The 123901-nt window shown below is 42.8% G+C and overlaps 2 protein-coding genes across 6 annotated transcripts; both read left to right on the plus strand.

Annotated features, from left to right (window-relative positions):
• Nucleotides 1–2594: 2594 nt before the first annotated feature.
• Nucleotides 2595–58550, plus strand: SAMTOR (S-adenosylmethionine sensor upstream of mTORC1). 3 transcript variants are annotated; one of them, XM_075929564.1, is made up of 5 exons: nt 2601–2921; nt 16368–16509; nt 25937–26110; nt 50050–50164; nt 54885–58550. In XM_075929564.1, exons 1-5 carry the CDS (start codon nt 2729–2731, stop codon nt 55512–55514), a joined length of 1254 nt encoding a protein of 417 aa, XP_075785679.1. In that variant the 5' UTR covers nt 2601–2728; the 3' UTR covers nt 55515–58550. The 3 variants fall into 3 exon arrangements, with proteins under 3 accessions (XP_075785693.1, XP_075785679.1, XP_075785683.1); XM_075929568.1 differs by having other exon boundaries at nt 2604–2864; XM_075929578.1 differs by lacking the exon at nt 25937–26110 and having other exon boundaries at nt 2595–2921.
• Nucleotides 58551–65384: 6834 nt separating this feature from the next.
• TMEM168 (transmembrane protein 168) lies at nt 65385–99745 on the plus strand. Of its 3 annotated transcripts, none has more exons than XM_006122519.4 (5): nt 65385–65650; nt 77857–79120; nt 83548–83690; nt 86953–87227; nt 94920–99745. In XM_006122519.4, the coding sequence occupies exons 2-5, from the start codon at nt 77984–77986 to the stop codon at nt 95465–95467; spliced, it is 2103 nt and encodes a 700-aa protein (XP_006122581.1). In that variant the 5' UTR covers nt 65385–65650; nt 77857–77983; the 3' UTR covers nt 95468–99745. The 3 variants fall into 3 exon arrangements, with proteins under 3 accessions (XP_006122581.1, XP_075785717.1, XP_006122582.1); XM_006122520.4 differs by lacking the exon at nt 65385–65650 and adding an exon at nt 65776–66289; XM_075929602.1 differs by lacking the exon at nt 77857–79120 and having other exon boundaries at nt 65386–65650.
• Nucleotides 99746–123901: the final 24156 nt, after the last annotated feature.

The raw sequence follows: 123901 nt of genomic DNA on the forward strand, positions 1-123901 counted from the left end.
CCAACACTGACCCTCCATCAGCCCTGGCTGAATGGGATTTACATAGCCACACCTCGTATTCTCTCCTGAGCTGTACTTACATATCAACAGTTAACAGTTAATTACCTTGCAGAGCTAAACAAGTGGGCTACGTCTACACTGGCATGATTTTCCGAAAATGCTTTTAATGGAAAAGTTTTCCGTTAAAAGCATTTTCGGAAAAGCATGTCTAGATTGTCAGGATGCTTTTCCGCAAAAGCACTTTTTGCGGAAAAGTGTCCGTGGCCAATCTAGACGCGGTTTTCCGCAAAAAAGCCCCGATCGCCATTTTCACGATCGGGGCTTTTTTGCGGAAAACAGTACTGTGCTGTTTACACTGGCCCTCTTGCGCAAATAATTTGTGCAAGAGGGCTTTTGCCCAAACGGGAGCAGCACAGTATTTCCGCAAGAACACTGACGATCTTACATGAGATCGTCAGTGTTCTTGCGGAAATTCAAGCGGCCAGTGTAGACAGCTGGCAAGTTTTTCCGCAAAAGCAGATGATTTTGCGGAAAAACTTGCCAGTCTAGACACAGCCTTGTAGTGTGCACACCCACCCCTCCTTTTAGCTGGCTGATGGCAAGCAGCAGTTCAGCCCCTGCTTACATATATATACAAATTTTGCAAAGTACTTATATCAAAGTTTATATTAGTAATGGAATAGACTGCTGGCATGCAAAAGTCATTCTGATAGCTTCCAAAAGATTGGAATGTCCTCAGTCCATAAGTATGGGTCAAAATGCTCTTTTTAATTCTAGATCCACAGTCCAGAGAATTAAAGGAAGAAAAAGACAAAACAGAGGTCTTGCACAGATTTTTTATATTCTTTGCCATGTGCATGGAAATTTACCATACCACAAAGTCCACAGCCCCTGTTTATGGAAAGTAACTGGCCTACAATGGAATCCTGGCCAATAGGAGCTGCAAGAAGCCATGTCCCAGTCTGCACCATTTCCGTTATCCCCATTGGCCAGGAATAGTGATCTGCGGTGAATGGGAGTTTCAAGCACCTGTACCCACAGTGGCTCAGCTAAATAACGTGCCAGTGGCCCACTTGGGGCTAGCTCTGGTGAACCACATCCAGCCTGTGTACCGCTTATTGTTCACCGCTGGGTTCAGGGTTTTTTCCCAGAGATGACTGGTGTCCACTGAGGATTGTGTATGTGGAAAATGAGGTTCAACTCCTCCCAACAGCTTGAATCATGCTCTTCTCCAAAGCTCCCTGTAGTTTTCAGATGTTAGTAACGGGCAGAGGAAGCAGTAGAAGCAGGCACTCTCGCTGCCTCTCCCAGTTGTTTGCCACTGTCTTGCCCCACAGCCACAGCACACCAGTTCTAGCTGCTGCAACAGAGGGACAACACTCTTGGCCAAAGGGAGCTGCAGGAACTGGCGTGAGCCGGGACACTGCTTCCAACAGCTCCCATTGGCTGAAAATGGAGAGCTGAGGCCAAAAAGAGTTGCAATTGCCTGTACCTGCATGGGTGCATGAAAATATAGTGGTGGCAGCCTGTTGGGGCTAACCCTGGAAAACTGAATCAAGCCTGTGGGCCAGTATTTGCCTATCCCTGCCTATAATATGTGCTAACTACTTATGCTAAACCATCTGTTTTACCTTGCATTTAGCTGTGGCCTTGGAGTACCTATCCCAGACCTGAGGAAAAGCTCTGTTGCTCAGAAGCTTGTTTCCCTCACCAACAGAAGGTGGTCCAATAATACAAGCTGTTACCTCACCCACTTTGTCTCCCTATCCATAATAAACCATCTTGTTAGTTTTTAAAGTGCTACATAGTCCTGTTTTTTGTTTCAGCTACACCAGACTAACAAGGCCACATTTCTATCACTATCCATTATGCCACACTCTTGCAAAGAAACTCAGGAACCACCTTATCAGCACATACCCTAATGACTTAACCAACTAACCAAACAATAGAGGTGCTAATTGTCCTTAGCCTCTTGTAACTACTTGAACCATCTACTCACTGTCTCTTCCCTCCCCTTTTTCTCTCTCCCTCCCCTCCCCATCTTTATTTATTCTTGGATCTGGACTTCTAATATGCCAGTCATCTGAAAAAGTGTGTTGTGCTTATGACAGCTCATGATACCATCTACATGTTTTTGTTAGTTTTTAAGCTGCTACGAGACTATTCGTTGTTTTTTTAAGTTTCTCCTGTTACAGACTAACTCTACCCCTCTGAAGCTTTTGAGACTCCCTCCTGAGAAGGACAATTGTTAAGGCGGAAGAAGGGGGAGTCTTGAGTCACAGCACCTGGGAGAGAGGAGGAAAGATAAATCAAAGAGCTTCAGCCCCAGATGGGGGAGGGGGAGCTGTAACCTGAGCCCCTCCACACTGGGCTGAAGCCCTATGGTTTTGGGCACAGCAAGTCTAGCGCCAGTGCTGTGGCTACTCCTGGAGTCACAATCCACTTTGGGGGCCCAGCCCACAGTCTGGGAACCGCTACCCTAATGTCCTGGGAGGCACAACACCGCAAAGCAAGCTGGTTTTAGCCAGCTCCGCCTCCAGCCCTGCCTAAAAGCGTCCCCAGCGCTGTCAACAACTGAGGACTACACTTCCCAGCAGGCAATGGGGGGGGGGGCGCGTTCCCAGCTACACGCATGCCCAGTGCTTGCTTTGCCCTGCCATAGAGACCGAGCGCTCCCACCTGCCCCGGGCCGGCTGCGTGCGGAGGGGGGAGGAGCCGCGGTAGCGCTATGGAGCCCGAGCTGCGGCCTGGGGTTGTTGCCGCCGCCCCCGCTGCCCCGGAGCAAGAGAGGAAGCTGGAGCAGGAGAAGCTCTCCGGGGTGGTGAAGAGCGTCCACCGGCGGCTGCGCAGGAAGTACCGGGAAGGTAAATGCCGGAGCGCGGCTGGGCCGGGCCCGCCCCTTCGCCGGCCGCGGGTGGGCGGTGAGAGCCCCCCCCGCATGCACGGAGCCCGCAGGAAGGGCCTGGGGACTGGTGCCGCCTCCTACGCGGAGCCCCAGGCCCCCTGTTGATGCAGCCGTTGGGGCTGGGAAGGGGCGGGCCTAGGTGCTCTCCTCAAAGGGGCCCCAGGTCCCGGTTTTCTTTCTGTTTTCGTGTCCCTGCCCCCAATAAACAGGGGGGCGGGGAGCTGCAGCCTGTGTGTGCAGCTGGAGGCGCTGCACCGTCTGCAGCGCTGTTTGCACGTCTGGGGTTAGTGACGCTGAGGCTGCTGAAGGCTCTCCCTGCCACCCCAAGTGCTGCCACGGGGCTTCGTCCTGCAGGACCCGGCTCCGCTACCCCTTGTGCTGCTCACAGCTTGCATAGCCTCCCGGTGGCCTGTCCTGGCTTCCCTCCTTTGCCTCCCCGCCCCCCATGGGCACCACAAAGCTTCAGCTTCCTCCTCCTGCCCCCCCCCCCCCCTTAAAGGGTTCCTGGTGGGAGGCTTGGTGCTTCTGGAAGTGGGGGTGGAAGGGATGTCCCAGCTTGCCCTTTTCACCTGCCTGGTGAGTCTGTCTCTTTTCTATATGGTTTTCTGCAAAGCAATCCCATTACAGGCACATCCCGTTTTCCTGTCATAACCAAACCCAGACCTTGTTTTAATTATGTATGATAAGAGGAAATTATACTGAATTCGCTGGTCCTAGCTCTTACCATTTAGGAGGTGTTTTGAGCAGACACACAGATTCTTTAAAATATATAGTATATTATCTCAACTGACTAATGGTCTTTGACACATGATCCAGGAGATTTCTAGTTAGAATGTGTGACCTTCCATGAGAGTTTCAGATGTTGCACACTAGTGTGGGATTAGAATAGCAGAAGCATCTTGGAAATTAGACACAGCAGTTGTGAAGACTTAAAGTACATTTCAAAATTGAGATCAATAGATATTTGCAACAGAAATTACTCTTATCCTCTAGTCTGATCTGGAAAACATAGGCCATAATATTTCATCTAGTAATTCTTGCATTGTAATTTTTGGTTGAGTAACATCATGTCTTTTTGAAAAATATGAGTGGACTGGAAACTGTTTTTATAAAAATACTTGACTCTTGTATGGCATTTCTAATCCTAAATCTTTAAATGTTTTACATTTCAAACTAATTCCTGCCTCTTCATCCATGGCTGCCTGAAGGCCATCTTGCTGAAGCTTGCTGTATGGACTCCCCAGATTCTGAGAACACACATTTGTTGGGAATCCTAGCCCAAATTAGCATGGCTACCTTCTAGATAGATTTATCAGCTCTTTCATGGTGGAGACCAAGGAGCACTGGTTATTCCAGTCCTCTTGGGATGTCTATACTACATCTTGTGGTCTTTGTGTATCCACAGAGTAAAAATATCTGTGTAAATGTTGCTTTGACATTGACGCTCAGGTGCATGTTCACACTCTTGAGCCAACCCCTATTCCCATCAGCCTTGAAAGTCTGAACTATGGTGTATATAGCTATTAGCGTGAGCCCCACTTAAGTCTGTCATGTGGGGCTGGGAAGTTTATTCCCAGATGTAGTGTTTAGGCATATGCATTTGTAGCTATACAAGCTTGAAAGAGGATTTCTCTCATCTTCTGGGCCATGGAACAGTTATCAACACACCGCTTAACTGCTCAAATTGTGTTCTGTTGGCAGCAATTGGGCTTTTGGCTGCTCACACCTTTCTGAATTTGCAGACAGATTGAAATAACAGAAAGACAACACTTAGGACTTTTCTACAAAACTGTCACGGGGAAGTGAGTGTAAGATAGCTAAGGTGTGACTTTAAAGTACAATAGTTACAGTATTTGAAACTAGCCCCCTGTGTGGACACTCTTATTCAGCATTCAAAGTGCCTTTTTGTAGATTCAGCTATAGCTGTTCTACAGTAATTATTCTGGGCCTTTTCCCTTGTATAGAAAAGCCCCCAGCTAACATTTAGTTGTCATAAAATGATTTTTTTTATGACAACTTAAATTATACAGAAATCGGGTAAGCTTCCTCCTGCCCAGGAAAAGATTCTTGTTTGCCATTGGAAAATGAATATATAGGAAATATTTTACTAATACTAATTTTCTTCTTCAGAATGGTTCAATTACGTTGGGAAGTAAATAGTGTTATCTATAGTACTCGTTTGATTTTCTTTACTACGTCTTGCACATTAGTGAGAACTCTGTTTGGCAGACATTGAATTGCATTAATGGTGGGGAGGAAGGAGAAATAACAAAACTATTCAATAACTTATATTTCTGTAACATGGGGCTTTCTACCCCTTTTATTCTAACCAATTTATAATCTTCATGAGCTAGGTCCTGGAGTAAAATGTTTCCACTTGAGGCGCTGGAGCAGTGTGAACACAGGAGCCAGCTGTGAGCGCCTGCTGAAGAGCCCAGCCCAGAGCACCCAGCCAGCTGTGAGCACATACACAAAGCAGCCCGGACGGCTGTGAGTGCCTGCTGGAGAGCCAAGCTCAGTGCGCCCAGTTGGCCATGAGCGCATGCGCAGAGCAGCCCAGCTGGCCTTGAGCAGTTGCTGCGGTGCAAAGCCGCCCGGCTGGCTGTGACCTGCACTCAGCCATGTGCTCCGAGAGGCCAGTGGGCTGCACTTCATTCTTTTATAAAACTGTTCCGGTGGGCCGCAAAAAGTTTCGATTGGGCCGCATGCAGCCCTCCAAACGCCAGTTTGACATGCCTATTCTACAGTATAACTCCTTCCGACCGGAACTCACCTTTTCTGTTTTATGAGAAATAGTCGAATTCCATCCATATCCCATTGTCTTGGCACATCCAAACCCTTACCTTGCTTGAAGTTATGATGAGAGGAGGCTGCATACCAAATTTGGTGGTCCTAACTCTTACCATTTAGAAGTTCTGGAACACATGGGCTCACGGATGGACAGACAAACACACACGTCTAAAATGTACAGTAAAGATAATAAAAACTAGGACCCTGCCAAATTCACAGTTATGAAAAACGTGGAATCTGGTTGGTTTTTTGGGGGTTTACCCAGATGTTGTGCTTTTGCAGACTTCATGGAGGGAGACCAGCATTTCTCACATTGTGGGTCCTGACCCAACAGGAGTTGCAGGAGGTTACAAGGATATTTGAAAGGTCATTGTATTGCCACCATTATTTCAGCTTTGCCTTCAGAGCTGGGTGACTAGAGTGATAGCTGCTGTCCGGTAGCAGCACAGAAGTAAGGGTAGTGTGACAGGGCGAACAGGCCCTGCACTGAAGGGCTGGGAGTAGCTCAGGCCCAGTTGGCTGAAAGAGCCCCGCCCCTCCAGCCCTGCTGGGCATGCTCCCAGCAGAGCCAGCATATAAAGGCAGAGGGAGCTCTGCAGGAGGGGAGGCAGCTGGAAGGTAGAAAGGCCCAGGCCGCAACTCCGGTGTTCTGCAGCAGCAGAGGCCAGAGCGAGGGCCAGCATTGCACTCCAGGAGTGAAACCGGCAGCCAACAGCGTCGGAGGGACCGGACCACCTACACTGCCAGCCCTGACCCCGATAAGGACCGCCACAGAGGCGGACAGACTATAGGGGTGCCAGGGTGGTAGGAAGAAGCCCAGGGCAAGGGATTGCTATCACAGCTTGGTGTGTATCGGCTGGATTTCCCACCAAGCAGGCAAGAGCAAGAGTCCCTGCCTGCAGGGCCCTGGGCTGGGACCCAGTGGAGAGGTAGGGCCCAGGTCCCCCTACCATCCCTTTCCACACCCTGGGCAATCACCCCAGCCACGACAGGCTTTTCCCGGAGCTAGGCCTCAACTACCGTATATGCCCTGAGAGAGGGGCCTGGACTTTGTACTGGAACTGCTAGAACCGTATAGGCCCAGTTAGAGGACCCGGGACCCTAGGGGCCAGCCCCCCAACAGGTGGCAATGCCATACCATGTCATCCTTTCTTCAGCCCTGCTGCTCTCAGAGCTGGGTGGTCAGGGAGTGGCACCTGTTTCATCTTCGATAAACGCAGTGAGATGTAGGAGTGATGTGTATTTGACTTCCCTATTTGCTAACCCTTGTTCTTTAAAGCTAATTTCCATTTTATCTGAGCGATATTTACAGGCCACACCGAAGTTGCTGTTTTCATGGACTTTGCAAAAGTACTCTAATGAAGTCACAAGTGGTGCTGTACTATTTGCAATGAACTACCAGCTGGGCAAAACCTGGTCAGGCTGGACTGTGGATTTTGCTGAACTAGAGAACCCTGGCTGGCCAGGTTCTGGGCTGGTATTGGAGAGGACAGTCCCAGCCTGGCTGGCACAGAAGGTAGTGTAGTCTCTCCCTGGCTGAAGGCAGTGGTGCTGGCCAAGTTGGTGCCCCCAAAGTGGTGGGGAGCATGCCAGAGCCTTGACATCCCCTGATCCGGCAAACTCCATGGTTTGGGATTGCTCAGACTGACTGCTTAGAATGCACTGATTTTTGGAGTAGGCCCCGTTGAAATAACTCACTGGCATTTCTTGTTTTCTCAAACAGTATACAATAGGGTTCCCCTGCAAAAGCTGAAATAAAATAGACCCATGGCATCCCTGTTATCAGGGCTGGACAATTTAGGTAATCTACTTGCACATGATGAGTAGATTATAGCCCGGCACGGTGCCGCAGCGTGATCAGCATATGCGCAGCATGGTCTGTGCATGCACAGCGGGCTGAACCGTGTGGCTTGGTGAGCCCTGCCTATTATATCTGGGGACATAATGTTCCAAAATAAGGGTGATGTATTATATAATATAAGAAAATGAGTGGCAATTAGCAATTCTAGATTTCTCTTACTACAGCTTCCTGTACAGGTTGAAACTCTGTAGACCAGGGCTATCTGGTTTGGCAACATCTGTGGTCTGGAAGGACCGTGGATGTTGCTGGACTAGGGAGCCCTGGTAGAAGGCCAGAGGTAGAAGCCCTGCAGTGGCCAGGAGTCCAGGCTGCCTGCAGGGGGACCACTGGCTGGGAGCCCTGCCACAGGAGTCTGGCTGAGCTGCAGCAGAGCGCTTGGAGCACCAGTTGACTACGGTGGGGCTGTGGTCTGCAAGCCCTGGGTCAGCTGCAGTTTGCAAGCCTCCCAAACAAGCAGCAGCATGGGAAGCGGGAGGGGGCGGCTCCATGGATCCAGTGCTAGTGGGAAGCTTGCTTAAAAGCTGGCTCCTCATGGGCACCAGCTCCTGCCTTTTTCTCCGCCCCCCACCCACTACCTCTGAATGTGTGTAGTCAACAGGATTAACGGATGAGCCTAAGCTTATCGATTCATTGTGTGTTCGACTACACATCGACATCCCTACATGCTACTGTTTAGTCTGCTGAGAAACAGAAATTGAAAGCCTAAACCTTTCAAAAGCAAAGAAAATGTGTCAAGTGTAAGCAGTGCAAGAAGATGATGCAGGGCCTAATTGCAAGAATGAAACATCACAAGGAAAACTATTGATGGGGGGGGGCAGGAAGGAAATGATGTGGATGAAGCTATCGATATGGCTGAGCGATCAACTGGCTAATAATTTAAATAAAAAAACAACAAAGGTTAACTTATTTCAACTAATCTTTGTGGCTTGTTTAATTGGCTAACTAGATTTAGAATCTATACAAAAAGCTGCAGGAAGAGAAATCTAGAGTTGCCAGTTGCCATTGTGTTGGTTCCTTATTTTACATTGCTTAATACATGACACTTATTTTGGAATATTATGTCCACAGACCATAATGGTGATGCCATAAGTCTGTTCCCAGTTTTACTTCAGCATAACTCAAGTTTCCCAAGGAAACCCCACTTTTTATATTCATTTTCTCACAAAACAGAAGTGCTAGTGAGTTCAATGGGACTTACTCCTAAATTGACTGCTGTTAGAGTACACTTAATCTTATATTGTGTGGTCCTTTTTTTGGGGGGGTGGGAGGAGCGGGCTCAGCTTAGAATCAGATCTGCATCCTTGCTGGAAAAAATGTAAATGATTAACGAAATAATAGAATGAAAAGAATTGAGAGGAACCACTACAGGCAGTCCCCGGGTTACGTACAAGATAGGGACTGTAGGTTTGTTCTTAAGTTGAATCTGTATGTAAGTCGGAACTGGCGTCTAGATTCAGACACTGCTGAAACTGACCGCCAGTTCTGACTTACATACAGAATCAACTTAAGAACCCCTGGGGCTTCCTGTAGTCAGCGCTGGTCAGTTTCAGCAGAAGCTTACTTGGGGACGCCTGGGGCAGAGCAGTAATCTATCCCTGTGTGACAACAGAAGATGGGTTGCATATCTTTCAGAAACAATAGATACATTGGGAAATGCTTAAACATCATCAATATATTTAAAAGAAGGGACAGGGAAAGCTGTAATAAACTGAAGAAAAATTCAATTGCCACATGCGCAATTTTTTGTCAAGCAACACTGCAAACGTGGCATAGATGAGAAGAGATCAGGAGGGTCCAAACTTATTCTCCTTCAAGATGTTCCATGGAATTCTCTATCTGTAATGAACAATTTATGGAGAATTGGCCTAGTCTCATAAAAATTTGAAGAAAATCCTGATTAATCGACGGAAATATCTCCTCTAAAGTGGACAGTAGTTGTAGATGTTTCTAAGGACTCTGTACATTTATTGTTCTGAGGGCTTGTCTATTACAGTTAGTAAAACTTGAAAATAGAGTTTAAGGACATCTGTAGTCACAGATGACTACAAATGTGAAACACTTATGTACATTTGAGATTTAGCTTAATAAAATATAAGTGCTGTTGTGTTTTGTGATTGAGCTTTTACCGTTCCAAACCTATTGCATCTGCAGCCTGACACCGGTACTATTCCCTAACTTTATTTGTATTAATTTATCTAAGAAAATGACATGAAGTGACACGAAGTATACCCTCTTAGATGTGTGAATAGATTCACACATCTACTATTAGGTTGTGCCCCCCTGGGCGTTAGTGTGCAAGGGGAATGTGCGGAGCATTCTTCCACTTCTCATTTGGAGGACTGTGTCAGTGAGGGGAGTAGCTACGGGTAATTTTTTTGTGCCTCTCACTTGTGTGTGGCCCCCAACCCTGCTTTAAAAGCTAAATCTGTTTTCAGTTTTTGCTATTCTTGGAATGGGCAGAAATTTAAGTTCTCATATCCTTAAATTTGTTTTCTGCTGTGTTTTAAAAAACAAAAAAACCACAAGTCCAGTCCCTGGAGTAGCAAGAAGGCCCTTGGGTTATGCCAGTTCCGCTTTTACAGCCCCAAGAAATGGTGACTGCAGCAGCAAAGTCAGAGACCGGGTTGCCTTGTGACCTTTTGGGCAGCCAGTTAAAGTGAACCACAGACACAGTTCAGACTTCCTCTAATGCTGCTTAAGTTAATTCATATGAACTCATTCCGCATCTGTCTTAGACAAGTGTTTGTTTTTTCAAGTGGGGGTGGGGGAGTGAAAGGATCACCAGTGAGAGTAAGAGAGGGGCTCAGTTGGGTAAGAGTTTGAAGAGGCATTATTATTATGTTGGAGCAGGAGAAATGTCTAGGGTTAAAATCTTAATATGTAAAAAGCAACATAAGGTTAACAAGTAACAGAAAAAATAATGGTAGGAGTGTGGTCAGAAGAGAGTGGTAAGTGGTTTCTAAGCATGGGCGGCCTAATAAAGGTAGGAAGTAACATTGCAGGTTAGCTTTGTTACTCCATCCAATCTTTTATTTGTAATATTTTTTCTTCATGTTGCTCCCTCATTTTTTTTAATCTTGACTCATTTTGTCAGGATTCTACTTAGACCAGTGTTTCCCAACCGAGGTTCCGCGGACCATCATCAGGGGTTCTGGGAGAAATCATGGAATAAATAATGCTGGGCAGAGCCTGGAGCATCTGTCACGCCCTTCACCTCCCACCCTGGCACTCGGCTGACTTCTGCGCCGCTCAGCCAGACCACCGCATGGGAGCAAGCAGCCATTTGGGCTCCGCGAATGAGAGGCAGGAGGGGGAGGATATTTGGGGGGGAAAAAAAATAGATAATACAAAAAGACAGGAAAAATGTTCCAATTTTTTTTTCTTACAATGTAAGCTGACATATAAATAAATATAAAACAGCTCTTTACAAATAAATTTTCTTGAAATTTTTTTAGCAGTAATTGAATTGCGCTCCCTGCTGTCAACTTTTTCTGGCCAAGCAAATGTTTTCATAGGTAGGGGTTCCTCAGGATATGAAAAATTATTTTAGGGGTTCCTCCATGGGGGAAAAGGTTTGGAATCACTGATTTAGACTAAGCATTTCAGGGCTGGGTGTGTGGGTGTGAGAGAGAAAGTTTCTAACACTTGTAAATACTCTGTAAACAAATTAGAGCAACTAATCAAAGCACCAGCAACTTGTTAGATAAGCTTCATCCAAGACTTTTGTAGTTATCTTGTGTGGCCTACTAACTGGAGCCCGACTTAGCAAGCTTGCGTATTGTGAAGAAGCATTTGCAAGACCGCAGTTAAGCTTATGTTAGAATTCATTAGAAATAAATTTTGGTAGCTATCAAAGCTTAGACTTTTTTTGCTAAATTGGTTTTGCATAGCTACAATTATGCTTCCTTAACTCACCCACCAGGAACAGACAAGTAGCCGTGTTAGTCTGATCTTGGGCGGGTGGGGAAGAACAGTCATGTAGCACTTTAAAGACTAACAAGATAGTTTTTAGGTGATGAGTTTTTGTGGGGCAGACCCACTTCTTCAGATCATATTCAGATTATATAACCGAGGGATACAATGAAAAAAGTAAACAAATTACAAACTACTGAATCAGCTACATAGAACAGAAGGTGGAATTGTGTTAGTGTCTTACCAGACAGTGAAGAAATTTAGACTCTGGATACACTACCATAAAAGTCAGTGAAGGACTGGGGGCCAGGTCAGAAATGTTTTAAGTGACCCTGAGCTGCCCCAAAAGGGGTGGGGCCTCAGGCTGAAGGGGTGGGACCAGGACACTTCCATGTTTTCCCCACCCACAGACCCTTTTTGGTCTGAGAGTGGGGGAGCATGTGAAGTCTTTGGCCCTAACCATCTCCAGAGAGAACCGCCAGTTCTGAACAGTTGGCGGTTCCTCTAGGTGCCCGCACCCCTGGTGATGGGAGAGTACTTTGTGTGCTACCCCCACCCTCAGGTCAATTGGGGCCAGTGGGCAAGGGGAGCAGGCAAAGTCTGTCCCCGCTGTGCAAGGGAGCATCATACTTAGTCACCCACCAGCTAAGCAGCAGCTGGCGGTTGAGACTAATTGCTGAGCCCCTTGCAGGGCAGGAAGAGACTTTGTGTGCTCCACCTGCCCCTAGGCCAGTCAGGGCTTAGGGGCAAGGGGAGCATGTGAAGTCTCCTGTGCTGCAAGAAGCACACAGAGCTTCTAATCACTGTGCCCTTCTTGCAGGGTGGGGACAGAGTGGGAGGAGACTGTGTGCTTCCCTAGGGGCAGGAGAGCAGCAGGATCTCCGTGGGCCCGATCAACCCACTTAGCAGGCCAGATCTGCAAAAGTTATTCAGTTATGCCACTCAGAGGTGTGAATTAGCCACCCTCTTAAGTTGCCATAAGTCATATAGCTTAAGTGTCAAGGTGTAGTGTCATTGGAGAGCTTCTCCTGCTGACAAAGCTATGGCTGCTTATGGGGATGGAGTAATTAAGCTGATTGGAGGGGGAGAGGAGAGTTCTCATCAGTGCAGCTGTATTGCTGTAAGCTCTTTAGTGTAGCTGTAGACCTACATAGTTTCTGTCCCTCCTCTGTCTGTTCAGTCTTATCTGGGTGCTTCATAAAACACCTTTTCCAAGGAAACCAAGCATGGGGAATAGAGGTTGTACCGAACATCCTCCTTAAGAGTACTGTGTCAAATGACACCGGCATGCTCCCAGGCTGATGTCTGTAACTGCTGGTGTCTTATATTGCCAACTACACAATTTAACTCTTCTTCCCCCCCCCCCCCTCCCCTCCAGTTTTTGCTTTCGGGAAATAATGAGACTGAACGATGCCATATACATGCTTTCAAGTGTTCTGATCAGTCAGCCAGTTTACTAGTTGGGGCAGAGAAACTTTTTTGCTGTTTGCTGGTCATGAAGCAGGCAATCTGCTACAGGGTGTCCCTGTTATAAGTCACCCCGGTATATGCTGGTTTCGCAGTAGCGTCATTGATGCTTGAAGGAACTGATCTGTTTAAAGTCTTCCTATTTCCCACTCTTTCATCATGCCAAAAAAAAGACCTATTCGTACAAGTGGAAGTCAGCTGCGGGAAAAAATTTCCCTGCTTTACATCCTTTCACTATACGTTCAAAACAACATGGACTTATAGCGGGGATGCCCTGTACAGCTTTTTTTGTTTGGTTTCTCTGTTGGATTTGGACTAGATGTGGTCTGTCTGTCTGGCATTCATGCCATAAGGCCATCTCAGATGAAAGAATGTAAATTCCTTATTCTATTGTCTTCATTTTATACCTTCTGAAATTTTTTCACATAAGGGAAATTGACTTAATATTTCTGAACCACACTTTAGTCAGACTGTCTGGCAAGAGCTAAACGTCTTGCCTTAGATTTCTCAATTACACAAGTCACCAAACTTCTGTACACCCACACCTGCTGCAGTCAGAGGGAGAATGTGCTACAGCAATGCTTTGCCTGCTCATGACACAAACAAATTGCTGTTCATTATTCAGGTCATCATCAGCTCTTTTCTTTCTTATGGCCTTAGATTTGCAGTAGATAACTGAGCATGTTGACATGTAAACTGTCATAAATGGATATCCGTTAACTCTCTAATTGGGAATAGTTTGTTGCTCTATTTTTCAGTTGCCTATAGACTTAGGGAGGTATCACTGGATCAATTTATGCTTCGTTGTGAGGGTTGTGAGTTCAATCCTTGCAGAGGCCATTTAGGGATTTGGGGCAAAAATTTGTCAGGGATGGTACTTGGTCCTGTTGTGAAGGCAGGGGACTGGACTTGATGACCTTTCAAGGTCCCTTCCAGTTCTAGGAGATAGGCAATCTCCAATAATTTATTTAGTTCAGCTCTTGACTGACTGACTCAAATCTCCTGGACCTTTTAGGTAAGGCAGTTAACACAGATAGGAGATGGTGTTGTGCTTAGTGTCTGGCACACAAAAGGGAAATAATACATCACCTTCAACTTGGGTATTGCATGGTCTCCCTCTCCTTCCTCCATTCCCTCCTTTTATGCTATTATGAGGAAGGGGAAGTTGGTTTAATCTTGGAGAAATTCTTGCCAAAATTAAATTCTGTGCACAATATTTTAAAATTCTGCAATTTTTTTATTACATAACATCGTAGAAGCCAGCCAGTTACCTGAATATAAGAACATAAGAATGGCCATACTGGGTCAGATCAAAGGTCCATCCAGCCCAATATCCTGTCTGACGACAGTGGCCAATGCCAAGTGCCCAAGATGGAGTGAACCAAACAGGTAATGATCAAGCGATCTCTCTTGCCATCCATCTCCACCCTCTGACAAACAGAGGCTAGGGACACCATTCCTTACCCATCCTGGATAATAGCCATTAATGGATTTGACCTCCATGAATTTATCTAGCTCTCTTTTAAACCCTGTTATAGTCCTAGCCTTCACAACCTCCTCAGGCAAGGAGTTCCACAGATTGAATGTGCGCTCTGTGAAGAACAACTTCCTTTTATTTGTTTTAAACCTGCTGCCCATTAATTTCATTTGGTGGCCCCTAGTTCCATTTGATAGCATCTGTAAACAAGTATGTCTGTAACAATACGGGCACATACACAAATTCCTCCATAAATAGAGATAAGAAAAACCAATACAACAATACAGTTCTTGTTTCTTTGTCACTTCCTCCTCCTCTCCCTTCCTCCCTTACTGGATGGCCAGACACGCCTCCTTTCCCCAACCAGAAGCCAGTTCCAAACTCTAATTTCCACCTCCGACCCAGATACTCAGACCCTATCCTCCTAGAGCTCAGTGATCCAGAGGGAGAAACAATCTGCTGCTCAGGTCAGGTTTGCAATTTCCTGTACATGGCTGCCTCCTACCTAAGAACTGCAATTTCTGGGAACAGTCTAGTTCCCTCCCCACACTCTTGTACTCTGTGTGTAAGCTGGGCTCTTCCGGGTCCAGCAGCCCCTTGTGATAGTCAACATCTCTGTAGCCAATTTCTGTGGGGATAACAGAAGATTCTGTATACTCAACATTAATTTCAGCAGAATTCCCTCAGGAGTACTTGGTTGTGTTTTGCCTTGTTGTTCTTTCCTTCCTAGTTTTTAAGAGTCAGAAGCTCCATCTCTTGTATCTCCCAACTCTACTATCTCTACCAATATGAAGAAAGTTCTTGATTTTTTTTTTCCTTCTTTCCTTTCCTGCTCCTTGTTTGCCTTGCACTGAAATGTGCCTGTTAATTGCTGCTTCCACAGCAACACCGAAGTGAAAGATGGTATCTTTTGTCTACAGCTCTCATTGTATTAGTTTGTTTTTGCAAGCTGCTGATTCACTATCTCCTTTTTCTTTTTTGGGAGGAGGGATTGAAAAAAATAACTATTCTCTCCTTTTCTGCCTTGACACTACTCAAGTTTCTTAGTAATAGCAGGTGAGTATTGCTGCTCTTGCCCTATAGTATGCCTACCACAGAAGCAGAATAAGACACAGGAAGTATGATCGTTGTGTGTGTTATTCTGTAAACTCTTTGAAGCAATGACTGTACCTGAGTTACATTAAAGCTGCTAGGCACTACTGAATAATATGCAACTTGCTTCTGTTTTGGGGAGCTCTGTATGAAGCATCAGGAAGAGGGCAAGTTCTTCTTAGCTTTACCATTCTCTTAAATTGTGTTGTCCAATTTGGTTAACCTGAATTGTAAAAAACCTTGTTTGTGGGAAAGCTTTTTAATGCAAAAAGGACATGGGGACAAACTCATTCATAGAAATCAGCTTCATTTTATTACTTGACAACTTCTGTATCACCATCAATGAATTGACTAGCTAAGATTGAAATTTCAGTCTCGGCAAATATCTAATCTGCATTTGTGCAGATTAGATAATACACACATCATATGATGATCACTCAACTAGCCAGAGAAATGTATACTTTGAATTTAAAATATGGTTTGTGTGAGTCAATATTTGACATTGCAGACTAACAGGACTGCTTTCAAGAAAATGTTCCAGTTTAATCTTTTATTGAAAAGTTCCCTTGTAGTACTTTATTCCTTGTGAAAATCTAAAAGTAAAAAAAACTATCTAGAAGATGACCACCACAATGTGAACTGAGTAAAATGTATACACTATAAATGGTTTAAAAATCCTTAAAGCTGAACTTCATTTTTATTTTAGGCATTGATAACATGAAAGTGATAGAAAATGTTGGGGTTTTTAAAAACCTGATTGCATGTTTATAGCATGGTTTTGTTTTAAATGTAAGGCAACAATATTTAAATGGCAAACATTAAACATGATATTCTGCTCACACTCTCTTTTTACTTTTGTTTAGTGGGAGACTTTGATAAGATTTGGCGTGAACACTGTGAAGATGAGGAAACTCTTTGTGAATATGCTGTGGCAATGAAAAACCTTGCAGATAATCACTGGACAAAATCTTGTGAAGGAGAAGGTCGAATTGAATGGTGTTGCAGGTAAATCTTTGGTTTAGCAAGATACAGTTGTGTAAATTCTCAAACTGTCATTCTGAATCTTCAGTGTAGAGCATATTAGTAGTTTCTGCCTTCTGAACTTATCTCAATAGTCATGTTTGAAGGTGTGGTTATTTTTAAGAACAATGGGAAATATGATGCTGTTTTACTATTCTAAGACTTTTAGTCTATATTGTCCTGGATTTCAATCTTAAATCCAGACTAAAGCATTCCCAACTAGGCTTAGCAAAACTTTAAGTTGTTAAAATTGTTAGTAACTGAGCTACTTATAAAAAACACGCTTAGTATGGGGTTCTAAATCTAGACTCCTTAAATTGAGGTAGTACACTGTTGTGAAATAATTCATTGTGTTATTTGGAAAGAACTTATAAAAACTGGTTGCTTGCTGCTTTTTGTAGTTGTATTGATTTTTTTTTTTAATATAGATCTTTGCTATATAATTGTTGCATGTTCTTCTTATCTTCAAGTGGGTTTGAAAGCATACCGAGTTTTGCACCTGAATTTTATTTAAAGATGTAGAATGCAAAAATATATCCTTGTGTTACTTGTCATACCCAATATTCCATATATAAAGTTTACTTGTGGAAATGACTTTTTTTTGGTCAGACAGGATGGGTATAATGGATATAATGTCTCTTTCTGGACCAACCTACCTTTTAAGCTACACAGAATTCTTCCTTGGATCTGGGGTAGATATTTTTTTTTTTTCTCTTTTGTCCACAATCTCAGTTTTGAAACTACGTAACAGGTTGAACTGGCCTTAGAGCTGGGACCTAAACCCCAGATCGTGGCCAAATCAATTGACTGAAGGTTTGCCATAGGCATCACTTTGGGCCTGCTGTCATGTAAGAGGGGATGCCTTTCTTACAGTGAAAGGAAATAGAAAATGCCAGGATATTTTCCAACAGTAAGCTTCTTAAATGGAGAAGACCATAGGTGTGGGGCGAACTAGGCGATGGCATACAGATTCCTTCCTTTGTTTATGCCAAGTATCTGTGACCAAAGGATAGAGGCAAACTAAACTTTAAAAGCTAAGTGGAAGATTATTTGTGTAACCCTCATGACCAGAAAAAGGAACTGTTTTTTGCTTTGGAGGGGGCAAGCATATTTTAGGTAAGTTGTTTGATTTACTGAAACGAAGAAAAGGATCTTATTTTGAAATTTGAGAGTTTCCCTGGGCTTGAACAAAGACATTCATTGGATGTCCGATTATAAAGCCAGTCTCCCCTACTTCTAAAAACCACATTTTTACATCAAAAGTTAGGAATGGGACACTTTCAGCCCACTTAATTAGCCTCATTAGCACCAGTCCTACAATTGACAGGTACTCTTCTCTCTCCCCCCCCCCCCCCCCCTCCGCTCCCGTTATGAATATCTTGATTCTGTTTTCACTCTAGCTCATCATCTGAAGTGGGCTTTACCCACAAAAGCTCATACTATATATATTTTTGTTAGTCTCTAAGGGTGTGTCTATACAGCAAAGTTATTTCGGAATAATGGCTGTTATTCTGAAATAACTATGCGAGCTTCTACACAGCAATTTCATTATTTTGAAATAATTGCAAAATGACAGATGGCTTATTCTGACTTCTGTAAACATCATTCTATGTAGAATAAAGCCTATTCCAAAATACAGGCAGTCCCCGACTTACGCGGATCCGACTTATGTCGGATCTGCACTTATGAACGGGGCTTTCTCGCCCCGGAGCTCACAGGCAGCGATCCGCCACCTTGACCTCCGGGGCGAGAAAAGCTGCTCCCGGTGCCCCTGGTCTGCTGGAGACCATCTCCAGCAGACCAGGGGCACCGTGAGCGAAGCCCCAGCCGCGGCGCTTTCCCGCGCCTCTGAGGCTTTGCCAGAGCAAAGCCTCAGAGGCGCAGCACCCCGCTGCCACTGCGGCTTTGCTCCCCGTGTCCCTGGTCTGCTGGGGGGGGGGGGAGAGGCGCAGCTAGTGTGCCCCCCCCCAGCAGACCAGGCTTTTGTTGCCGTACCCTGGGGCAGAGCAGCTGGGGCGCTGCCGGTTGGTCCCGCAGTGCCGCTCTGGGCACTACTGGACCAACCCGGCAGCACCCAAGCTGCTCTGCCCCAGGCGTCCTGGAATCAGCGCTGATCAGTTTCAGCAGCAGCTGACTTGGGGACGCTTGGGGTTCTTAAGTTGAATCTGTATGTAAGTCAGAACTGGCGGTCAGTTTCAGCAGCGGCTGAATCTGGACGCCAGTTCCGACTTACATACAGATTCAACTTAAGAACAAACCTACAGTCCCTATCTTGTACGTAACCCGGGGACTGCCTGTAGTTATTTCGGAATCAGGGCTGTGTAGACGCTCTGCTTCTGCTATTTCAAAATAGCCCCTCACCAGGGCCATTCTAAGTTATTCCTACTGGGGCTATAAATCAAGATAGGCTTCCCTAATGTAGACGTGCTATCTCGGACTAATTTGGAGGCTTCCCGGCAGTGTAAATGTGCTATTTCGAAATAAGCTATTTTAGAACAACTAGTCTGGAATAGCTTATTCCGAAATAACTGCAGTGTAGACATGACCCAAGATACCACAGGATTATTCGCTGTTTTTAAAGTTATGGACCAACGCTGCCACTGCTCTGAAACTACTTTGAATGTAATACATGTGCATTCCTTGAAAATTCAGGGAGTAAACTGATACCTAGAAGGCCAGATGATAGGATAGATTGACCCTCTGACATGTGCTTGTTAACTTCTTAATAAACAGAGGTGAGAATTTTTTGCAATTCTTCACTTCATTTCTTGAGACCAGACATTCTCACTTTTCTTCTGCTTATCACTGATCTGCAGAGATGATGGGTCACGTGGTGCTGGACTTTCTTGTGTCCTGCTACTTAACTGATGAAAAATACGGTTTTAAAGATAATACATACTTTGTTTACATAGAAAAAGTAATCGTAGTCACTACAGTAATGCGATTATAAGAAGTTTCTCTTCAGAAGTAGAATACAGGTTAAAAATCCCTGGTCTAGTACCCTAGGACCTGACTGGTCCTGGATGAAGGACTTTTCCGGACCAGGGGAGGTCATTTCAGGCCCTGTGCTGCTGCCCCGCCCCTCCCATAATTCCCTCCTCAGCCCAACTGAGCCACATGCCAGCTCCCCTCCTTCCCCCCACAGCCCAGCTGAACCGCACACCTACTCCCAGGCCCCCACCCTTCTGTAGCGCCAGGACTCTCTGATCCTGGAACATCTGTGGTCATGCTGAACCATGAATGTTGCTGGACCAGAGAATCCTGGATTTTACAGATGCAAGCAAGCTGTAATCTGAATGTTAGAGAACCCTTTCAGTAAGCCTTATTTTTTTGAGGACAAGACTTTTGAAGATAGATCTTCTTAAGCATTTTTAATGAGGACAAAAAATTTACCCAGAAGCTAAAGAAAATGTGTACAGTGGCTGTATCTTTCTTTTCCTCTTGCCTCTATGCACCTTTTTTAGACTAAATACCAGGTAAAGCGACTGTCTGCAATTTATTTAGTTCTACTGTGTTATGTCAGCAAAATACTCTGTCTATTCTTTAGTATTAAGAATGAAAGTTAAGAAGATTATTTAACTTCTTTTCTTCTGCTAGTGGGGGTCACTCAAAAATAAAAATGTTTCTTGCTTAATTGAAATGTTTCTTTATGGTATGTGTAAAATTTAGTATATGGTGACTGAGCCTGAGCATTTATAGCCTTAAAATAAGGCGACTCTGCCTCACTCAGTATATTTGATAGTTTCAGGGAACAGCTTGGAAAACTTCATGTATAAGATTAATACAAGATTTGTTTGAATTCCAGAAACACTTCTGGACCCCATGATCATAAATTTGAACAGTAAATTAATCATACCCTGCCTGTGCTTTACCCTTTTTTCTTTAGAAAATTTAAGACTAGATTAGCAAACTACTTTTGTCTTCCCAGTTTCCTTCTCTACTGAAAACTTTAGCTTTGTGGTTTTCTGCATTTCTTTCTATTACAATTAAGAAAATAACTTCAAATTGAATGCCTTGTCTCCATTTAGAGGGTTGGCTAGTTTTAGCAAAATCCACCTCGTGTATAAATACCATCTACTGGCAAAATAGTGCTTTTGCTGATGCAGCTATTCTGGTTGTACAAACAAAATAAGTTATGGAAAAAGTACTCTTACTGGGATAACTGCTTCTGCATTAAGGTTTTGCTAACCTCACCATGTGGTATTTAACTAATGCAGCTATGCTAACAAATGTTTAAGTATAGATGCTTTGGTTTGCTCTAAAATTTACTTATATAAAGAAGTTTTCTGTAAAGGTGTGAGACTGGGTAAGATCAGATGAGAAACAATCAAATGAAATAGTCTTAACACAACAGGAAATGACAGATACATAGTGACAAATTTTTAAAGCGCTTACACAAATGCTAGCAGTCTAAAAATAAGACAGATGAGTGCCTCATATTAAAGGAGAATATTGATATAATAGGCATCACAGAAACTTGGTGGAATGAGGACAGTCAATGGGACAGTTGTACCAGGATACAAAATATGTCGGATGGACAGAACCAGGTCGTGCTGGTAGGGAGAGTGTCACTATATGTTAAAAAAAAAAAAAAAAAGTGGAATCAAATGAAGTACAAATCTTAAATGAACCAAAATGTTCGATAGAATCTCAATGGGTAGTGATTCCATGCACTAATAATAATAATTTAGCAGTAGGGGTATATTATTGACCATATGACCAGGATAGTAATAGTTACTAGTAACACTATCAAAATAAAAAAATCAGTAATAGTGGGGGATTTCAGCTTTCTCCATATTGACTAATACACATCACCTCAGGACGGAATGTGGAGATAAAATGTCTTGATACCTTAAGAGTCTGCTTCTTGGAGCAGCTGATTCTGGAACCCACAAGGGGGGAGACAGTCCTTGATTTAATCCTAAGAGGAGTGCAGAATCTGGCCCAAGAAGTAAATGTAACTGGACCACTTGGAAATAAGTGACCATAAAGTAATAAAATTTAACATCCCCGTGATGGGAAAAACCTCAGCAGCCCAACACTGTAGCCTTTCATTTCAGAAAGGGGAACTACACTGAAATGAGGAGATTAAACAGAAATTAAAAGGTACAGTGACAAAAGTAAAATCCCTGCAAGCTGCATGGAAACTTTCCAAAGATGCCGTAATAGAGGTCCAACTTAGATGTATTCCCCAAATTTAAGAACACAGTAAGAGAACCAAAAAGTGCTGCTGTGGCTTAACAAGCAAGTAAAAGAAGTAGGGAGAGATTAAAAAGTGGAAGTTAAATTCTAGTGAGGAAAAGAGAAGTATAAACTGTCAAATTAAATGTAAGTATAATAAGAAAAGCCAAAAAGGAGTTTGAAGAACAGCTAGCCAAAACCTCCAAGTATTAGCAAAATGTTTAAGTACATCAGAAGCGGGAAGCCTGCTAAACAATCAGTGGGGCCACTGGATGATCAAGATGCTAAAGGAGCAGTCAGAGACAATAAGGTCACTGCGGAGAAACTAAATGAATTCTTTACTTCAGTCTTCATGGTTAAGGATGTTGGGGAGATTCCAAAACCCAAGCCATTCTTTTAAGGTGACAAATCTGAAGAATTGTCTCAGATTGAGGTGCCTTTAGAGGAGGTTTTGGAACAGATTGATAAACTTAACAGTAACAAGTCACCGGGACCAGATGGCATTCACCCAAGAGTTCTGAAAACTCAAATGTGAAATTTGTAAAACCATTAACTGTGGTTTGTAACCTATCCTTTAAATAGGCTTCTGTACCTAATGACTGGACGACCGCTAATGAGATGCCAATATTTAAAAAGGGCTCTAGAGGTGATCCTGGTAATTATAAAGCAGCAAGTCTGACGTCCGTACAGACTATAATAGAGAATAAAATTGTCAGACCCATAGATGAACATAATTTGTTGGGGAAAAATCAGTATGGTTTCTGTAAAGGGAAATCATGCCTTACTAATCCGCTAGAGTTATTTGAGGGGGTCAACAAATATGTAGACATGGGGATCCAGTGGATATAGTATACTTGGATTTCCATAAAGCCTTTGACAAGGTCTCTCACCAAAGGCTTTAAAGTAAGTTGTCATGAGATAAGAGGGAAGGTCCTCTCAGGGATTGATAACTGGTTAAAAGATAGGAAACATAGGGTAGGAATAAATGGTAAGTTTCCAGAATGGAGAGAGGTAACTAGTGGTGTCTCCAGAATGGAGAGAGGTAACTAGGTAACTGGCACCAATCATATTCAATTTTATTTATAAAGGATCTAGAGAGAAAGGTAAACAGTGAGGTGGCAAAATTTGCGGATGGCCTTAACTATCTTGAGTAGTTAGTACCAAGGCAGACTGTGAAGAGTTTCAAAATTATCTCCCCAAACTAAGTGATAGGGCAACAAAATGGCAAATGAAATTCCAAGTAATGCACCTTGGAAAAAATAATCCCAGCTATACATACAAAAGGATGGGGACTAATTTTAGCTATGACTCCAAGGTTTCTCCCTTCTGTAAGTGTGGTTAGTTCTCTGAAATCATCCACTCAATGTACAGCAGCAATCAAAAAAGCAAACAATGTTAGAATTATTAAAGGGATATAGAATAAGACACCGAATATCTTATTGCCACTATGGTACACCCACATCTTGAATACAGCATATAGACGTGGTCACCTCATTTCAGAAAAGACCGATTTGCAGTGGGAAAGGTTGAGAAAAGGACAACAAAAATTATTAGGAGTTTGCAACAGGTCCCAAATGAAGAGAGATTAAAAAGACTGGGACTTTTCAGTTTACAGAAAAGATTAAGGGGGGATATGACAGAAGTCTACAAAATCATGACTTGTATGGAAATGTTATTTACTTGTTCTGATAACATAAGAACTAGGAGTCACCAAATGAAATTAATAGGTAGCAGGTTTGAAACAAAAGGAAGCTTTTTTTCACACAGCATACAGTCAACCTCTGTGGATCTCCTTGCCAGAGGTGGTTGTAAAGACCAGAACTTCAACAGGGTTCAAGTAAGAACTAGATAGTTTCATGGAGGTTAAGTCCATCAATGACTATTAGCCAGGATGGGTAGGAATGATGTCCTTAGCCTCTGTCTAGAAATGGATGACAGGAGAGGGATCATGTGGTGATTACCCTTTTTGTTCCCTCCGTCTGGTACATCTGGTTTTGGCCACTGTAGGCAGACAGGATACTGGGATAGACGGACCTTTGATCTGACCCAGTATGGCCGCTCTTATGTAAATATTCAAGAAGGGAGGGGAGAAGTGGTCCTTAAACTTGATATAGATGGAATTCCATATTTTGTTCGTTGTCCACTTTTATGCCAATGTGAAAATGTATTTCTCCCCCTTTTATAAGATTAGTGATCAGCAGAATTATGTAAATATTCTTCTATCCTAGCAAAATTGTAAATTGCTTCTCTAATGCATGAACAGAATCAGAACAGTCAATTTGTGGTAATTGACAGGATAGTCTCAATCTCTCTTCTATAAGAGACCTTTGAAACCTCAGTGTGGGAAACTGCATCCAAAAATGTTCTTCTAAAAAAAAAATCTAATCTCTGTGTTCAAAATGTATTTTAAACATTAAGACTAAGGACCTGAAATGTGTATATACCTATAATTTCTCTCTAAGAGTGAAGATTTTTTTCAACTTCCATTTACACATAATATAAACAAAACAAAGGCAGCTAAACAATGTTTTAGAATAAGATTGTTAATATAAATAAAGTTTAATATCAGCTATACTGAGACAATTCCAACCTCTCTAGTCTTAAACTGGAAGCCTACAATGACCCATGACAGAATCAACAATAACAAAATTATATAATAAGGGGGAAAGGGGAAGATCTGTAACTTAAAGGTGATCCATTCTGTGCTTTAGTGGATATTGCTAATAAATGCTTATTAACAATTGTGTTCTTGCCCTCTGTGGTTCTAGTGAGATTTGGAGTGGCTTTCAAGGTTGGTCTTGATGCTTTTAATTGTTTTTTCTGCTTTCTAGTTTACCTACACCAATCCTTATGACTAGGTTATATTCCTTGTTTCCAACAAGTGTCTTGCAAGTACTTGCTAAACCTTCACATTTCTGGAGACCACACAGCTACCATCTAAGTAGGGGAGAAGAATATACTTATAATTGAAGCCTTGATAATATCTTCACAAAGTCCACCTTCCCTTCCCTTGAAAGTTAGGTTTCATTTATGTATAGTTAATATGGAACTTATTCCGGGAGGGGGGCAATATGCCTCACTTGAACTTAGTTCAGCTTTTGACTACTGCTTCTGGTCAAAGCACCTAAAAGCAATGAAGCTACTCTTGATTTCATATGTCATCTGTACAGAAGATAAGTGGCCAAAAAAATCAGGATTATAATTGCCTTCTGAAAGCTATTGGAAACAATGCACTCTATAGATAGCATTGTGGGTTTTTCTCTTTTAATATGTATTGCCACTTTTACATGGGATTTTAGTTAAGGGTTTGTATCCTTCATAAATTACACTTTTAAAGAAGTTTTTGCTTCATTCTCAGTTTGTCATGCTGCTGCTAAGTTAAAATTAATATAGGTAGGCTCTAAAAAATTCATAGTCCATGTGGTCAATTTCAGAGTCCTAGGACTTTAAAATTAATAAATGTCATTATTTCAGCTGTTGAAGTCTGAAATTTCAGGGTTTAATTGAAGAGCTCCTGATCCAATAAGTGTGTGTGTGTGTGTGTGTGTGTGTGTGTGTGCGCGCGCACACAAGGTTGTTGTGCATTGCTTCTGGTGACAGCACTTCTGCACTACTGCTGGTGGCAGCAGTGCCTTCAGAGTTGAACAGCTGGAGAGCTTTCCTGGCCAACAGCCCATCTCTGAAGGCAGAGATGTTGCCAGCAGCAGCTCAGAAATAAAGGTGGGATGGTATGGTACTGCCATCTTTACTTCTGTGCTACTGCTGGCAGGATGCTGCTTTCAGAAACGGGTACGTGCCCAATAGCTGCCGCTCTCCATCCACCCAGCTTTGGAGGCAGTGCAGAAGAAAGGGTGGCAATACTACGATTCCCTCCTAAAATTATCGTATAAACCCCCTGCAATTCTCCTTTAGTTTAGAACCTCCCGATTTCAAAAAAAGCTGGTCTTCCCCTTGAATTCTATGTAGTACAGGATAAAAGCACACAAAGGACCAGATTTAACAGTGTGGTTCATTTCTCATTGCTGTGAATTTGGTAGGGATCTAAATATAAGTAAATCCCAATTATATTCATTTTTATAGAGATCTTCACCATCTCAAGATCTGGTATAATCAGAGTTTAATAACTTTATGGCAAGTTTTAGATAATGTGTAGATCTGGTATCTATAGTCAAAGTTTCCAAACCTCATCACAGGTCTGCTAAAATATTACTTTGGATATTTTCTTTTTTAGTGTATGCCGAGAATATTTTCAAAATGGTGGAAAGAAAAAAGCACTTGAAAAAGATGAGAAAAGAGCAGTTCTCGCATCTAGGACCACTTCAGCCTTAAATGTTCATCAGATTCCCAAAATTGAAGAACCGTTACCTGATTTCAGCTTGACAAATCATGAAACCATATCAGAGCAGTAAGTTGTAACTTTGCTAAAAATAAGAAGTTTTCAAAGGAAAAGTTTTCTCCAATCTTGTAACAATGCAATTTCACAGAAATCAGTGCCCTACTGTATTTCTAATGCAACTTTTTGTAGCTTTAAAAAAGTGTGTACATATTAATATTCTTTTAGGGAATGTTATCATTTTTGGTAGGCGCTATTTCAAAAATAGTGTGGAAGAAAACAAGCCTTCACTCTGCGTTGTGTTTAAGCAACAAGTAGCTAGAGGCAGTTTTATTACGAGCTGCAGCAAGGGAAAAACTGGTTCGGACGGGGGGAGGCCGCCCCCTTCCAAGGCAGATCTTCGAATACAAGCAATTATGAAGCAGTTTATATACTGTCTATTAAATATAATAACAATTAGTCTCCTTCCCATTACAAACACCAATGGCTAACAGTTATTTAGTTCCACCCAGATGCTCCTTATCTCAAGGTCCCTGCCAGAGTCAGCATTCTATCCTTATCTCTGTATAGAGGTGAGAGGCAAAAGCAGCGTCTAATTACAGATCTCGCGTTGTCAGGCCACAGACTTAGCCTGACTCTTGCTGTCTTGTTAACAAGACCAAGATGGCTGCACACAAATTCCCTTTTCCTGCCTCCACATAGTGGCCCGGAACCTATTCTGAGATTGACAATTAAGTCTTTTTTTCTCTCAATTTAAGGGGGGAAAAATCCTCTAACAACCATTGGTGGAACAAGCTTATCTTGTTAGTGTTCTTTAGTATAAACAGCTTGGATTTGGACAAAGGGAACTTTAAGAGGAAAGTGCTTCAGTGGGAAACTGCTGAATATTCAGAACTTTTGAAAATTAGTGTACTTTGTCTAAATAAACATTGGGTCCCTAAGATTATGCTCCTTTAAAAACAAATTAAAAATGACTATGGTCAAACTTTTTTGACATATGTACAGTAGACTTCCAATAATCTGGCACCTTTTAGGACCTAGGTGGTGCTGGATTATCGGATATTTCTGAGTACCAGGAGGTAATATAAGGGGGCATACTCCCAACCCAATACCCCCACCCCCACACCCCCATGCTGAGATCCTGGAGCTGCTGGTACAGCTATGCGTCTCCCTCCAGGCGCTGGGGCACGTGTGCTGAGAGGCCGGCTTTTCAATGAGGTGGCCAGGACGCCATGCACAACCCAATCCCCCTCCCCTTCCCCAGAGCCAAACACCTCCCCTCCCTGCTGTCACCCAATCCCCCTTCTCCCCCAACCCTATGTCCAAGTCCCGAAGGAGCTGCCTGTGCTCAGCGTCCGGCTGCTAGCATGTGCAGGCTGGGGACCATGAGCGGAACGGTGCAGGTCGTGAGTGCACATGCGGCTCACAGCGGCCTGGCCGTGAGAGTGGCTGACCTGAGCAGTTCTGGGTTCCAGTTGATGACGGACTATCAGGGGTGCTGGACAACTGGATGCTGGGCTATTCGAGTTTTACTGTACTTCCAAATTACTTCTTGAAGCTGAACTTCTTCTTTGAATGATGTCCCCGTAGGTGCTCCACTATAGATCTTGGGCCTGTTCTGGCACTGCAGATTGGAATTTTGAGCAGCACCAGTCAGCCGGACTGCGTGGCCACTGCCTCGTGGTATTCGTGCCATTTTGCACACGCGTGCGGTATGGCTCCCGCCAGTTCCTCTCAACTGCCCTCCACCATGGACGGACGGATGGATGGAGCGAGCTCCTCTCTTCAACTTGGCCTAATCAGAAAATCAAAGAGAGTGATTAGTTAATTGCTATAGTCCGTATTAGCCAGTTATAGTTGTTAGATTCAGTTCTTAGTCTGTGTTAAAAGCAAATAAAACCTTCTTTGTTATTACTGGCCTCTGAGGCTTCAAAAAAAAAAAAAAAAAAAAAACCCGAGGAGACTCAGTCTGAATCCAAGATACTGGGTTCTCCTGATTTCAAGAAATTACAACACGTGTCGTGAACCTATGCCGATTTCAGATGGCCATTTGTGTATTCGTTGCCTAGGTGAGGCTCATGCTGTGTAAATGCTCTCACTGTTTGAAATTAACAGCAACAGCCTGGTGTAACAGGGAGATGCACCTCTGAACGATTCCTTTTGATAGGGTGCTTCAGTTGTTGGACTCAGCATCCGCTGTTACTGCAGACCCTGCTACCACCCAAAAACAGAGACTCCTTTCCAAGATCAGTTTTACCCAAAAAGACTTGGGCCTCACTAGCATGCTCCCCCCTGCCAGCTCCACTGACCAGGGTGAACACTGGAGATAAGCCCGGGACGTCTGGCACCACCTCTTCGCATTCAAAGGTGGTTCTAGCCTTAAAGGTGAAAGACAATACCCTCAGTGCCAACACCACAGCCATCGATGGCACCGAGATGGCCGTCGGCACCGGCAGCCCAATCTGCCAAGACCCCCGTGCCAACGTTGGCACCAGCTATAGCAGCGCCACCAGCACCCGTGGCTCCAGAGACCAGACAACAATCTAGCCTGGCACCAAAGGGCTGATACGTCAGCACCGAGGAAAACCCCTTCAAAGACAAACGGGCATCGGAGCCCAAGCCGGAACTTCATTTCTCTGACTTTCTCCCCGGCACTTCCACTGGCACCGGGGTCACCGGTACCGCACATTCTTTGAGCTGAACGGCATGATTTTTCCACACTGAAGAGCTCTCTGCCTCTTTACTACAGCACCACAGAAAGATTCTCGCCACTATGCGAGGCACCTTTCTGTTTCCCCACCACCGTCATACAGAGGATCTGTAATACCTACTCATTCACCGATGTCACCACATACTGCGTATTGGGAAGAGCACGGGTGCATACTCCTAAAGACATTCCTCACCTGGGAGATCGCATTACCACTACGGTTATCACCACTGTACTCCTTACTATTCCAGCTATTACCATCGCCATTGGTTGTGTTCTAGGGGATGGTCCCTCTGTGGATGTACATCGCCCAGATACCTGTCAGTTTCTACATCGCCATGAGACCACCCTCCTCCGCCACCACCTCAGGCCTCATCACTCCAACTACACCACTCAGAACATGAAGAGGGGCATGTATCAGATGCAGAGGAACAGCAACCTAACACTTCCTCCACAGACGAATCGTCATCTTCCCCTGATGAAGCCATAGTTCTGGGCGATGTATCGCCTCCTGATGATCTCAAACAATTTCAAGATCTGTTCAAGAGAGTTGCGGTAAGCTGGGAGGTCCAGTTGGTGGAATTACAGGAAAAACAGTACCATCTCCTAAGAACCTCCAACCCCCTCACGGGTCTAAAATTGCCTTATCAATTGGTATTGCTATCTTAGCGACAACAGAGGAGATTTGGTAGATGCCTTCCTCTGCTCCACTGACGAACAAAAGGGCAGACAAAAAGTCCCATTGAGGGATGGAGTTTTTATTTATCCATCCCCAGCCCAGTTCTTTAGTTGTGGACGCTGTGCAACATAGATCCAAGGTGCGGCCATATAAGAACATTGCAGCTGACAAGGACAGCAAAAGGATGGATTTATTCAGAAGGAAAGTGTACTGTACTCTTCAGTGACACTTACTCTGCATGGCCAATTACGCAGCACTTCTATCGATCACAATTTTGACAACTATACAAAGCTGACAACCCTTATGGACCATATCCCTGACTCCAAGAGGCCGATCCTGAAATCTATTGTTCAGGAAGGCTATGCAGCCGCCAGTACAGATCTACAGATAGCATTAGATGGCGCGGATACAGCTGCTTGTTCAACAGCCACAGCAATTGTGATGAGGAGGGCTTCCTGGCTGCAGGAAGGTACCAAACCAGTTCAAGGGAAAAGGGTTCTACTCTCACTATTTCCTCATGCAGAAGAAGACAGGATGGTAAAGACCCATACTCGACCTCAAACTCAATTATCTCTGAAAACAGTGATTCAGAATTGTAACTCATGCATCCATAATACCAGCACTAGACCTTCAAGATGCCTACTTCCACATCACTATCCATCCTGCCCACAGATGAGTCCTTCACTTCACAGTAGGCATAGAACATTTTCAGTATCAAGTATTACCTTTTGGCCTTTCCTCCACTTCCAGGGTGTTTTCAAAAACCCTTGTGGTAGTGGCAGCACACATGCTTTGAAGGGGGATTATAATTTTCCCTTACTTTGACGACTGCCTTATAAAAGGCCTCTCCTCTTCAGCAAAACACAACACATGATAGCAGTAACCAGATACTTTCAATTCCCTCAGTCTAATTATCAACGACCAGAAATCTACACTCAAGCCCCCTCAGACCTTGGAGTTTATTGGTGCTCATCTAGACTCTGCCACGGCACGGGCCTACTTACCGATCCAAAGATTCCAAGCCATTCAAGACCTGGTTGCAGTACTAGTCACCAGCTCTACGGTCCCAATACTTACTTGTCTACAACTAATGGGCCATATGGTGGCCACAACCCACATACTCCACCATGCAAGGCTACGCTTCCTCTATCTTCAGCATTGGATAGCATCCGTGTATGCTCCAACAAAACATGTTCACATAATAGTGACCCCCTCCGGCTGATGTCTGTGAATCCCTAAAATGGTAGACAGATTCGCACAACCTCCTATCAGGCATCCCCTTTCACCGGCCTCAACCTTCAGTCCACATTACTATGGATGTCTCCCTCATCAGTTGGGGAGCCCACACGAATGGTATGTCTGTTCAAGGCTGATAGTCATCATGAGAGAACTCTCCACACCAATTATCTGGAGTGGTCTTCAATGCTTGCAGACACTTTTGAAATTTTATTTGGGACGCCATTGTAAGAATACTTACCAACAATATCACCACAATGTACTATATAAATCACCAAGGTGGTGCACAATCTCATTCCCTTTGTGCAGAAGCACTTTGCCTCTGGAATTGGTGGACTAGCTGGGTGGACCGTTTGCACCGGATCATAAGTGGGAACTCTAACAATATACTCCAGCGCATTTTCCATCGCTGGGGTTTTCCTTTTGTAGACCTTTTCACCACCTACAAAAATATGAAATGCTGATACTATTGCTCAAGGGCGGATATCGGTCCTGGATCCCTTGGAGATGCCTCTGTCCTCAACTGGGGGCCCCCCGTCTCTATGCATTTCCCCCATTGTACTTCAACCCAGAGTCCTCGAAAATATCAACACAGATGGTGCCAGGCTGATCCTCATAGCACCCATCTAGGCCCGCTAGCCTTGGTTCCCATTTCTCCAACGAATGTCTCTGCCTTATATGTCCTTCTCAATCTACGAGACCTGCTGACCCAGGACCGAGGATCCCTCCTACACCCTCAGCCCCAAACGCTACACCTAACTGCCTGGTTCCTAATTGGCTCTGTGCATCTGAAGACCTCTGCATGGCGCACGTCAAAGAAGTATTGATTCACAGCAGAAGGGATACCACCCAAGCTACTTACATCTCAAAAGGCTCGTCTAATTGTGTTAATCTGTATGCAGCACCTCTTCATCAGATACTCGACTACATGCTCTACCTAAAACAGAAAGGTCTAGCCATTGCATCCTTGAAGGTGCATCTCACGGCAATCACTACTTTCCAGCACTTTATAGACAGTACTTCAATGTTTGCCCACCCAATTTATTAAGAGGTTTCTTAAGGGGTTGACAAACCTTAACCCTTCTCATAGATCCCCTCCTCCACCTTGGAATCTAGACTTAGTGCTGGTCACACTTACTAGACCACTCTTCAAACCTTTGGATGCTACATCACTCCAAATGATAACGCTAAAGGTGGTCATCTTACTTGCTATAACATCTGCCCGCAGCTGGCGTCCATAGCAGGGGGCCCCTCTGTCCGGGGTTCCCCCTGCCTCCCTTCAGTGCGGGGTTGCTCCACTCTGTCGCACCTATACTTCTTGCATTTGTATATAGGCATCTAAGATACTGATTTGATCTTGCCTCCCAGTTCTGTCTTGTCCCTCCTTTTTTTTTTTGTGCTATTAGAGCCCATGCTCCCTCCCATTTCTGAACTTTCTCCCAGGTCTCTATGTTCTTCACTTACCTGTGGGCTTTGGTCACTTGCCCCCATCGAACCCAGTTTAAAGCCCTCCTCACTAGGTTAGCCAGTCTGCATCTGAATCCCCTTCCTCAAATGGTGAACCCCGTCCCTGCTTAGCAGTCCTTCTTGGAATAGTATCCTGTGGTCAAGGAAGCCAAAGCCCTCCTGGTGACACCATCTTCTCAGCCAGGCATTCACCTCCAGAATGTACCTATCTGTGCCTGGGCCCCTACCTTTGACAGGAAGGACTGAAGAGAATACCACCTGTACTCCAAACTCCTTCCTCCATACTCCCAGAGACCTGTAGTCACTCTTGATCCATTCAGTGTCGTACCTTGCAGTATCATTAGGGCCCACATGGATGTGTAGCATGGGGTAGTATTCAGAGGGATGGATAATCCTTGACAATGCCTCAGTAACATCTCAGATATGGGCCCCTGGCAGGCAGCATACCTCCTGAGATGACATGTCAGGGCCACAGATGGGCACTTCCATCCCCCTCAGAAGAGTAAGCCACACACCTCACCACAGGAGGTAATCCTTCATTCCCTCGACATGCGCAGGGCGCTCGCCTTCTATATTGAGAGGACCAGGGCTTTCCGTAAAACAGAATGTTTAATAGTTTCCCTTACTGATCCAAAGGTGAAGCGCTATCATCTCAACGAGTTGAGAAGCTTATAACCTCCTGCATTACCACTTGTGGTTTGTTCCGTACAGAACAACTCCTATACCAGCCAAAGGCTCATTCTGCAAGAGTGGTAGCTACATCCACAGCCTTCCTGTGAGGGATTCCCCTTTGGGACATTTGTCAGGCAGCCACATAGTCATCCCATGGCACTTTCATGAAGCACTGTGCAATTGTGCACTGACTAGCTGTGGACGCTTCACTAGCCTCAGCAGTACTTTCATCATCAATTAGGCCATGACTCTGGAACCCTCCTTCTGGGTATCTCTTGAGTACTGCTACAGTCACCTACAGTGGAGAACCCACAGGGATATCACTCGAAGAGGAAGTTACTCATTTTGGTGCAGTAACAATGGTTCTTTGAGACGTGTGTCCCCGTGGGTGCTACACTACCCATCCTCCTCCCCGCTCCGGAGTCTGAGTCCGCCGCAGTATTTGAAAGACAGAATAAAAGTGCTGGGAGCTGGACTGTGTGCGTATGCAACAGGGCGTGAACACCACGAGGCACCAGCCGTGCATGCATGGTCCAACTTACTACTGCTGTTCAAAACTCCGACCTGCAGCACCGGGCCAGCCCTAACACCTACAGTGGAGCATCCATGGGGACACACACGTCTCAAAGAACCATTGTTACTGCACCAAGGTGAGTAACTTCCTCTTTTTTTGAACTTCTTTGATTTATTTTTTAAAAAGTACCTAAATAAAAAATACAGTACTCATTGGAGGTATTTTCCCTCTCAAAGTTCTGATTTGTTTTCAACCTTAACTCATCTTAACAATCTATTTTTATTTTTTACTTTTGATCCTGGAATAATACCAACTTTTATGCCTATTATAGTTCTAAAACATCTGCCATCTTATAATGGGCAGCACGAAATGTGGATAATCAGATTGATGGGAGAGATTTATACTGTACAACAAGTATAGTAGAGACTACATTTATGCTCATTACATTTTAATATACTTTTTAAAAAAATGAGTGAACTTAATTTATGCGCTTAAGTTCATGGGTCAATTCTTATGACTACTTATCTTCCACAGTATTATGCTAGCAGTTTCAGGAGCATTTTTTAGATCTTGTTACTGTGCCATATCCCCTGTGAACAAGTTGTATGTATTATTCATTAGTGAAATGAAGGGCAGGTTAGCAGTGTTACTAATGAATCTTATGTCAACATCAGTTATTATCTTTGTGTCTCTAACTCTGTTAGAGTAACATGAATATGCCATAAGTGTCTCTGCATAAAATGGTTGGAAACAAAACAGAGAATTTTCCTCCAATTTTACTCTATCATAAAGTATAGTATTCATAATTGCAACCTGATTGCATCATAACCCTGATTTCTCTCCCCTTCATCCCTCTCTCCCAAAATCAAACTAGGAATTGTGTTCAAAATTTTAACCCCGTTGCAGTTATACTTGCTTACATCAATAGATCAATTAGTGAAGGGATTAATAAATTATTGTATATAAACTATAACTTCTTAATTTTAGAAAAGATGTTCACCTAACTTTATAAAAAGAGAAATCAAATCCAATGAATCCTGATTTCATTTCTATCAACTTCAATGAACAGGGCCAAAGATTAGGTAATTAGACATTTATTTATAAACTAGAAAATTTACCTGGCATAGCTTGGGTCCTTAACTCAATTTTTTTCCTTCATTTAAATAATTACTCTGAGGTGGGGCTCGAGATGTGGGGTTCAGTATGCAGGCTGCCCTCAGAAGAGAGGACTACCCTAGCCCTCTCTCACTGCAGCAGCTTGAGACCAGGTGAGAAGCACTTTTCCATGGCCACTGCAGTTATAGTAAGCAGTTAGGGGAGAGGTACCAGCTGGGGGACAGTCTCTCTCACACTCTCTCGTATAGCTGTGTGTTTCTCCACCCCTGCTCCCTTTCCCTACTTTCCATCCCATATTACCTATAGACCTATGTGGTTGTTATATAACAGAACACTCCCTTTCTGTCTTATAAGAAATAATCCCATTCCAGGCACTTCTAGTTTTCTTGGCACAACCAGTAATGTTCCTATATAAATTGGGGGGTGGAAGGGAGGTGTAAGTGACTCCTTTGGGGGTGGGAGGCTCAGAGCTGGAGCTGTCCCAGCTGGGGAGGAGGACCCCTAGCCAGCCCTCTTCACCCACCTGGTGATTCTCTTTTCTTTATGATTTTTATGAGAAGCAATCCCATTTTCCTGGCACAACCAAATCTTTATCTCACTATAAACTATGATAAGAGGAAGCTATATACTGAATTTGGTGGTCCTAGCACTTACCATTTAGGAAAAGTTCTTGAACAAACAAGCAGACACACAGATGCACGTTCTCAAATGGATAGTGATGTGTATCACTTACATTTTCTGTTTTTTTTTTTTTAATTTAATATCCTTTATGTATTCAATGGCAAAACACTGCAGTAACTGAGGGTATGTCTACACTAGCCGCCTAGTTCGAACTAGGGAGGCTAATGAGGGCGACCGAAATTGCAAATGAAGTGCGGGATTTAAATATCCCGCGCTTCATTAATATGTTCCTGGTGGGTCGCCATTTTGGAAATTGACTAGTCCAGAATAACTGCCCGCATCTACATGCGGCAGAGAAGGGCGATTCCGAAATAAACCCCTTACTTCGAATTACCAGTTAGACTGAAAAGTTCTAATGAAGTTTAACAGTATAAAGAAGCGGAAGGATTTTGTTGGTTTGTTTTTTTGGGTTACTTGGGAGAGAGCACTGTAACGTGGAAAGTCCTTGGTCATAAGTCCCCAAATCTGGATCAGTAATGCTCCCTGTATCGTATGTATCATACCAAGTAATAAAGCAATCCAACTACTCATCAGATTTTAGAGCACTTACAGTTGAGCTTCATAGCATATATAATGGTAGGAATGGAAAATCTCTAGGGGGTTTTGTTTTGTTTTTGTTTTTTTGTATTGGCATATGTGCACTGTATAAAAAGTGTACTCTTTTATAAAAACTGTTTAGACTTAGTGGATGCTATTCACTACCTTGGGTAAAAATCAGCAGATTGAGAATATTTTGACTGACGTAACGTCAATAATTTGATCTCAAGCGCTGTGCAAAAAGTGTGTGTATGTATGTATTAAAAATAAAATCAAATCTCCATATCGCTCCTGGAAACTTTTTTTTTAAATGACTATTTTGGGATATAGTGTATTTCTGCAATCCCTAATTTGGGGTAATGCACACTACCCTGCATTCTCTTGAGGTACTCCACATTTCAAAAGAATCCAGAGAACCATGTGTATTTTAGAGGACTTAAAGGGTTGACCATTAAACAGGATTCATAGACACTACCTTAACTATAGTGGTACTGACTGCCATATTATAATAAATAAAATGAAATGTGTATCATATTTTTGTGAACTGTCACAGGAACTTGAAAAGAGAGCCTAAAATGGTCTGCTCTTTAAATCATTCTGAATTTCACTTAGTTACATCATAGAATTGGGGAGTTCACACTGTCCTAAACAATGTACAAATTAAGGCCCTCCATCTTCTGGGAGCTCGGCATGGATCCAGAGGTCTTCCTTCTCAGAACTTATTGCCAGTTTGGGGTCCCTGGAACCTCCCACACATCTCATCTGTGATCAGTGCAAAGAACCTGGTTTGCTTCCTCTTCAGTTTAGAAGGAGAAATTGTCACACTTAGAATTATGTATTATACTTGTGCACTATATTAGAGAGAAAACTGATGTACATCCTTAGTTATTTACAGACAAGAACTTATTTTGAAAAATGTCACCGTGTAAGTTGAGTTATTAGCATTATGAGACATTACTACAGTGGTCTGTTATATAAATCCTGTCGAAAGTGGGGTAACATTATCAGGAACTAATAATGAGACTTATTGCTACCACATGTGTATTCATCTCTGAATCAGCAGCTCCTGTCTTGTCCAACTCAACAAATGACAGTTCTTGCCTTGTTACAGCTTTCTGGCTAGCTGCCCAGTTTTTAGGGGGATAGATGTCCACATTGAAAATAGCTATCAAAATGTACAGTAATTTGAGTTCTGTTACAAATACAAGGTTTTAATAGTCATGGAGATTTAATCAAATTCACCCTCATGTTGGCCTGTGGGTGGGGGAGAAGAGAGCTGAGCATATTTTCAAGAATGTACATCATATCTGCACATGCTGTGACTGATTTGAATCTCTTATCAGTAAAGTGTTATATTAGTGACTTTGCACTTTATCTAGTGACTGAAGTGCAACCATAATTTTTGTTGTTAAAGTCTTTATATACATTGAAGTGTTTTATTCTCCATGCTAGCTGTTTTTGTGTACTTGGCTATAAATTGGTAATATTCTGGCATATAAATGTGCATTATGTGAATAGGGAAAATGGATAACCAAGCCCAACTCAATGAGGCACTGATGGGCATAAGAGGAGGATTTTTTGGATGGATGAATCATTGGAATGCCTGTGATAAGGAAACTGTTTTGAATCTTCAAATCAAGTTTAAATAATTCCTCTTGCCCTTCGTATCTTAAGTGCTAGAAAAGCATGAATGTGTGAGCATGTAGAAATGCAGTGATTATGGCAAACAAGCAAGAGCATATATGAGTGTTAAATGTAGATTATAAACTGAAAGCTTTAGGGTAAATTGCTGCTATTGGAATGTGAAAGCATATTTGTTTGCACAGTAATCTTGATGCAGTGTCCAAATATCTCAATGGGAGTGGGGGAGAGAGGTAAGAAACGCTAAATAGTATTGTTGGCTTGAAATGCAAAAAACAAGAAGAGTAAAAGCTTTTTGACAAATATTCCAGGCCTCTTTAATATATAATAAAGAAACAAAGACAATCTTTTACCCCATTCTTTTCTTTATTTGTAAGTCCCCTATAACCAAATTCTTTGGTAGCAAATTACCTTTTTAATTTTTAGAAAGCATTTCCTTCTAATACAGAATATTTTCCACAGTAATTCCGTATGTGTTTGAAGATTAGTTTTATTGAAAGATGAAAACAAATTATGTTAATCTCTCAATCACCAAGTGGTTCAGCTGGAAGCTTACAAATTTAGCTGTTTGAACTAGCAAAGCCTCTTCAAAAACCCAGTCAGAATCTGGTTGGTGCACTGGAGTCTGCAGTGGAAGAGAACAGTTTCCTCATCCACACTTTCAAGGGGATTCACATCTCAAGGAGATCTTGCAGAAGACATTTGCCTTCTCTCAATTTGACTTGTATATCTGTAGGGAGGAGTGGGAAATGAAACGAAAGCCCTGACAGTTCCTCCTTAATGATGTTGCTGATATATCATATTAATGACCTTGAAACTAGAAATAGATTTTTTTATTTTCTTCAGCACATACCTGAAATGTTTCACAGGCCATATGGAAAAGGAGGGGGAAGAGAAATGATCATCAGAAGCAAAAATATTAAGATTGGATCTCTGACTTCTTGTGATAAGATGGAAGAGGATTATGAAGGATCACAATGACCAATAATCAGTTGACTTTCTGAAGGCTTATATTACAAGCAACACTTCATTTTTTTTTAAATGTTATGTCTGGCCCATATGAGAGTCTTAAGTAGTCCCATGCTAAGACAATTTACAGAGCCATTGTTCTCAGTCTCACAGAAGAGCCTGTAAGTTTTGACTTGACAATTCTATAGAACCCATGGAAAATGTGCTGTACAGGCAGTCCCCGGGTTACGTACAAGATAGGGACTATAGGTTTGTTCTTAAGTTGAATTTGTACGTAAGTCGGAACTGGCTCCAGATTGAGCCGCTGCTGCTGAAACTGACCAGGGGCTGACTACAGGAAGCCCGAGGCAGAGTTGCTCTGCCCCCAGCTTCCTGGAATCAGCCACTGATCAGTTTCAACAGCGGCTGAATCTGGAGCCTGGGACAGAACAGCTGGGGCGCTGCCAGGTAGGTCCCCCCAGGACCAACCCGGCAGCACCCCAGCTGCTCTACCCCAGGCGTCCACAACAAAAGCCTGGTCTGCTGGGGGGGGGGGGGGGGGGGCACACTAGCTGCGCCCCCCCCCCCCCCCAGCAGACCAGGGAGACCCGGAGCAAAGCCTTGGGGGCGCGGGACCCCGCCACCTCTGCGGCTTTGCTCCAGGTGTCCCTGGTCTGCTCGGGGTGTCCCTGGTCTGCTGGGAGGGGTCCCCAGCAGACCAGGGACACCCGGAGCAGCTTTTCTCGCCCCGGAGGACGTGGTGGCGGGACCACTGCGAGTCTGGGTGGTCCTGCCACCCGCGAGTTCCGGGACGAGAAAAGCCCCGTTCGTAAGTGCGGATCCGACATAAGTCGGATCCGCGTAACTCGGGGACTGCCTGTATTCAACAACATTATCACCTACACTTCTCCATATCCAGGAGTAGTTTGCCTCCTTTCTAAACAGGTATTGAATATTTACTGTACATCATTCTCCTTTTCTGCCTCGAAAGAATGTTATGTATTCAATCCTTAAATCTCGATAAGGCTTTGAAAAATGATGCACCAATATTAATAGCTAATTATCAGACTACTAGCTAAGGGGGTTCATATGTTCTGAATAAAAGAGGAACAAACAAGTTATGAAGTGATATCTCTGCCCCGAAGATGAAGCTTAAAATATGAAAATACAATTAGAATCATTTCACTTTTGATTCTGTCATAGAATGTTAAAGGTGAGTGAATTCATGAGCTATATAAAATGTCTGATGGGTTTGTAGCTTGGTTTGATTGGGAGGTGAGGGGGGGCAGAAATCTTTTGTAGACTCAGCACTTGGTTTTATACATTATAGTCTATATTTATAAGGAATTATTAAATAAGGCATTTAATTTGGATAAAATGGTTTCCCTATATGGTTTTTGTGTATTAAAATGTTTCTGATATATTGACGTTAAAAAAAATTAGTTATGGTTTGCAGGGCAGTTTCATTTTTAACAGCATAGATTGATTTAAATCTGTGCTCAGAGTCAGAATGGTAATAGTTACTTCAATTAGCAAGCTTGGAAACATTGATTTATTTTAATTGATTTGTGTTTGTACTTTATTCAAAACATATTTTGCATTTTAAACTAATATATTAAATAGAGGAAATAATTGGTGAACTGTTTCTGGTCATCTTGAGACAGATTTTCAAAGGTCTTTACCTAAAGATATGAACATAGGTGCTTTTTTTTTTTTTTTGGGAGAGGGGAAGAAGATTGAAGGAATCCTAAACTGTTTAGGTAGCAGTTTTAGGTACCTAAATATCTTTAAAAATCTGACCCACTGTCCCTCAGGTTTTTAGAATTAGTAGATGTCATCTTTTCCCATCTGGTTTTATTGGAAAAACAAGTAAGCTTTTCAGTTTTTTCAACTCCTGGACAATTTCTCAATTTTGAATGAATTAATCAGAATGAAGACACTGTCCTGTCTCTACTGGTTGCCTAAACTAAAATAAAAGAAAAAATGATGTTATGAAACATTTATAATGCTTGAATTGACCTCAGAAGTTAAGAATATTTTCCTTCTGATTCTGTATATAATTTTCAAAAAGCTGCATCCTTTAGCTCATTAAAATCTGAGAACTCATTGGTTGAAGTATACTTTTTATTTAAACAATTTTAGTAGATTATAGTAACTTGAGGCCTTCAAATAATTTAATTTGATTTAAGTAGTTTATTTTTAGAAAAGGTATTAAAATACAAAATCTGATTTTAATAGTCAATTAATATTTGTTTTTAAATCTGTTTGTTACATAGAACAAGTAAGTATCTTTATGCCCAAGGATTTTTGGTTTCTGTATGTCTAAATGTTGTTACTTTGTGAAAGAGCACTTATTTTTGTGGAAATTTCTTTTCAACTGAGAATTTGTTCTTTTCATTTTGGAGTGAATTTTTATCACCTAGCCAGTGAAGCCAATGGAAGGTTTCATAGGACCTTAATGGGTGCAACTCTGTGCAGTATTTAATTGTTTTAAAATGTTGTTCTTGGAATACTGCACTAATAATCATACTGGTATCTATTGCAACAAAAAGAAGAGAAAAATGTCTAGGGTCTCACAATAAACCCAAATTTCTATAGGATTAGTAACTGATGTGCTGTTGGGACATGACTAAATTGTTACAGAATTGAACGTTTCTTGTACTACAGATATTTGCAGGGGGAAAAGCTGCCAGATGTTATAGTGATTCTTACTGACATGCAGGATAGATAAATAGATAATACTTTAAATGACTGAGAATTCATCATGATTTTGATTTACGAGGATGTTAGTAATATTAAAACTGACTTGCTGTATCTCATTTCTAAGAATTTTAAGGCATGTATGTGTAGTCTAAAAATGAACGATAGTTCACATTTCATAATTTAGTTAAAATGCATCTAGTACAGTGTATCTGTGCTTTATATTTTTCTAATAGTTTTAGCAGTAAATATATGATCTAGTGCCCTACGGAGCGTATTTCAATACCATTTAAAAATACTGAACTGCCTTTGAAAGCATTTTAAATTCATTCTGGATCTGATGGTGTTGCAGTGTTTCTTTTTTGTGGTACTCCCAGATATTCCCAGTGCGCCATGGTACAGTGTGGGAAATAGTAGTGTATGTATATTATGTCCTTTTGAAACCATAACTTTATTACCAAATGAAATTTTTTCAAACATGGTAACATACTTCACACAGAATTAAGTACTACATCAGGAAAGCTTAGTTTTAAAATCATCCTACAGTTTTTGGTTCAGATGGTAGCTGAGCAATTTTCTTGACATATCTAAAATGTCAGTTTTCAGCTTCTGATTATGATAGAATGATTGAATGGAATTTTACCAAGCCTTTTTTTTTAACAAAATAGTTCACCTGTGGTTTCAAAATTGTTCATTCTTAGAGTAAATTTGACACATTCTATATTTTACAGGTGGGATAGCAATAGTAATACAGGCAGTCCCCGAGTTACGCGGATCCGACTTATGTCGGATCCGCAGTTACGAACGGGGTTCCTCTCCCTGGTCTCTGCAGACCGGGGGGGGGGGGGGGCCCAAGCAGAGCCAAGCCGCGGAGCGCGCGATCAGCTGACAGCCCAGACGCGTCTAGGCTGTCAGCTGGCCGGGTGCTCAGGGGCTTGGCTCTGCTTTGCCCCCCCCCCCCCCATCCCCCTGGTCTGCAGACCGGGGGGGGGGGGGGGGGGGGAGCAAAGCAGAGCAAAGCCGCGGAGCACGCGGGCAGCGGACAGCCACTGCGCGTCTGGGCTGTCCCGCTGCCCCCGTGCTCCGTGGCTTTGCTCCAGACACCTGTGGTACAGCAGCTGGGGCGCTGCCAGTTGGTCCCGTAGCGCCGCTCTGGGCGCTACTGGACCAACCGGGCAGCACCCCAGCTGCTCTGCCCCAGGCATCCCCAAGTCAGCCGCTGCTGAAACTGACCAGTGGCTGACTACAGGAAGCCCCTGCCCCGGGCTTCCTGGAATCAGCCGCTGATCAGTTTCAGCAGCAGCTGACTTGGGGATGCCTGGGGTTCTTAAGTTGAATCTGTATGTAAGTCAGAACTGGCGTCCAGATTCAGCCGCTGTTGAAACTGATCAGTTTCAGCAGCGGCTGAATCTGGACGCCGGTTCCGACTTACATACAGATTCAACTTAAGAACAAACCTACAGTCCCTATCTTGTACGTAACCCGGGGACTGCCTGTATAGCAAATATCTAGGATGAGAATAAAAGTTACTTCTCAGCTACAATTATAAATTTGCTACTATGATACAATAATTAGAAAAATAATTTCAGGTAGAGCTACTTCTTTATCTTCATGTTCCAGAAATTTACATTTTAAACTGACGTTAGTCCTATAATTATAATTTGTTCATCTTTACTGCATAAGACATAATTTCAATACTTCCCTAGGGAGGCGTGAGCTATGTCACAGTTTTTGTTTTTGTTTGTTTGCGTGTGTTCTGGCTGTCAGCCCCTAATGGCTGGGGCTCATGCTGAAGGGCCATGCATGCCCAGGAGGCAGGAATAAAGGGACTGCCAAAACCCTACTGTTCCAGGACTGATAGCTGGAGTCCTGCCACTCAGGCTTCCTTTTTCCGTACTCCCCCACCTGGAGGCAGAAGGGCTCCAGCTGTTAGCCCTGTATGGCAGCAGAAGCACAGAAGCAAGGGTGGCAGTGGGGCACTGAGTCTTGTAAAAAGTTTGTTGATGATTATTAGTTTTCACACTAATTTCCTTCTGTGCTGCTGTCGGAGTGATGTCTTCAGAGCTGGATGCCCTGTCAGCAATGACTGTCTCTGCTCTGCCTTTAGAGCTGGGTGGACTTATGGAGGTGGGGAGATGTAAATAACTGAGTTGTGGGGGATCAATCAAATAAGGTTGAGGACAGTTCGTTTGAGGAATGCTTGCCTTACAGTTAGTTTACTACTGTAAGACTACATTGTTTGGGTATCTGATCATTCTGTCTATATCTGCACATTTATTTCACCAACATGTAAACTGTTTGACAAACTGGGTCTCATTTTTTCAATGTTTCATCCTCATGTAATAAAACTCCCTCATAATCTATACATACAGTAGAAACACCTCTTGCTGAATTTAAAATCTTAACTTAGCATTTGCATTGGTTATAAACACAGTAATTGTTGACCATTAAGTTGGTTTCTTCTATGTGTAAGCGTATGATAGTAAATTTGGATATGCTGGTGCAAATTTTCTTTGTACAGCAAAAAGTGAATCAGTTTTTAATTTCTAGTATGCAATGGAAGTTCAGAAAGGGAAAAAATGCAGCTTGTGGGATGTAAATAGAAAATAAATTTGGTTGATACTTCAGCTAGCCATCCTTCAAAAAAGATTAATGGTAATGTTTAGTTCCGGCATACATTTTATAATTGCTTTTTTTGTCCAATTATCCTATGTAGTGTGATAAACTATAGTAATTAAAAGTTTCCGTGACTTACTTCAAGAAGCAATAATGTTCAAAGAGTTTGGCTAACAGTAATAATTTGATACACTACATCTTAAATGCAGTCTATTTGACTAGATACAACACTGTGAAAGTAGGCAGAAATTAGTTGGTACTGTTACAGAATCTGGAATTAAAATTGTGCAAGATTGCCTTTCAGGAGTGAATTTAATTTTAACATTTTCTCCTCTAATACCACATACTTGGAAATGTTTTTGGTATGTTATAACAGTATTGTATGTGTATGGAAGCCTTATAACTAAGAAAGCTTAATAGTTACAGTTAATTAGAATCTGTTGCACCTTGAGTGATTTACTCACCGTGAAAGAAAATGTAACAATCTGATTATATGTCTCGTGTGTTTCTGTCAGCTGTCATGCAAAAGTTGGTAGTGGTTATGTGGATTTAGTATCCTCTTTGACCAGTTGTTTACTGATTTCAACTACCTGACTTCATCCTTCTTTCTAGTTAACTGTGGCTAAAATGTGAACTACTGTCTCTCCAAGAGGCTTCATTAATTTTAGGTGTAAAAGTGAATAACCTCTTTCTTTTAACCCTCTTTCTCCCCATCCTTTTCCCCTAGCTAAGTTGTATTATTTCACTATAGGTGGAAATAAATTCATCCATTCTCTTCTCTCCCATTTGACAATAAATAAACTTCATGTAATTAGCATTGCAGCTGCACCTACTAGGAAGCTTAGGGTTCAAACACTCTTGCCTTATCTTTCAATTGAAAATAATTGTGACCATTATAGTTTTTGCCAGCTTTTGAGGCAACAGATGCTATTTGTTGATAGCAGTTAAGACCCTCCTACATAGTTCCTGATGCACTGCTGCTTGTTTACACCTAAATCTGTATTTTTTTCAAATATATATAATTTAAGTTCAGAAATCCTCTGTATGGTCATTTGAGGAAAGTCCAACATTGTTTTTTGCACTGCTAGTCCAGTGTTGCTGAATGCAATGTCTGTTCTTTTGGATGATAAAGACCATTTAAAGAAAGGGGAAATAGGCATGCTAGGCACTTCCCCCTTCAAACTTGTCCCCTTCTATTTTCTTTGCTTTTTGTATGTATAGTTACACAATTCTTTAATCTCGGTTATGGTGTTACTTTCAAAGACTTAAAGGAAAAGTATTGAGCCTAACTATATTTACTGGTTTTGCCTGTGTACTGTTCTGCTTTGTGGTAAATAGAAATGTTATTTTGTAGGATGAGGGAAGAAAATGCACCATGACAAATTGCAGGAACATAATTTTATCTTTATATTGAATAGCAGGCAGCTTCACCACATGCTTCTGTAATCTAAAATTATAGACAGTTATGTGCAACTGTATCAAACACAGTTTCCAGTATATTCTTTGGAAGTCCATTGTTGTTTCAATCCTGAAAAATAATCATCCTTTAGAGGAGAGACAGATAGTGGTACCTTGACTAAAAAAGCTGACCTTTTTTCTGTTATTCATACAGTTATTAAACATAGAGTGAACTAAGAATGTGAGCTAAATTGTGCCTCATTTTAGGTAAAATAAATGTTGAACAAAAATACAAGTGAGGACAAAAGTCCCCTGCCATTCTCCATTGATGCTTTAGAGTTATGCTCTATAGAATAAGTTTTTCTCAAAGGTCTTCTCAGCTCAAAATCAGAATATTAATGCACCATTCTCGGTGATGCATCTTTTTCTTCCTTCAATAAGGATATGGTTAACCTAAATGATTGTCTCCTGGCAGTGTAGTAAAGCATTCACATCCTGCTTCAGCTCTTTTAAATGGCAATCATATGGGAGGATGAATGGAGTATTCTGCCATTTGTGTAAAATACTTGATATATATTATCAGGTCCTGACTTTTCAAAGATGCGCAGTACTCACATAATCCATTGACGTCAGTTGTAATTCTAGACACAATCGGTATAGTTTAGAATGGGCAGAAAGCACAATTACAATAGGACTGTGGCTCAGCTATATTCTGTACCATCAGCTCATTGAAAAACACACACACCTTGGTACATACTCCCCAGGGATACAGACCCAGGTTCAGGAAGGGGTCTAAAATGATAGTATCATGAATAAAGATGATATAATCAAATCATGAGGTACAGGGTGATGGGTAGTATTTAAGTAGTATCAAAGTGTGGTAACCAGACAATGTCAGAGGGTGGCAACCTGACACATCAGCAGTGATATGTAAGTTGTTAGTACCTGTATATAAAGTGGTGTCTTGGGAGGGCGGGGCGGAGGGAGACAGTCTTTGGATGACCTAGGGGGAATGGAAATTTCCCATTGATTGAGTCATTCCATTGTTACAAATGACACATGCATTGTGGTTCAGTAAAGTCTACTGACAACTATTACAGTACTTTGATTAACAATAAATCTGGCTAGACACCTTTGATCCTTATCTGATTTGTGGTCTTTCGGGGCTCTCTTGGGGTCTGCTGCGGACACTAAGTGCACAAGTTGACACGGAACACATCATTAAGCACACAGACAAGCAGCCTTTTGGTTATCGTAAATGGAGCCAAACACCTGTAAGAACATCTTGACAGTAAATCCTACCCCCACCTGACTCACTGCACCAAGCTTATAGTTTATGGGCAGAGCGGATTGTGTAGTTTGATTTTTTTTTTTTTTTTTGACTATTAAGTTCACTTCATTTATGAAGATGCGGGAGGAATAAGTCAGGATCCAAGACTTGTTGTCCTGATAAAATATTCCTCCAAAGTTGTCCCAGAGGAAGTCTTGGGAACTGAATGTTTTAGAAGGGAAGGGCTCTGGTTCAAGAGGTACCAGCAAGTAATGTTGTATGAAATAGCTCTCCAGGTTTTTGCTTAAGAAAAAGTCTTGGATCCTCCACAGAAGGATTCCCCCTCATGGTGTTGGGTAGCTTTTCTGGCCTAGTTATTAGGAAATTCTTGTATCCATCAGGACAGGAACCCTTGGGATCCTTTTCTTGTCAATAAAGCAGTCAGTTCTTTAGTTCATGGCACTCCTTGTTGTTGTTTCTTTAAGTAGAACCAGGTAGGATCCAACAAATAAGACTCCAACAGTGTTTATTAGTCTACTCAGTCAGTCAGATTGGATCCAAAAGTTGGTTCTGATTATGACCTGTTATAAACAGCTGCTGGTGGACTACTTTGAATCTAAGCTTTTCATGTCTTTTCAAGATAATGTGGCCATCTCTAGTCAGGAAATTCAGATCCTTCATGCAGACTGTCGGTGGAACAGTCTTGTCTCTGTAGATCGTCTTAGAAATTTTTGGTTTTGGAAGGTCTTTCCACTACTTTGCAGTTCCTGCCAAAACTTCCACCATTGTTGCCAGGACCTTTTTCATCAGTTGAGAAGGCAAAAAGAGCAGTCGGTTTTGGTAAAACTTCTCTCATTTAAGATAAACAAATAATAACTTAAAACGTAAGGACTGTCTTCCTGACATTGACAAAGTTCCTTATGCAGTCAAACAGATATATTTGAAAGCCAATATTTAGACTTTCTGATAAATATCCTTTGGGTTCAAGAGGTTCCACAAAGCAATTTTGAAATAATAAAAGGTCTATGTGACAGGAATATTCTAATGAGCCTTTCTTGCCAACAGATGTATTTTATATGCCATTCAATTTGGGTGTCAATTCTAGGGTCACACCACCTTTTAAAAAAAAAAAAAAAAAAAGGAGCAGTGTAGGTACTGAAAGCTGTACAGCAGGAGGGAATAGCTTACATCACTCAACTGATCTTCATGCTAATGTAGTGACACCAAATGATATGCTGAAAGCTTTTTTTTTTTTTTCCAGCTACCCTTTGTCAGAAAATAATAGAGTTTTGGGCAGGGGTTTTCAACCTATTACCTTTGGAGGCTCCCTCCTGCCCCCAGCACACAATAAAAATTCCACAATCCACCATGCTGTTACAACAGTCTTCAGTAGATTAAAAACTAGGACTGTTGTTAAGGGGTAGCAAGCAGAACATTTGCTCAGATGTCCTTCCTGGGAGGAAGGTCTTGAGCTTCAGTTCTGAGCAGTGGGGCTTGGGATTCAGCTTTCTGTTGTGGGCCCCGGTGAGCCTAATGCTGGTCCTTTACTCTCAGATTTGTTTTGACAAACCCCCTGAAACCTGCTCACAGCCCCTCAGGGTGTTTCAGACCCTAACTACTGGTGTTGCAGGTTGTAGAATGAAAGGTGTATGAATGAGAAATTGCAATCAGTGTGTGGGCACTCGTATTTTCTTCCCAATCCATAAGAAAAATTTAGGACTAAGAAGCAGAAAGACATGCCCCATATACTCCTTCTACACCAGACTTTAGGGGTGCCCAGGCTAGTAGATTTTTGTGGGGCCCCCTTGGCTCTGGGGTCGGGCCAAAAATGAGTTCAGGTTGTGAGAGGAAGCTATTGAGAAGCATCTCAACACTCATCACAGATCTTGAGAGAGAAATCTAAATTTATCCATGTGAATAGAGTCAGGATAACAACTAACTTTATCTGCTCTCAGTCTCAGAGGTAGTTTTGCTGGCTTTGTTGAGGCACCTGTACAATATTCTCCTTGCTACGTTATGCTGGGAAACCCCACTCCTTTCAGACACTGCCTTTATCTCCCACGGTAGCTAGGAATTGATAACTCCCCCCCCCCCCCCCCCACTCCCAAAAAAGGTGTTGGTTATCCTCCAGAATGTATATGCCATCTACTTCTTCATCTGTCCTTCAGTGACCCTTCTCACAAGAGTCTTTCTATGTCAAGAGGTAAACCATCTCCTCAGCATGAGAGTTACAGAGCCTATGCCAGTACATCTGAGGCAAAGGCTTCTACTCTCATTATTTTCTCAAAGAGAAAGGGAGGTTGGAGACCCATATTGGACTTGAGTGCTCAACAGATATGTCAAAGAACAAAAATTTAGTGTCTTGTCATTTGTAATCTCACATTTTGTATGTGTAAAATTATTAGTGTCATCTGCATGGTTCTTTACAAAGAAAACAAAAATGCTATATGAGATCTAACATTTATGTACTAGAAGATTTACCTGGCATTGCTCAGGTTCTTAACTCAATTTTTGTTTGTTGGAAAATGAAGTGAAAATGTACGTGCTTCCATTTAAATGGTTGCTCAGGGCTGGATATGAGGGGTTCAGAATGCAGGCTGTCCTGAGTAGAGGACTACCCCAGTTCTATCTTATGGCAGCAGATTGGGGCTAGATAAGAAGCATCTCTCCATAACCATTTCAGCTCCAGCAGGCACAGCTCAGGGAGGGGTGTATGTCCCCTGTTTGAGGAAGATCCAGGTTAGGCATGGTGGGAACCATGAAAAGACCACTTGTCCTGCAGCAGCTTTGGGGCAGCTCTGGGCTAGGTTCCATGGATGGGGGCAAGGCACCTCCTTCTGGCCCAAGCATGGAGTGGGTGAGGGGAGGTGTCCCCTCCTGGGCTCCAGCACAGAACTGCTATGGCTGGAGGGGAAGGAGGTGGGGAGAGGAGAGGCGTGAGGTACCTCATCCCACGGCCCCAGAACAGAGCTGCTGCTGTAGTGCTGTGCTGGAGCTGAAGGAAGAGGTGACACTATACATGTCCACCCTGAACCTCCTTTCAGCATTCACTCAGTCATGCCAGTTTTGAGGACTGATCTTGATTTTGGTTATTCTGTGTTTCTTCTGTTTGTTCTTATGAGACGCAGTTCCATTCCAGGCATATCATGTTTTCCTGGCACAACCAAACCCTTGTGTCTTAAGTTATGATAAGAGGAAACTGTATACTGAATTCAGTGGTTCTCACTCTCACTCTTTAGGAGTTCTCAAATAGATAAACACACAGACAAACTCTCAAATACAGTAGGTTCAGATATTTTATTTATAGCTTCTTGTTTTGAAAGGTATTTTTAACCATATTATGAAACTAGTGCATCTGCTGTTAACCACAAGTTTATTCAAAACCTACACAGTATTCCTAAATCTTTTTTTAAGTTGTAACATTGGTATAATATCATTCTTCACCTTTTAATAATGGTAATTCTCATTCATACAGTGCTCTCAGTAGCTCTTATGCTTGAAAAAGTGACATCACCCAGAGTAAGCAACAGTCATAAAACTCAGCATTTATCAGAATCATTCTGTTGCCTTGTGCTCCCCACCTGGTGTGTCTGTTCAGCCATTGTCTCTCACCTTATGCCTGCACTGCACAGTCTTCAGATCAGAGATCATCTCCTTAGCTCAGTGGGCCTACTGTAAGCACCTTCAGGGTACAAACAAAAATAATTTTCTCTTCTATTACTTAATCAGCGCTTACTGTTCTACATAACCTTCTTGTGCTCTACTTGTGTAATTCAGAATATGCCTTCAATAAACAGCATTTGATAAAACTGAATTTCTACTTTCTTAGGTTGCTGTCCCCCTCAGGAAAGATTAGGTTACTTGATGTTGGCAGTTGCTTTAATCCATTTCTGAAGTTTGAAGAATTCTTGACTGTCGGCATAGACATCGTCCCGGCTGTTGAGGTATGTAATGTTGGCTGAATTTATTTTTAGTCTGAATTACGTATTCTACAGTAAAAGACTTAAGGGAATATGGGTCCGTTTTAAAAGCTGGTATTCTGAGGCTTTTGAGGGTATGGGGGAAGTGTAGGTAGCACTCCTCAGAACCCATGTCAATGAAGAAAATATTTTAAGATAAACTTAGATTGTTAAAACAGTCACAAAAAGACATCAATCAAGGATGGCCAAACAATGACTTATAAGCCACATGCAACTCTGTAGCTGTAAAAGTGTGGCTTGCAGAGCCCTGAACCTCTTTTCCACCTACCAGACTTGGGAGAGCAGCTGGAAAACTTGAGAACTCTGGGGTAGGGGATTCAGTAAGAGCAGGCCTTGAAGTCCCAAGTCCCTGCAGGTGCCTCTTGAAAGGCTGAAGCCCCAATAGGTGTGTCCTGGCTCTCAAGCGTGTGAAGATTGTCTTATTCAGCTTGGAGGTGCAATAAGTGAATTAATTTTTATTGTTAAACAAGGAGAGGGATACCTGTCAAATCCCATAAACATGCAGGATATATTTAAAGGCATTTTTTTTTCATTTTTTCGCTAGCTAAAAATAAGAGAAGACAAATGACTTTCAATTTAGAGCAACATAAATATACTATATCAGAGCTGTTGGCTGCATGAAACAAACAGCACAGAAATTAGGGCTAAATGTATACCCACACAAAATTGCACTAGCTTAATTAAATCTGTGCAACACAACATTCTTAGCTAAACCAGTGCAATCTCTGTTTTTGGAAAAATCCTAAAATGTTTTAAACTTCCTATAATTATTATGTACTGATTTTGTCCCCTCCTCTTGGCCTTACTTATGTTATTGATGATTAATCAGACTCTCCCTCATGAAGTAAGGAGTCTCTTCAACAAATGTGAGTCACAAGACAGTAGGAGGGAGATGAGAATATATAAAAGGAATAGATCTTGATTTTAAAACTTTAACCACACCCACCGTCTTTAAGAATCCTGAAGTGAATGAGCAATGTCCTATTTTAGAAATGTAATTGGAAGCTAATACATACTACACCTAAACTTTGTAAAGCCAAAGTAAAAATGTAAAAGCTTCCATTGTGAGCAGTGCTATTCAAATCAGTGCATGACCAAATTTGCTTTCAGTCAAAGGGAATGGTTATATTTTAACACAGTAATATATCAGCCTTTGTATTCTTCAATACTAGTTCACAGTGAGTGTGGAGTCAGGATTATATAGAATAGATGTGGGTTCAGTAATAGTAACAGCTTGAGTATAATGCTGTCCTTTTTTTGCTGCTTTGTATAAAGGCTTATTGTTTGCAGTTGTATAGCATTGTTTAGGCAGAGGATGCCCTATGTCAGGAGTGGGTAAGACAGCCTCCATGGGCTGGATCCAACCCACCAAGCTGGTAGATCCAGAACATGGCCGCCCTCCCACTCCCAGGCCAATCAAGACCTGGAGATGGGGGAGTGTGCAACCCTCTCCTAACCCTAACCCTCTCCTGCCAGGGGTGCACAGCACCAGAGGGAACTGAGAGCTGTTTTAAAATAGCTAGCAGTTCTCCCTAGTGGCTGGGCAAAGGCAGGGGTGCGAGGGTCTTCACACACTCCCCTAGGCCTTGATTGGCCTGGGGCTAAGGGGGAGTGCACAAATTCTCCTCCTGCTGCAGTGCCTAGATTTCATGTGATTCCTCCACCCTCAGGCTAATCAGGGTCTGTGGGCTGGGAGCACAAGAAGTCTCCTGGCCCCACCCCTTCCAGGGTGGCCAGGGGCCCCTTTTTAAAATTATTGCCCATCCCTGCTTTATGTGGTATTGCAAACCTTTTAGGAATTGATATTGGATCCCTAAAAGGATTTAAGCACTACTGAGTCCAACATTTAAGCACTACCCAATGAGAATGTGCATATCTGCCTCAGTCTAGGTGTCTAGGTGCCAATGCCCCAGTGGAATTTTTAAACTAAACATTCCCCACCTGTCTTGCTTGTATGTCTCCATCTGATAAGTGTGTTCTGAGCATTCCTAACACCACCACACAATGTGGCTTGTGCGGGAAAAGTGGGAGGTATGCATTACTAATAAGAACTTGTCCACAAAGAGATGTGGTGCTTGGAAAGCCATAGTTTAATTCTGTAGTGCACTAACCTGCTGCACACTATGTAAACCCTGTTGCTGTATGCTAAATGTTCCACGGTGTGGTTTTATCTGGTGCTGAGAAACTCTGATGTCTGTCTTAACAGTAGATCAGATCACACTAAAGAACTTAAATGTGTAGCAGTAGCATCCACATAGTGACTTAATGTGCAGCAAGCTACAAAATTGTGGACTAAGGCTATGTCTACACTACATCTTGAATCAGCATAATTTACATTGCTCAGGGATGTGAATAATCCACTCTGAGCAACATAAGTGCTGGTGAGAACAGGGCTATATCCGAGGAAGAAGCTGTCCTGCTGACATAGATACCATCTCTCGTGGAGGTGGGTTTTTTATGTTATTGGGAGAGCTCTCTCCAATCAGCATACAGTGTCTTCAACAGATGTGCTGCAGTAGCACAGCTGCATATATAGACAAGCTCTTACTCTGCGGCTTGGCATGCACTAAATCTCTGTATAGATGAGCCATGTAGAACACCTGGATCATCTACCCCCACCAAATGAGGAGAGTGAGCTTGAACCTGGGTCTCTCTCTGAGGTGAGGGGGTCCTAACCACTAGGCTATAGTCATTCCATCCTTTTGCCCTTATACAATACTCAAATCCCTTGGTGGATCTAGTCCTTAGTCCATGAACCCCTTACTGCTTTTTTCATTGTTAAAGATATATATGGTTATAATAGAAAAGTTGTTTCTGCAAGTCCTACATATATTTTTCTATACAATTTAACACTAGTATCAACTAATATGTAAGAATATATATACTTAGCAAAATTAACTATTTCATCTCAAAATAATCATACTTTTCCAATAAAATCATAGTTCATATAAGGCCCTTTGTAATTGCATAGAAGAATGTAAGATCAAGTTACAGCAATCAATTCTTGAGGATTCCCAGATAAATTACTTATAAACTTAAAGATGCTGCTAAGGTAACTTAATCCGTGTCAGCCAGGAGTTGGAGATTTTTAAGTACTTACCGGACCTTCATAATGTAACCCATAAAAGTGTAAAGTGGCTACTATGGAAACTAGTAATGGTGAAGCGCAAACTAGCACAGACAGAAAACAAAGAGCAGGAGTTAACGACCATGTTTATAAAATGCAAAATCTTAAATATGGATGCTGTATTCTGAGAATTGGGGCTTTTAGAATATAATAAATTGGTGTTATATTCATTACTTTCATATTGCTGAAACATTCATAGTAATAAGGGTTAAGGTTCTCCATCCCTAAGGACTTGGTGGTTTGTTTCTGTACAATACCAAATGAAAATTCCAGTTACTGTATATTCTCAGTTCATTTCACGCCACTGTCTTGCATTGTGAAAAATAGTTGGAGCACATCTTACAACTTTTATATACAGTCTCTGAGTAAGAAATAATTATATGTAGACAAACACAGAAAACCAGAAAAGGAAAAAATGTTAATGCAAACAGTGACAAGTAGCTTTAGAACAGTATGGGCTCTCTAATTCATACTTCAGTAACTTTCAATAGCTTTTGTCATTGAAAAAGTAAGCAGTGAGTAGCGAAGTTTCTAAGAATGAGTTACAGTACAAAGTATGCTGCAGAATCTTTATTATACTGTAAAATAGCATCCATTTGTCAAATGTTCATTACATAAATGTTTTTCTACTTTTTTGCATTTCATCTTCATTACCAGTTTGCAGTTGAGTATTTCACAGTAGATTGTCCAGTCAGCCATGCAAATTTAGTGAGCCTCTACAGCATTAAAATGTTTTGTCCTAAAACTGTCATCTTTTTATGAAAAAAGTCAGATAATTAATCACCAATAGATATATTCTGTGTCCTAAATTGACAAAACACATGGAACATGTTAATTATTTTTGCAGTATCCAGTGTTTCGAGGGAGTAAGAGTTTGATTCTCTGTGTATTGAATTACAATAGTATTTTACTCTTCAGTAATTTGGATTTAAGTTATTCTGTGAATTTCCTGGATCCTTAAAGCAATTAAATTTAAAAAAAAAAAATTTAAATGGATGCTTGGGTATGAAAATGAAAACTACAAATCCAAAGAGGAGTCGTGGCATTGTTTTTAGGATTGCATTGCTTATTTTATACTGCCCCATATTTTGCATAATTTTTTGCATTGGCAATGTATAGTTAATTGAGAAGGAGAGGATTTTGCAACCAAGTATGAGGCATGAGTGCATTTGAGCATTTAGAGATGCAAGCAGAGAATATGGGGCCAGCACTGTAACTGAGTGTTTCTATCAAAATGATCATCAGTGAAATAGTTTTTGTGACACTTTAACAACTTTAGGATTCAGAGGCGACACCAATTGAGATTAAAATGGGTAGTTCACATTTCTGAGCTGTTGGGTGTCAATGCATTGATTCACATTTGAAGGCTTTATGTGCAACAGTAATAGCTCGCATTCTTTCCATTAACTTTAGATTCTACAGCACAATTTAGTATCAAGAGAGATAAAAAAAGTATGGAATATCTAGGGGCTTCTTCATAATCATCCCATGTATTCATTCACATAATATTTGTTACTGAGAGCAATCTTAATCTATTTTAATATTTTCTCTCACCAGAGTGTATACAAATGTGACTTTTTAAACCTTCAAATTCATCAACCTCTTCAGCTTGCACAAGATGCTATAGATGCCTTTCTTAAACAGCTGAAAAATCCTATTGATTCTCTACCCGGAGAACTCTTCCATGTTGTAGTTTTCTCACTTCTCCTTTCTTACTTTCCATCACCTTATCAACGATGGATATGCTGCAAGAAGGCCCATGAACTTCTGGTGCTGAATGGCTTGTTGCTTATAATCACTCCTGATTCCTCCCACCAGAATCGCCATGCTATGATGATGAAAAGCTGGAAGATTGCCATAGAATCCCTGGGCTTTAAACGTTTCAAGTATTCAAAGTTTTCTCACATGCACCTGATGGCATTTAGGAAAATCTCCCTGAAAACTAAAAGTGACTTGGTTAGCAGGAACTATCCAGGGATGTTGTATATTCCACAGGATTTCAACAGTGTAGAAGATGAGGAATATTCTAACACTTCCTGCTATGTTCGATCAGATATTGAAGATGAACAGCTAGCTTATACCTTCATGGAGCTTCCTGATGCCCCTTATGACTCAGACTCTGGTGAAAGCCAAGCTAGCTCAGTCCCTTTTTATGAGCTAGAAGATCCTATATTACTTCTAAGTTAATGTAACAGTTGAAATTCCCTTTAAGTCCAAACTTCTTTATTGCTTAACCAATTTTGCTATACTAACATGGGCTTGTTACATAAAAATGGTTTGCAAAGAAAAATGCAAAGGTTTACAGAGTGCTATTTTTTTCTACTTTTGAATTTTAAAATTTATTCTTGTACAAAAAGTGAAGAATACATGTTTTTTGCAAAAAACGACTCATGTCCTAGTATAAATTGCTGTTACTTTCTTTAGGATTTTCAGAAAGGTACCGGGTTTTTTTCTTCAGTGCTGTGAAATATGTGAATTCTACTTAATTTACTAAATGTCTTGTTTCAATATTTTTAGCTCTTAATATGGTTGAGCTTATGACACTGGAGTTGGTGGATTTCTGAGAAGTAAATTTCACTTGGATAGTAAATACGCAAATAAGTTTGGAGTAAGCTGTATGGTGGTTATAACTTGTCCATATTTTTCACTGAAAAAACTTTCTGTACTAGAGAAAGTTGTTTCATTCTGGGTAAGTTTGGGCTGAAGAAACCTTAATACTTGCACATTGGTTTTACTTTAAGATTTGTTGCTCTTTCTATTTCAGTTAATTGAGGTAATGCCAAAATATTGAAGCATATTCTCTCATCTCTGTACACATGTAAAACCTCACTGGTATAATACAGGTTGAACTTCCCTTGTCCAGCACCCTTGGGACCTGAGTGATCCCGAATAAGGGAATTTGCTGGACCCGGGGAGGTCAGGCATCTGGGCTCTTGTCCTGGCAGCTGCCCTCGGAGGTCCTGGAGACCTGACCTCCTCCAGCTCACTTGCCTGGGTCTGCTGCCCGCAGCCCACTCATGGGGCTCTGCTCCCTGACCCCAGCCCCACATGAGGTGGAAACTGCTCCCAGGGCTCTCTACCCCATATCACTGCCCCTGCAGGCTCCCACCGACCAAACCAGCTCTGTTACCAGCTGTTCTCAACCTCTGCGGCTGGGGTTCTCTGGTCTAGCAACATCTATGGTCCTGTTGGACCACAGATGTTACCAGACCCCAGAGAATCCCGGGCAAGAGAGGTTGAACCTGTAGGAGTAGGTGTATGTTGATGAGAGACTAGCTCTGGCATGGGATATAGTACAATAGGTTTAAATACCTTTTTGTTTTTTTAATTCAAAGCTGGAAAGTGTTTGCAATTTCATTATTAAAGTAGCATTAACATATCAGTATTGCCCACATTGGATAGTTTTCTGTATTCTTCTAAAGTTCTATTTTGCATACAAGTTTTAGAGCAAAATTCTTATGGGTAGGAAAAATACTAAGATTAAGTATTCTTTTATAGCTATAGATCTTAATTGCAGCATTTCCACACTCTAGCAGGCCAATTTTGTAAATACTAGGACTCAATTCTACACATTTTAAAGGATGTGCATATACTTATGAGTGGTCAGTGGGGTTACTCACTTAAGTGAAGTTAAGAGAATACTTAAGTATTTGCAAGATTTGGGCCCCATTCCAAATAAGGCATTTGACTGGACACTTCCTGTGACTTTCTATAAAATTTTGCAGTTTGGCACTGAGACAAAATCCATTCTGTACACATTCAGAACTATTTCATTTAAATATATATAGTAAACTTCTGCAAACAAATGTCTATACTGGTGTAGAAACAATGGTCATTTTTTAAATACTTTTGCTTGCTATTTAAAAATAATTGCCAAACCTGGGTATCTGAAGTTAGGTAGCTGCATGTGCATTTGAAACTAACTACCGAACTAGAAGTAGCTTGAATTAAGTTCCAAAATGTGGGCTTTAAGACCCTAACTTTAGAATAGATGTAAACATTTTTTTAACTAGTGTTATAAAGGTAGCTTCACAAACAATAAAATTGATCTTTAGGCCCTATGAAACTAATATATTCATCCTTCAGAAATTACCAATTGCCATTTCTAGTGTGAATTTTAGGTGGTTATTAGGTTTAGTTTTGTTTTTAAAACAATTCCATTGAAGTTTTGCACTGAAGTTTAACAAATTCAGATGTCTTGATTTGCTTTTATTTTTTATTCTATACTTTCTTGGCAGTTGGCCCCACTTACACCATAATTTTCACAAACTGAATTTAATTGCTTTATTCTTCAACATAAGCTTTTTGTAAATCTTGCACATCAGATTAGATTATAGAGAATTTTTTAAAACTTGATTGCTATAGTTAACTGAGTGACGATTTATTTACAAACAAAACAAGAATTATATTTAAAAATGTAAACACTTTTAAGACTAGACAGAAGCATTGAATTAAAACTTATGATAAATTAAGAGAATAGTAAAAATTTAACAAAGCCGCTGATACATCTACTGTGTATTTTAATTAAGTTAAATACAGCTTGATGTGGTTATGTTAAAGCTAAATATTGGTGCTATAAATTCTCAATTGTTTACAGAAATTATTGATACTGATTCTGCTTATGCTCCATAGTGTGCATGAGCTATTTTAATTGGTACTCCTTTTAAGAAAAAAATACAGAATTTATTACCACCTAGCATAAATATGTGTACTGATCTAATGTAAGCTAACACTCCATTTACCAGTTATTCAGATGGATACTGCTTGGAATTCAGACCAAGAGATAAATAATTCAGACCAGAAATAATTTTAAAAATTGAGTGTTTGAGTTCAGCCTATCTGACAACTTGGTGACATTCTAGTTGTGAATCAAGGACTCTAGATTATTATAGAAGCTGTGGTTCTTTTTGCTGCCCAAACTAAATACCCTAAATGCTTTCCAGAAATGGAGGGCATGGTTTGGCATGAGGAAAAGGAGTTTTCTGCTATTCTGGCCTGTCAAAACAGGAGAGAGATGTCATGCTTTTAGAAATACAGTTTTGGAGGTTCAAGAAGAATGTCTCTAGGTTTTGAAACTCCTCAAAATTGAGATGTGAAAAAAGATCCCCATACTCCAGATGTCAGGGAGAGGGAAGCAGGCAGACCACAAAATATTTGTTGGCATTTATGTTGTGTTTATTTCACTACTTTTGTGAACAAAGCACATGTATTAAAAAAAATAAAACCCTTTTGTCAGTGTCTTATTTTAGGGACTGTTGTCTTTTCTTGGAAGCTGTTCATTTGTTATTTGTATACATTACCACATAAAATTATAATTAGGGATGTTAGATACTGGTTAATTGAATAGTCGAGTAACGAATAGGTATTCATCAGTTACTCAACTATTCTATAGCCCGGGGGGGAGGGGAAGCAGCGTGGGGTGCTAGGTGGGAGCTGGTCCACCAAGGGAGCCAGTTTAAAAAACAGTTCTCTGCACACACCAGCTGCCTGCCTCCCTACACTGCTCCCTGGGAGTGGGGCCGGAGCACAAGGACAGAGGCTGCTGCAGGGGTGGGGAACGGGGCGGGGCAGGGCAGGCTGCCATGAAACAGTCTCTGTCCACTGGGGCTTGAGCTCCAAAAGTCAGCAGGGAGCTGGAACCTCCCACTGACAAGAGCTGCTGCTGCAGATCAGCCTCTGTCTGTGGTGGCCAAAGCTCACCATGGATAAAGGCTGCTTTGCAGGATACCTTTCCCTGGGCCTACCTCTCCCCACCCATGCTGCTGCAGAAAGGCAGATGTGCAGGGATCAGGGAGGCGGCACTGCCGAGCCAGTGCTGGGAGGAAACGGTCTTTAAGCCAGCTATCCCCAGCACTGATTTTTCCCTCACCCCCATGCTGCCTCTGATACAGAGGTAGCAAGAGGGGGAATGCAAGTAGTCAGATTAACTGATACATTTAGGCTTATCAGTTAATCGTATAGTTAATTACTTGTTTACATGCCTAGTTATAATTACTGTATAAAACATTTTGGAGAGGAGTGTTGAGTGACAACAATTTATGAAGCAAGAAATAGTAACTAAAAAGCAAAATTTGGTATTTTTTATAATGTTTGTTTACTGAAATATTTTTTTATAATCTTAAATATTATATAACACTTCAAATTAACAAATATAACTCACTTCCTTTGCTTTCCTGTCTATTCTATATACCTCCCTTTCCAATCTCCTCCTCACTCATTCTGCTTTTCTCCACCAGTCTGCCTCTTACAGGGTACAGCCTTGCAGCACTTACAATAGGTGTTTCCTCTCGGGGTACGTCTAGACTACTGCGTTTTGTCGACGGACGTTTTGTCAACAGATACTGTCAACAAAACTTCCGTCGACAAAGAGCATCCAGACACATTGAGTTCTGTCGACAAAGCAAACTGCTTTGTCGACAGAACTCCGTAGTCTGGACGCAATGTTACAGGCAATAACACCTTCTGTCGACAGAGTTCTGTCGACAGAAGGTGTTATGCCTCGTAAAATGAGGTTTACCAGCGTCGACAAAACTGCTGAGTTCTGTCGACGTTATGTCAACAGAACTCAGCAGTAGTGTAGACGCTGGTATAGTTTTGTCGACAAAAGTCCACTTTTGTCGACAAAACTAGGTAGTCTAGACACACCCTCAGTCCTCATCAATCACAGAGGCATTGAGATATTAGCTCCACTAGAAAACAGTTCAGAAGGGAGAAAAAGGCAGTCAAGAAAGCAGCATGTAGGCCCAGAAGGTTGAAAATACAAGATTCCAAGGCCATTTCAGCAGAAATGTAAGAAGTCGTTTCAATTTTAATACAATAGACTCTACTTAAGAGGTGTTTTTTTTCCTGTGGAGTTCTGGCAATTCTCAAGCTAAGAGGTGCATAAAAAGGTTTTGAGTGTCTATTACCTTTCTCATACCCACTTGGAAAGGGAATATACTATAAACATTGAATGCTTTGGTTGTTGGTTTTTTGTTTTTTGTGTTTTGTTTTGTTTTGTTTTGTTTTTTTGGGGCAGGGGGAGAGGTGTTTGTTTAAAAGGCAGAATCATGAAAGCTGTTCAGCTATGTATTATGCTTGGAGTAAAGCAGTAGGAAGTACAAACCAACATTAGTTCCGTTGCAAATTCATACCAAAGCAAAGGCTATTCCCATCCTTCTATAACCCATAACTAGATTTTTTTTTTCTTTGTTAAATAGCAGCAAATGTTGTTTGGCTGCTCTTAGGCTTTGTCTGCTTTGCCAGCAGAGCCTATGCAAATGAAGCGTGGATTAGCATTTTGCTGTGCTTCATTTGCCTAATTTATTCAAGCCATTTTTATGCAAAAACAAGCAGTATGGATGGGGTTTTTTGCGCAAAACAGAGGTCTTGTGCAAAAAAAACCCCAGTCCACACTGCTTGTTTTTGCACAAAAATGGCTTGAATAAATTAGGCAAATAAAGCACAGCAAAATGCTAATCTGCACTTCATTTGCTTAGGCTCTGCTGGCAAAGCCAGCAGTGTAGACATTGCTTTAGTGTTGCTTCCTGCAAGAAACCTTGGGGGTTTTTTTTCTTCTCCCTACCTGAAAGAGGGACTTAAAGACTTAAACCCTTTAAATCTCCAGATGCACCTATTGAACAGACCAGATGTCTTATGTGATTGAATCATCAGACTGGTGCTTTATTATAAGGGCCTAGTATCCATATTAAGTTTTGGAGCTCAAATCACTCCAAAGTATGTATCTAAGTAGTCAGGTCAATTTTCTCACTTTGATATTTATTGTATTTGTGGATGATACTCTGCTAATGTAACACAAAGAATGTCTTGCAACCTTTCCCTCTTGTATCTTCAAAAGCTGGTCATTTCTAAAGAGATTTGTCACTTGCACAATAACCAGTTTCTGTGTTCTCCAAGTCAGAGGATTAATAGATGCTTCAAGGGGTTTTTTTTTTTTTTTTTAAAGAGTTGAGCCAAGTCCATAGGGTTATGGATTTTGTTTTTTCAGGAGACCTCTGTAGGAACTGATTTACTCCCATTAACTGTTCTGCCAGTTTTAACTAGTGGTGGGAATGGTTACCCAATAATCTAGTCTCTCTGTTATACACACTGGTAAGAGTCAGCTCTTTCAGAACAAACTGAAACAGCAGCTTTATGTTCATAGGCCCTCGTTAATGCCTACATTATTCAGGTTTTAAGTCTAGCCACTGCATAAATCCCCTATTAGATTTCACAGGAGCAACTAGCATTCCTCAAACTGGGAGTCCCAACACAAAAGTGGATGGGGAGAGGGTTGCAAGATTATTGTATGGGGGATCATAGAACTGCCCCCTTTTCTGCATCTGTTGTTGGCAATAGTGCTGTCTTCAGAGCTGGATGACTGGAGAGCAAAGGCTGCTGTAAAGGCATCACCCTGCCAGCAGCAGTACAAAAGGGTGCTATCATATAAGCCACATGGAGTTTTAAAAACAAAACAATATTCCTTCACTCAAAAGTTGGTATACTATTTTTCTAACTAGAGCTATCCAGTCCAAATAAGCTGCACAACAAACAACTTGTTATATTTTAATAGACTTCAGATTTTTATGTGCAGGAATGCATTTAGCTTTCCTTAGAAGGTAAAACTGCTTGAATGTCTGTGCGTCAGAACAGGGCATTTCTAATTTGCATCATGTAGTTTTTTCTTGAGTAAGAAAGCAGATTTATTTCTGTAATGCTCACAGATACCAGATTGATTAAGAGAAACTGCTCTCTATGAAGTAGTAGACAATGAAACTGTGGTGTGAAGTACCATACTGATATTAGGAGATGGTACAAATTTTCATTAATGATTACAGATACCTTACAGAGAGGCCCAATTTTCTAATAACCATCTCTACTAAAATAATTGATTCCCATGTGGACTACTCACCTCTGTTAAATCTAAGACAATTGACCTCAGTGTAATCGCGGTTAGTGCTAACCTACTTTCCTTGAATTCTATATTTGTAGCTAGACCAACTTCTGTGGGTGAGACCAGGGCCGTCCCTAGGATTTATGGTACCCTACGCGGGATTATTAAACTGGTGCTCATATGCCTCTTCCCTTCCCAGAGACCCCGGCAGCCAATCCCCTCCCTCAGACTGTGTTGCAGGCAGCGTATTTGGCCCTCTCTAGGACCCGGCCCTGCTGATGCATGTGTAACCCTTCCTGGGTAGGCCTGGCAGCAACCAGGGCCAGGTTCAATATCTAGGGCTATGTCTACACGGGCGGGTCATTGCGCAAGAATGGCTGTTCTTCCAGAAAGTGTCCACAGTGCCTACCTGCTCTTGTGCAAGAAGATGTACAGGACAGCGTAGTAAGAGGGCTTCTTGCGCAAGAGCTACACTCTTTTTTTAACAGGTGTAAGCCCTCTTGTGCAGGAGCTCTTGAGCAAGAGGGCAATGTGGATGCTTGGCAGGGATTTCTTGCACAAGAAAGCCCTATGGCTAAAATGGCCATCAGAGCTTTCTTGCGCAAGAAGCTGCCACTGTAGACATAGCCTAGGGGTCCATCTCTCATAGAACTGGCTCGAGCCCCCTCCTAGCTGGGGCAATTCACACACCCCTGGGTGCCTCTGAGTGGCAATGCTTCCCCCCTCATAGACACAGAGTCTGAGTGAAGAAAAGAAGCTTTTAATGAAAGAGAGATGTGTCATGGCATTATTTTGGGAAAATACCACAACAGAGTTCACTTACCCAAACTTTCTCCATACTCCACTGCAGATGCCCCCCACTTATAGCTCTGTCTAGTCAGTGCAGACCCTGACACATCATCCAGATGAGTCCCCTCCTTGGCTGTGTCTACACTGGTGCGATCTTGCGCCAAAGCGGCCGCTTTTCTGCCCAAACTTGCTGCCTGTCTACACTGGCCGCGAGTTCTTACAAAAGAACACTGACGTTCTAATGTATGAACTCAGCGCTTCTTGCGCAAGAACTATGATGCTCCTGCTCAGGAATAAGCCCTCTTGAGCAACTGTTGTTGTGCAAGAGGCCAGTGTAGACAGGCAACATGAATTACTTGTGCAAGAAAGCCTTATGGCTAAAATGGCCCTCAGATGCTCTCTGGCACAAGAAAGCTCTACACAGGCAAGGATGCTCTTGCACAAAAGCACATCTTTTGCACAAAGGCACATGCCAGAGTAGACACTCTCTTCTGGAAGAGTTTTTGTACAAGAACTCTTCCACAAAAGAGTTCTTGCGCAAAATCATGCCAGTGTAGACCGAGCTGAAGAGTTCTTGTGCAAAAACTCTTCCACAAGAGAGCATCTCCACTGCCATGTGCTTTTGCGCAAGAGAATCTATGGCAGTGTAGACACCCTTGCGCAAGAAAGTGCTGATGGCCATTTTAACCAAAGGGGCTTCTTGCGCAAGAAATTCATGTTGTCTGTCTACACTAGCCTCTTTTTGAAGAGCTCTGGTGCAAAAGGGCTTATTCCTCATGGGGAGAGGAATAACTCTTCCGGAAGAAGCCCTGTGTTCCAATGCTGTACTGTAAATTTACTTCTAGAAGAACACTAGTCCAGTGTAGGTAGCCGGCAAGTTTTTGCAGAAGAACAGCTCTGTTCTTGCACAGGAAGCTGTCAGTCTAGCCCTGTAGCCAGCTGCTCTACGGGCTGCAGTGTGTTTGGCTCCCGGTCAAACCAGTGATTTCAGCTAAAGAGTTGAAATCACTAAGAACTATCACCTGGGCTGGCAAAAGATTGCAGCTTCTACTGGATTAGCAAAAAGACTCCTTATGGCAGGTTGAGCCAGTCTTTCTGCTCCCACCTGGCAGGCATGAAGCAGGCTGACTCAGCCCTCAAGCCCTTTTCACCCTAACTCAGTTCACTCAACTCTGGCAGGGGGGAGGCTTGTTCCTCTGAGACCTCTTACAATGATGGTATCTCTCCTGCAAGCTCTGGTATCATATTTTACAGTTCCTACACTTATGGGTAGCATGATTTGTGACCCTCACAACAGCCCCAAATTAGTTACAATACACCACCACATTTCATTCCAACACTCATCCTCCATCAGCCCTGGCTGAATTGGATTTACGTAACCACACCTTGGATTCCTTCCCACTCCTGGTATGAGCTGTATTTACATATCAACAGTTAATTATCTTGCAGAGCTAAACAATTGAGCTATGTCTACACTCACAGCTTCTTGCACAAGTATGGCCATTCTTGCGCAAGAATCTGCAGTATGTCCACACTGCCCGCCCACTCTTGTGCAAGGAAATTTACAGTATGGCGTGATACGAGAGGGCTCCTTGCACAAGAGTTACACCTGGTTTAAAAAAAAGTGTAAGCTCCTGCGCAAGAGGGGAGTGTGGATGCTCGGTAGGGATTTTTTGCGCAAGAAAGCCCTATGGCTAAAGTTGCCATCGGAGCTTTCTTGCACAAGAGAGTGTCTACACTACCATGGGAGCTCTTGTGCAAAAGCACAGCTTGCACCTGGCAGTGTGGACGTTTTCTTGCGCAAGACTTCTTGCACAAGAAGCTGCCACTGTAGACATAGCTTTGGAGTGAACATACCCACCCCCCACGGCAGCTCTCCTTTTAGCTGGCTGGTGGCAAGCAGTAGTTTAGCCCCTGCTTACCCATGCTTCACTGCTGCGGGGGCAGAGTGGTGCCCCAGAAATACTGGTGCCATAGGCAACTGCCTATTTTGCCTATGCCCAGGGACAGCCCTGGGTGATACACTAGCTGCCGGTAGTGCGGTGTTATGCTCCTTTCTAGTAAATGCCATTTTATCTGCTGAAGGCAGGGCAGCTTTTGCCTCTGCCTTAGAACAAAGGGGGACTGAGCCCTGTGCGTAAAGAGACTGACACAACCTTCCTAACAGAAAAATAGGCGACTTAAAAAGTGAAGCGTCAACATCTAGTGGGGGCTGCAGGAGCAGTTTGCCCTTTAGCTGGGTCTCTTCTCCCCCACTTGCCGGCCGCGCATCAGGCCGGGAGGTGGCCCCACGGGTGTGGGGGGGGTTACTGCTCGCCCCGTCAGCCCGCGCTCGGGGGCGGCGCTAGGAGAGGCCGGGCTGTCTCGCTCTCTGGCGCTAACGCGCGCCCCTCCCCCGGCACGGCTGCCCTAAGTCGGGGGGGGGCAGCGAGGATGTGGCAGCTCAGCGGGGCCAGCCCGAGGTAGCAGAGGAACGAGCGCCCCAGGCCCCGCCCCTCTCCCCGCGGTTTGGGGCAGGACCCGCCCCCTGGTCTCGTGCTCTGGGAATCCCCTCGCCCCCGCCGCGCTGTTTGCACCCTCGCGCTCCCCGTAGCCAGGGAGGCGCCAACATGGCGGCGGCGCTGCAGGAGCGATGAAGAACTTTCCAGGGAGTCGGCGCAGGGTGAGTCCGGGCAAGAGGAAGCGAAGCGACCCGGCGGGGCTCTAGTGACCGGGCTCGGGGGGTGCGGAGCGGGCGAGAGGGAGGTTGGGGCGCGTGGGGCCCGGGCAGCGAGGGGGGCTGGGCAGAGCGGGCTGGGTGACAGGACCGTGGACGCCGTGCTGAGGAGGAGGAGGAGGAGGAGGAGGCGGCGGGGGGGGGGTTTCGCACACGGAGCTCAGCCTGGGAGAGCAACGGCCGGAAACTTCAGGGAAGTTTGTTCCCAGGCAGCGAGGCCTGCGCCTGTCGCGTGTTTTCCTTTCGCTTTCGCGTTGCCTCCGTCTCCGGGTTCAGGCCGCGCGGGCGCGTTCTCAGCGCTAACGCCCCTTCGGAAGAACCATCCCTCTGGCGCCCGGGGAACCGGCTCTTAGGCAAACTACTTAACCCTGCCCGGGCCCTGGACCGGAAGCTGGGGCAAGCCCATTTCTGAGGATCCTGTCTCCCTCTCTGAATGCTCATTCCCACGCAGTATCTCCTGTTGGCTATCCAGGGGTATCGGGAAGGGTTTGCTTGAAACATGTTGCTCCTGAGTCTACTGTATTGTTCAGAGATACTTGTTGTCTGGCGAAAGTCTAGTCCACACGCAATACACCGGTTTCAAAGGTATGCGTGTCAACCTGTGCAAAATCGGGTGCATATTTTTAGTTTAATTTTTATTTAAACCAGGATTATGTTGGTTTAACTTTCATTAGTAAACCAATAGAAGCGTATTCGCATAGGGATAATTTCCAGATTAACTGAAGATTTGTCTAGTGTAGGTGTTATAGGTATATTGTTAGCCGTGTTTAATTTGTATTGAAAGGGATGCTAGGCTTAAGCAGTTCTTTGGGATTCCTACATTAGTTATGAATGTAAGATTGCTGGAGCCATGAACTGTCAAGACTAGAGGTGCAGAGGCTCAATCCTGGTCAGGGATGTACAACTCCGTTTCATTGGTTAACTGATTAAAGGCAAACAAGAGGAGGGAAATGCCCACCACCATCTGCTGCAGGCAGGGGCTGCTCTAACTTGTCCAGAGCAGCCTCTGCCTGTGGGGCGCCCAGGCCCACCAGAGGCAGAGACTGCCAGAAGCTGCTCCAGCCCCACCCGTTAAACTTTCACATCCTTAGTCCTGGTAAACCCTGGCACAAATTAAGCATTGATCCTTTGTAGGAATGTTCACAAATGTGGGGTTTTTTTTGTAAATATGTAATCGCTGATTTTTTCAGTTGTTACATATTTATACATGGAGGGCAGGTGTGAGCACTCACACCCGTCTGCCTTCTCTCCCTCTCTGTGGCCTCTGATACAGAGGCAGCAGAGGGGTGTGTGGGAAGGCAGCTCCATGGGACCCAGTATGCGCACAGAGCTGGCTTTCAAGTCGGCTTCCCACGTGTACCAATTCCCCCCTACTCCTACCCCTACCCCCTTGGCACTGCTGCCTCTATGAAAGGCAAAATGCAGGACAATGTAGCACTTTAAAGACTAACAAGATGGTTTATTAGATGATGAGCTTTCGTGGGCCAGACCCACTTCCTCAGATCAAATTGCTTGATTTGAGGATTTGATCTGAGGAAGTGGGTCTGGCCCACGAAAGCTCATCATCTAATAAACCATCTTGTTAGTCTTTAAAGTGCTACATTGTCCTGCATTTTGCTTCAACTACCCCAGACTAACACGGCTACATTTATATCACTATTCTATGAAAGGCAGCAGCCTGGGGAGCAGGTGGCTCCACAGGAACTGGTGCTCATGGGAACTGACTTCCCCCAAAGAACCAACTCCCCACCCCACCCACCCACTGCTTCTGTAGGAGGGAGTGGCAGGGGGATAGGAAGCTCTACAGAGCCAGCATATTCCGGCAGGTGCCTTAAAAACCAGCTCCCCATGGGCAGCAGCTCTTTCCTACCCCCCCCCCCACCCTTGCTGAACCCAGGTTTACTGGTTAATCATGTAAATGACTACATGCTAAGATCCCTAGTTGTTATATGTATCGTAACTAGCACATTTTAGAAGTCTAGGGCAAACAATGCATATTTGATTTAACGTGCTATACTAGTGGTATCTCCAAAGGGGACCAATACTATTTAACTTATTTATAAATGATCTGGAGAAAGCGGTAAACAATGAGGTAGCAAAATTTGCAGATGATGCTAAACTGCTTAAGATGGTTAAGACCAAAGCAGTCTGTGAAGGGCTTCAAAAAAGATCTCATCAAAATAAGTGATCGGGCAACAAAATGGCAAATTAAATTTAATGTTGATAAATGTAAAGTAATTCACATTGGAAAAAATAATCCCAATTATACATACAATGTGATGGGGACTAATTTAGCTACAACTACTCAGAGAGAGATCTTGGAGTCATTGTGGACAGTTCTCTGAAAACATCCTCTTAGTGTGCAGCGGCAGTCAAGAAAGCAAATTGAATGTTAGGAATCATTAAAAAAGGGATAGAGAATAAGACAGAAAATATCTTTATGCCTCTATATAAAACCATGGTATGCTCATATCTTGAATACTGTGTGCAGATGTGGTCACCTCATCTCAAGAAAGATATATTGGCATTGGAAATAGTTCAGAAAAGGGCAACAAAAATAAGGGGTTTGGAATGGGTCCCTATGAAGAGAAATGAAAAAGACTTAGACTTTTCAGCTTAGAAAAAAGCAGACTAAGGTGGCGGGGGGGGGGGGGAAGAGAGAGGTCTATAAAATCATGACTGGTCTGGAAAAAGTGAATAAGGAAAAATTATTTACTTATTCCCACAATATAAGAACTAGGGGTCACCAAATGAAATTAATAGGCAGGTTTGAAACAAAAGTCAGTTTTTCTTCACTCAGCGTACAGTCAACCTGTGGAACTCCTTGCCAGAGGATGTTGTGAAGACTAGAACTTTAACAGGGTTCAAAAAAGAGTTAGATAAATTCACGGAGGTTAGGTCCATCAATGACTATTAGCCAGGATGGGTAGGAATGGTGTCTCTAGCCTCTGTTTGTCTGGAAATAGATGATAGGAGAGGGATTATGTGCTGATTACCCGTTGTTGCCTCTCTCTGGTGCATCTGGTTTTGGTCACTGTCGGCAGATGGGATATTGGGCTAGATGGTCCTTTGGTTTGACCCAGTATAGCTGTTCATATGTTCTTATGTACTAGTAGTGTAAAATCTAGTAGGAAGACTAGGTTATACTTTATAACAAGACTCCTTAAAATCCTTGCCTATAAAAGCCATAATTTTGTTTTGAAACCAATTTTAGTTAAATCTCTTTAACTTCATAAAGGTCTAAATCAGAGATCCCCAAACTGTGGGGTGCAAAGGAACATTCAGAGGGTGTGATGGGCCCCAGGCCAGCTCACATGGGAGATGAGGAGAGAACGCTACCCAGGTGCACTCCACCCCCAACTCTGCTCTGACATCACCCCCAACTGCCCACTGATTGTGGCTCCTCCCTTAATGCTAGCCTTAGCCCAGCTCTGTTCCTCACCTCCAGCTGTAGTCCAACCTCAGCCCTCTTAAGCCTGTTATTTCCACTCCTCAGAGCTGCTGCTCCCACTGCTGACCCCATCCCTGTGAAAGGGAGACGGACAACAGCAGCTATGATAACGGGGGGCACTATCCTGAGAAGTTTGGGGATCACCTATCCTTTAACTATAAACCATGGTTTTCTTTTTTCTATAAATTATGTTCAGCTAGCTTACACCCCAAATTTAGATTTTACTTAAAAATATAAAGAGATGCAGAAGCTGATGACTGTAATTAGTTTTTTAATGAAAACATTGCTAATGCAAACATTGTGGATTTTTTTATTTAGTTATAACTGCCCTTGTTTTTGAGTTAGCCATTGACATAGTGCACTAGTAATGAGAAATGGAAACCTTGAGAGCAATATGTAAGTAATACGTTATATTGATTAGTCTATTTTCACAGTCTCATCAGAGTGAAACAGTGTAAACAATGATGAGTAGATGATTTTTTGAAAGTCTCTTCCAGTTTTAATAACATGAAGTACTGAAACAGATAAGGAATATTAAAATACATAGTTTCTTCATTTTGGCCATCTCCTTTTAATAATGATGATGTCGCTTTTTTCCTCCCAGGGAAAAGATGGAAACCTCTGCTACTTTTAACCTAAATACATGGGAGTAGTAACATTTGATAGAAACATCCATTTGTACTGGGAATCAGTATGACGACTGGGCAGTACACTTAATTATCTGATTGGAGGGGAAGCAATAGTGAGGGAAATAAATCTATCTAATGCCCTGATTTAGAAGCATACTTAATTTTTACATACACAAAAAGTTTGGTGGAATTCTGTGGGAATCAGGAGTATACTGTAATAAAAAACACATTCCTCCGTGTATTCAGATAATCAGATATTTGAGAGTCTGGATATTTGAGAGAGTAGGAACCATTTGGCAGCAGAGGGCCTCCCCCACAACCAGTAGCTCATGTTTCTTGCAGTTCTGGCGTTGGTCTCTGCTCTATTCCTTCCACCTGCATGGATAAGCTTTGTAGCAGAGTTAGGAGGGCTCTGCTGCTATGGCCATTAGGTAGTTCCAACTTCCTGTGCTGTGACAGGGCCAGTGACTCCTAACCAAGATTCTGCTCTGCCCTACCAAGACCAGAGCCTTCCCTGTACACTTTGCTTGCAGGAAGTGGGTGTCCCCAGAACTGTAGCTATGCAGGGTGCTCTCTGCAGCTCTGTTCTTATGGTCCGGTTCACTCACTCTCATGAAAGCAAGGATCCGGAAGGCTCCCTGCGTTGCCACAGGAGCCATTCAGCATTAGGGTGGCTTCCCATAAGTCCAGGGCTCATTTTCCTTCTCTTTGCAGTCCTGGCTGGGATGTCTCTGTTTGTTATCCAGAGCCCTTCCTTCTCCTCCAAAATGAGATGGAGTTCTGCCGTGGGTTTGTTTCTCATGCTGGGGGAAAAGGAAGGGATTTGGATAATGCGAAGGTTTGGATAATATGTTTTCAGATAAATGGGAGTATACTGTACTTGCCTCCACAAATGTTTGCAAGATCAGACCGTTAATTGAATACTAGAGTTGCCAGGTGTCTGGTATTTTCGCCTCCTGTCCAGTAAAAAAAATTCAGAAAATACTGGACACCTAAAATGTCTGGTACTTTGTGATTTTTTTCCCCCCCCCCCGGCCAGGAGGCAAAAATCCTGGGCTGTCCGGCTCAATACGGAGGCAGCTTGGCAACCCTAGTGCTTACTGAGTTCCACAGGCGAGCTATCTGGCCTGATGCAGGGAGGCAAGGTGGCGAGTGGCCACCGGCAGCCTGTTGGGGGCCAAAAAGCCTCACCACACGGTTTTTAAAGGGGCCATGGTTTTTTTGCTCAAGAAACTTTTTCCTAGCGTGGGAGTATGTGTGTTTTTTTGTTTTTTTTGTTTTTTGTTTTTTTGGTTGGTTGGTTTTTTTCGTTTTGGTATCCTTTCTGAAACCATCTGGCAACATACTGAATACATGGAGATTTTCCTCAAGCCCGAGCACCCCTGTGTATCTCAAAAGCTTGTCTCTTTCACCAGCAGACATTAGTCTAGTAAAAGATATTATAGAGACTGGTGTGTGTGGTAAGTAATATCTGGGACTGACATGACCAACACTGTGATAACTGTGCCTTGTGAGACACCAAGCAATACTTGGACAATAAAGGCATAGAAATGTAGGACTGAAAGGAACTGTGAGAAGTCATCTGGTAATTCCTCCATGTTATGGTGGGGGCTGTATTATTAAATGAAGCATTGTAGGATTTATATTAAACTGATTTGAAGACACATTAACATACACGCACCCATGTCATTTTCATTATTGCGAATGCTGCTTGATATTGCCAATGATATGCAATATTAAAACTAAATAATATTTTAAAATTTTATCTTTTAAGGCATAATTAATTGCTGCCCCAAAATAGCCAGAGTGCACTTGCTAGTTAAACTGGGTCCATAGTAGGGATGTTAAGAGCCAGGTAATTGGGTAATCATGTAGTCGATACAATGTTGTAGTCAATAAGGGAAGGTGCTCAGAAGTAGCTACCCCCTGCTGTAGCTGTACAGTTGAAAGGCTGCCAGGTGCACAAACAGCCTGGCTCCTACTACATTTAAACTGCAGACCGGCAGCGGGGGTAGCTTCTAGATCTGGTGCAAGCCAGGACTAAGATGGGCTTGCTCGGTCCCAGCTCACACTGGCCCTGTCTGGGGGGGGAATCCCAGCAGGGAAGTGGGAACCCCCATGGACAAGGGGCTGCTGTGGAGCAGCCTCTGTTCGTTGTGGTCGGAGCTGACTGTGGCAGGGGCTGCTGCCGGAGCAGTCTTTCCTGGCCTCCCATCACTGTTGCCTCTGATAGAGGAAGCAGCGGAGGGGAAACAGGGAGGCAAGCGGCATCGTAAAGACAGTGCTACAGGGAACCTGCTTTACTGCAGTACTGGTTCCTGTTTACCTGAAGTACTGGCACCTATTCCTCCCTCCCCCTCCTCCCCTTGCAGGCTTTGACTTGGAAGCAGCCAGGCTGGGAGGGCAAGGGAATGCGAGTAGTCAACTCAACTAGTCTTCTACATTAGGGATGTAAAATTTCTATTAGTTGATAAGGGCGCCTCTGCCTTTGAAGTATAGCAACAGCCCTAGAGCTGTTGCTATGCTTCAGAGGTGAAAGCGCTGTAGGAAGCACAGGGCCAGCGAAGGACTCAAGCAGTGTTTCAAAGTGGAGCCCCTACTACTAACTCATTATACACTCATGAATTGTTGCTAATTTGTTATTGGTGAATGGTGCTGATTGGTTAAATTACTGCTGATGTCTCCTTAGTCCCAAATAAGAGTTAACTTATCTGTTGAGCTGACCCTGCTTATAACTTATAAAATCACTAGAAAGACTTACTTATTGCTCAGGTCCGAGTGGGGGACAGGTATGTGTGTGTGCAGGAGTTAGGGCAGAGGCTTGGGAATATGAGGGACTATGGGTAGGAGGCTGAGGGTGTGGAGGGTGCAAGAGTCTGGACTGGGGAGGGGCTCAAGGCAGGAGCTGGGGGGTGCAGGAGTCAGAGCTGGGGTTGGGGGGGCTCAGAGCAGGGGGTAGGGGTGGCTTGAGGCTGCTCTCTGGGGATGGTGGGAGGCATACAGCCTTCCCACTGGCTGCTCACTGGGGCTGGGGTGGGGTACATAGTCCGCCTGTTAACTGCTCCTGTGTGATCATTCTGAAGTATAACAGTTGGTACCACACCCCTCCTTTTCCATTGCAAAACAATCATTCCACGAACATCTCATTGTCCCACCATAACCATTCTGACCTTGCTAAGAATAAATACACATAAATGCAGGAAAAGTCAGAGAGTTTTAAAATACAACAAATGGTCTGGTAGCACTTTATAGACTAACAAAACATGTAGATGGTATCATGAACTTTTGTGGGCAAGGTCCACTTCTTTAGATGACCATCTGTGCCCACCAAAGCTCATGATACCATCTACATGTTTTGTTAAGTCTATAAAGTGCTATCAGACCATTATTTGTTTTTTTTTTTCTGTAACTGACTAACTCGGCTACCCACTGAACATTTAAAATACAAAGAAATACATTTGCCTCAAAATATTATTAAATTAATAGGTATTGAAACAAATAGCTGCATTTGAACAATTATAGTAAATATAACATCTATTTTAATATATAATATTATCTAAGCCAGGGTGGGCAATAATTTTTTGCCACTCCAGAAGGGTCGGAGCCTCAAGCAGAAGAGGTGGGGCCAGAATGCTTCCCTGCCCACAGAACATGATTGGTCTGGGAGTGGGGGAGCCCCCCCCTGCCCCCGGGCTCCACCTAGGCACCCATGCCCCTGGCGGTGGGAGTAGACTTCCCATGCTTCCCCACCTCCAGCCCAATCAGGGCATGGGGGTGGGGAGCATGCGAAGCCTCCTTCTGCCCTGCCAGGAGCATGTGGTGCTTCTAAGTGCCACGTGCTCCTTGCAGGGCGGGGGCTGAGCAGAGGAAACTTCTCACACTCTCCTGCCCCCAGGCCAGTCAGGGCTTGGGGCCTGTGGAGCATGCAAAGTTTCCTCCTGCTCTGCCAGGAACGCATGGTGCTTCAAAGTGCCTCATGCTCCTGGCAGGGTGGAGGAAACTTCTCCTGGGGGCAGGGGAGCAGCAAGGCCTCCATGGGCCAGATCAACCTTCTTGCAGAGGCCCTTTTGTGCACCCTTAATTTAAGCTAAGTAGGATTCAAATTTTAAAATATTACACCAGTCCTCTTGCTTCAAGCCACAAATAAGTCTTCACTAAGGCCATGTCTACACTAGGAAACTATTTTTAAATAACTAAATTCAGCTTAAAAACTTCCAATTAAAGAAAAACAAAATAGCATTTTCCCACTACGAAGAAACCTTGAAATTAATCTGAGGCAAGCTCTGTTGATGTGGACGTGCTACCTTGACTTTGAGCCTCAAGAAGCATTGGGGAGTAATTAGTTAGAATTACTCTGGGGAGCAGTTACTTCAAAATAGTGGCACCGGAGCATCCATACTAACACTATTTTGAAATTAGCATTATTCCCTGAGAAAAGCAGAAGTACAGCTGAAGCAGCCCCTTATTTTGAAATATCGGGCTTGGTAGTGTGGAGACTCTGCTTATAAATTCGACCACAGGGAGGTTATTTCGAAATAAAGCACTAGTATAGACCCGAACTTAGGCTGAGGAAGAAATTTTCACTATAGAATAATACTGGTCTCTGTCATGGTCAGTTTTGTATGGCAGTTTTTGAGTTAGTATATTGCAAAAATATTTACAAGTTTTTCACATAAATATTGTATTCCTCTTCCCCCCTAGGATCTGACAAATTACAGCCTCTCTCCGAGTTACGAACCAAACACTTGGCTGTAACTCGATCTGTTCGTAACTCGGACCCCATTGAGTTACATGCGACCGCGCTGTTCGTAAGCGTGTAACTCGGGGACCGCTCCGTGGGAGTTTTGGTCATAAGTGCGAACGGTCGTAACTCGACCGCTCGCAACTCGGGGAGCGGCTGTAAACTGAACATCTGAGTTACATCTGGTCAATAAGGCAATGATTTACAAAGTGGTGAAATAGTTATCAGATTGTAAATGTAGTAGTCTTTATTCTGGTGAAATTTTTCATTTCTTGGTGGCAGATAAGTAGAAATTTGATTTCACAATCTGTCTGAAAGACATTTGATAGTTATTTGTCTTTTTCTTCCAGAGAACTTTCAGATTAAAAGGATAGTTTTGTCAGTAAAGCCCTGGGATCATGTTTGGGCTCATGAAGTCTCAGGGTTTTCCTGGCTGACACACTGAGCAAGTCTGTTAATTTCACTATGCTTTCATTCTCCATTAGTATTCCCTCTAAGGTGTGCACCTGCATGGGCACACACCAAAACTTTGCATCCTGCCCTTCTCCTCAGCAGAGTCATGCCGTGGCTGCTCAGCTACTCTGGGGCGTGGCCAGTGGTGGGTGGTTTTCCTGCCCCAGGAGCAGCAGGGCAGCCACCATGGGACCCTGGCCCTAGCATCAACCCTTCCCCAGGGCTGGAGCTGTGTGGGCCACATGTTGAGCGGCAGCTGCTCTGGTGACCGGGGCCTGAGCCACATGTCTGGTGGCAGGAACCAGAGCTGTGTGTCGAATGCTCCGGCGGCCCCAGCTGAAGCCATAACTGCAGCCATGCATCAGGCAGGCACCTACTGGCCAGCTGCAAGTCCAGGCAAGGTCCTCCACCAGCTGCAGTGGGGCAGGCAACACTCCCGGGGCTGGGAAGGTGCCAGTGAGCAGTGCCCAGCTTATGAGCAAGACGGGATATGGGGCAGGCTGCGAGAAGTGGGCACTGTGCCAGAGACTTGCAGGGAACTTCCCTCCCTGCCCCTGAGGGAGCAGCCAGCAGTGGTACGGGGTGAGTGGGGAGCCTCATATGGCCCTGCAAAGCCAGCAGGGGATGTGCCTGTAGGCGTAGGGAGATGGCCATGCAATGGGATTCCAATTTAAAAAAAACCAAAATCGCATGTTCCCACTACAAGGAAGCATTGAAATTAGTCTGAGTAGGCAGGCAGGGTGCGTGGTTGCCTTACCCTGCAACTGTCTCTGTTTCACTGTGTGAGGCCCTGCTGCAGTCATGGCAGGCAATGGGAAATGGGGGGGGCCCCACAGGCAAGTGGGTGTCAAACCCCTTGAAGTAGCATCAGTCAAGGGATCCCTGCACAGGCTCCGCCCCAAACACCCCTCCAGATGTGTGGGGTGAAGAAGATGGAGGCATAGGCAGGGCAATAGCTAAGAAAGTTACGTTGTAGTAGGGCCTGCTGCTGCTGCCTGCTTCTGCTTGATCTGTATCTCTTTCAAGGGGAGGCTTCTTCCCAGCTTCCAGGTACACAGGGAGGAATGGGGGAGCCCAGGTCTGCTGCAGAGAGCAGGAAAAGATCTGAGAGGGGTGCTGGCTGCAGACCTTAAATGGAAAGCGATGGACTGATCCCCGAAGGACACAACTGCATATAGAAAGTTTGTGTGGAGCGGGGACACAGTATAGGTTGCTGCTGCTGCTCCAGTATTTTAATCAGGACGGCTTGGGAGCTGCTTTGAAAGGAGGAAAAATATAGTCAAGGTCTATCCTAAGGGAAATGGGTGGGAGTTTAGCTGATGTTGCTGCAGCAGTCCCACGGGGCTGATAGAGGTAATCATTCCAAGGGCTGTGGGCTACAACTTTTTCCCAAAGTGTGTCTAATGGGAAGGGAAAAGTCTAGCAGACTTTTGAAACTCACTGAGAATGAAAAATTTCCTGCTTTGTTTTGGGCTTTTTTTCTAGCTTGAATAAGATTTTTTTTCAGAAACGTTGATGCCAAGATTAAATCACATCTGCAGCAGAAATATAAAATCGCAGGGGTTGTCAGTAAGCAGATTGCAGGACAAATATACAATACGTTGGCACTTAGGGTCAGCCATAATAATAATGATGCGTGGGGGAAAGGGCTGTTTTAGTATTCTTTCTTCCATAATATACATGTACACACACAAAATATATGATATTTGTTAGTAACTGGTGGGTGCAACGGTGGCACACATCCAAACATGACCTCAGTATTGGTGCACAAGACAAAACTCACTCTGTTCATAGATGGAAAATCTTAGAGGGATCACTGTTCTCAATCTGTGAAATGGAGATAATCTCACAGTGTGTTGTGGGGATCAACTTACTAATGTGTCTGAAGCTTTCAGATACTTCAGTAGCCAAATAGACCTATTAAGTACCTATATACATAAATACCACAAAGGATACTAAAAAGTAAGGATGTTAAATATCGAGTAATTTACTAGTTGAATAGTCGATAGGCACATCTGCATTCTTCCTTTGCAATGTACAAGAACCCCCGCTAGGGCTCTTGTACATTGCAAAGCAGGAATGCAGGACACCACGTGCAGCCTGGAGCCAGCAGGAAGTCCCGCTGACTCTGGGCTGCACGCTGGTATACCAGCTTTGAAATGTACAAGAGTGACCAGCGGGGGCTATTGCGCATTTCAAAGCGGAAGCACTCTCATGGAGCCTGGGTCAGAGCCCTCCACTTCACTGCCACTTTGAAATGCCACGTGGAGCAGCTGACCCCAGGCTCCATGTGGCACTGCTTTCAAACGCCGAGGTGGAGGGAATCGACTAGTCGATTCGACTATCCCATAAGCATTTGCTTATCGGATAATTGACTAGTCCGTAACATCCTTATTAACAAGGGTTAATAAAAAAGTAGGAATTTCATTTTACTTGAAATAATGTGGAGTGATCATAATAGAAACAATAGATCTGAGTTAAGGATTTAGCATGTTTCATAATTTTCTCTTTTTAGTATTTTACTGAAATAAGAAGATTAGGAAGTTGTCCATTGACAGATACTAGAGTTTTACAGAAATGTCAAAGGAATATTTTGGAATGTGTAGATTCATGAAAAGACTTTATCAGTTATGATTTGATTAGCTAAGTTATAGAGGAGTTTTTATGAGATGAGATTTATGAGCATTTCAATTCATAGTGGTTTCAGTGATCCACCAGTTATAGAACGTATACTTAAAAATTACACGTATATTATTGATATTGTATATTTTGAATTTAGATTGTAAACTCTTTGGGACAGGGAGAGTATCTAATATGTTAGTAAATAAGTTTAAAGTATGTAATTTAGCACTGATATATTCATTCATTCTTCTTTCAGGACTTCTATAATCCAGGACTATTACTGATGAAATGACATTGCAGGAGGCTATTGCTGCACTGCATTTTTCGGATGAAACCCAGTTACTTTTTGTGGAGTGGGTAAAACCCCATAATTGCTTATTTACATGTGTAGATCACTGCGTTACTGTGTTAGTCACTGTCTCTATGCAGCAATGACAAGATTGGAAGAAGCAAATAGAGAAGTGAACATGCATTCATCAGTCCGATATCTTGGCTATTTAGCCAGGATCAACTTATTGGTTGCTATATGTCTGGGCCTTTATGTCAGGTGGGAGAAGACTGCAGATGCACTAATACTGGTAATCTTTATCCTGGGACTTTTTGTTCTTGGAATTGCCAGCATACTTTATTATTATTTTTCAATGGAAGCAGCGAGTTTGTCTCTCTCCAATCTTTGGTTTGGATTCTTGCTTGGCCTCCTCTGTTTTCTTGATAATTCGTCTTTTAAAAGCGATGTGAAAGAAGAAGCAACCAAATACTTGCTCCTTACTTCCATAGTTATAAGGATATTGTATGCTTTGGTGGAGAGGATTTGCGGCTGTGTCCATCATCGACCGACTCTGCTGACAACAGTTGAATTTCTGGAGCTGGTTGGATTTGCCATTGCAAGCACAACTATGTTGGTTGAAAAATCCATAAGTATCATCTTGTTAGTTGTGGCTTTGGCCATGCTGATTATTGACTTGCGGATGAAGTCTTTCTTGGCAATTCCAAATTTGGCAATTTTTGGAGCTCTAGCATCTTTATTGTTTTTTCCGTCCCTCAACATTCCCACAAACCCATTTGCCTTGTCCTGTTTCTTTAGTTGCCTGATTTCAGACCCTCTTCTTGATGTCTACTTCAGTGGACTTTCAGTTACTGAACGATGGAAGCCCTATTTGTACCGCGGTAGAATTTGCAGAAGGCTTTCGGTTATCTCTGTTGGAGTAATTGAACTTATCTTTTTTGTTCTAGCAGCATTTAAATTAGGCGACTTGGGTCTCTGGTACTTTATTATACCTGGTTTTTCCATTTTTGGAATTTTCTGGATGATCTGCCACATTATTTTTCTTATAACTCTTTGGGGATTTCATACAAAATTAAATGACTGCCATAAAGTCTATTATACCCACAGGGCAGAGAATAATAGCCTTGATCGTGTCATGGCTTCTAAAGGAATGCGTCATTTTTGTTTAATTTCAGAGCAACTAGTATTTTTCAGTCTCCTTGCAACTGCAGTTTTGGGTTCAGTAACTTGGCAGGTAATAAATTATATTTATCTCTTTCCGTCCTGATATTATAAATAACTCTTTTATGTCATTTATGATATGTAATATTAGGGCCCTATTAAACTCACAGCCGTGAAAATCACATTCTGGACTGTGAGATCAAACCTCCTGTTTGAAATGTGGCTAGTGGAGGGTAGGAATTTTGTGAAGTGCTGAAACCACTTTTATCCTATCTTTCTTAAAATCTTAGGGTGCATTACATGGTAAATATGATGCTACTTTAAAGTATCTTGATTTTTCATTTGAGAATTATGAACAGTTTCTGTGATTCAAGTTAATCTGAGATGGCTATCTTAGCTATATTTATTCTTGAAAATAAGTAAAACAGTTCTGCAGTTGCACATTTTCAGGTATCTGTAATGCAGAAGAAGCATGCTTTACACTTGTATCCTGAATATTTAGTGCATGTGAAAGTTCATGAGAACCAAACAGGCCTATTTCTCTTAAGATCTTGGCATTTATTTTCATGTAAGTTAGTAGAAATTGGAAAGTCTTTATTTCGGTAGGGACCAATTAATTAGATGTAAATCACTTCTATCTGGCAGAGGAAATGTGAACTTGTTTATTCAGCTGGGGAAGGAATAACTTCAATATGAAAGGGGAATCAAATAGATCTTCCCATTTAGAAAATCCAGGTCATTCTAGTGATGAATTGAAGCAAGGAGAAATTTACAATCATTTATATTTTATTAAGTAACCAGTAAATTAGTCTAAAATTACAATACATGTATCATCTACTAAAAATATCTGTCTCTTGATGGATTAGCATGAGCTGTCCCCAAAAGGCCCATGTGCTTCTGTTCACTAATTTATGTAACAGCAAAGTATGATCAAACATCACTTATAGTTTCCAGTGATTTTTGTTACTTTGGGGGGTTTGAGTAATTTCATATGATGAATGAAATTGCATTTAATGTTGTTGGCCAGTTAGAATAACTTATAACCATTTTTTTGAGCTACTGCATGATGAACAGGGTGCAGCTTTCAGGTAGGGCATGTTGCAATAGTTTACTTTGCTTCTGAAAGGAATCCTGAGGTAACTAAAGGAAAAAAAAGACATTCTTGATGACTTTTTATTTGAGTATCCAGGAACAATAAGTTTGTTGAAGATCTACTTGCCTATAAAATCTTTAGGGTCTGTTCCTGCACAAACTTACACTTGAGAAACTTTAGTCCCACTTCACACAGTTCCTGTGACTTCAATAGAATTTATTCACATGAGTAACTTTACGCATGTAAGTGTGCACGTAATTGGATCCTTAGATTCATGGCCAGACTAGAACATGCAGGTGATTGATTCAGATAATCTCACTTATAGTAATCCACAAAATGATGACTAAATTCTAGACAACCTTATGTGTCTGGGAGTCCTGGGAAGATCTTTTATCAGAAACTCTTGAATATGTAGGTCAAACATTGCCATTTGTTCTATCCCAAAGGCAAAAGATTGCTCTTCAGAATATTTCTGAGTTTGAGATAAATTCATTCTTTCTAGGAATAATATTTAATACTATCAGGATTCAGAAATAAATTCCCTCAGAGAAAGAGAGATCTTTGCATCATTCTGCAAGCTAATCGCTACTCACTTCGTAGTCCAAATAAAAAAATGTTTCTCCCAAAAGATTTGAGTATACACTGCTATAGTTAATTTAGTTCTAGAAATATGAAACTTGTTTTTACGAGATGTACTACAAGGCTCTGAATAGTACATTACAAGGTAGTCAAATAAAGCTAAGTTTTCATTTCTGAAATAATGAAACAAAATACACTGTGCTACATTATTCTTAAGCATTTATTAATTTATTCATTTAAATTGCACTGTGTCTTCCAGTCTAGTGTGAATTAGTGAGATTGTACTGTTTGTGTGCGCATGTGTTTCACTTTCAACCACTCTTGAAAAACTGTCATGAAAACTTAGTATAAAAACCTCGCTTTCCAATTACCTTGAGAGTAATAAAGATTTTGTGATATTGTACTTAACGCTTCAAAATACATTACTCTTCTGGTCTAAGTTGTTGAGTTTGCAAAGCTAGACTATATACATGTTTACAAGTTTGGGTTCTATTGCATTAAATTGTCTATTAACTAGCTGTTTTATATGTGATTCATGTTTCTGTTCTTCTTTAACTTCATTTTTTTCCTATTATATATTTTAGTGTATCTTTCCCTCTGGCTTTTTTAGTGTCATTGGTTCCTTATTTTCTTCTATTCTCTAATAGTCCCTTCCTGTCTTTTTTTTCCTCGTGCACTGTGATCTCTTCTCCCCCTCATGTTTTGCCAAACCCTTACTTTACACACACACTTGGAAATTTCATCACCAATCCTCTGTCCCTCTTTCTCTGTCTTTCTCACTTTGGCTATGTCTACACTGCAGGCTTTTTGCGCCAGAACGGCAGTTCTTGCGCAGAAACTTGCAGAGTATCTACACTGCACGCGTGTTCTTGCGCAATTAAATTTACAGTAAAGCGTCAGAAGAGAGGGCTTCTTGCAGAAGAGTTATTCTTCTCTCCACGAGGAATAAGCCCTCTTTCACAAGAAGGCAGTGTGGATGGGCAACAGGGGTTTCTTGCGCAAGAAACCTCTATGGCTAAAATGGCCATCAGAGCTTTCTTGCACAAGAGTGTGTCCACACTGCCATGGACACTCTTGCACAAAAGCACATCTCTTGTGCAAAAGCACATGGCAGTGTGGATGCGCTCTTGTGCAAGACCTTTTGTGCAAGAACTCACGCGCAAAACAGTTCTTGCGCAAGAAGCCTGCAGTGTAGACGTAGCCTCTGTGTATCTCTCCTTCCTGACTTGACGCATGTGCTCTATCTCATTATTTCTTTTATAATCTATCCACTCATTCTCATTAATTTATTTCTCATTACTCCTCTTTTCCCTAAAATCGTTCTCCAGTACTTAATCCAGTTTGAGATGCCTTCTCGCTCTCCTCCTACGTCCTTGCTTCTCCTTAGTTATTGGTCAGCTCTCATAATTACTCACTACTACTCCATTTGTTTCTCTGTCCCTCTTCCCCCTCATCTACTCAGACTGCAGTCTTAGCCAGTGAGGGGCAACCTAAGTTAGAGAGTGGGCCGTTTGAGTGGCCCTCAAGATTGTTGTGATCAAAATTGCCTCTAGGTATGGGGTAGTTTTGCTAATTGTGCTTGTGTACTTAGAATTTTCAGGGTGTTCCAGCTGAACCATAGCAGCACTTCGATTGGATGTGGAAGGAGTGCATGGTTCTCACAATGTTGTATGCACCTCATTTCACATACCCTTGCTTCAAGTGTGTGTCACTGTTGTAATAATAGTAGGAAAAAACCTATGCAGATGAAAACCAGCAGAGTTTGACAACCCTGTGCCTGGACAATGGCAAACAAAATGTCTCGTGGGCCATACATAAAACCTAGTGGGCTGCAGGTTGCCCATCACTGGTTTTGTCTGTCTGCTGCAGTCCTGTAGGATTTCAGTGAGTTTTAGGGCCAGGTATTGGTTTTCTGCATCTGATAAATATCATTGTCAAGTAAAATGCTTTGAAAGTATTCCTGATGTTCTGCTTGGTACAGTCATATTATAGAGTATGATACTGAGGCAATAATACCAAAGGTGCTTTTAAAATTTCAACAAAATAGGCTGAATAATAGTTGAATTTTATATATTGGACACATTAAGCACAAATCATACAACTATACAAGTCCAACAGATCAAGACTGAAGGAAAAAGAAGAGCTGACCCAGGAAGAAAGAGTGAAATGGCATAAAGGAAGACACGTTAGTATGGTGGTGTAATAGAGGACATGACATTGAACAGAGTACTTTAGAGGGAGAGACTTGTAGAGCAGATCCCATTTGGAGTGAGAGGACTTGTAGAACAGATCTTCATGCAAGGAAGAAGAAAAAAAATAGTTAAATTTTATATTCCTGTTACATGGTGTAGTATACTGTCATCTAAGATTCTCCATCTTTTTTACCTAGGTCCCAAGTCTTGCACTTACTTATACATGTGCTTAACTTAACATGCATGATTAGCCCCATAGAAGTTGGTGGTATTCTAAGACAAGAACTTAAAAACTAATCATGTACTTAAATGTTTGCAGGATCAGGACTTTGGGGCTAAATTCAGTGCTTACCTAAAGAGGTACAAATACATTTATTTCTGGGGAAGTGATTCTCCTTCTGCTACCAGTAAAATTGGCCCAAAGACTCTTTTTAGAATGTTTAACTGTGTAATTAAGTTTGTCTTGGGCTGACTGTAGCCTATAATTATTTGCACCTGGCATTTCAGCATCAGATTAGATTTGCTCAAGTAATTTTCACAAATCACTGAGGTAAGTTTTAAAGAAAATCCTAGCTTTTTTCATTTTAATTTGTAAGTGGATTTCATAATACATAAATATATCTATTTTCTTTTTAGCCAAAGAATGGGATCTTTATGAGTGTGTTTCTGATTGTTTTACCTCTGGAGTCTATGGCTCATGGGCTTTTCCATGAACTGGGGAACTGCTTGGGAGGAACATGTGTGGGATATGCTGTTGTGATTCCCACCAACTTCTGCAGGTATAGTTGCCATGGTAAATGTTTGCATACTGCAACTTATTGTAATTAGTGCAGCTGTTAGACATAGGCAATCAAGTGGTGTAGCTTGCTTTTCAGCTATGAAATACTAGCTTAGATGTTAGATGGCTGTGTTTGAATGATTATTCTCCTTACCTATCCTTACCTTCCAAAAATAATATTTAAATACTGTGATGGGGTCAGGTCAGATAGTTATAGGAGGGTGATAGAAGTTGAGTATTGTCTCTCAGGATAAGCAGGTTGCTTTTTCCCTGGTAATTGAACAGGTGTTACTTTAGGTTAATTAGGACACCTGGGACCAATCCCGGTCCTGCTAGAACCTGTTAAAAGCCTCCCCTTCAGTTAGATAGTAGGACTTGTAAGAATTAAGCATGCTACTGCAGAGTTGAGTGGTGCAGATATTGACATATGCCAAGAGGGAGACATCACAGATACAGAGGCAAAGAGTGGAGAATCTCTGCCTAGCATGGTGAACAACCCTTCTGGGCCTTGGAGGTTTGGAGAAAAAGACCCTGGCAGAGGGGGAGAAACTAAACAGTGTGACTGACCTTCTGCCACCATGCGAGAGGGGTTACTAGAGACTGAGGCCCACTTCCCCCTCCCATCAGTGAGGCTGGGACCATAAACCCAAGGGTATGGGGAAAGTCCATGGTAGAGAATAATCCCCCAGCCGACAACTAAGGAATCATGAAACCCTCTGAAAAGGAGCTCTCCTATAATACTTACAATACAGATTTACATTCTGTATACAATTGACTTGCTTTTAAGAATGTATAAGAGGCCCCAGTTCTACAAAATGTACTACATGAAAGAGACTGCTGATTTCATGTGATGTATGTTGCAAGGTCAGGGCCTTAGATTCTGAAGTCAGTGCAGGTATTTTATGTAAAGAGACTTAATATAAGTAGGCAGTGAACTCATGCTTAGAACAACTTTATAAACTGTAAGAGAATGATTTAACTGAGTCTCATTATTGAAAATATGTAGGTGTGAGTGATTTAGGATTACTTATACATTACATATTATTTATGTATTTACAGCAATTCATATCAAAATAAAGATTGTGGCAATTTTTTTTGTTTGGTACTAATCATTTACATACTCATACAGCTACAAACCATAGCTTCTGAAGTTGAAACATTCTATTTGAATCCCATTCTTATAATTTAAAGTGCTTTATCTTGAAAATTGACACCCGAGAACTCATGGAATGCATATCTTCCATGCATATTACAGGGAAATGGGATTGCAAGTTGGATGTGTATGAAAACTGTTCAGTTTGCTATAGTTGTGGATTTAATGGGCATGGAAAAAATCACGGGATGATGGGGGACATGGCTTTATTGGAGGGAAGGGGTTGGAGTATGGTACCTTTGTTAAAGAAAGGAGTCAAATTCTTTAAAAAAAAAAAAAAAAGCTTGTGCTGTTGTTTGGTTGTTAGATACCATTAAAATCATTTGAAAATGCCATGGTTTTGAATAAATGAAGATTTTCACTGTTCAACTGTTTATCTGTACATTTAGTAATCATATAAATAGTTTTTAATGGAAGTGTTTCTCCATTAAAATCATTTCTTGGATGTATGATGGCCATTGTGCTCCTCCGTCTCATTAACTATATAAAGGGAGTCTGCAACCATGGATTATGGCTGAGGATGGGAAAAATTCTGCATTTTCATGATGCTGTACCCTCCTAACTCCACAGAAGCCCCTCAGTTGGGACTTTGAGTTTGGAGGGGACAAGTGGTTGCCTTGCTTCAGAAGTGAAGTGACTTATGCTGCTTCAAACCACAATGGTGGGGGCGGGGGAAGACTCCTGTGCAAGGTGTGGGGGCTGAGGCAGCTGTGGTCTGAGGAACACGTGAGGTATGCTGTCTAGAACAGTACTGGGGCTGAATGGTAACTTGAAAGAAATTTCTCCATGAATGCCACATGTGCTTCATAGAGATGCACAGGTCCATGGGCTTAGTGATGAAACCCTTGAGAATTAAATGACAGTTGTTCTGCAGTCTAGATGAGAGAGTCTAGTGGTTTAGTCCTCAGTTCCAAAGTGCAAACTTTAACACTAATTAATTAATCATATAATTACCAGGACAATAGTAAATTAAAACTGCTAGAGCTCCTGTGACACAATAATCCTAATAGGAGTGAATTTGACCCTGTAGTATATTGGTGCATCTTTTCCATTTAGAATGCACAATGATTTGTATTTTACTCTCTATAAAATCATCAGTGGAACAGCAACTTCATGAGCTTTGTTCTTGCAATGTTTTCAGCAGCCCATATTCTGCAGCTACCAAACTGAGGGCATAATATCCTTCTTGGTCTATTATTGTTAGGGTTTTAAAAAATTATAATAAACTTAACATTACAGAAGAAATAATCTTGCCTTTCTTGTCCTCGGCAATAATCCAGTTCCTGCAATGTGCTAAATTATTGTATGTCTGGATGTTTAGTTTATCCATGGAGAAATTGGAGTAAGGTTTTGAAAAACAGTGTGTAAGGCATTGGCAATGTTGCCCTTTCATAATAATAGTAATAATGGAGTTCAGTTAATAAGACCATTCTCTAATTGAGCAGATAAAGCAAAAGCAATATTAATATTGTATTTACTTTAATACAATTATATCAGTGCAATGTAAACCAATTTAGGGCCCATAACAGTGAGGAGATGCAGAACCAAAACTGTTTAGCCAAAAAAGGAAACTGGTATTATTTAAAATTTATTTTGAACAAAAGCAATGGAAAAATCTCCACCAAAATCACATTTCTTTTGCTTGTGGGTCTTTTTGTGTTTTGTTTTTTTCAAATGGTAGAGTCAGAATAATTCACATTTCCATCTTGCAGAGTCTGTGCATCACTACCGCCTTACCCAACTAAAAAGATTTGATACAATTCTCCATCAAACTCTTTCTTACCAGTTATTGAAGTGCATTGCTGGAAAGTGATGACTGGTGCTTTCTTCCTCCTAGTGGCTAAGCAGAGCCTTGCTAGCTTGGGAGATACAATCTTGATTCCCTTTTGTGATGTGTTTATTGACATATATGCTCTAGTGGTTTACAAAATCACTTTTAAATGCAGTTTGATTTCAAACCTTGCAGTAAGTATTTCAACGAAGTACTTAAACACTTAAATGTCAATAGTGAACAAAATATTCCACATGTAGAGAGAACTGATTTCACCAGTTGTTACAAGTATGTAATGAATACAGTAATAAAATATAACTAAATATTTTTTCTTTTTAGTCCTGATGGCCAACCAACACTTCTTCCACCTGAGCATGTGCAAGAGTTAAATTTGAGGTCTACAGGCATGCTCAATACCATCCAGACGTTTTTTGCCTATCACATGATTGAAACATATGGCTGTGATTATTCTACAAGTGGACTTTCTTTTGATACACTTCATTCTAAGCTGAAATCTTTTCTTGAACTTCGGACTGCAGATGGACCCAGACATGATACTTACGTTTTGTATTACAGTGGTCATTCCCACGGCACTGGTGAATGGGCACTAGCAGGTAACCAGTGTTTGGTGCTTTTGATAATATTTTTTCCATTGATAGAACCTACAAATAGATTACTGCTTTATTCTTAGTGAATCATATCATACTGCTATTAAAACTCAAAAAGTTTCATATATGACAGCTACACATGTGCATGTGAACAATATAGCTCTAAAAACAGGAGGTGTAAATGGCTAAAGATAACCATGTGAAGCTTTCAGATAAATGAATAAGACTTGAGTGTACTTATACATTTACGGTTTTAAGAACCACAGTAAAAATGAAAAATAAAATGCTTATGATAGCAATAACAAAGTGAAATATATGTATTAAAATGGAATGTTGAGTTCATTAAGAAGCTATATGAAACTTAATTAATTTAGAAGTCTTAAAATAAAATAGTAATCTTATCTAAATCAATTTAGTAATGCCCTGGGATTGTAGATTTTGTTCTACATTATTTATGAACTATTTAATACAAGTTTTATTGGCCAAGCTTGCAAGGCTCTACATACATTCAAATTGGTGGCATTTGTGTGAATATTTTTTGAATGCCACATCCCTTCAATTCCAAAATTTCAGGAAATATTTTAGGCATCAGTGTTAGGATATCTGTTGATTATGGGGGAAATTGCAGGACTGGAGGCAGGGAAATGAGAACATGTGATATCTCTGTTACCTGATTTAGTGGAGAGACAACTTCCAGCACCTCTCTACTCATAGTTCAAAGAACTGTTCGATGGAAGCCATTGGCTGTTGAAATTGCTCTGTTGAATTGGAGACTCAAATTAAGGTGCAGAATATAGATCCCTGTTAACATTGAGTTCTGGTTTGCACCTAAAATTTAGGTCAACCTAGCTGCATCACTCAGGTATGAGAAAAATCCACACCACTGAGAAATGTTGTTAAACTGCCTTACATCCAGTATAGAGATGTTAGAAGAATTCTTCCATCAACCTATCTTCTAACATCTCGCGAGGGAATGGATTTCCTACAGTGACAGAAAAAAACCCTTCTATTGTTGTAACATACAACATTACAACAACAGGGATGTCAACTTGTAGATGACTATATGATAAACTGATATGCCCTGGCTTATCAGACAGCAAGGGGGGGGGCATGAGCCACTCCTCTCCTCCTCCTTGCGGTGCTGCGTCATAAAGAGAGGCAGCAGCAGTGAGGGAGGTAGGTGGGAACTGCTATGCGTGGGGAGTCGGCCGCGCGTGCCCTCTCCGTAGACCCTCTCCGTAGACCCTCTTGCGGAGGCAGGGGGAGGGACAGGCAGGAGCTGATGTTGGTGGGGAGCCAGCTTAAAAGCCAGCTCTTGTCTGCCCTCCCCCAACCTTCTTGCAGTGGGTCTGGGTTTCTTCTAGGTTACCCATGAATGATTATCCTGTTGGCACAGCTCCAGTTTTTACACTCAGGCATCATATAAAGCCACACAAAGAAAAAGAGCAGACAATTAGTGTTTGTCACGAATCACTTTCATGTTCAGTTTCCCATTGCGGGATCTAGGTAAACCATGGTGTGCAGCTGAATTTCCTGCCTGATAGAACTTCTTCTAAATGCAGCCAGCTGTATAAACTGGAGGGTATTTGATAATATAATTGCGCATAGTTTATCTGAAAGTGATGTTTTGTGACAGATGGAACAGACAGCTCTTCTAATCTGTACCATCCTCTGACCTCTGAATCGGATTCATAGAAATGATGACAATGAAATGTATCTGAATGTTAACAGTAGAGAAGATAGTAACTTCTGGGGGCTTAGCCAATGATGTAGCACAGCAGTAGCACTTCAGTCTTTGTGTTATAATGATATCTTTAAAGGAGGCTTACTGTATTTATAAGCTCACTAATGATTTTTCTTCATTGTTGGAAACTTCAAGTAGCACAGTAGTGAATAAAAGAAACTGTTAATTGTTCATGCATAAAGTATGAGCAATAAAACAGCCTGGGAGGTCATGTTCACTGATTGAATTCAAAAGGCAAGAATCAGGCTATAAAACTTTCTGTGTTACTGGAGCTGTCAGTTTAACTGCCTGTGAAACTTGCCAAATGGTGAGATGCTGCTACATATCTATAGTTCTCTTCCACAGCTTGGTGTCTACCTCTGGTGTTGGCTAACCTTGACATTGTTTGAGGTCAGTGGGGTTAGCACTTTTATGTATCAGAAAGTCCTAAGTGACCTTCTTTTAGTTAGGTCCACAGTACTGCCTCATGCTGAAATACAAGAAACTCATCCATAGGCTTTGAAAATGTAAAATAGCAATGAAATACTTTTTCCTAATTTACATTTAGGACTTGTCTAAATTAGGGGAAAATTTACCACTGAAATCTCAAAATCCGATACATTGCACTGGAGCAAAGTGAGACTAGAAGAATTATAATTTACTGAATAAAGCACACCACTTTGCATCAAACCAGTGTGTAAGATTAACCTGAATTTTCAGCATTTATTTTTGTTCTCCAGATGATTCCGTCCCTGTTGATTTGAACTTTAAAATATGTACTGTAACTCCATCATTAATGTAGTTTTTCTCTGGAAATAAGATTACAAACTATAAATGCATTTTCCCCATCAAAGCTAGAGATTTGCAAACAGCAATATCATATCACATCCTTCCATGGGGGCAGGGAACTGGACTCAATGACCCCTCGAGGTCCCTTCCAGTCCTAATATTCTATGATTCTGTGATATCACATACTCTTGGGATATCGCTTGATAGTCACTATTTTAGGAGAACACTTCTTCTGACTACACAATTCTGTGGCTAATAATAAACTGCCACTGACAAGACTACTTGGAGTTCAGTTGACCAAAGAAATGGGAGATGTAGAAACTGCTCTCATTGCAACATATTCTAGCTGCTGGTGGTTATTTGATTTGTTTATTTTTATTGAATAGACTCTTTTTGTTCTTTGGACTCTGTATCAGGCATCTTACAAATGGGTGAAATAAGTACATGGGTTCAAGAAGAAATTACTGTTTGCAGCAAAATGTCTTAAAATATTCTAAAGCATCTGAGCAGAATTTTTTGGTGGAAATTGATCAAGCTGTATGAAGACAAAATAATTAAAATATTAATAGAATCAAGCAAATGTTATAAAGTAAAATCTGCTCAGATTTGAAGCTATAGTAAGTCATATTTACATCCATTTGCATTTCACACTTATGATTTATACTAAAGGATTTACCCTGCATTGCTCAGGTCCTTAGCTAAAATAATTTTTGTTTTCTTTAAATCATTGCCCTGGGGGTGGGGCTGGGAATGAGGGATTCACTATGCAGGTTGCCCAAAGGAGAGAGGACAGCCCCAGCCTTCTGTCATTGCAGCATTTTGGGGACAGGTGAGAAGTGCCTGTCTGTGGCTTCTGCAGTAGGCACAGCTGAGGGAGTGGCGCATGTCCCATTGATGAGGGACAGACGGACACATAGACAAACTCTCACACTCAGTCCTTTTCTCCACCACTGCCCCCTGCTGTCCCAATGGGGTTATAGTTGTCCTGGTTGCCATCTCTGGTCTCTTGCTTGTCTTCTTTATGGTCCTTATACAGTATAACTGTACTAACAGACCCCCTCCCTCCCCTTCCATTTTATGAGAAACAATTGCACTCCAGGCTCATCCCATTGTCCTAATAAAGCAAGGTAAGAGTTTTGTTGTAAGTTAGGATAAGAGAAAATGGCACACCAAATGTGCTGTTCTTAGCACTTTTTAGGAGAAGTTCTTGAACACACACTCACAGGTGGGCAGAAACACAAACTCTCTCAAATACGTAGTAGATTGTCACTAGAAATTCATGATTTCAAATGCAAACCTTCTCAAAGTTAGGTTATGGTGAGTTTACATGTTGATAGTAATTATTAAAGCATTAAAAGGAAATGCCACTCAGATAACTGCCTTGATTGATGAGAGTCATGTGGAAGTTTTAAAAAAAAGGCACAATTCGTTGCCACAAATCAAACACTTTTGAATGTCTGGTTTGTGTCAGTCTGTAAACATGTATTTAGAATTTACCATAAAGTTTCTTCATCAAACCAAGAAAAATAATGTATCCTTTCTGTATCCACTGCTAGTTTACTCCTGAGGAAATTCTGTGTCACTACAGTGCAGCAGAGAAATGCTCTCCCCGCCTCCTCCCCCACTCCCATTGATGCTCTCTATTTCCCTGAAGAAAATTGCTTTGCCACAGAAACCAAGACATGCTGCACAAGTGCTCACTCACCCCTCCTTGACAGCTAAGGCATGTTGCTTTGGGCAGCCAGGAGAAAGGTCAATCCCTGGGGTGAGAGGAAGTCTGAAGATCCCCTGGCCATCCACGAAGATTAGTCACAGCTAGACAATTGGGGATGGAGATGGAATTCCCTCTTTCCCTCTCCTTCACTGCACAGAGCAGCCAGGGGTGGGTCAGATCAACCCCAAAAAACTTCTCCAGGCTCCAAGAAGCTCCGTAGTGTAGGGTGAGGAGAGCATACTGAGGGATCTGAGTGAGTGGTATAGTCCAGATGCATGGGGTTAGGCAGACAAGGGTAACAGTGACCCAGCCTTCGTCTATGCACCCGAAACGCTGCCCTCAAGGAGCCGACCTAACCAGAGCCAGTGTTCCTGTAAAGCTGAGCTCTTGGGCAGCCACCAAAGAGAGATTCAAGTTCGTGATGTAAAATTCTGTTTAATCAGTTATCCAGTTAAATTTGGGTTTAACAGGTTAACCACATAAATGGGGGGTGGACAGGAGGGCCACTGTAACCAGACTGGGCTGGAGCAGCTCCCCCATTGGTTACATATAACTGGTAACCATCGCCCAGTCAGACAGATGCTTCCTGATTAACCAGTTAAGCATTCACACCCTGAATTCAGATGCCGTCCAGCTGATTAGCAGAGCACTCTCAGCCAGCAGCATGTGTTTCTCCTGGTGGTGCACATACACACATGTATTGGTGCATATAACAACATGTATTCTGCACATGGAGGGAAACAAATACCAAGCCCACCACCCTGTATCAGGAGCCTACCATATCCAGATCCCTACTCCACTGAGACCCAGTTAGCTGTCCTGACTGCCCACCAAGCCCCACTGAGCCCTAACCACTTTTACTTAGAATCCCCTGTAGAATCCCATTCCCTGTATATCCAGAACCCCACAGTGAGCCCCTGTGCATCCAGATCCCACCCTCCAAACACACACATACACACAGACTCCCGCTGAGCAGCTTTCATCCGAACACCACCACACAGGACTTTGGTACTATTGAAGAAATAATGTGCCAAAAAATTTGAAACATTTCTGCAAAGTTCTACATATTTTATTTATAACCCAGAGACACAACAATATAATTACACCATTTTCAATTATTTTGGCGACTGAATATTTCAACATACTTAGCAGCAAATTATTAAAAATTGTCTAATTCTTTTATTTTGACAAAATATGCAAAATTGTGCATAACATTAAAGTATTGTGTGCGCAGAATTCCTTTAGAGGAAAGATTATAAATGAACTGGCTTTCTTCATAATATAAAGGTGGATGCTACTTTTCCTGGCTGACATATGTTTAACAGAGTACAGATAAAATTACTTTGATGGCTTTGATCATATCTAGCAGAGCATTACATTGATTCTAGTTAGTCTGGTTTAAATTTGTGTAAATTCTCATACAACAAATATGCATATTTCAAAAGTCAAAACTACACTGCCAGGGCAGAACTACTTCCAAAATAAGATCTTCATATTTCAGCCTTGAACGTTTAATACATGAACTTGTTGCCTCCTGTCTGGTGTACTGAACGCTTTATCTTTTCTTCCAATTGAGATATATATTTTGTATATAAATTCAAAGAATTTAAACATGACTTAAGTGTATGCAGATTCCCTAGTGATAATTGTTTCTAAAGGAGGGGCATTACTAGGTTAAAATAATATCTTCTTTAAAACTCTAATTTACTTACCTATTTCTACTAATGGTGCCTTAGATTATTAAAAATCTTGTTAAAAACTAGGACAAATTTTCAGTCTGTGTCTGTAATATTGTATATCTAAATCTATATTATAGCTCCAATCTGCAAGCATGTGTATGCATTCCAGTTGATGTCATTGGAGTTTTACTCACATATGCAAATATTATCAGGATTCTTTCCTTATGCTTCTCAATAATTAGCCTGATTTTCTTAGATACTGAGTATTAACAGTACCCATTAAATTTAATGGGTTAAAAGCAATTCAAATTGTTAATAACTTTTTCTAATTAGACTGTTTTCTTCACATATAGTTTGAGCTTTCAAGGAGATGAAACTATACTGAAAGTTTTGAAGCACTACTCAGAAGTAGTTTTTGAGTTAGAGGCAGACAAACATTACATACAAATCAAAGTTTCATATCCGAGTACCTTTTGATGACCTGTAACTTAAAATCAATTTAAATTTGTGTAAACATCACTGAAACATTCTGTTGTGCTTTTAGAGTAAATATATCAATGTTCTGCATTGGAAAAGTCATTTGGACTGAGGTTGTAGGATATGACCAGGTGGCTTACTAATTCTGCTCTAAAATGGGACACGTGTAAATTTAAAACATACCCCATTCTGAAGTTTGAACTTATTAACACAAATAAAATAATGTAAACTTGAGTGCATGCTTACTGCCCCTGCTTAATGGTGGCTCTTCAAGTGCTTGCACATGTCTATTCCTTAGCACAGTTGCCAGATCTTTTCCCCCAGCATTATCCATTGAGTTGACTCCAGCTTTCTCTGTTGCCATGTGTTCATAAAGAGCCCTGCCTACCCCACTTCCCTTCACTTCCTTCTTACTGATGATGGTTGCTGGAAACCCTCATTGCTCAAGTACTTCATCTCTTAGTGGTTTTCTTCAGTTGTTAGTGTAAATAGCTGTAGTTTATTAGTTAGAGATTAGTTGTTAGTTTTAGGACATAAGTGTTTTAGATAACCCTGATAACCCAAGTGCAGATGTATCTGCTTTCCTGGTACTAGGGCATACCTTGGTTGTAGGGTTTCAAGCCCTACGCATCCTGTTTCAAGTGTCTGGAGACATTCATTGGAAAGACCACTGTCAGCAGGGATTTTGATTCCCCTCCCCCCAGAAGGACTGAGCTGCAGAACTGAAAGTCATGCTCGTGGAGGCAGTCTTAAAACCTGCCTCTGAGCCCTGCTTAATTTATTTCACAATAGGAAGGATTTTGCTCCTCACTCCCTTATAACAAGGATGAGTTCACGATTGCACCTGCTGCAGTGAGTTGGCTGGATTAGTTAGCATCTTCCTGTAGTGGAAAAACCCTGCAATTTTTTATACAAAGTGCTAAAACAAGCTTACTATTGAAAACTGAAAATTGCACTATACAGGTTGAATCTCTGTACTTTGGCACCCTTAGGGTCTGACTGGTGCCGAACAAGAGAATTTGCCAGACCACGGGAAGTCAATATTGTCTAACAGCATTACTAAAACTTTCTCTGCTTACTGAGCTCTTAGACGACAGGTGTAAATTAGAGCTAAATAACAGCACAGAACACTGAAAGCCAGGACTGGTGGCTGTAAACAAACTTTATGGGACCACAGAAAACTTGGCCACACCCATGACAGGTGGCCATCTGGCTAACTAAAATCATGCCAGACCATGGATGTTGCTGTACCATAGAGTGCCAGACTACATAGGTTCAAGCTGTATTAATGTATATATTTGTCGTCTTTCCTGCAGGTGGCGATGCATTACGGCTTGATACTCTTTTGGAATGGTGGAGAGAGAAGAATGGTTCCTTTTGTTCACGACTTATAATTGTGTTGGACTGTGAGAACTCCCAGCCTTGGGTTAAAGAAGTAAGAAAAGTAAATGATCTTTATATTGCAGTACAAGGAGCGGAATTTGCCAAGGTGCTAGATATTGAGGAATCAGACCCACCACGACTTGGTGACTTTACCAGAGAATGGGTCGAATACAATTGTAATCCTGACAGTAACATCAGCTGGTCTGAAAAGGGCCGTGCAGTGAAAGCACTGTATGGTGTGTCAAAACGCTGGAGTGACTATACTCTGCATTTGCCAACAGGAAGTGACGTTGCCAAACACTGGATGATGTACTTCCCTCGTATTACCTATCCATTGGTGCATCTGGCAAACTGGTTTTGTGGTCTCAATCTGTTCTGGTTGTGTAAAGCTTGTTTTAGATGTTTGAAAAGATTAAAAATGAGTTGGTTTCTTCCCACAGTGCTGGACACAGGACAAGGCTTCAAACTTGTCAAATCGTAATTAAGAACCAAAGATAAATAGAAATGAGATGTCTGGGAAATTTCTCACTCTAAAATTCGATTGTCTTACGGCTTTTTTTATATGTAACAGTTTGTGGAGGAAGCCTTACTACTTCATCTCTTTGAGTAATTACAGTATATGCAAAGGGTTGGAAGTTTCATGCTAAACTAGGATAGGATTGTAATGTTTGAATTTTGTTACCAAATTATATATAATTTATTAAATATGGCCATGCACTTTGGAGATAGTTTGCATGTTCATATGTGTTAAGCAGAAAGCTGCCTGTGTTCAGAACTAACTAATAACAGGTTTTGATAAGCTTTGGCGTATATAATGATACTTAGCAGTTACATCCCTCTCAGACTTCAAATATAGGAAGAGAAACAAGCCAATGTTCAAATCTCTTAAAATTATGCCATCACATTTCTATGATAGTTTTCAGGGTATTATAGAACAGATTCAAACATTTAAAAACTCAAGAAACACTTTAGGCAAGTAGTTGCAAAAATATTTAGATTTGTTTACATTAACATTCCCAATCCCTGCCTGAAGCTTCAGTTGATCACAATACGGGTTGCCCTTGTGGACCTAGGGCATTAAAAGGAACTTTTAGAACATTTTGTGGCACTAACTATGTTGTTGACAGCCAAGAAAGAGAGGTTTTCAAATGTGGTTTTTAAAATGTTCAATATTTTTTCAAAATAAATTTGGTCTCTTTCAGGGATATTTTTTTAAAAGGAGGTAATATGTATAAAGCATAATAAATGTGCCAAAAGCTTTGTGGGGATGGTTCTGTCCCATCAGATCTAGTGGTCTTCCATCAATTTGACTTTCGAATTATTCCCTCTGCATAAGAACTCAAAATAAAGGAAGCTACTTAGAAATTATTCAGAGTTTTACATATAGAAATGATGTATGAATAACAAAATGGGAAGTATGGAAGTAACCTTGCCCCAAGGTTTCTTACCGGAAAATCTTGGCTTTGTTTAGGACCCTAGTCCTGTGTAGTGTTGAGTGTAGGTTTGGACCGAGGGATTGTCTGTTTCTTAACCTGAAACCAAGGAGTTTGGCAGAGAGATTACTTCCCTGTTGTTGGTGAGTGAAACATCTGAGCCCCGAGTATCCCTCTTTTCAGAGGACCTACCTGTCAGTACTGCTTCTTCTGTCTGAGATGTTTGTCGGTTAACATGAGGTGAGATTCCGTGAAAGGGCAGAACTCTCTGCCACCACAGTATTCTTAGCCCCTCTTTACCTGAAGTGCAGGAAATCAAGAGTTGTAGGCTGCTGGGTGGATCCGCTTAATCATTCATTCCCCAGCATTTTTGTCAAAATCCAAGCTACTTTATAAATAAGACATTAGGCAAAGAAGTTGCCTGAAATGTAATATTGATTTAAACATCTGAAAACAGCATTATGAGCTCTGTAGCTCTTTGACTTCTGAGGGCTCGTAGCCTGCTGGGTTTTCTAACTTAATGGTCAACTCATTTAAATAATCTGCCAGTTTGTTGCATATTCATTTGTAAACCCTATAAGAGAGGAAATATTCTAGTAATAATTACTGGACACACCAGCAATCACAGTAACTCATTGTTCCTTCAAACTGTAAAGCCCAGTTTGTTAAATTCACTGGCAAGTTGGGGCTCCTTCCCTAAATTTCCTTTATCATCCTTTGTTGTGCAAATTAGTTTAGCAAGAAAAATCACCATTTCCTCCTTGTTACAAAAAGGTGGGGTAATTTAATGTGGGTGAGGGATAAATCAAATCATATAAACTATCAAATTCATTCCATTCAGCTGCCTGAAATGAATTCCTGAGATAATGAGAACTAAGAAATTCCAAAGAGTAAACAATACAACAGCAGACAACTGAGTTCCAAAAAAACAGGAAGCACTGTCTTGACCTTACAGGTCTAGTTTACACACGTATTTTTCAGCTATTTCTAAGTGGCAAACCTCAGGACGAGATCTTCAAACATGTAATTATTAGCCTTGGTAAAATGATGATTATTTTGGCTGCAGTTTTGGTAACAATCGCTTTGGTTGCAATAATGAACTGCTCCATCTAGATGGCTCGTGGTACCCAGACAAAAGACTATGTAATGGCAGATTTAAACGTATTAATTATGTATCTTTAAATTCCCATTATTAAGACATGGCAATTACAACACAAACATTTCCAAGTCAAGAAATTAGAACATTGCAGTTTAACAAAACATAAACATAAATCTGGAAATATTGTTGATTTCATCACCAGCCTTGACTCTTATCCATTATGGACTGATGAGAGATCCTTTAATCTCTAGTTGCAATTGGAAAAAATGTGTTTATATGAACTATATCATTATATATCATTATCAGTATATTCTTCTGTTCTACAATGAACTGGCTTTCATCCTTGTAACCAGAATTGGAGCCCATCATTGGAGAATGTACTGGAAGTCTGTGGCCATATGTTGATATTTTGTCTGCCTATGAAAATGTGAGCTCTCTGATCTATGCTGGAAGCATGAATGGCCTAATGTGGGAAAGCCAGTGTATAGTACAATGATGGGAAGGGACAGAGGGTAATATGCCAAATAATGTCTGCTGGGGCATGTACCGGAAGGCAAAGGAAGGGCTGAGCCTTCTGCCTCTTAGTGGGTGGGTTTACAGTTACCTGTTGGGTTATCACTAGGATAGTGGGGATGGTCTTCAGCTTGTAGCTGAAAAATAGATACAGGATGGATGCAATTGATCAAGAAGGCAAAGGTAAAGTTGGTGTTTGGAAACTTAACTGAGTGTCTCTAGATTTTTCCCATGTGTTTTAACTACAATATTCTAATTTCCTCAGTTTCAGTTACCCATGTTTTAATTTGAACTCAAAAGTCCCTCACTTTCAGTCTTTTAAAAATGACAATAGTATTCTAATAATGCAGTTTTAAATGTAAAGATTTGTTTATAGCCATATTAACTAGGCTTTTTGTCTGGAATCTTCATTTCTTATTGTCCAAAAGAACATGTTGACTGTTTGTTTATAATTAAACAATATCCATAGGGGTAGGGAGCTTTCAGAACTCAAACACATTAATTCTGAGTGGCACTAACTTCCAAGTCCCATTGCCTAGCAGCACCAATGACTGAAGAACTCCTTAGTGAACCATACATCTGTGGCTGGCTCTCTGTACAGGTGCCACAATTGGCAGGTGCAGCTGGAATTCTCTAGAGGTGTTGTGGCATCCGCTCAATTATAGGGCCATGCCCTAACTTACATGTGGCTGCAAACCCGTCTGGAGCAGATAATACATCAGAAATTGCATGAGGCAATGACTTACCCCTAAGATTGGTCAGGAATAGACAGGCAAAAATGGTACCTCAAGTTATTGTTTTATTGACAGATAGTGGAGCATAGACTATGTGGGACACTCCTGTGGAACTGTGACCTGCTTACTGTTAAGCAGAAGTAATTTTAGGAACATCTGCAATTGTAAGTCTTAGACCTGCTATAGGATGCATGGAACCAGACCTCTTTGAGAGTCATAAATGAAACTCTGCCCAAAGTAATCCTGGTGCATGGTTGGGGCTGTATTTGAATCTTGATGCCATCAGATGCTGTTTAAATCTGATATTAAAGAGTATCACATGAGCAAATGCTTAGGAAGGAGCAATATGGAGCCAGAAGGTGACTCAAGATTCACAGGTACTTCTCACTTTATCTTTAGCAACTCATTCAATAAGCGTGTATTTTTATCACAGCTGTGGACTCACTTTATATTGGCTTGGTTTACATTTGTTACCACCTTTATAGGACATGACTTGCTAAAACATACAGATGCACTGACTCCTGATGACAATGTCTTGAAATGGAATAAGTGTTGCCAATATTCAGTGATGCTTTTCTCTGACTAAATGCAGGATGAATCCATTTCCTTTTTTTTAATTTTTGCACTATCACTTATTTACTCCCACTTCTTTGTGCTTTGGTGGTTTTGGTTTTGGTTTTGGTTTTGTCTTGTCTTCAGTTAAAATATGTCCTAGGATTTTTATTATTATTATTTCGCTTTCCTTCAGTTTGCAAGGTGATAATATAACAGTGTGTTAAACCTGAGTGCTTGGAAGGCATTTTCTGTTTGTTGCCTGCAGTGGATAGCATAATTGGGTGAAATTCCTTGTTTATAAATAATGTTAGAATGTTTGTTTATGGAGATTTTTTTTAATTATATGGTTTAGATTCTGTAAATGAATATTTGTGTTGTAATAGTATTACTCAAATATATTTTGCTATTTTGGGTGCTCATCTCAATTTGTGTGTGTGTGTGTGTCTGTGTGTGTGTCTGTGTGTGGTTTGACACTGTTTTGTTGTCATGCCTTAATCTTCCATTTACTATAGTCTCTTGATTTACATGATTTTTTAAACACGGCTTGTTTCAGTATATTGTAGATAAAAATCACAGCAGAACTGAATGAAATACATCACCCAAGTGTGGTCTGAAGTTTGATACTTTCAGCAAAATTAAAAGTAATATTACTAGATTAAATAATTTGCACAAGATTCTGTTTACCTTGGGCAATTTTTTTCCTCCTTATCTTTTAGCATACAGCCTAATATGAATGCTCACAGGCTACATGTGCTTGAGCATTTTTATTTAGCCTGATAGATCATTCCACCTCTTTTGCACTAACAGCCTACTCCAACTGTCATTAAAGTTGATGGAGAGGCTTCTATTTGAACTGGATCAAGCCTAATAAGACTGAGTGGAAATCAACAGACAAGGGCACTACAGAATCCTGAAAAAGTCAAAACGGTGTACGTACTACTCACTCAATATCTATGGATAACATACTGTCAGTATGTTTTTGTAACACAGATAAGACCACATTGCTCTTTGACTAAAAAAAAAGGGGGGGGGGTGGAGGGTGAAGCCCCGCACTGCTTGGATGGGAGACCTCTATTGAACGTGTAAGTGCTGCAGGATTGTTGGTGACTTGGCAGATTGCACAGCAGTCTTCCTGGTGAACCAGTACTAAAGTGGACCCTAGTATGACGGATAAAGGTGCTGTGCTGCTGGAGGTACCATCCTTCAAAGAGACCTAGAACTAAGGCCCTGACTACTTTGTGTTATTAAAGAGCCAATAATAGCGGTACTTGCAAAAAATAAAGGTTTCATGACTAAATTCCAACTCAGGTAATCACATTCTATTATCCTTACATTGCTTTTGTAATTTCAGTTAATTATCCTTCACTTCCCATATTAAATTTCTGTATAATATTGCTGATTACTGCATTTCAATGGTGACATCGCTACAGTTTGTACATTTGGCCTTTACATTTGTTAAAGAACTTTGGAATGAGAGATCCTACAGGAATATAAGAAAAAGAAAATAGTATAATCTAACTCAATTCTTATGAGCATGATTCCTGTAGAAAATGGTACATACTTAGCCCTCTAACTCCTGTTTGAACTTTACAATTGTCTGTTCTTTAGGTGCAGGTAAATTGTATTATGCAGTTGGAAAGCAAATGTATCCTTCACATAAAAGCATACCTAGCTAGTAATATAGTAACATGAATAGAACACTAATGTAAACAGAAATTACTTTCAGGGAGAGTGTTCAGTTTGAGCAGCTCATTAGAATAATTCTGCCCTTATATAATCCAGCTGTTGATTAGGAAGTTAAAACACTGAAAAAGTATAGAAGCTGCATGCAAAACTAACAAACATAAGTTTTTAGATATAGCCATATTGGCCCATAGATAAAATGTAAGAGGCATAAAATAACTCAACATTTATATTCAGGATAATAGAAGGGTAACGAAGAGATCTGTATTTTTTTAATGAGCACACTGAGGTTTATGGGGAAGAGAGAAGAGAATGTGCTGGAACTTTAAGTGTCATAGAATAGGGATGATAAATACTATTTGGACACAAGCAAGTCTTTGGCAATGTTTAATGCTTTGCTTGACCCTATCACCATCGTATCTGAGCATCTTATGGTCTTCAGTTATTCATGCTTACAACACCCCTGAGAGACAGGGAAGTAGTATTGTTCCTGAGCTGCAGATAGAGACTAAGCCCTTGTCTACACTACAGAGTTTTGTTGATAAGTCATGTTGATACACAAAAGTGCTGTAGTAGAAATCGGTACTGCATGCTCATGTTTGCTCCCTCCGTTGGCAGAACACATCCACAGTTGGAGCATTGCTAACAATGTCAATGGTAGTGTGCTGTGGGTACTTATCCCACCGTCCAGCTCAAAACCTTCTGCAATTAGGCCTTGTGGAAAGCTGGAGCAGATAGTGGTACATCTTAGGACCAAGGTCAATATCCCAGCATTCCATGGACTAATGCATTAATTTGCTGTTGAAGCATTCCATGGACTTCTGGCTTTTGCTTCTCAAGTCCTTGTGTGCTGTGCACCCCGGCATCTTTGTGAAAATAAATGGATCACACACTGCTTTCCTATGTTCTGATTATTACCATCGTCAATGTCTTAATGACAGTTAAGTTAATTAAAAAGTTCCTAACTGAAGAAAACTCCCAGTTGCCTGACATGGTGTGCGATATGGATATGGATCATCTTTTAGATTGCTTTTGGAATTCAGAGAACATCTTCATACAGTGGATCATTACTTTTGGGCTTAAGAAACAAGCCCTGAATGGTGGGATTGTATTGTCATGTAGATCTAGGATGATGAGCAGTGGCTACAGAACTTTTGAATGCAGAAAACCACTGTCCTGGAACAGTGTACAAAGCTTACCCCAGCACTCTGGCACAAGGAAACCAGAATAAAAACTGCCCTGTTGGTAGAGAAACACGTGACAATCATTTCCAATAGGGATATAAATGATTAGTTTAGTATACGATTAACCAATAAGCCTAGGCTTACTAGGCTTATTGGTTAATCTTCTTGACTACATGCATTCTCCCCCCCCCCCCCCCACCCCTTTACTGCCTCTGTCCACAACCAGCCTGGGTCACTGTGTACAGCTCTCTCCCCCTCCCCCCCCCAGACCAGCCTCTGTCCATGGGAAGCTCGGACCCCCTCCAGATGGGCTGCTGTCCTTTAAAAACCGCCTCCGCTCGCAGACCAGTCTCTGCCTGGCACCCCGCGCTGTTGCCTCTTATACAAAGGCAGCGTGGGGTGACGGGGGACTCCTGGGGAGTGGGGCTGGATTGCACTGGCTGCCGGCCTCATCCCCAGAGACTATACAATAATCTAGTAACCACTGAGATTTCATGTGGTTACTTGACTATTCAGTTACCCGATAGCTAACATCCCTAAATTCCAGACTTCTACTGGTTAGTTGCAAATCATTTTGGCGTTGAGAAATCAACTGCAGGGGTTGCATTAATGCAAATGTACATAATCACATCCTGCCACAAAGGGCCATGACTCTGGGAAATGTGTGAAATAGAGGATGGCTTTGCAAAAATGGGTTTCCCTAACCATGGAGTGATGATAGCTCACATATATTCCAATTTTGGCACCAGAGTACCTTACAATGGAGTATTATCAATAGAAAGAGGTACTTCTCCATGATATTGCAGGTGCTTCTAGAACACTGTGGATGTTTCATTGACATTGACACAGGCTGGTCTAGGAAGTTGCATGACACACACATCTTCAGGAACATGGCCTGTATAGAAATCTACAAGCTGGGACCTTCTTTTCAGACCAGAAGAGTGAAGTGGGGGAGGTTGAAATGCCAATTGCGGTCATGGGAGATCCAGTATACTCCTTATAGCCATAGCTCATGAAACCTTAACTGGAGAATTTGGGCAGCTGTCAGGAGTAGTTCAACAACAGGCTGAGAAGATGCCATATGACAGTGGAATTTGTCTTTGCAGATTAAAGGCACGCTGGTGATGTCTTTATGCAGGTTAGACGTCAGTGAGGTTAATATTCCCATGGTCATAGCTACATATGGTACATTGTTAATCTTTGAGATGTTCAGGGCAAAAGGTTTGCTCCAGGGTGGAGTGTTGAGGAATAACTCTTGGCTGCTGATTTTGAGCAGTGAGTTGCCAGGTCTATCAAAAGGGCTCACAGTGGGGCAAGTCAAATCAGGGAAGCTTTGAGGCAGCACTTTGAAAATGAGAACCAGTAAGGCATATCTCTGTGATTGATGCTGCAATGTTACATTACATGTAATTTTCCTAGAAAACAATGGGGAAAATCGGGGCTGTACATTCCAGTAAGCAAATGATTAAACTTCCTGCATATCAGAGGGGTAGCCATGTTAGTCTGGATCTGCAAAAGCAACAAGGAGTTCCGTGGCACCTTATAGATGCATGCATCTGACGAAGTGGGTCTTTGCCCACGAAAGCTTATGCTCCGGTACATCTGTTAGTCTATAAGGTGCCACGGGACTCCTTGTTGTTCCCAATACTTGTATTTTGTAATGCCTGCTACCTCAATTTCTAGGAAACAAAGATCAATTACTGTTCAAAAACTTTGCTTTTATTGCACAAGAAACTGATGCTTGATGGGAAAGGAGGTACTAGGAAGGCACAGACTTTTAGAGCTGTGTGTTGGTCCATCTGTCACTTTGCTAATTATCTTAGGGGGTAGAGTGAAGTGGAAACTAGGATGTCTTGTGTAATGGAAAGCACTGTGTAGGCAGAGTTTAGAGGCACATAAAAGAGTTATGAATGTCCTGTAGGGGAGGGTGGGCCTGCATCTGCTCCATCTGCAGCATTATTAAAGAGTTCAGCAACTGCATTTGCTCCTCCGTGACTTTCAAAAATTCCCAGCACTTCTAAGAGGGAGAAGTGGATGGTTGTTTACCTGCCTGCAGAATAGTGGAGTTCAAACTGCTGCCCAGAGTGCTCAGGATGGGCATTGTGTGACACCTCCCAGAAGCCACTAAGCATAGAATCCAGTGTTATGTCTACACTAGCAATTAGTTGACACAATTTTACACAAAAAGTCTTGTGTCTCATCTGGATGGCTTTATTTTGTCACCAAAAGAAGGGTGTTTTTTCCATCAACAGTCACGTGTGTGTATTCCTTCACTGTTTTATCAACAAAACTCTTTAGTGTAGACAAGGCCTTAAGAGACTTGCCTAAGGTCTCTCTCAATGTTTGCATGCGAGAAGAAACTGTGGGGCTAGTAATCTTCATTCAGCCCTCTGGCTGATAACATTGGTTATCTTCTTAATGTACCTATGGCAAGAAAATCTGCTAGTATACGAGACTCAAAACATTTTAAAATGTTAATAAGTCAAGCAAAAGTAGTGAACAATTGCAGAGACAAGGAAAAGTTACTTGAGTGCTTAACACTGAGGGGGGATATGATAGAGGTCTATAAAATCATGAGTGGTGTGGAGAGGGCGGATAAAGAAAAGTTATTTATTAGTTCCCATAATAGAAGAACTAGAGGACACCAAATGAAATTAATGGGTAGCAGGTTTAAAACTAATAAAAGAAAGTTCTTCTTCACACAGCATGTAGTCAATCTGTGGAACTCCTTGCCAGAGGAAGCTGTGAAGGCTAGGACTATAACAGAGTTTAAAGAGAAGCTAGATAATTTCATGGAGGTTAGATCCATAAAAGGCTATTAGCCAGGGGATAGAATTGGTGTCCCTGGCCTCTGTTTGTCACAGGCTGGAGAAGGATGGCAGGAGACAAATCGTTTGATCATTGTCTTCGGTCCACCCTCTCTGGGGCACCTGGTGCTGGCCAATGTCGGCAGACAGGCCACTGGGCTAGATGGACCTTTGGTCTGACCCAGTATGGCCATTCTTATGTAACAAGTAAACAGGCTGCAGCACACTCATTCCATGATCCTTGTCACATTCAGCTAGTTGGGAGGCTGAATTCCCTTAGAAGATGCAGATTAGATAATGCCTATTACACCTGCTGGTGTACAGGGCAGCAACAAGGTTCTTCATTTTTGTTTGTCTTTGGCCATTTTCTCCAGTGTGTCCCAGTTGTAATTCATTCTCTTCACATGTGTCTCAACAGTACGCCACCATGTTGTCTTGGGCCTCCCATGTTTCTGTCATCCTGCAGGTGTCCAGTGAAGTGCTATCTTTACAATGGCGTCTGCCTCCCTTCTCATCCCGTGCCCTATCCATCTCCAGCGTCTTCTCATAATGATAGTGGTCATGTTTTCCTGGTGGCATCGCAGGAGCAGGTCGTGATTGGAGATTGTTTTCGGCCAAAAGATGCAAAGTATCTTACAAAGGCTGGTGGTGTGAAAGAATGAGAGCTTGGCACGATCACACTCTGTCATACGCCAGTACTCTGAGCCATATAGTAGTGTTGATATGACACAGCTCTGGTACAGCTTAAGCTTGATGTACTGTACTGTGTAGATCTCCATACATTGTTCATACTCCTGAGGACATTTCTGGCCTTACTTAGTCTGCTCTGGATGTCATTCTTGATGCCTCCATCATGGCGGATGATGCTGCCTAAGTACATAAAGCTGTCTGTGCTGGGTAAGTCTGCATCCTTTATCTTGATTGATGCTGGTGAATCTATATTGAGAATCATAATCTCTGTTTTCTTCTAGATAACTCTTAGTCCAACCTGGCGTCCAAAGGTGCATAGGTGTTGTGTCTTTTCCTGCATGTGTTGATGGGTATGGAAAAGCAATGCAAGGTCGTCCGCAAAGTCAAAGTCTTCCAATGTGGAAAAAGGTGTCATTCTGATACTCCTTGACGCATCTGTTGCTGTTCTCCACATCACCCAGTTGATCACCATGTTGAAGAGTAGTGCAGACATGACGCATCCCTGTCTGACCCCAGTCTTGACTTAGAAAGACAGATCGCAGTATCCCACGCTACATGTGAAGCGCTCTCACTCACAAGAAAGGGCTGACCTAGCCTAAGTGCCAAACTCCAGGTATGGGTGCAGGGGTGTGACTCTTAAGTGGAGATAGGTGCCTCCCTCTGACCTGCCAGTCAGGCACCTAAAACTGAAATAATAGAAGTTGGGTGCTTAAATACCTGTGAGGCTCAGTCCTAAATCCTGCCCTTCAGAAATCATCACAATCTTCTGGTGAGGCTAAGGAGGGAAAAGCCTTCCTGGATACTGCTGCTATGTGACTAACCAATAGCAAATGAGGACTCACCAGTGTCCCCAGGATAGGCACCGGGGTGACAGCTGACAAGCAAACACTGCAAAGAAACGGTTAATAACCTGGCCAGAGATTCCAGTTTACTAGCATCCCCTTTGGTCTGGATGAAGGTCCAGTGAGTTGACTCAGCCTTGCACCATCCACTTACCTAGGCATTTCCATGGCACTTCTCCCATGGTAGCTGAGACCTAGGTCCTCTTTCCCTTTTTCACAGCATGTCTTTCCCGTTCAGACAAGGGCAGCCCTAAACGCCAGATTTCAGAACAGGGAATGGTGCTAAAAACAGATTCTCTGGTTAGTCAATTCCCTCATGTATGTCTTCTCTGGTTGTAGGCAGGAGTATGTGAAAGTTTACTTACCTTCCTTTCCATTCAGGAACACATGCACATATGCCAGGGCAGCAAGAGGGAGGGGGGTTAAATGCCACAATTAGCTTTAACGGGCTGCTGTTGACAAGATTCTCAAGCCCAGAGAGTGCCCCCAGCATCAAGAATAATCTAATTTCAGAAGATAATAAATACATTACTGCTGATATTTCTTCTCTCTTTTCTGAGCCACACACTTCAAGTCAAGCACCAAAATACTAATGCCTGCCTCTCCACTGGCTTTTTACAATTACCTGCTATGAAAACCCTATCATTTTAGCTTGAATTAGCATTTTAATTAATCAAATCCATTTCATCTGATGATTAATGATACTACACAACTGACACTCATCGTCCTCTCTAGTGTGACACAGCATGTGTGCTCCTAGCAGCTGCCAGCTGGTGTTGCTTTGGGAACTGATAAATAGTATGCTGATCTGTGCAAACAACATCAAAGTAACCAGTGTAAAAAAAGCACTTGGCCCAATCTGTAACTACTCTGTTCACATCACTGATGTTACACCAAAGAGGATGTTGGCCCATTTTAGAAATGACGTGAATATTTGTATTACACATGATTAAAGCTGTAACCTAACTCCATCCACCTGGCCTCCCACACACACTATCATAGCAATGCCAGTTGGTTTCCTTCCCTGCACTTCCAGCAGCTTGAACTGCATGTGACAGCCACCCGTCAGAATTTGGCCTACCCCCACAAGTTATGGAATGTTATGGACACATTTACCATTTTATTTCTCAAATCTATGCAGTGTTATAACTGGCTACTTGGAGCTATAAGGCTACGTCTACACAGCAGCATGGGGTTATTTTGGAGAAACTGATGTTATTCTGAAATAACATAGTCCATGACTACACTACAACCAGTTATTTCAACGTGATGTTAAAATAATGTCAAGCTGGAGGACTTCTTACTCCAACTCCTGTAACTCTCATTTTACGAGGAGTAAGTGAAGTCAAAGGAAGAGTGCCCTTTCTCAGACTTTCTGCTGTGTAGACAGCGCTAAAAGATGCTATTTTGACAAGCTATGCAATAGATGTAGCTCAAGTTGTGTAGCTTATTTTGGCTTTAGCCCTGCTGTGTAGATGTGCCCAAATAGTGCTTAGCACTTACTGTATGGTGCAGCACTGAAATGCTTGAGAGACGGTTCAAGTCATAATCCTCTTGTGAAGTCTGATGCCCAACATATGAAAAGAAAATAGGACACAGAGAAGCAAACGCAGGCCTGGTGTAAGTGGATGCAATGCCTTTTAGTTTAAGTTTAAACCTGCTTAATCCAGTTTGGCCCAGGTAGTTTAAGTGACTTGCCCAAAGAGAGTTTGAGGCACAGTTAGAGCTCAGCAATTCCTGGCTCCCTGTTTGGTCTTTACACAATGTGCCATTACTTATCTATTTGTATCACCTCTAAGTGAGGAGTAGTTTGCTAATGGAGGTCAAGAACAACAATCTAAATTAATTCCTATCCCTTTAACTTCTAGTATAGAGCATGACTTGCAGTTATCCAACCTTTCATCTCATTGGCTAAGCTAATCCGTGCCATTAAAAGGCAGTGTCTTTCTTTGCATGAAAGAAAGACATATGGCTTTTCTAGCAATAGTTCAATTGCAGAGCCAGAGTTTCCTGGCTACAGGTAGCCATATGAGGCCTCATTTTTCAGAACTTCTATGTACATCTTATCCATTTCCATCAAACTAAGCATAGCTGGCCTTCTTGAGGACTAGGTTGTCAGAGGCCGCAGACTAAAAGAGACATGGAGCCTCTTGTGCATGCCTAGATGTTGCCCCTTCAAGTCTGTGTGAAGGCCCAATCTGGGGACCATCTGAGTAAGCTTAACACTATATTAATGTTCTGTGGCTAAATTCAGGATTCTGTCCCCAGGGCTGTCAATACCTCTCTTTTCAAGAGTGTGCCATTCACTATAGGAAACAAGCCAAACCTAGACTGGGTGGTTTATATCACCAAATATACTACTGGCTGAGCATTTATTTCACAATGTGTGGAGAGTGTATTGTGACAAATAAGCCTTGTGCATCATTAAACATTTAGAGAAGTTCATACTCAACCACATGATTTCAACTCTTACAACTTTGGGGCTGGTTATGTTCAATATCGTCAACGATTTAGATGATGGCATAGAGAGTACGCTTATAAAGTTGCAGATGATACCAAGCTGGAAGAGGTTGCAAGTACTTTGGAGGACAGGGCTATAATTCAAAATGATCAGGACAAAATAGAGAAATGGGTGAGGTAAATAGGATGAAATGCAGTAAGTTCTGTTCACAGCCAATGTGAGGTAAGGCGCTTCGTGCATCCTTAGCCCATGTTGCTTGAAGAACCTGTTCATAAGCCGACCCCCACTCAGCTCTTCACAGTATTTTGGATATTTTTCCAAAAAAAGTCAGCTTATGAACAAGTATATATGGTAGTTAGACAACACTTACCATCCTGCCTGGCACAAACTACATGTCACAACAGCATGGTATAGAAAGTGATTTTGAGAAATAAAATCAACACACAGGCAAGCGTTTAACACAGGATTGTCATAGCCAAATTACCGCTGTGCTGAAGGAAGTTAGCTATTGTGACAGTCCCTGTGCAGCTGGCTACAGTAGCCTGGTCCTATTTGGTGTCTGAGAGGTGGGTGGGTTTCAGACCCACATATCTAAAGGACCTTCCCCCAGCCTAAGGGGAGGGTCCACAAAGTCCAGAAAAACCAACTAATTACTTGGGACAATTAAAGAGAACAGGGATGGGTGTGAGGGTCAAATGGCTAAAACAAGGGAACCGGATGGGAATACCGAGCAGAGAACCCTGGACAGCGCCCACTGCTCCTCAAAGGTCTCAAGAGAGCCGGCAGATGCCGCCCAGTGGAACTCTGCCCAGATATGTGAGCAAATACAGGAACGGAAATAGGCCCCAGTCACAGGCCCCTCCCTTGGCCAACCTCTGCTCCCTGCTTTTATAAATTACCTGTTTGGCCATAGCCAGGAGGTTGACCAGGAGCTCTCATGACTTTGTGGGGCCATGGATGGGATGTGCGTAAATTAACAGGTGAGGGGAGAAGTACAGCCAGAACCTCAACAAGAGGTTCTGGAGGAGCTGAAAGAGGGGCTGTAGACTGGTGTAGTCAAGGCAGACATGCGTCAGGGTCTCCCTCACACCACAGAAGGGGCAAGTGTCGGGAATGGGGGTGAACTGCGCCAAGTACACGCGCATGCTCACAGCACCATGCAGGAGACTCCAGCTGATGTCCCCGGTGGGCTGTGGAACCAAGGTCGAATAAAGGCTAGCCCACCAGGACTCTCCACCCTCTATTGGTGGTTAGGAGGTCCCGCCCCTTGGTGTCTGGGCGGGACATGAGGGTGGGGAAATGCAGCGTGTGAAGCACGAGCATGTAAAAGTGACTCTTTGGCGCAGTTCGGAAGGGGACCAGCTGCAACGCGTGCAGCTGGCTTGGGTGACAACGGGGAAGTAGTCGGGAAGGTACATGGTTCTGGGGGCCAATAGAGAGATCAGGAGAGCCAGGGGTGAGGGATGGGCAGGGTGCACCCTCTCGCAGGACCCTGTTTAGGTATACCCAAGCAGTGGGTGGCAAAGTGTCCTTCACCTCCTGAAGTACGTAGAACGAAGAGCCCTGTGCTGGGCAAATGCCGGAGGATCCACCAAGTTTTCTCTCGAAATAACGCTGCTACATGGGGCATTTTATTTCGCAATAATGCAATTTCAAAATGGCACCCAGAAACGATTATGCTAATTAAGTGCGGGATATTTAAATCCTGCACTTCATTAGCAATTTCAGTACACTACATTTGCATCCCTATCTCGAGATAGGGAGCAAGTGTAGACGTATCCTCAGGTATTAGGGGAAAGATACTGGGAAGGATCATTTTGGGGAGGTGGCTCAGGGAAAGGCTGAAAGACTGAGAGTGGAGGAAATGCTGCATTTGCCACTGCCTTAGGATCCCAGGGCTGGAACTAGGAGTAATTGGTGGGCCTGGATTCTGCCCACACCACTACAGAATCTGCTCCAGGGGGGAGGGAGAGGCATGATGATGAAGGAATTTCACCCCACACTGGCTTATGATGAGGATGTCTCAGTAGACTGTGACCTTTGCCTCTTGTAAAGGGCCAACGGCTGTGTGGAGGGTCACGGTGAGCCTCTGAGGCAAACACTAAGTGCCAGGAAATGCAGGACCCTCAGTGCACAGCCAGAGCTTTGCCACAGTATTGTAAACTAAGGCTATGTCTAGACTGCAAGCCTCTTTCGAAAGAGAGCGTCTAGACTGCATGGAGAAATTTCAAAAAAGCGGCTTGCTTTTTCGAAAGAAAGCATCCAGTGAGTCTGGATGCTCTCTTTCGAAGAAGCCCTATTTACATTGAAGAACGCCTTCTTTCGAAAGAGGAACTTTCGAAAGAAGGCGTTCTTCCTCGTAAATTGAGGTTTACCGCCATCAAAAGAAAAGCCGCGTTCTTTCGAATTAATTTCGAAAGAACGCGGCTTGAGTCTGGACGCAGGGGAAGTTTTTTCGGGAAAAGGCTACTTTTCCCGAAAATACCCCTGAGTCTGGACACAGCCTAAGACTTGAATGGGCACTTCTAAGCAGTTACAGCGCGTATTGCATGCTTGGCATATTTTGCAAACTAAAGTAATCTTCAAAACATCTTCGTGAGGTAGGCAATGTAAACCTAGGAAATGATGCAGCAGAAACAAAATGGGTGCATGGCAAACTGGGATTTAACTCAGTAGCTACTACAGTACTGGAAATCAGAACCAGGTTACCATAAGCAACACCTTGGCCTGTTTTGGTCCCCTGCTTTCCCACAGCCATTCTCCCTTTTCTATCTCCCAAGCAAGCTGCATACCTGGGAAGGGGCCCAGAAAGCTACCTTTCCTCATAGTTTTATTATCACTGTTTGAAAGATGAAAAAACTGACATTCAAGTGACTCAGTAACAGAAAGCCTAGGACCCAGGGTTCCCAACTCCCACTCCCTTGTCTAATCTACTAGAACACATTGCCTCAGGAGCAGACAGTGATTTAAATTGCCTACATAACCTGTATCTTTTTTGGCCATTAGACACAAAGTATTGCATTGACACTTAAACCATAGCCCAGAGCAATATATATCTAACTGAAGGTAGGGCTCTGACAGTTGTTCTATACTATCAAGTGAAGCAGATTAGACTGACCCAGAGAATACAAATATTTTAAAGTGTGGTGTTCCCGTAAGCCAGTGCAGCATCTGGGGAGTGACCCTGCTTGTCTTTATGGCATTCTGCATTTTTCCTCTATAAAGGTACAACAATTCACTGCAGAACGGTAAGTAAAGCTCAGTCACAGATATAAACCTTTCCAATGACACCATCTGGTAAAACTGATAAGGTAAATTGCACTGCTATTAAATCTTCAACTCCTTGGCAAAAAATGAGTCTTTAGTAAATGCACTGACTCAAAGCTGCTTCTGAATTCATTAGTCAGAAGGGGGCCTATTTATCTCTCCCTGCCATGTAGACTTAAATGGGATTTTGCTGTTCTCTTCTGTGTATGCTCTGAATAGATTTTGCTACTAGCAAGATCTCTAACCTTTTAACACAAAGCTGTCTTGTTAGGACACAGCTGTGTGTGTATATAAGAGTTAGGGAAATCTAGTTTTATGGCCAAGCAGGATTTTTGCTTCTTTTTATGTTCAGACAGCTATTATGCAATATAATGAATAGATGAAACTCTAGATGCCATTAGTATTTTTTAACTCTCTCAATTTACAAATGGAATCAGTACTTCCTCAATCAATGGGCATTGTAGAAAGTCCAAAAATCAGGCCAAATATTTAAGTGCCTCTTATCCTTCCTGTGTGAGAATCTAGGCCTAAATTAGATGTGGCATTTGAGCTCATCATCCCAGACCAGGGTGGGCAATAATTTTTAATGGGGTGCCACACTAAGATTTTAGTAAGTGGTCAAGCGCCTCACTTCTATTGAGGTGGTGAGGGATCTGGGACAGAGGTATGGTGCAGAAGGGAGCTCAAGGTAGGATCCTGGGGTGCAGGAGAGGGTGAGTTTGGTTTGTGATCTCGGGCAGGGTGCAGGGTCAGGGGGATGGGTGCAGGAGAGGATTCTGGCCTGGGGAAGGGTATAGCAAGGGGTGCAGGGCCTGGAAGGAAGTTGTGATCTGGAGGAGGTGAGGAGAGGGAGTCCAGAGGGTTTCAGTGGTCACCTGGAGCAGGTAGTTGGGGAGAAGATGGGGTTCTAGAGGCAGGTTCTGGCTGGGAGGCACTTACCTAGGCAGCGCCCAGCTAGCAGCCCTGGAGGAACCCAAGACAAACTCTCTGTCTGCTGCAGTCCCAGCCTGATCAAAATGTATGGCTGCTCCATGTGGCTATGCTCCAGCACAGGGGGAAGGAGGGAGGAGGTGTCACGTGCTGCTCCTGCCCCCAGCAAAACTTCTCATATCCTACTGGCTGGAAACTGACCAATGAGAGCTGAGATATTGCAGGGGGAAGGAGGCAGCATGTGAAGCCTCCCTTCCTCTCTCCCCAGCATCCAGAGCAGAGAGCAGCCAGCTGTTTAAAGTGATGTAAGCTGCCCTTCATGAGTTCTGCTCTGTCTCCTGTGCCTAGCCCCAACCCCTGGCTACCTCCTCCCATAGATTGTGCCCAGCTATTGCTCACCAGGAGGTGGCAAGAGATGTGAGTGTGAGCCAGAGGACTCTGGAGGAGCTGGGGACAGCTGTGCAGCCAGTGGCTGGATAGAAGTATCAGTTTCCCCTTCAAAGCTCTGCTTCTCTCCAGCTGTTGGCTGCACAGCCACTCCCTGCTCCTCGGGAGTCTTCCAGCTCGCACTTGAGCTTCTCACCACCACCTGTGCCTGCTCCCTGCTCCCCTGAGATCAGGGCTGTTCTTATGCATATGCAGAATAGGCAGCTGCATGGAGCATCTGAAAAGCTGAGGCACCACTGGGTCTTAATGCTCACCCACCTCTTTCTGTCCCTGTTCTGTGGCTTTACTTGCTCTGGAAAGGATCTAGTTAACTTAAAAGTGAAAAAGCCTGCCAGACCTATTAGCAGAACACCAAACCTATGAAAGAGCCATTAACATTTTAATGAAGCCGTTTAACAAGCATTTGCAAACCTCAGATATATACTATCAGTTTCTGAATTTACTCTGTTACTTTATAGGCCCTTAGTTTAAAATATGCTTTAAAATATTTCATTAGTGCGTTGCTGAAGATGATAAAATCACCTCTCTAAAAAATCAGCATTCTATCCTGGGCTGTTGTTGGGCTTAGGGGCACCAACTTAATAGTACTGCATAGGGCTCCACAGAGCCTAAGGACATACCCACCTGAGCACATAGGTGAGCTTGTTTATATGTATGAATGTTTGTAAGTCAGAAGTTTGTAACTTGGGGAGAGCCTGTATCCAAAGAAACTGCTCATTGCACATTGCTAAGCTCCTCGCCTGTCCCACACAGTAACAGCAGAATGGTTTGTGGGAGGGAGCTGAATATGGGCCTGTGCTCTGCTTTTCTATCCCACCATTTTGGAAATGGCCACTTTTGGGAACCAAGGGTTCTCTAGCCTCTGACATATAAGAAGTGAGCTATGCTGCTGAGCTCTTTCTACCATTCTAATTGATGGCAGTGCCCACTATGCATAGTGCATTCCAGGCATTCAGAAGAAGACAGTTCTTACTCCAAGAAGCTCATATCTAAGGATAAACAAGCATCTAAACTAGGGTGAAAGGAAGGAGAACATAAGGAATTCTTACAGGTTAACAAGACTCACTGTAGGCAGCATGACAGTAGTGGGCTTTTAAGAGGGGCTTACATGTTGGCAGGGTAGGGGAGCCTACTGATTGAACTCAGCGAGGTCACCTAGTTCATAGGAGACCATAGGAAAAAGGCATCTTAGTGTATTTCATATTTATATATGCATTTGAATATTTAGAAATTCCTGTTTATATTCAAATATACTTTCTTTAAAAACAACATTTCTACTTAGCAGCAGCTGTGCCTGAAGCCATTAAGAGAACAGTGCCAGTGTACAATTCCTGGGCTGTCACTAGCTGCCTGGAAACCAATGGCAATGTTTACATCTACTTCAAGAGCATCCGGATTTCACCCTTTATGTTCTTTCCCACAATAATGCCTCCTTAAGTTGACAGGTCTCTGCTGTCTAATTTAGGTTTAGATCATGCACTTAGATTTTCATTCACCAGTTTTTATTTCTGCATTTTCATTCATCAGTTTTTATTTCCAACCACAGGTGGAAAAATTTGCTTTTTAAACAAACCAACAGGTGCAATATCAATTCAATGCTGTGGGATTATAAAGCAAGAGGCCATTTTAGAAAATTAGGTCTTATGGGTATTAGTAACGTGTTCATTAGGGGGTTAACTAGGTTACTCAAAATACTGTACTAGAGAAAGGCACCATGCTCCTTGCCTCCCTGTTAGTCAGTGGGAATAGTGTTCCCTGTAACATTTTCTATCCTTGGTCCAGTTGAATTTTCTTTTGGGCAGGTTGAAATTTATGTGCCATGCCAATATTGAAGTAGTGTGTGGATGTGCACCACTAATGCAAACAAGTGTGTGTGTGTTTGTGTGTAGATATATTATCCACACATAGTTCAACTTTAAGATGCTAAAAAAATCTTGAGTCAACTAGAAATAGTCACACACTCCTTGCAAATACTAAGACATTCACTCAGCTTATACAGTTTATCTGGGAAATGTTTAGGACCCATGCTATTAAAGAACAAGTGAAACAGAGATCTGTAAAACAGATAAAAGTTCTCCTGGTTTGAACTTTCACCTTGTGTGTGTCACCAACTCAAGTGTAGAAACCCCAGAGCAAATTAATACATGGCTTCAGGGTTGGTAGTCAGATACATGTTTCAAAGAGCTTGCAAATGAGGTTAATAAAACTAGCACCACACCTAGTACTTGCTACTTCTGTCTCACAAGAGCCAGAACTCTACCACAAAGCAAAGATCTGGCCTTAATGCAATACAGTTTACAATGTATTAATTAGTAACACAGGATTTTTTAAAAAATCATTAAGGTCAGAGTTTTAGATATCTGCAACACTCCAAAAAAATTCTGTTAAAGAATCTTTTTCTTACCGTAAGCCCTTAACACCTATGTAAACTTCATTTGATGTGTAATCATGCAAATGTCCTGGCACACACATACACCCCTTGCAGCCTGCTCCCCTGCCTCCTCTCCAACCCAGCCAGCCAGAGAAGACAGCAGCAAGTGAGTCATGAGGACACCCCAAACAAACTCCCCCCTCCCAATGTCCACCTCACCCAATGCCAGCACTCACCCATCCCCTATTTCCCCTACATACCTCTTGCAGTCAGCTTCCCCCCACCTTGCTTCCCAGCCTTGCTTGAGAAGAGAGCTGGGTTTCTGCCTGGGACAATAGGACTCTCCAAACTCCCCTCCCCTCCAAATTCTCCCAGCCAATTACTCCTTCCTCCTCTTCCAAACACCCCTACTCTACAATTCTCCCCCCAGCCACTTATTCCCTCCTTCCTTATCTCTCCTCCCTACCTGCTCTCAGAGCTCCCCCATTTGAAGCAAGAAGAAGGCCCCTTCCCCAGCCAATCAGCTGAGTTCTGTGCCTGCACAGGAGCACTGAGTGGAGCTCAATAAATAGCTGTGCAGTTTACAGGCAACTTAGAATGGAAGTTCCCTCTGCCTTTCCCCCTCTCACCCCCCCCCCCACTCAATTTATGTATGATGCAGGTGAATAAAGCAGCAAGTTCCCTAGGCTATGTCTACACTACAGAGATTTTTTTCAGGAAAAACATGGTTTTTTCCAAAAAAAGTCACTCTCATCCACCCTGCAGTTGCGTTCTTTCAAAAAAAATTGAAAGAACAGAGGGGTTTTTCCGATATTGGTAAACCTCTTTCTACAAGGAAAAAGCCTTTTTGTGAAAGAGCTCTTTCGGAAAAAGGCGTGTGTGGACGGGGAAGAGGGAGTTCTTTTGAAAGAAGAGGAAAGAGGAAAAAACACAGGTGCCCTGGTGGCCTCTCCGTCCATAGTAATCATAGTTTAATTGCCATTCAGTGTAGACGCTATCTTTCGAAAAAGCAGATGGGTTTTTCAATGCGCTTTGGCAGTGTGGACACGCTGTTTTGGAAGAAGTTTTTTCAGAAGATCTCTTCTGGAAAAGCTTCTTCTGAAAGAAGCCTGCAGTCTAAACATAGCCCCAGCTTGCAATCTTGTGAGTAATATATTTGTGTTGCCCTAAGCCAGCCCTACTCAAAAGGTGTGTCCTTCTTTGCTCACAGGCTGTCATTACCAATATTGTAAGAAATAGGCTTTCAGTTTTTCAAACCGCAGTACAGTAAATCCTTTTATCAGAAAATAAAATTTAAAAAATGACCATTAAGACTAAAGTCCAGACCAACTAAATAAATTGATCAAATAAGTCATCTGATATCTCATACATGCCCCAAATTAGCATGACATTGGCTGCCACTAGCTCCAAATCTATTTTCCTTTAATACATAATAAGCATAACTTTACCTGAAGAGGTCTGGAAATGTCATGGTCTGGTATATTAAACCCAGGTTCTGAGCAACTGCTGCAAACTTAATAATCCTGGACTGCAACAGGTACTGCAGGTGTTTAGCACCATTGAGAATCAGGCTACTTACATAGGTGCCTATCTTTAGATACCCTCAGGGCATGTCTGTACTACGAGATAAGATTGAATCTAATATGGTCGATTTCTTACCACCCAGCTTTGTGAAGTTGAAGGTCTGTGTCCTCACTGTGGGGAGGAATTGACTGCTGTCTGCAGTTGCACGTCCCCATTAGGGAGCTTACCATCAACTCAGAGAGGGATGCACCATGGGCAGCTTTGCATTTTGGGCTATATTCACAGTGCCCACTGGGTCCAAAACTGCAGCAGGTGGTTAGAGGGGCTCATGTTGCCAGGGTCCCATAAAGCTCTCGTCTAGTCCCTCCCCACTTGTGTGAGATAAAAGCAGTGTGCTAGTGCCTTGTGGTGCCCTGGTTGTCCACACAGACACCACAGGAGCATGAACATGGAGTCCGCTTTGCAGCAAGTCATTGTGATGGCAACACATCGTGGTGTGCCTAATGGCGCACTGGAGAGCATATGTCTGTCACTCCTCCAGCAAGAGGACAAGGACGAAGCTCAGCATAGCCATGGAGGCCTTGCTCATGCAAGCTGCCAGTCAATCTTCTGGCATTGCTGGAATGGCATTGTGATGCAGACATGGAATGATCAGCAGCAGCTGCAGAACTTCTGAATGCTGAAGGCCACATTTCTGGAACTTTGTGAATGGCTTTCCCGTGCTCTGAGGCACCAGAATACCCGAATGAAACCCACTCTGACAATGGAGAAGCGCATGGCAATTGCTCTATTGAAGCTTGCCATGCCACTCAGCGGCAAATCATGTTGGAGTGAGGAAATCTACTGTGGGGACTGCTGTTATACAAGTAGCCAAGACCATCAATAACATCCTGCTACAGAGGGCTGTGATTTTGGGAAGTGTGGACACCATAGTGGATGGCTTTGCTGGGCTTTCCTAACTGCAGTGGTGCCATAGATGGAATGCACAACCCCATCTTGGCCCCCAACCATCTTGCCTCATAGTACAAAAACCACAAGGGGTATTTCTGCATGGATCACATGGGCCATTTTACCAATGACAGCATGGGATAGTTGGGAAAGGTGCATGATGCTCACATCTTTAGGAACTCCTACCTCTTCTGAAAGATGCACAGTGGCACCTTTTTTCCCAGACAGGAAACTCAGAGTCTCAGAAGTGGAAATGCCTATTGAGATCCTTGATGACCCAGCCTACTCCTTGCTGCCATGGCTCATGAAGCCCTACATGGGCAACTAGACCCTAGCAAAGAGGAGTTCAACAAAAGGCTAAGCAGGTGCAGAATAGTGGTGCAATGTGCATTTGGATGTTTAAAGGGAAGGTTTCGGAGTCTCCTAGCCTGCGTAGATCTCAACAAATGCAACATACCCTTTGTGGTGGCCATGTGTCGTGTGCTCCATAATCTGTGTGAGAGCAAGGGGGAAACTTATCTAGCAGGGTGGGAGGAGCTGAGGCAGAGTGCCAGCATGATAAGGAGAGCACAGCAAAGGGCAACACAAATCGGAGAGGCATCGGAGCTCAGTTTTATGCCTGGCCTCTTTTGAGACTCTGCCATGTGGCTCTCCACAAGTTGCCTCTGCATTCCCTCTGTTTCCCTTTAATATCCCTATCCAAGCAGTTCAACCAAAACATTGTGCAAATAACAGTTTTTTATTTGGGGAAAAAACATCAGGGAAAGGAATGAACTGAGAACCAGAAGTGGGGAGGGAGACTCAGGAACAGGAGTGCAAATACCTCCTGCCTCCCGAGGGCCTGGAGGCTCTGGCTGCCCTTGAAGTTCCCCCACACCGCAGGTCCTGGGGTCCCCATGATCCCCGGGAACTCTGGGGGTGGAAGCCTCGGGGCAGGCACGGTTCTGGAAGGTGGTGCTCTCCAGACAGATCACAACACGCTTCATGACAGTGGTCAGGCTGAAGAACTTTGTTGTTTGGTGAGCTGCTTCCTGGTGGCTCTCCTCTCCTGCTTTTCTGAGATCTGATCCTGCAGCTCTGCCTAGATATCCACCACAAGGATGGGCAGGCAGCCCATTTGCTCCTGAAACTTGTCCTCCCTTGTGCATTTGCACCTGTGTATGTGAGCCACATGAGCAGACACAATAGGAGGTATAGGATGAACCAAGCTGGCAACTCGCCCAGCTGCAAAGAGAAGTTACAAGGGCAGACCTTACAGGAGATCTCTTAGTGTACACCAAAGGTCTCTGTAAAGACAATGGAAAAATGTTCCATGGAAGACCAAATGTTAGCTTTAAAGAGGGCATTTTACAGCAGGTGCTCAGACTTCTGTGCGGAGCATCGGGACACACTCTGTCCAGAGGTAGGCAGGCATGATAAGGGGCCTGCAGGCAGGAGGCAGGTGGTGGCAGAGGGTGGCTTCCTGCTAGATCCAGCACATGCTTCTTTTCCTGCCTGCAGGAGGAGAGGGGTGTGAGTGGCAGATGGGACTTCCTGGGGACACTGCTTCTTTTCCTGCCCACGGGGGGGGGGGGGGGGATTACCCACAGCTTCTTGGGGAGAGTGCTAATAGCTTCCCTTCTTCCTTCTTCTGGGTTGTCATGCAAGATACCAGTCTTCAGATCTCTCTGAGTGATTAGGAGCATATGCTGACTTAATATGGCCATAAACCTGGGCCTTATGCTGCACTGTTTTGTGGTTCCATGACACCAGACCACTTGAGGCTTGGTGAGGGAAGATGAGTAGGATGGCATAAGGCTGGCCATCCCAAAAATCTCATGAGAAGGTTTAAAGTGTTCCTATGTGAGAGCTTTGCAGAGCTGTGCAGGCAAAACTCCTGTTCCATCTGCAGATGCATTAACCAGCTGTTCCAGGCCGCCCCATACTGTATAAGCAGAGAGGGAGTGCGCCACACATCATACCTCATTTCCTAAACCTGCTTGTAGTTAGTTTGTGAACTCACCAGAAGTGTCCTCCCCAGGGTTGTCGATGGCCTGGGAGACCGGCTCCAGTGTCATGACCAGCTTCTGTCTCTTGGGCATCACTGGCTGGCTAGTCTCCTCCTCCTGCTCCTCCACCACTCCTTTCTCCTCCTGGTTGATGCCAGGCATACCCTGGCCAGACTTGACAACCACACTGAGGGAGCTGTCCGTCCCCCCTGAATGGCATCCAGCTGGCCATAGTGGCAGCAGGTGTGAGGTGCTACCCCAGAGGGGTCCGCTCTCCTCCCTGGCCTTATGACATGACTGATGAAGCTCTTTGATTTTTACTCTTCACTGCTGGGCATCCTGGAATATCCTTTTGCCCCAAGACAGCTTGCGATCCTGCCATAGATCGTGGCATTCTGCTTGCTGGTTTGAAGCTCATGCAGGATGGCTTCATCCTCCCATGCCTCAGTTAGGTTTAAAATCTCCTGAACAGTCCAAGCTGGTGCTCTTCTGAACCCCTGGAAAGTGGAGGCCATGGCAGCAGAAGTACTTGCCATTATTGCAGTGGCCCCAGATTGCCGGAGGAACTCGTGTCCTGCAATGTACTGCTCGCTCACAATGGGCTTGCAAGGCTGGCCATGTGGGCAGGCCCTTCTACAATTCCTGGGGCTTTTTGAGCTCAGCAGCAGAGCAATAGAGGCAGAAGTGCTGGCCAGAGCAGTCATAGCAGACAGCTGCGGGTGGCCTCCTGGAGGCCAATAGCATTGAAGTTCTGGCAGCGCTGCATCTACACTAGCATAACTTTGGCTATGCACAGTCAGGAATAGCGCTACTCCTGGTAAAAAGCAAGGGTACAGACATTGACTTCTGTGGCTCCTAAGGGCAGCGCAACTGGCTTGGCAGTATGGATGTATCACTTAGAAAATCAATTGTAGGTAGCTAAATTCAGTGTAAAGTGTGAGTGTAGACCAAGCCATAGAGAGTAACAGTGGCCAGTACATTTACAGTATGAAGGGACACTCTTTGGCCTTATTCTGCAAAAACATATGTACAGGCAGTCCCCGGGTTACGTACAAGATAGGGACTGTAGGTTTGTTCTTAAGTTGAATCTGTATGTAAGTCGGAACTGGCGTCCAGATTCAGCCGCTGCTGAAACTGATCAGTTTCAACAGTGGCTGAATCTGGACGCCAGTTCTGACTTACATACAGATTCAACTTAAGAACCCCAGGCATCCCCAAGTCAGCTGCTGCTAAAACTGATCAGCGGCTGATTCCAGGAAGCCCGGGGCAGGGGCTTCCTGTAGTCAGCCACTGGTCATTTTCAGCAGCTGCTGACTAGGGGACACCTGGGGCAGAGCAGCTGGGGTGCTGCTGGGTTGGTCCAGTAGCACCCAGAGCGGCGCTACGGGACCAACCGGCAGCGCCCCAGCTGCTGTACCACAGGCGTCTGGAGCAAAGCCGCGGAGCACGGGGGCAGCGGGACAGCCCAGACGCACCGTGGCTATCCTGCTGCCCCCGGGCTCCGCGGCTTTGCTCTGCTCTGCTCCCCGACCCCCAGGTCTACAGACCAGGGGGAGGGGAAGCAGAGTAGAGCAGAGCGGCGGAACACGCGGCCAGCTGACAGCCCAGACGCGTGCTCCGCTCTGCTTCCCCCCCCCCCATGGTTTGCAGACCAGGGGGAGGGGGAGCAGAGCAGAGCGGCAGAACGTGCGGCCAGCTGACAGCCCAGAAGCATCTGGGCTGTCAGCTGGCCGCGTGCTCCGCTCTGCTCCCCCCCCCCTGCAGATCAGGGGGAGGGGGAGCAGAGTGGAGCACAGGAGAGCGGCGGAACGCGCGGCCAGCTGACAGCCCAGAAGCGTATGGGCTGTCAGCTGGCCGCGTGCTCCGCTCTGCTCCCCCTCCCCCTGGTCTGCAGACCAGGGGGAGGGGGAGCGGAGCGGAGCAGAGCAGAGCAGAGCGGCAGAACGCGCGGCCAGCTGTCAGCTGGCTGCGCGTTCCGCCGCTCTGCTCTGCTCCGCTCTGCTCCCCCTCCCCCTGGTCTGCAGGGGGGGTGGGGGGGAGCAGAGCGGAGCGCGCGGCCAGCTGACAGCCCAGAACAGCCCAGACGCTTCTGGGCTGTCAGCTGGCCGCGCGTTCCGCCCCCGCTTTGCTTCCTCTCCCTGGTCTGCTCGAGACCAGGGAGAGGAAGTGCCCCGTTCGTAACTGCGGATCCGACGTAAGTCGGATCCGCGTAACTCGGGGACTGCCTGTATATGCTTAACATTAAGCATGTAAATAATACTTTTTTAGCATAACTCTGTGTGCAATCAGGGTCTTATGCTGGAATAAAGAGATGGAGCATCAGCACTTGCAACCTCCAGATTCAATTTGTTCCACCTTACAATTAAATATAAATAAATTTTAATTAAGCAAAGCTTCCTTTGATAATATTGTTTACTGAGTCAATAATGATATTTTAATAGAGACACTTACAGACATTGAATTTCAAATCATTCATCTGAGACTAAAAGGCTGTTATATTAGCAAAATTATTTAGAATGGGAATCCTCAGCATCTGATTTAGCATGTAAGCTATAAAATCTCAAAGCCCATTTTTATGAGTAACAATAAAGACAACTGTTCTGAACTTAATAATATTATAGGGTATGTCTACGTTACAGAGTTAGTTCGAACTAACGGATGTTAGTTCGAACTAACTTTCATAGGCACTACACTAGCGCTCCGCTAGTTCGAACTTAATTCGAACTAACGGAGCGCTTAGTTCGAACTAGGAAAACCTCATTTTACAAGGATTAAGCCTAGTTCGAACTAGCTAGTTCGAATTAAGGGGTGTGTAGCCCCTTAATTCAAACTAGTGGGAGGCTAGCCCTCCCCAGGTTTCCCTGGTGGCCACTCTGGCCAACACCAGGGAAACTTGTCTGCCCCCTTCCCAGCCCTGGACCCCTTAAAGGGGCACGGGCTGGCTACGGTGCCCGTGCCAGGTGCAAGCCTGCCAGCACCCAGCCAGCAGACCCTGCACCTGGCACGGATCGAGCCACCCACCCAATGCCCCCAGCCCTCCCCCTCTTCCCGGGACCAGGCTGGCGGCTCTTGGGAGCTTGCCCAGGACCGCAAGAGGCGGGCACCCGCCTGGGCTAGTGCAGACATCGTGGACCTCGTCCATGATCTCCGCACTAGGCACAGGAAAGTGGCCGGCTAGGGCAGGAGAGCTGCCAGCCTGGCCACCCAGGAGCAGGTGTGCAAGAGAATCAAGGGGGTCCACTGAGACCTCCGACCCTGAGCCCTGAGCTTACAATGGCCGTCCTGGGTCAGACCAAAGGTCCATCTAGCCCAGTAGCCTGTCTGCCGACAGTGGCCAACCCTAGGAACCCTGGAGGGGATGGACCGAAGACAGTGACCAAGCCATTTGTCTCGTGCCATCCCTCTCCAGCCTTCCACAAACCTTGGGCAGGGACACTAC

The sequence above is a fragment of the Pelodiscus sinensis genome, chromosome 1 (genome assembly GCF_049634645.1).
Source record: "Pelodiscus sinensis isolate JC-2024 chromosome 1, ASM4963464v1, whole genome shotgun sequence".
In the NCBI taxonomy this organism is placed as follows: Eukaryota; Metazoa; Chordata; order Testudines; family Trionychidae; genus Pelodiscus; species Pelodiscus sinensis.

Excerpts from the sequence above, each read along its gene's own strand:
- SAMTOR (XM_075929564.1), top strand. The coding sequence starts at position 2,729 with ATGGAGCCCGAGCTGCGGCCTGGGGTTGTTGCCGCCGCCCCCGCTGCC. Across the intron at positions 16,510-25,936 it reads CGAATTGAATGGTGTTGCAG|TGTATGCCGAGAATATTTTC; the intron begins GTAAATCTTTGG and ends TTTCTTTTTTAG. Across the intron at positions 26,111-50,049 it reads CATGAAACCATATCAGAGCA|GTTGCTGTCCCCCTCAGGAA; the intron begins GTAAGTTGTAAC and ends CTACTTTCTTAG.
- TMEM168 (XM_006122519.4), top strand. The coding sequence starts at position 77,984 with ATGTGTAGATCACTGCGTTACTGTGTTAGTCACTGTCTCTATGCAGCA. Across the intron at positions 79,121-83,547 it reads TGGGTTCAGTAACTTGGCAG|CCAAAGAATGGGATCTTTAT; the intron begins GTAATAAATTAT and ends TTTTCTTTTTAG. Across the intron at positions 83,691-86,952 it reads ATTCCCACCAACTTCTGCAG|TCCTGATGGCCAACCAACAC; the intron begins GTATAGTTGCCA and ends TTTTCTTTTTAG.